This window comes from Abramis brama (genome assembly GCF_963993115.1).
Source record: "Abramis brama genome assembly, chromosome: 13".
NCBI classification, from domain to species: domain Eukaryota; kingdom Metazoa; phylum Chordata; class Actinopteri; order Cypriniformes; family Leuciscidae; genus Abramis; species Abramis brama.
Genome location: NC_139975.1, coordinates 36,708,556 through 36,830,805, shown reverse-complemented (window position 1 = coordinate 36,830,805; position 122,250 = coordinate 36,708,556). Strand labels below are relative to the sequence as shown.

General features: G+C 42.2%; 4 protein-coding genes across 4 annotated transcripts; 2 read left to right on the top strand and 2 right to left on the bottom strand.

Annotated features, from left to right (window-relative positions):
• The first annotated feature begins 695 nt into the window (after positions 1-695).
• pcdh12 (protocadherin 12) lies at positions 696-15,171 on the top strand. The gene is made up of 4 exons (XM_084133217.1): positions 696-4,136; positions 5,655-5,746; positions 6,683-6,828; positions 14,004-15,171. The coding sequence occupies exons 1-4, from the start codon at positions 1,239-1,241 to the stop codon at positions 14,357-14,359; spliced, it is 3,492 nt and encodes a 1,163-aa protein (XP_083989343.1). The 5' UTR covers positions 696-1,238; the 3' UTR covers positions 14,360-15,171.
• A 2,184-nt stretch (positions 15,172-17,355) lies between these two features.
• Positions 17,356-32,741, bottom strand: prpf19 (pre-mRNA processing factor 19). Its single transcript, XM_084132736.1, has 16 exons — positions 32,549-32,741; positions 31,766-31,915; positions 30,713-30,789; positions 27,371-27,512; positions 27,214-27,287; positions 26,165-26,230; positions 26,028-26,069; positions 25,868-25,942; positions 24,391-24,466; positions 24,197-24,306; positions 23,293-23,448; positions 22,733-22,802; positions 22,040-22,213; positions 21,504-21,586; positions 21,229-21,334; positions 17,356-17,713 (listed from the first exon to the last, which is right to left on the bottom strand). The coding sequence occupies exons 1-16, from the start codon at positions 32,565-32,567 to the stop codon at positions 17,616-17,618; spliced, it is 1,518 nt and encodes a 505-aa protein (XP_083988862.1). The 5' UTR covers positions 32,568-32,741; the 3' UTR covers positions 17,356-17,615.
• Positions 32,742-34,462: 1,721 nt separating this feature from the next.
• polr1a (RNA polymerase I subunit A) lies at positions 34,463-73,855 on the bottom strand. The gene is made up of 34 exons (XM_084132430.1): positions 73,715-73,855; positions 72,902-73,106; positions 70,408-70,557; positions 69,098-69,205; positions 68,939-69,024; positions 68,748-68,815; positions 66,620-66,700; positions 66,431-66,536; positions 66,170-66,314; positions 64,464-64,640; positions 64,240-64,362; positions 63,485-63,712; positions 62,184-62,438; positions 61,037-61,228; positions 60,098-60,247; positions 59,165-59,348; positions 57,246-57,328; positions 54,558-54,716; positions 54,369-54,467; positions 53,189-53,341; positions 51,062-51,144; positions 50,817-50,982; positions 49,998-50,219; positions 48,596-48,810; positions 46,086-46,253; positions 45,747-45,882; positions 42,611-42,771; positions 42,373-42,526; positions 41,046-41,153; positions 39,339-39,587; positions 37,322-37,522; positions 36,900-37,017; positions 35,766-35,930; positions 34,463-34,657 (listed from the first exon to the last, which is right to left on the bottom strand). Exons 1-34 carry the CDS (start codon positions 73,789-73,791, stop codon positions 34,551-34,553), a joined length of 5,082 nt encoding a protein of 1,693 aa, XP_083988556.1. The 5' UTR covers positions 73,792-73,855; the 3' UTR covers positions 34,463-34,550.
• Positions 73,856-73,866: 11 nt separating this feature from the next.
• LOC311094459 (small ribosomal subunit protein mS39-like) lies at positions 73,867-92,971 on the top strand. Its single transcript, XM_084132431.1, has 25 exons — positions 73,867-73,977; positions 74,279-74,474; positions 74,693-74,745; positions 74,846-74,876; positions 75,257-75,302; positions 75,423-75,491; positions 76,005-76,109; positions 76,198-76,321; positions 82,187-82,296; positions 83,822-83,904; positions 84,627-84,714; positions 85,239-85,299; positions 85,389-85,471; positions 86,553-86,697; positions 86,798-86,848; positions 86,959-87,048; positions 88,604-88,632; positions 88,718-88,824; positions 89,563-89,641; positions 89,719-89,809; positions 90,475-90,560; positions 91,019-91,167; positions 91,244-91,285; positions 92,575-92,733; positions 92,810-92,971. The coding sequence occupies exons 2-25, from the start codon at positions 74,356-74,358 to the stop codon at positions 92,853-92,855; spliced, it is 2,046 nt and encodes a 681-aa protein (XP_083988557.1). The 5' UTR covers positions 73,867-73,977; positions 74,279-74,355; the 3' UTR covers positions 92,856-92,971.
• Positions 92,972-122,250: the final 29,279 nt, after the last annotated feature.

The window sequence follows — 122,250 nt, the reverse complement described above, 5'->3', positions numbered from 1 at the left end:
TAGCTAATAAATAATTATTTACTTAAAAAATGGTACCACTAGCATTTTTTTTTTTTATCAAATCCTTTCTGTCCAGTACAAATTATATGCAACATACAAATGTATGGTAAGATTAAAGTAAAAAGAGGAACATGCATTTTAGTATTTGGTATGTCTGTCACTGTTTTGTAATAAAGACTTTGCAAAGGCATACCAAGACAAAAAATACATTCCCCAACTCCCAGACATTTCACAAAACCATCAAATTGAAGCACAAATCAGTTATTTTTAAAACATCTAGCACTAAAGGTTGTTGGAGTGTGTCATAGGATTGACTATCTGGGTTTGTGATAACAGCAACAGGTTCTGGACTTTCCATCAGCACTCTCAGAGTTCAGATCCAGGCCTTGTTTTTGTGTTCAGGGCCCCTGAGGGTCTCACCTTAGGTTTGCTTCAACACCGATGACAGATTCCAGACACTACGACTCTTATTGTGTTTATTTAGACCGTTTGGAAAAGGAGTAAAGTCAGATGTGTGAAGAGCTAGAGGCAGTGAATGAAAGAAGTGGGATCATGTTTCGCTAAAAGCCCACCGCTGATTCCAGACTCACTGCTACAGGCGGGTGGAGTTAAGCAGCACTGCACACTCCTCCCTCGACGTCTGTCATCGACTCGCAGGCCATTCCCCCTCCAACGAGCCATCCCAGCTCCACAGATCCTCACTTTAGTCCTAAGCCGGGAAGCAGCAGCTGTGTGTGAGTGAGTAGTGCTTTAGAATAACATTGAACTGTCTTAAGCTTTATTTAAAAATCAGAAGGGTCTGGAAATAATCTTTCATGAAAGTGGTTTTGTTGTGAGAATAGTGATCAAAATTTTACCATGATTGTTTATTGTTTAATATTTGTATTAAGTAACATGTCTGTTGATATCAGTAAAACTCAGTTTTACGGGTAACACTTCTATGAAGTGAAGTAACTATAAAATGATATCATTTTCTAATTTTTGTGACTTTTATATGTACTGTAAATGGTAATTTATAGAGTACCTGGTTGTGGTGGTACTGGTTTCATCATTAATTAGTTTTAAAGCATTTTTCTACTTTTTAGTATTGCTTTTTAACCATAGAGTAGGTAATGGTGTATAGTTTTTTTAATATCTTTTGTGAATTGTAGATGTCTTGTGATGCATTAGAATGCCTATCTAGGTGCTTAACACATCTGACTCCACGTAAAAGGAAATAGGAAACCTCACACACAGTCATGCTCCAGGTTTTGCTCCTTCTGGCAGCTCTTATTGAGTGTCCACCCTGTTACGCCCACAATATGGGCTCCGCTCCGCTCATTATCCAATATCGTGTCTGGGAAGAACAGCCCTCAGGGACTCGGGTGGGTTGCCTGCTGGATGACCTACGTGAGCGCGGGGTGACTGGGTCACTGGAAAACTTCCGGGTCGTGCAGCATGGACACGCCCCACCGGTCACAGTTGCTTTAAGGGATGGTACCGTGTCAACACTTGGCCAGCTGGACCGCGAGGAGCTATGCTCGGGTGAAGAACTTTGTGAACTGGCCTTCAGTGTGCTCTACAGAAAGGGTGGTGCTATGCATTTCCTCTCAGTTCACGTGGAGGTGATGGACCTTAATGACCACAGCCCAGTCTTTCCCAGTCTCGTGCAGGAGGTGGAGATCTCGGAGACGGCCTCACTAAAAATGCGCATCCCTCTGGACCGTGCGGTAGATCCAGATTCGGGACCGAACGGCCTGCAGACTTACTCCCTGTCCTCCAACCTGCACTTTTCTCTGGATGTCCGAACCTCTGGAGGGGCCAAGCAGGCCGAACTAGTGGTCATCAAAGAATTGGACAGGGAGTTGCAGCCATCTTTAGAACTGGTTCTGACAGCCTGGGACAATGGAAACCCACCAAAATCAGGCAGCACAAAAGTTAAAGTCACGATTCTCGACTCCAACGACAATAGCCCTGTATTTGAGGAGGCCCCAACAGTTATTGAGCTAGCGGAGGACACAGTCCGTGGGACGATAGTCATCAATCTCCGTGCTACAGACCCTGATCAAGGTGCTAATGGAGAGGTTGAGTACTCTCTTAGTAAACATGTCCCACAGGAAGTGCAAAGACTATTTAGCATCCATCCCAAAACAGGTGCTTTGACTTTACAAGGCCCTTTAGATTTTGAAGAAAAGAATGTGTATGAGGTAGACATTCAAGCTCGAGATCTGGGGCCCAATGCTAACCCATCCCACCACAAGTTGCAGGTCAAATTGCGAGATGTCAACGATAATGCTCCCCGGATACACATAACATGGAATCCACAAAATTCCCCTGTTGCAACAGTCTCAGAAGGAGCACCAAATGAAGCTTTCCTTGCACTCGTGATGGTATCTGATGCCGATTCTGGGGCGAACGGGCAGACACGAGTGCACATTCTGAGTGGATCTGGCCCCTTCAGACTCAAACAAATCCATGGAGACAATTACATGATTGTAACCAATGATACTCTGGATCGTGAGAGACAGATGGAATATAATCTTACTCTTCTAGCGCAAGACAGTGGTGATCCTTCTCTGTCCTGCATTAAGCACATGACTGTCCATGTTTTGGATGAAAACGATAACGCACCAATGTTTACTAAAAGTCACTACCGGAGTGTCCTCAAAGAGAACAACACACCTGGTTTCCATTTCTTGACAGTGGAGGCACATGATGATGACCTGGACCTCAGTGGAAGGGTATCATTCTCCATTAAAGAGTCAAATGAACTGGGGACACCAACAGCATTTTTCTCCGTCCACCCCAGCAGTGGGGCCGTAACTGTCCAGCAATCATTAGACTATGAGGAATCCCGTTCCTACTCATTTATTGTTGAGGCAGTAGATCAAGGATACCCACGAAAGACCAGTAGTGCAGAAGTGCTGGTAGAGGTACAGGACATTAATGACAATTACCCCATAATCCATGAGCCACCTCCCAAGAAGGGAGTTGCATTGCTAAATGTCCCAGTGAATGTGGACAAAGGGGAGATTGTGACTGAACTTGGAGGTAAAGCCCTGGAGGATAACTTCCACAAACCAAGAAATTACTCTTCCCTCAATAAACCCGAAGGTTTTCTGGCCACTACCATTCGGGCCAGTGATCCAGATTCTGGTCTCAATGGAAGACTCAGTTTTAGGATAACAGATGGCAACCCTTCTAACATATTTTTTCTTGACAAAGCTTCTGGGGAGCTCTATGTGAACACATCTAATGCCACAGAATTGATCGGCAGAACTTTTAAGCTGGGCATAGTGGTATCTGATATGGGAACGCCTATGCTTAGCACAAGAACCACTTTGGAAGTAACTTTCATCAACTTTCGTGACCACCTGAAGAACTTGTCTCATGATAACCAGGCCAAGTACAGTTCTACAATGCTTTTGGCCATTTGCCTTGGATCAACCTGCCTGGTTTTATTTCTAGCCATTGCTTTGGCCAAGACATTCTGTCATCCTCACAAACGGGATAACCGTGCTTACAACTGTAGGCAAGCTGAGTCAACCTACACACGTCACCCACGACGGCCTCAAAAGCACATTCACAAGACTGACATCCAGTTGGTACCGGCGCTTCGGGGTCGTAAAGAAACCCCACAAGAAGATGAAGCTGAGGCATTGTCATCTACATCACCCTTAGTGGAAAAACCAAATCCACAGGGCCAATTTACCCTTACACCAACCCTTGCTCGCATGACTCAAAATCAAGCTCATATGGAAATGGATGGGAACCCACCACTCACTCAAAGCAAGATACTCAGAAAGCCTGGGAGCATAGAGTGGAACGGGACACTTCCCTATAACCCAGGAACACCCTATCGAACCCTGCAAAAGACCAGAAATTCTTCGTCCTCTTCTTTCGCAAACTCACAGACCAGCACACTTAGACGAAACAAAAATGACGAAGTCAAGCCCATGAACATGGACCCCTCACAAACAATGGCTTCAGTTCCTAGTAATCAGGCCACATTACGGAGACCAAAGACCACAGAAAGAAGAGGACGGATGGAAGAGTCAGACCACAGGCAGATCCTGAGGAATCTCGTTCGGCTCTCTATGGCGGCCTTTGCAGAAAACGGTTCTATTGAACTGTCCTCTGCCTCACCGGAGGTGCAAGTAAGAGAATTTGTCTTTTTTTTTTATTTATTATTATTTTAACATTTCAGATATGAAAATACATTCTACTTTGAAGGCTATTTCAAGGCACTCCAGTTCATATAAGCTCAAGTAGATGATAGTTTTCCCACTCTGGAGTTGTACTGGCCCATATCTATAGCAGCCTTAGGGGACAGCTGACAGATGATGAAGGCATGATGAAGTGTATCCAGAAACAGTTCAGTGTCACACAGTAACTTAAACCTTTAATATGCCTCAGGAGAAAACACTGCCAATCCTCAATGTTATCACATTACAGAGTCCCACTGAATGTGAGAAGAAAATACAGATTCATTCCATGGTCTATGATACTTCTGCACAGTAACATTATACTCCTCTGGCATGTATGGGCTGGAGGGAGTCAGCAACAAATAGCTTGAACTGATCTGATTCTCATTATATTCAAAAAGAAAAGTGAGAATAACTACTTTTCACCAGCTAATATTTCAAAACACCCAAAAGTGCTGTGCTAGTCAAACGCTGTATCCTTTGGGTCTGGGTCCACCCAGATGCTTACCTCTACCAAAGTGTTTAGCAGAACAAAAGGTCCTGGCACGGGTTTGAGCCCTCACGTGAATACTGGGGCCAGTCAGGAAGAGCGTGGATCCTGACCTCCCTCCACCCCTTTCTCTTTTCCTCCTCTCTAATCCACCCTCCCTTACTCACTTGGCCCAGTTGGCAAATTAGACCTGTGGCGGCTGCAGAGGAAAGGGGTTGAAATGTCACCGGTGCCGGTCCTCGCAGCCAAGGCTGGGTTTCTTCTGTGCATCCTGGAAGGAAATAGCCTCTAGAAGAATAGACCCTGTGTAGAAACAGCTTCCTGTCCTTAACAACTTAACAATCTCTCTAACCCATTTTCCCATCCCAGAGTGCTTAATGGAGGCTGGCCGTCTACTATGTTGTAGCTTAATCTGCAACAAACAAAGGTAACACTTTATTTTGATGGTCCCTTTTGAACGTTATGTTGACTATAAGTAACGTTGCAACTACATGCCAACAAACTCTCATTAGAGTATTAGTAGACTGTCTGCTTAATATCTGCTAACTCTTTATCGTGCTGGTCCTCCAACAGACAATCTACTGACTGACTTTGTAACTACCTGTCTACTTATTCTAACCCTACCAGTCTACTAATACTCTACTAACACTTTAATGAGAGACATGTAGGTGCAACAATGTTACAGAATGTTCAAAAGGGACCATCAAAATTAGGTGAAACCTAAACAAAAATGATATTGTGAATTATGACATTCTACCAAAACCAAATGGCCTTCAAAGTTGTCATGCATTGGATATGTGGTAGTTCAGACATCTTGAACACACAAATTGTTTGGTTACATGATTAACTGTCTATTATGTTTGATTATTATATAATAGATTAAAGTGAGTTAAGTTCCCCCATATACTGTAATAATGATGTGATAAGTTCCCCCATATGCTGTAATAAATGATAAATGTTGTGTCTCTTTAATTCTACAGCAGGTGTCTCAGCTCCTGTCTCTTTTGCATCAGGGACAACTTCAGCCTCGACCAAATTTCCGTGGAAACAAGTATTCACACAGGACTGGCCGGTAAACCTTTTTTAACTTCCTTTTTACTTTATTTATACAACTCTTGACTAAATAACACAGAACACAAAGCAATACCACAATAACCAAACTATCACAATAGCCATCTTAGAAGTTGATCTGTTTATCAGGTAGATTTCTGGTATAAAGAAAAGGACGTAACCATCCCAGACAGCAACGTAGTGTAGGCCCAGATCCGGCCCACATCCGGGCCGTGTGGAATCACCACGTGTACCAGATGTGGGCCGGATCTGGGCCGACTCTACGTTGCTGTATGGGATCAGTCAGTGAGAATGACTGTTTGTCTTCTGATTGGTATCCAGCAGAATCCACTACTGTTTCTATGAATTTCACTCATGTTCATTTAGAATCCAGAAGAGAAAGGATAGACTGTGATTCACCTGGGCGAGACAGGGCTTGCTGAAAACAAAGACAGCACAGTCACTTCCTTTTGCTGTGTGCTGTATTGTTTGAGTTTCAATGTTAGCTCACAGAAAAATCCCAGCTTTGAGAAGACTAGTTAACTGATATTAGAGATAATCGTACCTGTTTCACTGATATTCCCTGTATTGTGCCGGCACCATGGTACAGTGATGGTACAGTGTACTTGGTACTTCAATATATAATGGTACTGAATGATCACCATATAAAAATATCATGGTATTTAAATAGTACTACATTGAATACCATAGTATTCCATCATGGATGTGTCTATAAATAGTATCCAGGTACCATGTTAAAAATACCATAATAATACACATCTATACTATACATAATACAGATTAGCCTTATATCCAATTAATTTGCCAGTCGTCCCACATTTCACATGCTTCATTTTTCTAAACATCCTACTATGTCTTTCTGAGCTCTTTCACTCACTGTGATGCTGAACATGTTTCTGAAACGCTCTGATGGCTGTGTTGTCGTTGTGTGCTGTAGGTCAGGGGCTCAGGATGCTGATTGGCTGAGCACTAAAGACAGCGGTCATGGCGAGAGTGAAATGGGTGATATGGACTGGGAAACCGGCAGAGACTCACCTGTCGACCCCTTATATGAAGAAGGCCTCAATAACCTGCTGGCATCTGGTAAATGTTCATACTTTTAAAACCAATTATTATTTTAATTTGAGTCCAATTAAAGGGATAGTTCACCCGAAACTGTCATCATTTACTCAACCTCATTTTGTTATTCAAAATGCAAATAAGGATATCAATGTCTATCAATTGAAAGTCCACACAACCAAAACTTTTTCATGCGTCAAAAAGTACAGTCTGAAGAGACAAAACCGCTTTAAATGATAATTTAATTTAGGCTTTGATCAATGCACATGCTTGCTTGATTAGCGAGAACAAACCTCATTGGTTGTCGTGGGTCAAGCATTTGAGCTTCTATTTAAAGTCCCCCTGTAGTCAATAATTTTATCCCCTAAAACTCATCTTTGATCACCAAAACATATTTTCATTTTTTTTACATATTTAAATGTTTTTTTTCCCCATGAAAAAAAAATTCAAGGAAAAAAAGGACGCTATTTTCTTCATGTCTTAAAATATCTTGAATGTAACTCGACACCCTTGCCTCATTTAGTATGCAGTTCTATGAATATGCAAATGAGCCCCGCCTCCACTCACTCACTCAGCTCAGAGATCCACTGGTTGACGATCACACGTTGATCTGATTGGTTACAAGGTAGTTTGTGACGTCAGAAACACCAGCGATTTCAAAGCGTGTTTTTGAGACTGTCTTTGGTTCACTGCAGTTTTAAGGAGAAAATACTCAGCAATGGAGTCGACTTATGAATTTACACATGGTTTGTCTTAAAGCACATTAAAAACACCACATAGACACATAAACAACATTAAAAGCTGGATTTTCACCACAGGGGGACTTTAACATATTTGATTTGCTGTGTCTATATGCATTGATCAATGTTTCTGCATGAATAAAAGCCTAAATTAAACAAACGAAATGAGGGTGAGTAAATGATGATAGTACTTTCATTTATGGGTGAATTATAAATTTAAGTCATACCACACAAGTAACAGTGATGTTGTACTGAATATGAAGTGTGCTACAAACACAGAGCTGAGAGATACAAACACTGAAATATTGGACTTAATATTATCCCTTTGTAACTCTGCAAAACTGTAACGAATGTGAGTAGAATTAGAGGAACAGAGCTAACTGTGTAAAGTCAGGTGACATGAAATGGTTTCCTGATTCTGAATACAACACAGGATTTACTACTTGTTATACGGGATTTCCAGATATCTCACATTTATCCTGTTTACCACATTCTTTTCCATATACAGTCCAGTAAGACAACAAATACGGCAGAAACATCCATGCGTAAAGTTTGTTGATCTGACATACGTAGATTTCTGCCGCTGTGTTTCCTTTGTCTATGTATAGAGTAAATGTTTGTGAGCAGTTCCTTCCATCTATTGTTCGGAGATTTAGCACGCTCTAAATTAACGGGGACCTTTTTTGTTCTCCTGAATCAAAGGTCTGGTTTGTTTTCTCTGTTTTCTCTCTCTGATGTCTGAGCAGTTTTACCTCAGTCAGAGATACACAGTGAATGAGTTTACATGCTGCTGTCCAAACACACGTCTTCACAGGTGTCTCCACTCTCCAGAGGTAGACAGCAGCATTAAGCTGCCTTTTAAGAGCCCCATTTAGCTTTTTTGACATTAATTTCATGTAGTGTGTAATGTAGCTGTTTGTGAATGTAAAAGGTCTGCAAAGTTTCAAAGATTAAAGTGCAGATAAATGGAGTTATTGTCTCCCAAAAGAAAGAATAATTTCTGAACTGCCTTAAACGAGTCGCCAGTAATTCCAGTTTCACTTCCAGCACGAACCAATTAGAGCAGAGTAGACCGATCACAACAGACCAATCAGAGCAGAGTAGACCGATCACAACAGACCAATCAGAGCAGAGTAGACCAATCACAACAGACCAATCAGAGCAGAGTAGACCGATCACAACAGACTGACCAATCAGAGCAGAGTAGACCGATCACAACAGACCAATCAGAGCAGAGTAGACCGATCACAACAGACTGACTAATCAAAGCAGAGTCGACCAATCACAACAGACTGACCAATCAGAGCAGAGCAGGCTCTCGGAAAGGCGGGGTTTAGAGAGACCGAATCCTTTATCAAACTGTTTCAGACTGTGAGAATAGAGCTGATGCTGCAGTGGATGTGATGAGAAGATGAAAGTGTTCATTTGATCTTGGATGTAATCCTTGTGTAGAAGACTCCAGGAACCTGTAGAAGAGCATGATAGGAGAACTTTAAGAACCATAGCTTTGGTCAATCTAAATTAATTTAACATGGTGGTTAGAGCTGAGAGAATTTTGTCTATTAATGCATTCATTCCAGTAGTGAATTATCAGTAAAAAATAATATTTGTGTGTGCTTTGAATATGCAAACATCAAACTCTTTTGGACTGAGCTGTGAGTTGAGTGTCCTTCATGTGATTATTCTCTGCAGTGTGTCGCTCTGCTGGACACATGTAGAGCGCTCCACTGTGATGTATTATAAGAGTCCACTTATAAGGTTTCTCAGCAGTCAACTCGTCAGTTCTCTGGGTTCAGGAGCAGAGTGTGTGGTTTAGTGTTCTGGCTGAGTCAGTGTTGCCTGAGAGCTTCATCTGGCAGTGGTGTTAGTCATGCTAGAGGAGACAGGCGTAGTGTGTGTTTACTGTAACCGGGCTTTTCTTTCTGAAGCATGCAGATACATATAAGAACAGAGGGAATATGGGAATGAGTCGTCTCAGTTTAACCCCTGACTCACAGCCTCTGAGTGATGACAACCCCTTCAGCAGAGTGACTTCAAGAGTCACACACACACACGCACACATACACACACACACACGCACACACGCACGCACACACACACACACACACCCACGCACGCACGCACACACACACACACACACACACACACACACACACACACACACACACACACACACACAAATATTCACATGTCCTTGGGCTCTTCACCTCATGCTTTAACCCTTATTGTTAAAGGCACACTGTGAAACTTTTCAACCTTCATAATATATTTCCAAGACCCTTGTGATGGTACATCGACTTACAATAGGTTGAATGACACGTCTGCCATAGCCTGACGGGGTCTGTATCGCTTTTACTGGCACTATGTAACTTCGGGGTTCGGGTAGTAACCCAAGCACAACAAGAACTACAAATTTCGACTGCTTTACGGCATACGTCACTTCCCCCACCACTTCCTCAAATTTGGACGTCAGAGGCCAACCAGCGTTTGTCTTCGGCTTTCGTGCGTATGTTTTTGTCATGGGGCTGTTTACACCTGGCCACTTCATGCGTTTTCTCAGATGGGATAGCTATCCGATCGTGAAAAGTCCAGGTGTAAATGCCCTCCGAAACGCATTCAAGATGGATTTGAATCCGATCCCTCAAACCACTTCAGGAGGAGGTCTGAGACGCATTCCAGACGAAACTGGACAAGTGTAAATGCATCTGGTTGTTGAAACCACATGTAAATTGTACTCCTCCCAAAAATGCTAAAAATAAAAACGTGTGAGAGCGTGTTATAGGCTATATGTTATTGCCAGATATGACGACGCTACTGGAACACACATCACCGCATATGAGCAACTGAGCATAGTCATCAAGACAACGTGCAAACTATCGCAAATCAAAGTGAAAGTAAGTCGCAGACGCTTAACACACAATCATCATCATTAAAAGTAAAGAAATTAAATGATCTTACCAGGGCTGTTGCCGCTCTCTCTTATTGCGGTCTTTGATTTTGAAATTTTAGCTGATGATCAATAATGCAGCTCATATCTGTTGCTTTCGGTGACGTGCACTCCATTAAATCTGCATATAGCGCGAGAATTGAAGATCGGATTTAAATCCGTTTCGCAAAAACACATTTATGTGACCAGGTGTAAATAGAATTGTTTTGATAAATTAGATAGCTATCTGATCTGAGAAAACGCACGAAGTGGCCAGTAAATAAATCTCTTATTTGTAAACTTGTTTGCATTCTATGTTGTATGTTGTTGCACTTGCTTGTATGTAATTTTTTTTATATGCTGTTCATTCATTTATTGCTGATAATTAGACCAGTCCAATAATTTCCACATATGTCTAGCTAGCTTTCGATTATCAGAGCTGTTTACAGACTTGCTAAAAAAACACTCGTTTCTCTTACGTGTTTTTTGCGTTATGTTTTATAGCTTGCCTCACGAACTAGTTTGCCAGCTGAACTCAGGTGTTGTGAGGTGTATTTATCACGTAGTCCTGAGGGATATCAGACGACGCTGTTGACGTTGATTCTTGCGATTATCATGAGAACAGTTTTTAATATCTCACATAATTATCAGGACATAAATAAGCCTAACGTAGAGGTTGTAAATAGTGTAAACGAGCACAACTTGCAAACTATTATGATAAATTGCAATAATCATGTCTTCGGAGTCTATCTGTGCCTATTCCATGCCTGACGCAGGTACCGGTGTACAGGGTGGGAGGTGGGGGGGTGGAGGGGTATTTACGACAGTGCAAGTATTCCATAGCGACTCTAGGGGTCGCTGTTTGACAAAAACACAATTCCTTCACAGTGTGCCTTTAACCCTTTAACACAATGCAGGCGATATGTGTGTGTGTGTGTGTGTGTGTGTGTGTTATGCATACCCCAAGGACAGAAATGTCAAATGTTACTAAAGTTACTAAAAAACACAGGTGATAAAATGCCAGATTTAAAACTCTTTCACAGCGAGGGTTAACTATAACGCTAACTTTAAAGATTTAATAATCGCTCTGATTCTGACTCTAACCAGCAAACACAGGCTGAGTGTCACACACATGTCACTGTTACGTGTGTAAGTCTGCCGGTGGTTGTTTGGATGTGGTTGGGCTCTCTGTGGTGGGACTTTAACCATGTCTGTGGGTTAACGGCTTTAAGAGTTTCAGATGAATTAACCATTCTACCATTTCCCTCCATCACTAATTATGAGGCACTGAAGGAGATTTGTGAAGTAAAAGCAAGAAATGTAGGATGGCCCATATAATTATTTGTGAATAATAAGTGAAGGGGTGTGTAGAGAGAGGAAGTGATGCGGTTCATCTCTGTGATGTGGCGTCGTTTGATCTATACTCAAACAAGCTGAGACCTTTTGTTTCTCCACATCTTTAATCAAGACCCAGAAATCAGGCAAGGACAAAAAAAAGCTCAAAAGGGCTGTAAAACTGCCAGGCCTCAGTGTGTGCGGCTGTGTCAAAGCTCCACGCAATACACTCTTTGCAATACACTCTTTGTAGAAATAACGGTTCTTTATTGGCATGAAGAACATCTATAGAACTTTTCCATTCTGCAAATGTTCTTTGTTGTGGACAAAGTTGTTAAAATGCTCTTCACACTAAGAAAAAGGGGTTCACTGCTCACTGAAAGATTCTCTGAGGAACCTAAAATGGTTCTTCTGTACGGCATCACTGTGAAAACACCATCTACGTTTGTGCCATAGAACAACCTTTCATTTAACAGTTCTTAAAGAACCATGTTTTAGTGTGAACAACATTTTAATAATGTGAAGAAACATTTTCTCACTATAAAGAAAGGTTTCATGGTTCTTCGTGTAAATATAGATGCCCTGGTGTTTAAGAGGCTGCTTCACTCACACACAAACAGAAAACCTGTGAATTAGATCTCAGTTATAACCAAATTTAACATTATCCACTTAACTGAGCATCTGTGGAATGTCTCTGGCTTGAGGACGGTAATGTCCTTGTTTACTGATGCACTGAATCACCTCCTTCTCCCTGTAAAACTGTGGCTAAGAGTGTCATTTTTAGACGCGCGGTGCTGTCGATACTCATATGTGTTACAGTAAACCCCGCAGTGCTGATGAAGACGAGGAAACGGCTGTTTACTGTACTCAAGATAAATGCCATCCTGTTTTTCTCCTACACAAACTCAAACCAGTAAACAAGTGAAGACTCAGCAGGTTTAGGCAGCCTTCACAAATGGTTTCTTTTGTCAAATGTTTTTATCAATATGTCTATTTGAAAACTGTACAATTATTTTTCAGTCATGGAAAAAATGGGTTGTTTTGTCCACTCTTTTCCATTCAAAAAGTGTTAAAGAACAAAAAAAGAATGGAAATGGAAGTCAGTGTTTGGGTCAATCACCTGTTTGTTTGCAAACATTCTTCAGCATATATTATTTTGTGTATAGCAGAAGAAAGAAACTCATACACGTTTTGAACAAATTCAGGGTGACTAAATTATGACATAAGTTTCATTTTTGGGTGAACTATCCCTTTAAACCAAACATACTTTATCACTAAAAACAACTAAAATAACCTGTTAAACATGAAAGTATTATGCATTTCTCCTAATATAGCATCTTTCTGGCATTTGGGTTCTTCAAAACTGTGTGAAGAACCCTAGAGTTCTATATAGAACCAGTATAGAACCCACAGAACTTTATTCCCAATAGTTTATCTCTTTATTAAACGGTTAGTTGCCGCCCTTGATTCTGATTGGTCAATATCTGTGTTATTCACGATAAAACACGGCTATGGCCGCTTCACCCGACGGTTCTGTGTATCACTACACAACACCCCTAGCAACCACTCTTAGCAACGCAAGAGTCTTACAGAGTATGGTGAGAGATCGAGTATACCTGCATTTACAGTAGATCAGTCCTATATTCATAATAAAAATCCGTTTGAATGTCCGCTGCAATATCTTGTTATTTTAACAGTTCAGGGGTTTTCCCGTGCCATAGTCCTCTGTCAGCTGCTTCACTTCTCCGTGTTCTCAAGTTTGAGTCCTTTCAGTGTAAAAGTCTTCTCTACTGACTGACTCACTCATAAAGACAGTGCTTGTCTCCATCTAATGGAGAAATAATGTGTGTAACTTCTGTTGCTGTTCATGATCAGGGACTATTTTTTCCAGCGGAAGGAATGCTTTTAGTGATTTTACTTCATGAAAGTTCCATTGATACATTGATACATATTATATGCCTTTAATATGTATTTAAAATTTTAATATGTAATATTTAATAAAAGGCTAGTGTTGTATCGTGAATAAGTATAAGTCTAACAATGGCCTTCAGCCGTGACCTATTCACCATAAAGCACCGGCTCTCGTACCTTATTGCTAACTTTGAATTATCCATGCTGTTGTAAATGTTAATGCACTCTGATCAACTATATCAGTGTATAAAATGTCTCTGCCATATTTCTTCTCTCTGTTTGTGTAGACGATGTGTTCTCAGACATCCCCGATCCAGCATGGATGGCCCGTCTCTCTCTCCCTCTGACAGCGGACTACCATGAGAACCTGTTTGTCCCTGACGGGCCCCCGTCCCCTGATGCCCGGGGTCCCGAGGCCCGTCCCGACGACCCCAGCTCGTTCTCCACCTTCGGGAAGAGCCCGGGCAAGAGCGTGCTGGAGGGCCGAGCGCTGATGTCCGAGGTGAGCTCTCTGTTCGAGATGCTCCTGACCCAGAAGGCCGAAGCCCAGTCGTGTCCTCGGGCCGATGTGCTCTACAGGCTCTCGGCCGCGTACAGGCGCTCGCTCGGCCTAGACACGCCACACACACACACTCACCCATAATGCAGTGCACCAACCCTTGCCACAACAACAGAAAAAAACATTTCTGATTTCTGGTGCCATGTCATTTTGGGGATCCGGCCCACATCTGGATCAACTACCATTAACTACCACTACCATTTCTACATTTACCATTAACCGGATGTGGGCCGGATCTGGGCCGACACAGTGTTGCTGTCTGGGACGCCTCAAGAACACGAGCCTGACCTCTAAAAATCCCTAATAATGTCTTCCTTCTTTCAACCGGGTCTGTCTGGAACAGGCCATGACAAGAACGTTTTTTATTTTTATAAGAATAAAAAAATAAGAACAACCCTTCATTGCATGAAATAAAACTGAAAATAATGTAGTTGTTTCATAAGTCCTTGAGCCGAACCGTTAACTGGTGAGCTCTGAAGTGTGTGTGTTGATGAACGAGTGTTATATGTCCTGAACACGTCAAACTCACTAAATCTGCAGGTCTGATCAACTCCCACTTGATTTTCCGTCACTTCTCTAATGTGGATATTAGTTTGTAACGGCATTCACTGGGTCTGTGACTTTACCCTGCAGGTTTTTCTTTAAGACTACTGTAAACGTAGAGATAAGCCGAACACTGTAAATACTGCGAAGCACTGACGACGAAACTCATAGGCTCTGAGTGTTACTGGTTTTTCTTTGAATGCCATAAGTTATTGATATTAAAGATGTATAATTTTTTTTTTTTCTGCAATATAATTTTGTATAGGCCTGTGTGTAGTGCTTTTTTATTCATAATTGTCAGCACTTTTTCTGCTTGTAAACCATGTAAGCGAAATAAACGATTTGACAAACTCGTGCTGTTTTTATTTTTTCAACATTTATGTCCCCACGAATAATAATAATAATAATACAAATATCAATTTGAACGTCTTGTTTATTTACTGGTTGTATAAAAGCAGTTGGATATATCATATTTCATCCACCAGGCGTTTATGGCTCGTATTGTCTGATATGGTAGTGAGAATATGGAGGAAAACAGCTGTTTTATTCAGAGGCTGAAAATGAGGAAAAATATGCTATTCGCTGCAGATGCTGATATGCATATTAACAAAAATATCATGATTGTAATGTAAATCAATGTGATCTTTATAACAGTATAGCAGATACTTAAAATGCATAAATATCAATATCTGCCAATAGTCTTAGTAAGATGATATTTAAATGTGTAGTTTTATGATCTATAGTTTTAAAACATATAATGCAATGCAATATAACGATAAATGAGAGATAAACAAATAAACCTTAATCAAAAGCCTGATGATCATATTTTACTTTTCTAAAAAAAAAAAAAAAAAAAAAATTATGATGTATAATCAAACCTCAGTCGCCTCAGTCCAGTAAGTGTTCATCTTGAACAATATCAAAGTTACTCTAAGATTCACTTAATAAAAAAGCAGATTTGACAGCAGAAAGACGAGAGAAGCACGAGCTGAAGGAGGACGGCTGCACACCTACAATATATAACTGTATCCTGTATTATGTATGAATTATGACAGGTGATGAGTGAGTTTGACAGGTGATGAGTGAGTTTGACAGATGATGAGTGAGTTTGACAGATGATGAGTGAGTTTGACAGGTGATGGGCGCCCCCTGCTGGCGCTCAGCTCCTCATGATCATGCCTCAGTGAAATACTCTACTGTCATTATAGTACAACAACCTTTAGAGTGGCAACTCTTAGAAGACACATTTAAAACTGTTTTATTACCCATTAAATATAAACATACACACTAACACATATTGCTGATCTCAGCTGCAGAACACACTCGCCGGGTTTAAACCCCAGTTGTGCAGGCGGGGCATGTTGTCACACTGTTAAGTTTATAAATTATATTGAAAAACCAGAAGAAAAAGGTGAATAAAGACAGAGACAAAGTTCAGAAATGATTATGATGTTTTGAACTATGCTGTGTTTTGTGGCGTGTTTGTTGTCAAACATCAACAAAAATAATTAAAATGCCTTTTATATGAAAAAGTTATTGTATTTTATTGACAAAATATTTTAGTTTCTTGTATATATATTTATTTAGATATATGGTCATGTTACGCCTCACCTATGGGGCATGTTGTCACACTCACTTCCATTCTTTCAGGGCAAATCAAGGAAAAAGTAAACACTGTATTAATGAAACATAACCACATAATTGTACTAGATATGTGTGAAATTAATGAGGGAAAAATAAATAAATTCACTGAACCCCAAGTGGATTTACACAAACGGAGAATTTCCCGATACGAGGCACACTGTGGTGGATCATCAACACATCACACTCTGGAGTTGGAGGATTAGAGGAGACACCAGGGGCCCGTAATGAAGCCGGTTCAGGAGGAGATCCAGGTGTGTTTCAGCTTAGTTTGCTCCAACCCTGAGTTTTAGGCACTATGAAAGTGGTTTGGCTTTTAGCGTGTTCATCACCATAGTAACTCACACTGCTCGATTAGATTCAGTTCCTGCAACGACCTAGCCCAGAGATCTAGACGCACCCTAGCGGCAGCACAATGTATTTTGCAGTCAGGCTAGTCTAGCAACTCTCCGTTGACTTTCTAGCTGCAAAAACCTAAACTGGGTCAGGCCAATCACGTCGTGTATAGAGTAGACAGGGCGGGCTTAACAATGACGACAGAGATGCGACGGTTCCTGCCACTTGAAAACAAAGAATGGCTGCTCGAATCGGCTTTGGCCGCGACTCTGGAGGACTTGGAGTTTAGCTTTTCTTTAAGAAAAGAGCAAAGAACGGCACTGAACTCATTCTTAAAAAAGGAAGATGTGTTCGTAGTTTTGCCAACCGGATACGGAAAAAGTTGAATCTATCAACTAACGTTAGCTCCGCTGTTGGGAAAACGCTCTGGCTGGTTGAAGCGCTCCTATTGCGTGCAGAGAAAGACAGCCGTTTATCCGCCCCTCGGACTGAGCCGTGTCTATGGAGAGTTGCCAGACCCAACATCTTGATGAACATGAAAATCACACTAGAACAATACATAAAAACCATTTAAACTTTATTGGAATCTATGTCACAGTTGTTGTTATTGTCCACAAAAGGGTTAAAAAAAAGAACAGTCATGGGACACTAACAGAGTTTACCAGCCTACAGTCAGAGCTTAGAGGAGGAGAAGAGCAGTGACAGAGAGGAGCGCCTGAAGAGTGTTCTGGACGCTCAGAGGACTCATCACGATGATGATGATGATGATGATGTATATCTACAACACACATGCACAGCTGAGCACTGACGACTCGCTTCATCACAGGCTGTAGAACTTCAGGCTTCGGTCCATGCCGGTGGAGGCCAGGAACTGAGCGTGCTCTCCGAACGCCACGCCGGTCACCAGGCCAGAGTGATCTACAACACACACACACATCAGCTCAGAGTGCACAACACACACACACACACCAGCTCACAGCTCAACACACACTCCTCACACACATCAGCTCAGAGCGCACAACACACACACACACATCAGCTCACAGCTCAACACACACTCCTCACACACATCAGCTCAGAGTGCACAACACACACACACACACACATCAGCTCAGCTCAACACACACTCCTCACACACCTCAGCTCAGAGCGCACAACACACACACATCAGCTCACAGCTCAACACACACTCCTCACACACCTCAACCCTCTGGTGCTGCTCGTGTGTGTCGGTCCAAGATGACCAACATTTATCATTTTATTTCAATCAAATTAATGTACTATATTTTAGCTCGATATTTTATTTAATATTTTGTATTTTTAGGGGATGTTATGGTCCCACATGATCAGGGTTTCTGCAGGAATCTTCAAGTTAAATGTAATGCCTTTTTTTACATTTTTAACACCATACATGACCCGACTAACCTCGGATATATTAGTGCTGTCAATCCATTAAACCAAAATAACTCGATTAATCACACATTTTTTCTGTGATTAATCACAACTAAAACCTGTTACATTTTTTATAGGCTAATATATTTTATAATGTAATAATTTCACAGTTAATCTACAAATGAATGTAGAGACAACATAAAGGCCAGTCTCACTGATACTAATACAGCTATTGATGTCTGGATAAAAATGATTTTCCCCCTCTAATTGTAAACATTAATTATAGCCATACAACATTACAGTGTAATTGAAAGCTAACAATTTTTTAACATTAGGCTTAAAAAAATAACTTTTAATTTAAGTGAACTTAAACAATCCTCACATAATCCTATAATAAATGTCTCCGGCCAGAAGCAATTACTAAACCGGTTCCGCGTGTTTATCACACTAATGTACATATTTTGCAACAGCAAATAAAAAGGATTAATTATGAAGGCTATATTCAAATAAATTGATAATATAACATTTTCTTCAAAACTGTAAATGTTTAATGCCTGTAGGACTAAAATGAAAAAAAAAATGGATTAAGGCCTTCATTTTCACAAAATTTAATGACTTTTAATGCTTTTTAACCCTCTGGGGACCACAGTGTTTTGGGGGCCCTTGAGATGTTCTGACATGCCTTGACATTTGTGCTTTTTTCAGTTAATTATAAACATGTTAATGGCAAAGGTGTAAATTCACTCTATATAGCACAAACAGGGCTACCATAATATGCGAGCAACGTGTATGTAGATGTTTGTATTTTTAAGAGAATAATGTTTATGCGTGGTTATTGGAAAAAATTTAAATGAAAGTTGCTGAATTAAGAACACAAAACACATATTAAATATGTGTCCACAAGACTTTTGACTAATGGATGTTGTCCCTTTTAGTTCTAGCTTTAAAATGATGTAAAAATAGTCTTGCTTTATCGTTCACAAAAAAAAATACATTGATTTAAATGGTGTAAAACAGGTTTTGCTTGGAAAGGCAATATGCGAGGGGGAGGAGTAGTTTACACCTTAGATTAAGGTGTCCCACCCACTCTGAATAATGACTCTGCATAATTAGCCATTCATTCAGGTGTGACACTGACTGAGCCACAATGGAAGGACAAAAGATGTATTTAGAAGACTTATATTGACCATTTAAGATTTCGCTTACATCTCTCTTGTAAATATGTTTTACTATTTTATTAAAAATGTTACAATTACAACAATAATTACAATTTCAACAATATTTCAACTGTACTCTTTCTTTATATATATATAGCCTATATATATAAAAAAAAGATTATAGGCCTACATTTTATCATATGTATTCATTAGTTTGAATATAGCCAACATTGGAACATCTAACATCTTAGTCTATGAATTTATTTTTGACAAAAATAGTATTTTTTTTTTGCAGTTTAATACGTTGATTATACAAATACATTTTATTTCAACATAACAATATTATTCCATTCGATTTTTACTCATCTCAGTAGGCTATAGCAAAGCAGTTTATTCTTTCACACACAGACGCGCGATTCATATTTAGGCTAAACAGTCTTTACAAATATGTGCCCTTCATTCATCTCACAGAAAGGCGAGTCATATTATAGAAATGCGATTCATCTTTTTGCGGTTTGCATAGGCCTACACTAACGTTATTCCATAACGTTATTCCACACGTGAGAAAAGAAAACAGCCTACCTCACTCCTCAGCGGGATCTGCTCCTCATATCAGGAGATATTGCTCCTCATATCAGCACTGTTCTGAGGAATCTTTTCTCCATAAGGTAGGCTATATTATGCCTCACTCGATCGCGACGCGCTTTGTTTACAGCTGATGTGGGCGTTTCACACCCCTCAGAATTTGCGTTTGAATAGCACGCGCTCTCCGGGGAGTGGTCACATTACTGTGAATGATCTCGTAATGAGCTCGACTGGAGTCGCTCTCTTTTTATACAGATTACAGAAGCTGAGAATATTTGTTTTTTATATAAATGACTTCATTTAACAGATGCGATCTCAAGCTTTATGCCCGTGGGTCTGTTTGCCTGTTTGACTGAATTTTCGCAGAGTTATAGATCATTTTCGAACGCGTTTCAACTGGGAGTTTACTGACAGAGAGAAGGGAGAAATCGCATCATGTTAATTTTTCTTTATTTGTCAAAAAGCAAAACACTTTATTTTTATTGTGAGTATACAGAAAAAAAATAGAAACTGAACAGGATCGATTGATGTATTACACGAAAATGAAAGATCAAAATTAACAGAGCATTTAGTGTTTATTTTCATTGCTAAAAAAAAAAAACGAGCAAAACGCGCCGGCGCGTTCTTGGTCCCCAGAGGGTTAATGCCCCGCAGAAACCCTGATTATATTTACTGTATTTATAATCACTTTATTCACTTTTTGAGCATTGACCTGAACTTAAACTGGTAAATCTTGAACGCTTCAGCGCTCACACTTCAGTTTGATCTCTTCTCAGAGACGACACTCGGCAGATTATTGATGAAGTGAAACAAGTTTTAAAAAGTGAACTTTACTCTAAATCTGCTAGAAAATGAAAGCCATGAATGTAATCCACCTCTGTCCAGATGTGCGTCTGATGTCTCAGTGAATGAGCGTTCAGTGAGAGTGTGTTCGGCTGCAGTACCAAACGCTTCCACTAGAGGAAACTCTCTCATTCATTTACAATGCGCTCGTTTCTGACCGCGAGGAGCTCAAGCGGGACTGTTTCTCTCAGGACCATTTAACCTGTTCCAGTCATGTGCGTGATTTCTGTGTTCACACAGCAAGTGCCAAAACCTTTAGCAAGTTTCGTACCATTCCGATGAAGACATTTTTACAATGAAATCGAATGTACAATTTTTCAGTCTAAAATGAGTGAAGAGCACCAGAGGAAGGCGTTTCTGAGTGACTCTTGGACACACACACACACACACACACACACACACAAACACACACACACACACACACACACACACAGAGAGTAGTTTGGCAGGACCTACCAGAGAAGTTGAGCACCTCAGACCACTGCTTGCAGATGTAAACTCTGATGTCGGATCCACCGACGGCCAGATATGTCCCGCTCTGGTCGAACACCAGAGACTTCACCTACAGGAGACACACGGGGACATCAGACACACGGGGACATCAGACACACGGGGACATCAGACACACGGGGACATCAGACACACGGGACATCAGACAGGCTCTCAGGGAGAACAGTGAGGAACTCGTGAAGAGCACATGCTCTCATACACATCTGGGGCTTATACAACACCTCATAATTGTTGTCCAAAGTGATTGTCTTGAAGTTCTTGAGTTTCCTCAGATCCCACAGCTTCAGTGAGCTGTCCTGAGCACCTGCGGGACACACAACATCCGGGACCATTACACACTCATCCAGAGATCCACACACAACATCCGGGACCATTACACACTCATCCAGAGACCCACAGCCGAGGCGGAGGTCTGCTCTGCTCATAGAGGGACTTATGTGGTGAATGCGTTTCTAACATATGAGTGTCTTATCAGATATTTTTTATATTTTTTAGAATATTCAGAATTTATGAATGTTGCCATCCTGCATTTTTTTTATGCGCTATCCTAAAACACACATAAAAGTAGGCTGATGGAAACATAACTATTGAGTTTTTAAACTGAACAGATTTTTTTTTAAACTGAGCTGAATAATGACACTAAGCTGAAATTAGTTTCATAATTAAGAGATAATACAACATTAACACTGTTCCAAAGCAGCTTGACTGTAGTAATGATCAGCATTGTACGAAGCGCAGTGCGGGTCATGTGACCTACCGGTGGCCAGATAGTAGCCGTTCTCAGAGAAGGCGATGGCCGTCACAGGGCCCGAGTGTCCGGGGAAGTTGGCCACATTGGTGCGCTCCTTCAGATCCCAGATCTTAATCTGAGAGTCGGCTGTGCCGGTGCCGAAGATCAGGCCGTCGGGATGAAACTGAGCACAGGTCAGAGCTGGAGGAGAAGAGCGGGAAACGCCTCAGTTTATTCACACGCAAGCATTCACACATGTGGGAAAAACACTGTTCAGCCTTTTGAAGATCCTACATTTACATTCACTCATTTTAACCAGAAGCCAATGTTGGCAAGAAGATTCAAATATCTAATGCAAGACACATGAAACAGTGAAAATCTAGTTTACACTGAGATTCGAGGAAAGGAAAGACTGACACAGGTCAGGTAGAGCTCATGGGGGAATATTCCCATTTCCAGACGATTCAGGCCCTGCTGTCAGTGACACTACACGTCACATTAAACTAGTTCTGAATAAGAGTTTTTAGTTCCAAAGCGTATAAATAATGTGGTTAATATTAGAGATGCATGATATATCAGCCACCATATATAATATAAATTCAAATATAAAGAATTATCGGTATCGGCCAGAATTTTCGTATCAGTGCATCCCTAATTAATATTTATATTAATATTTATATACAGGACACAGAATATACGGTTAATATCTGGAACACATACCACATCCAGCGGTCTCATCAGTGACTTTAGTCAGCACACGTCCAGTCTGCACATCAGAGAAGGCCCAATACTACAACACACACACACACACACACACACACACGAGATGCTTTACACTCAGACACACAGAAAACTGATACAAGCAAAGATTTTGTTCTTTCACAAGAGAAGAGAAACTGAACCGGCAAACAAGTTAAAGAGGCTCTCGATTCATACAGATCATACTGTGATATGTAACAATGTGTGTGTGAGTGAGAGAGAGAGACAGTGAGTTTGTAAGTGAGAGAGTGAGTGAGTGAGTGAGTGAGAGATTGTGTGTGTGAGTGAGTGAGTGAGTGAGTGAGAGATTGAGTGAGTGAGTGAGTGAGTGAGTGAGTGAGTGAGTGAGTGAGTGAGTGAGTGAGTGAGTGAGTGAGTGAGTGAGTGAGTGAGTGAGTGAGTGAGTGAGAGATTGTGTGTGTGAGTGAGTGAGTGAGTGAGTGTGAGTGAGTGAGTGAGTGTGAGTGTGTGTGTGTGTGTGTGTGTGTGTGTGTGTGTGTGTGTGTGTGAGTGAGTGTTACCTGGTCCTCAGAGGAGCTGAGCAGATAGTCTCCAGTGGCGTGCAGAGAGAGGCCGGTGACTCCCGCCTCGTGGGCCCTGATGACCTGCACACAGTTTCCCCCAGTGACCGACCACACACGGATCGTGCTGTCCGGAGACGCCGAGAACACCACCGACTGCGGAGAACAGGGGAAGAGCGGTGAGAGATCTGGAGATAACCCTCCTGATGGACGAGTGTGTGTGAGAGCACAGGAGAGATCTGACACACACCTCCTGATGGACGAGTGTGTGTGAGAGAGCACAGGAGAGATCTGACACACACCTCCTGATGGACGAGTGTGTGTGAGAGAGCACAGGAGAGATCTGACACACACCTCCTGATGGACGAGTGTGTGTGAGAGAGCGGGAGAGATCTGGAGATAACCCTCCTGATGGACGAGTGTGTGTGAGAGAGCACAGGAGAGATCTGACACACACCTCCTGATGGACGAGTGTGTGTGAGAGAGCACAGGAGAGATCTGACACACACCTCCTGATGGACGAGTGTGTGTGAGAGAGCGGGAGAGATCTGGAGATAACCCTCCTGATGGACGAGTGTGTGTGAGAGAGCGGGAGAGATCAGGAGATAACCCTCCTGATGGACGAGTGTGTGTGTGAGAGCACAGGAGAGATCTGACACACACCTCCTGATGGACGAGTGTGTGTGTGAGAGCACAGGAGAGATCTGACACACACCTCCTGATGGACGAGTGTGTGTGAGAGAGCAGGAGAGATCTGACACACACCTCCTGATGGACGAGTGTGTGTGAGAGAGCAGGAGAGATCTGACACACACCTCCTGATGGACGAGTGTGTGTGAGAGAGCAGGAGAGATCTGACACACACCTCCTGATGGACGAGTGTGTGTGAGGAGCGAGGGCATACCTGAGCAGGGTGGTAGATGACGGACGAGACCTTTTTAGTGTGTCCTTTGAGGGTGGCGACAATCTGCTCCTCCCGCCGGTCGAACACCACCACGTTCTTATCCGCACCGCCTGAAGAGAAACACACTGTGTGATTACATGTGCGAGCGCATATTCTGACTTTTAAGGCCTGGTGTGAATGTATTGTAACTGTACCGGTGAGGACTTTGTTGGTGTCTGTTGGGCAGAGATCCAGAGAGAGGATTCCTGGCACACTGGCACTGTGAAGACCCTGTGAAGCGCAACACAAAGCTTGATGTTCGCATGTTGCTGAGCGAACACAATACTGTAAAAAGCATACACACACATAGCCAGGGCTTCGGACTGAGAGCCTTTTCTTCTCAGAGCAACTGGGCAGGTCGTACTGGTACAGCGATCACACCAGTTTACCTGTGGACTAGGGGTGTGCGATATCGACAAAAGATGATTTTTTAGTGGATATTTTAATGAGTGTGTTTGTAGCTTGGCAGGTTCGTGGACACAGACTCATAAAGTTCCTGATATTCTTCATATGCTGTGGCCAGTTCACAGCAGTGACAGAATCAGCTTTTACAATCAGTGTACATTGATTTCCACCTTTATAAAGCCATTTTAACCTAATTAAATGTATGCATCATATTTTGTGTCAAATTCTCACATTTAATCAATAAATTCAATAACAATAAGACACAATAGGGCTGTTACCTATTAAATCAAATCAGTTTTAACAAAATGCATGTTTGCACTGCAGGGAAACACAGAAGCTGCATCTGAAGTGTAGATGCTTTAACACACACTGTTGAACGCAGATCAGAGGAACATCAATGTGTTTAACCCGCACTTACACATGCAGACATAATGTGCTGAGGTTTTAAACGTTGAATATTGATATTTTAAATGGATTTTAAAAAAGAAAAGATACTTTAAATGTGAAGTTAAGTCACTGTTAATGAGTTTCAACTGATTCATTCAAACGGCTGATTCATTCAGGAACGAAGCATTTGTCTTAACGAGCGAGTCACTGAATCATTCGTTGTCGAATCACTGCTGTGTGTTTGTCTGGAACAATTTTCATTGGTGAAATGGAGTAAAAGCAGGCAATGTGTCTAAAATGCAAGTCACTTAATATGAACTTACTTGTTTTTTTACAACAGTTCAATAAACAAGATCACATTTGTATTTATTATTCTGATATTTATGCTAAATAATGTGATATTGATTAACTATATTAAATTATATAAAGTATTTTTGCCCCTTATCTTGAATATTGAGGTCATTATAAAAGGATTTTACTAGAGTAAATCACGCAGTGAAAGTGCACTAAACACACAAGTGCACTAGTCTAAGCTACTAGACTACATGTAGTGAACGAGTGCAACTCTAGATGTGTTTTAGTGAAGTGAGGGACATACTGGATGATGTCAGTATTGTTGATGAAGATATCTATCACACACCCCTATCACGGACCCATCTGGATCGAGAGACACCGCTTCTACACAGGAGATCCGGTGAGAAGCGTTCAAACTCAGTGTCTAATTCTCAGTTATGAACCACAGATATGAGATGCACAGATTGTTTGGGGAACACAACTCGTGTGTTTGGGAGCAGAGCTATGGCGTGAACAACGGGAAACACTCGTGTCTTGGTGACTCACAGCATGGGACGCCACTTGACGATACTTGCTGAGATCCTCTGCTCTGACCAGCTCCTCCGGCACGGTCTTTCCTCTCTGAACACACACACACACACACACAGAAGGTTAAGCACACGTGTAAAAGCACATAAATTAAACGTAAAAGCGACTGAAAGCGCACCTTCTTTCTCTCGGTGGTCAGGACGGTGGCCTTGTCTTGGAGCTGCAAAGAGAGGAGATCAGCTTGATCGCTTCTGAACATGTGATCTCACACACACACACAATCATATCCCTGATGAACACTTGTGTGTCACGCACCTTCTGTATGATCTCCGGGGTCATTCCCACCTGTTCGCTGACCTCCATGGCCTCTCCGCCGGCTCCCTAACAGGGAACACACATTACAATCAAACACTACACTAGACTGTGCCATGAATGCTAGCTCCAGAATCTCATGATGCGATTACTGCGGTTCACAATCGATTATCAGTTCGATCTCTTGTACACTATAGCGCTGACAACGTGATTAACGTTCATGAACCCAGTAGCTCATGTGTTGTAGGCTATATTGTCATTATTAGTAGCAGAATCAGTAGTAGGATTATCATCTTTAAATAATAATAATTACTATTATCTATTTTTTTTACAGAAACACTGAATGATGAATAATATCTTAAGCACCACACCGAAGTAATGTTAAAACATCAAATACGCATTCATGCAGGATTATCAAGTTTTAGTTCTAATTACTAAAGTTCTATCATTAAATAATGCTTGATTATCATAATATGCTTGATTGACTGATTTTAAGGGTGTACATTTTGATATTTAAAAAGCTGTGCCATTTTACAAAGATAATCCGAGTAACCAAAAAACATGACTAGCCAATGGCGATTCTATTGCCAAGGTGTGCGTAGAGGGTTGAAGAGAGAATATTACTTTTGTAGCTTTAACAAAGATAAATAGTTATTAAGATAGTCTATTTAAGAACAATTCAAAAGTGAATGCACTTTAAGTGAATGTCATTTAATTTCAATAAAAGATGCGACGCTTGTGGTTTATATTTGCTTATTGCGCTCGCTTGTGGACATCGGAGACAAAACAGTAATTTTTCCCTCTAACATTAAGTATTGCTTTTAGAATTTTGTTAATATTTAAGACAGAAATTAAAATTGAGCTTTTCAGCCATTGTGAAGACTAGTGACATAAGGCGATGTGGACGGACTCTACGTCACACAGTGAAAGAGTGAGTGACTCCACAGCTGTGCTTTATCATCCCGACAGCACACTCATCAGATGGCCTCGATCGGCTAGCAGATGAAGCAGCAGTGGGGTGTGTGTGTGTGTGTGTGATGTGCAGTACTGACCGCGGCTGCGGGCTGGGAAGCAGGAGCCGCCTGAGGAGCCACCAGTCCAGCCTGAGGCTTCAGCGTGGCCAGAGCTGCAAACAGAAGATCAACAGGTGAGTGCTGTCCGTCACGACCCCAGAGAGGACCTCACACACACACACACACACACTCTTACCCTCTCGGGCAGCGGTGACCTCTTTGGTGAGGCGAGCGATGACCCTGCAGGCGGCGTCGTGCTGGTAGAGAGCGTGGGACAGCTCCTGTCGAGTCGTCTGAAGCTGCTGTCTCAGGGTGAAGCTGTGCAGCATCACTGCGTCCTGGAACACACACACACACACACACACAGATGAGATCGTGCGAGTGAAAAACACAGGTGAATATAAACCTATGGTGTCCCTAGAACGTGTCTGTGAAATTTCAGCTCATAATTCCCCCCAGATCATTTACTATAGCCGGTCAGAGTTGCCCCGTTTTGGGTGAGAGCACACACACGCATGGCAGAGATGTGACTGAGCACGTGAAAAACCCAGGACATTTAAGACCCAGCGGATGCAACCACTGTTTCAAAGTTCTGAGCAATCGTCCATGTAGATCAGAGGTCTTCAATCCTGCTCCTGGAGGGCCACTGTCCTGCAGAGTTTAGTTCCTGCTTCAGCACACCTGCCTTTCACATTTTAGGTTGATCTCTCAAAAAATGAGCTTTCAGTTCCCAAGAAATAGAATAAAAATAAAGGTATCCAGAGCAGCGTGAGCCAGCTACTGTCCACTGTCCCTCACACTGGATGCGTTTACATGCACAAATAATCCCGCAGGAATCGGATCGACAGCTCAATCGGACTGAATCTGATGCAGTGATGTAGAAACAGCGTAATGACGTGCAGGACGAGCTGTTCCCCTGATGAATAAAGTGTCGTATAAACGAGTGTCTCGTCCTCCTATAATCCTCCTTTCCCTGCGTGTGTGAAGAGGAGCAGGACAACGGCCCAGCAGTGCTGGCTTCAGACTCATACACACACAATGGTTATATACAATATAAGCAGCGGCACAATGGTTCATATGATCATAGTCTCCAAATTATGACCAGAAATGGCTAAATATTAAATCTGCTGTTTAAAAAAATAAAGAACCGATGGTTTTACACTACATTCAGATTCATATTTGGATTCATCATTCAGAATGAATTCAGTCCGATTGAAACAGAAGTTCACGTAAAGCTAGCCAGTGTCCAGCCGAAGCTCTCACACCGCTAGTAATGCACTGGGGTAACGTCAGCTTAGCCCTCACCCGTCTCTAACTGTACACCGCTAGCCCATTACTGCCACTGCTACGGCTAAACACACTAGGGCTGGGTATCGCTTGAACTTTAACGTTTCCGATTACGACTCTACTTATCAATTCCGATTCTTATCAATTTCTAATTTCGATTTCAATAAGGCAGAAAAAAACCTTAGATATCATTCATATTTTAAGTCTGATTGCAAAACATTTATAAACATTAAACATTGTATCTGAATATCATGAGCAAAACTCTACAGGCTGAAGAACACTTACACGAGGAGCGTTTGCCTGAGGTTTAAAACACCATAGAAGAACAACTAGACTGACTGATACACACTTCAAGCATTATTAAAGACAATAACACTAAGTAATTAAAAAAGAACAAATAATAAATTAGCAATCGCAACAAATAGACACAACTGAACAAAGATATGATTGAAATAAACAGTGTTTTAAGATTTTCAAGTGTTCAGGTTCAGAAACTGTAATCAAATGTAAAATAACAGGCCATAATCTTCTCTCTGTCTGTTGTCAGATCAGTGTTATTACAGAGACGCCGCAGGAGTATTAGTGCTGTCAGTAACAGCTGAGGAGTCTCGTGCTTAAACGGTTCAAAATCACATGAAAGTCTCTGAGAGTGCGCAGCAGAGCAAACACCAACGCTTTAAAGTCATATTAAAATGCACACAAAGGAATCCAAATTTACATTTTTATAACAAGCATCCAATTCCTGACCTCCTTTTTTTAACTGTATTACTGATCTGCATGATTCACGAGGGTCAGGACTCGGGTTGGGGATCGTTTGGGTTAGTGATGCACCGAAATGAAAATTCTGGGCCGAAACCGAAACTTTAGGATGCTCTGGGCCGAAACCCGAAACTGAAGCCGAAAATGGCTTCTTTTAAAAACTTATACTATTGCTTAAATTTAATGGATCTGAAATGAAAAATCACAATATAATAATCAAACTTTTATTAACAGTTACATAACAAAAAATATTTTTAACAATAAATATAAATAATAATACCAAATAATATTATTCTTCAAGTTTTATGTTCCATCAAATAAAATAGTTTTTTAAAATCCACAAATTTGGATATTTTTGCAGAACAAATGTTACATATGGCAACTTTGGTGTCCTCTCGTATAGGGCTGTCACTTTTGTGAAAAAAATCCTGTTCGATTTTTGAGATTTGTGTGTGTGTGTGTGTGTGTGTGTGTCAGAACCTGCAGTTGCTGTGTGACGCGCGTTCACTGCGGGCGTATCGTGACGAGCTGGACGCGCTCCGAGAGAAGGCCGTTAAAATCGATTCCCTATTTTCGTTTTCTAAACTTGTGTTGGTTGGTCCGATCGATTGTGCAGTAAGTGACAGCCCTCTGACATGCTTAATCTTTGATAGGCAGACGCGTGATAACAGCTCGACCGTGAGTGAACCCTAAGGCCACGGATGGGAGGGGCGCATGACATTCATTTTCGGTTTACGTTTTCGGCTGTTTTTTTTTATTTCGGCCCGAAACCGATAACGCCATTTTCGGCGGCCGAAATTTCGGTGCACCCCTAGTAGTTTGGGTTTCAATACCGGTGCCAAATCAAAACTTTTAAAGCGGTACCGGTGCCTAAACGGAGGCTGAACCCATACTTAAAAACGATGGTGAATGACATTAAAGAATGGTTTATTATTGAAAAAAATAAAATATATATTTTTTTTAACTTGAATATATAATTTTTTGAGTAAATATATAAATATAAGTAGGCTAAATACAAACAACAAATTTACATCATAACTTCTCAATAACACCTAACCCAGCTACAATAATCTAACAGTAAATAACACTACAGTGCTAATACCAGAGTGTGTGTTCTGGTGTTCCACTGACCAGCCTCACATTTTTATTTTAGATCATCGCCTTAATGCTGTGAAGCGAACGAAGCTGATGATCACGTGATCTGAACATTAATCACACCGGTGTGAACGATCGTACGCGCTGAGAGTTAACTAGCGTCCGTTTCGGAGAAGCAGAGGGCAGTGTTTACACCCGACGGCTGAGGCGTTTAAGAGGCACAGAAATCTGCGTTTGGGTTCGGTCCGGGTCCACACCGGTTACTCAGCGACCGGTTCCCTATCGGTGCCGGGTCTCGGTACCCAACCCTAGTCAGGACTGTAGGCTGAAATAACCAGAAGAAGCTCGTCCCGGGTCAAACTCAGCTGTGGAGAAGACCCTGTGCTCGGGAACTCACCCACTCGTCCTGCAGGGATTTGAGGATGGCAGGGATGCTGGTGGCAGAGGGAGCCTTCGGGCGGATGGGGTGAGACACTGAGAGAGGAGAACAGGTGTGAGGATCATTATACTGGACCTGTGCATTCATCTTAGCTTTCTTCAACTGCTCACACACATTTACAAACATTGCCTCTTTTTTTCCAAAACTTTACACTCAAATCCAAGAACTGTACACACACACACACACACACACACACACACACACACACACACACACACACACACACACAATGCCTCACATCTCTTGCTAAATGAAGCACTGCATTCAAAATATCACAAACACCTCAAAGGCAAACATCTGTCATAATCATATACACACGGTTATTAATATCCTAAAGCTCTTCTTTCATGAGCTCCGGTGTTCATCTCTGTACGAGAGTGACAGTAATTGGCAGAGAGATGTTGAAGTTCACGGTAAACACGAAAGCAAGATTGAAACCGAACTACAGTACTCAACATCTGAAGCTCAAAGTCCTAACACAAGAACGGGTAGTGTTCAAAACTCATGTATAACTCTGATGAAAGCTTTTGATACACTTCAGATGTTGATTACTGTATTTATTTTTACTGTAAGTGTTTGTGAATACAGTATTACACAGCCCGAAGAACCCATAACTTGACCTTTGACCTGTTTATAGGCCTATTCTAAAGCCCTGATTGACTGGTGTCCAGTAAAGCAATGAGTGTTTGCACATGTGAGGAGTGTGTGTGAGGAGTGTGTGTGTGAGGCTCTGATGAATTACTGTGGTGTTTTAATATTTGTGTTTGAAAAAGGAAATCAAGATACTTCCTGTTAGACTTGTGTGTGTTACATAGAGAAGTGTGTGTTGTGGTTTGCAAAAAATGTTTTATTAAGTCGAAGGCCAAGAATTAGTGTATGGTTTTGCAGATCTGGTGTGTGTTTCTGACGTTGAGTGTCAGGTTCCCGAGCGTGTGTGTGAGCACTGTGAGGTGGGCCGAGCGTGTGTGTGAGCACTGTGAGGTGGGCCGAGTGTGTGTGGAGCTCCTGTACCCTTGATGTCGATGAGCTGCTCCTCAGACAGAGGCTGGCCGTTGATGGGGTCGGCTCCATTCTCAGCGATGTACTTCTCGATCAGACGCCGCTCGAACACCTGGTTGGACACGGGAGAGACACACGGGTGCTCCGGAACCTCGTTGGAGACTGGAAGAGGACAAGATATGCATTTATAATCATGTAACATCATTTTACAGTGTCCTTGTTTAGATACTAGTACTTACTGTGGTAATGATAATAACAATACATTGTGCGTCATTACATGCAACTAACCCTGAACTAAACCCTACTCCTGAAAGTACATGATAATTAATAGTATTCAGCACTTACATGTATCAAAATACACCTTAAAATAAAGTTAGTGTCTCGTTAGGATCAATTGGTTTCATTCAAAGCAACAAACACACATGAAGTTTCCTTCCTCTGCAGAACTAGTTCCACCACTGTTCATCAAATGAATATCATACGCTATTGTCTGATGTTTAAACTCAACAATTAGGCTAGACTTCACAAACCTTCACGTTTATGTTTATTTTGCCTTTTTTATCGGTGTTTTGCTCGCCGACACAGAGTTAGCTCGGGCTTCAGACACACACGCAGAACTTCAGGCCTCAGATTTCACATTTATGCGCTTCTAGTTTAGTGAAATACAGCAGAGCCGCGGAAGAAAGCATCGTTATTAACGCGCAGTTTCTCAAACACAAAGTTTCTGCTATATGCGCACAATGGCTAACCCTGCTAATCACTCATGCTAACACTAACAGAAACAAACTCACTTACTCGCACAAACCAAAGACATCTCGCTCGAACAGACGCGATTCCGCTTCTCAGGTAAAGCTGGAGTGATATCAGTTCATCCACCGGGTTAATATCCACACAGAGATGATGATTTATCTCAGTCAAGGCGCTGCATGCCCTGAGTCGGAACGGTCGGAACACGTTGAGATGCCGTGCCGCTCAAACACCGGTGCATGACGGGATACTGGAGAGCGGAAGTTGAAACGGACGGGCTTCCGCCATAAGGCGCACCACATCCTCAGCCAGAACATGTGTGCGCAAAAGAATAATCTTTTAAATATATTAATCTGTACAGTTGGTAATGGGCGTGTAAATAGAAGTGTTCTCGATAATCACAAACGGCCTGATTGGCTTGTGTTGACAAAGCGCTGAGAAATGTCACAGGCACCACGTGACATAATGCCGTCTATGAGCTGGATATATTCTGTTGTAAAACAACAGGTGCGTCTCTATACTGGAGCATGAACTCACTTACAAGTATAAAGCTGTACCTGTATTTTTAGTGGCCTGTGTTTCAAAAGATTTGGAGTAAATAGTCTATTTCACCTCTCCATATGTGAGTGAACAGAACTGAACCGAGTGATTCAGTCCGAGTCGTGAACCGATTCAGATTCATTCATGAACGTGGGAACGGTATTTCTGTATTTCTAAGCAGTATTACAATCACCTCAGTATTTATGTCTTTTATTCTTTATTTTCGTATCTCATTTAGGTTTTAACAATGTCATAAAAGCTATGTACATGTTTAGGATTTCATTTTATTCAGTACAACCCAATTGTTAGCATTAATACAGAACAGAACAGAGGAATATATGTCGAAGAATAAAGCTGTGATTTATGAAATGTAAACGGGAAATATTTTCTAGTTCTATTACAATGTCATTGAAATCTTACTTGTTATTTTTGAATTAGGGATATTTTGAATTGGGGATATTTAATTTTATTCTATCAATCAATAAATTCCACTAGAAACAAACCTTGTATTATTTTATTTTAATTTAATACTGTGAAGCTGCTTTGATACAATCTGTATTGTGAAAAGCGCTATACAAATATACTTAAAAAAAATAATAAAAAAAAAATTAAAAACGGTTTACAGAAAGTTTTTGTTTTTTAATTGTTGTGGGTGGGTTCCATATACTTTTATTATAATTAATAAATCTTTAAACTGACTTTAAGTGGTTTTAATAAAAAAATATATTACACTGAAAAATAGTAAATAGTAACCATTGACGACAGATAAAAAACTATTATAACAAAAGTATAACTTTACAAAAATCAAACAAAATAAATATAACGAGACATTTTCTAGTTCTGTGGTCAAAATGTAATTGAAATCTCACTTGTTATTTATGAATTCAAAAACGTGGATATTTTTTTTGTTTTTTTTGTTGTGGGTTCCATATACTTTTATTATAATTAATAATCATGTTTAAACTGACCTTAACTGGTTTTAATAAAAAAATAAATAAAAAACAATCACACTAGGAAAAATAATAAATAGTAACCATCGCCAACAGATTAAACCTATTATAACAAAATTACTACTACAAAAATCAAACCTAATAAATATAACATGATAAATAAAAAAATGTAATTGCATTTCACATTTTCACAAACGAACACACTGTATACAGTAATCATAACATCAGCTTTGTGCTTCAGTAATGGACCTTTACTATCCAGTTAATTAAGCTTATAACGAGCTCCTTCTGAGCACAGAGTATGTGCGTTCTGCAAATGTAACTGGGGAAGTTGTAATTGTTTAGTTGATTTTTAAAAAAAATACATATCGGTGTGTCCTTTCACCCGTGTGGTATAGCTATGTGTTGACACAGCAAAATAAATGATGATGATAATAACAAAACAAAAAAATATGAATAAAATGGCAGGAAGTAAAAAGAAAAAGCATTTATTGATGATACAGAGAAAAGAGAGACACAGTTTGTCAGTCCATTTATTAACTCTAGAGCCGCTGAATCCTTCAGTCCCGGTTTAACGGCTGCTTCAGATCGAAGATGCCGGTTCCTCCTTTCACAACCTTTCCTGCGACCAGGCAAGCTGAGGGCGACCGCAGCTTATCAGAGGAGCCTGACAACACACAACACAATCACTACAGTGCTGAACAACAGGAGTATTACATCCAGAACCAGCACTGTGATGCATAACTCCTCCTCCTGGTCCTGATGATATATGGTCTACTGCAGGTTCTTGCACACAAACCTTTCATTTACAAAGAGCTTTTTGCACTTTAAAACACACTGCACATACTATACACTTTATTGTTTAATATACTAAGCAAACATACAAACATACTTTTTTTTCATCCTCTCTAAATTGTATTGAATTGTATATTTTTCACTACTGTTGAATGCCTGAGCCTCAACCAATGTATTTCAATGTACAAATTGTCTTTGACATTTGATTCAATTTCAACGTCAAATATAACGGGCCACAACTACGGCCTCATTACTGACCACAACACACACAGCCTTTGGCCTAAAGTGCTACCATTAAAGAGAAAGATGCCAGCATGGCTGAAGATCACTCTATAATAGGGGTGTAACAATATTCCATAGTATATTTCATAATTACTTAACCTAACCCAACCCATAAAAATACAAAATGGATAAAAATGTATTCATTATGTGAAACCCTAAAACTTAAAAGTCATCTAAACAGCAGCTGAAGCTTCACAGCTGAGAGAGAAGACTGTACCCAGAGTTCAAGCATTTATTTAAGACCTATTCAAACTCAAATTAAACATTTATTACACTATTTGAGAAATGAAAGTCTATTTACGGCCTTAAAATGATGAAAAGTGAATTTTTAGTCCCTGTATAAAAGTGACCCTGGATCACGTCACCAGTCTCGAGTCGCACGGGTATATTTGTGGCAATAGCCAACAATACATTGTATGGGTCAAAATAATACACTTTTCTTTTATGCCAAAAATCATTAGGATATTAAGTAAAGATCATGTTCCATGAAGATATTTTGTACATTTCCTACCGTAAATATATAAAACATTTATTGTTGTGAGTGAATGCAGCACTATCGCCAACATAAATGAACAACTTTAAAGGAGATTTTCTCAATGTTTAGATTTTTGCACCCTCAGATTCCAGATGTTCGAGGGTTCGACTGGGACACAGACAGACAGACAGACACACAGACAGACAGACACACACACACATACCCAGCATGGTGGCCTGCTTGAGGAACCTGTAGGAGGACTCGAAGGTCATCTGCTGTAGTGGAGAGCTGCTAGAGCGGATGGTGAAGCGGTTCAGTGGCTGGTACACTCCCTCGAAACACATGTACTCGGCCACCAAAGACAGGTGCCGCGGGTCCACCTCGATCCCTGAGGACAAACACACACACATTCAATATGTGCACAATATGGAGAGGATCACTCACTCACTCACTCACTGACTGACTCACTGACTGACTGACTCACTGACTGACTCACTCACTGACTCACTCACTCACTGACTCACTCACTGACTCACTCACTGACTGACTCACTGACTGACTCACTCACTGACTCACTCACTCACTGACTCACTCACTGACTCACTCACTGACTGACTCACTGACTGACTGACTGACTGACTCACTGACTGACTGACTCACTCACTCACTCACTGACTCACTGACTGACTGACTGACTGACTGACTGACTGACTGACTCACTCACTAACTCACTGACTGACTCACTCACTGACTGACTCACTCACTGACTCACTCACTGACTCACTCACTGACTCACTCACTCACTGACTCACTCACTCACTGACTCACTCACTAACTCACTGACTCACTCACTCACTCACTCACTCACTCACTCACTGACTCACTGACTCACTCACTCACTGACTCACTCACTCACTGACTCACTCACTCACTGACTCACTCACTCACTGACTCACTCACTGACTCACTCACTGACTCACTCACTCACTCACTGACTGACTCACTCACTCACTCACTCACTGACTGACTCACTCACTCACTCACTGACTCACTCACTGACTGACTGACTGACTCACTCACTCACTCACTGACTGACTCACTCACTCACTCACTGACTCACTCACTCACTGACTGACTGACTCACTCACTCACTGACTCACTCACTGACTCACTCACTCACTGACTCACTCACTGACTCACTCACTGACTCACTGACTGACTCACTCACTCACTGACTTGACTCACTCACTCACTCACTCACTCACTCACACACTCACTCACACACTCACTCACACACTCACTCACACACTCACTCACACACTCACACACTCACACACTCACACACAGGCTTTATTACCATAGACAGCGAACACATCTTTGATCTCCTTCTCGATGACTCGCAGGGCCACCTCGATGCCGTATGTGTTGGCTATAGCATGAACCTCGTTGGAGTATAACCGGTTCAAGTCCAGGATCTAGAACGACAGAACGGGTCGCATTACATGCCATTACGGCACTAGAACATACACACCGCAGTGCACTGCCACTCACAAGATTGGGGTCGGTGAGATTTCTAATGTTTTTAAAGGAAGTCTCTTCTGCTCACCAAGGCGCCATTTATTTGATTAAAAATACAGAAAAATAATAATACTAATATTGTGAAACATTATCTTGAAGGACTCTAAGGACTTCTGACCGGCAGTGTATACTGGAGTAGTGTGTGCAATAACAGTGAACAGACACAGAGAGTGTGAGATGTGCTGCTGGTGAGAGCCTCACGTCCGCATGATTGAACATCTCGTGTAAGTTGATGCCCTCAGTGTTCAGCACCAGCTCTTTGCTGCCCTCCTTCGTGGTGACCTCACTCAGCAAGCAGCGCGAGATGCCCTTGGTCTCCATGATGACGGCGCTGTGGGCCTGCTGGGACACCACTGACGTCAGGTCGAAGTGCACCTTACTGACCGGCAGCACCAGGGTCAGCTGAGACACACACACACACACACACACACACACACAAGACAATCTCAGCTCGATGCACACCGATATACACACACTGACAACTCTGCTCTGGTCCCATTCATGACCAACATGAGTCTGGCTGACACTAGATCATGTTTGTAGACAAACTTTAAGTTGACTTTAAAAAAAAAGCCTAGCCAGAAAGTTTTAAAAGCTTGAAGTTTGAAGGTTTTCAGTTTGTAATAGTTTTAAGTTTTAGTTTAGTAGTTTTGAAAGCCAGATAGATAGATGGATATAGAGAGATTAGAAATATTAGATAGGTAGATATCTGGATTAGTTTAGATAGATAGATAGATAGATAGATAGATAGATAGATAGATATTAGAAAGAATAAATATTAGATAGAAATAGTACACAGAAGCAGTGGTTAAAGTGGGATTTGGCAGGTATTGATTTGACATATTGAGTATTGTGGTATAGCAATACTTTTCGGGACAAGAGTGTCACTGTGGCACCAACTATCACAATATTTGTTTACTTGATATTTTAATGGTTTTATTTTGGTCCATCTACACTGATATGATGATGATGATACTAAGTTAATAATTGCTGAACACCACAATATGGAACACAAGCATGTTTTTCACAATGTAAATTCAGATGTAAATTTAGATTTCTCGGACCTGCATATGTGCAATTTAAGACTTTTGAAGGCCAAAAAATGGATAAGAAATAGCTTTAAAACCATGTCAGTGGGTATTAGATTATATGTCAATACCTGCATCTTTCTTTTTCTCTCAGTCTCCTTATCCTGCACTCCTTCTTCCCCTCCTAAAGCTGAACTTTGACTGATAGTATTTTCATTTTTGTCTGTGTCAGTGAAGAAAGTAAACATAGGCTCAACTGATATTTATATGTTTTTATGAATCATTTTCTGAGACAAGTTAATTTACTCAAGGCTACCAGGAAAGCTGTAGTCTGAGTTAGTGTTACCAATAGGAACTTTCTACAAGCTTTGGAATTTGAAGACGTCTGATTTTAAATATTAAAAGTAATTTTAAATAATACAGATTATAGGCTGTTTACTGCAGTTGGTGTAATTGGCAGATGTTTCATTAGGCATCGTGCGCTGTGGAAACGCGTCAAAGCATTCTCAGGTATATATATGCAGCATTAACACATGTAGGTGACTGAACGAATATTTCATGTCGATATACAATGGTCACATAATGTTAAAACTAATCCTGCTATTGATATCTTTGTAAGACTGCCGACCCTGTAGAACAGTGGCCAGGGAAAACAGATGTCCGGCGAATATCAAACCTAAAACTAACTTTACTGCGCTGAACCAGCGTGATCGCATTCACACATTAGTAATCGCTGACGTTCAGCGGGGAGGAAGGAAGGAATTTTTTCTGCATGCGTGAACTGGCGAAGATGCACTCAAGTCAGGAGAACCGTGACTGAGAACATAACGTCGGGAAGCGTATGTGTTTGTGATATTGCGTTTTGATTGGATGCAGAAGGACTCCTTCAGAAGGAGCAGTGGAGCTCCAGGCTGGCTGCAATTTGACGGTGCATGCGTAATTTTTTTTAACAATAGCCTACCATCACGCTATCATTGATATTAATGAATCTATTTATTTATTGATTTATCTGAGGTGCCGGACCGTCCCAGCCCACTTTAACCCCTGCGCAGAATGGCAGATTACTTCAGTCTAAAGGGCTTCTGAGTGTTCAATCTTGACCGTTACCATACCAAACAGAAAACTAGAGCACAATCCTACAGTGCCACCAGTGGCTTTTGTGCATCTCTGAAGAACACACACACACACACCTCACACCACAGCCCGTTCACGGTGTCGTATTTGTAGTCCTCCACAGCGGAGCTCAACTGAAGCACAGCGTTGATCCTCATGGTCTCCTCTGACTGTGGCTGTTCAGAGCTCTCAGCACCCGGGCCCTCGTCAGGAGATCCCGCCTCTTCCTGTGTGTGTGAGGTCACTTCCTGTTCGTCTTCGGCCACTTCCTGTTCCTGATCACTGCCCTGCTCGCCCTGCTCACCCTCCTCACTCTCATAGTCCACCTGAGGGTCACATCACACACAGCCAGTTATACACACTCTTGTGTCACACGTATACAGGGGCCTATGGCTTGTTTAAATATATATATTTAGCTAACTCTGATTTTGTATATGTACATTTCTGAAATGCATAACCTAGACAGTTTCCTCTGATAACGGATCACTCTAAATAGTAATGTGGACTCATGCACTTTCTGTAAAGCTGCTTTGACATGATGTGTGTTGTGAAAAGCACTATACAAATAAACGTGAATTGAAAATGGCTTGTTCAGTGTGGAAACTGCATAAAGATAGTCATAAAAATACGTTAGGTTCCACTGACTTGCATTCATACGCATGCGAATGCTGGAGACCGGAACACAAGCTCAAGCAAAAGAAGTTCAAAAGGTCAAGCTTGGTGAACTCTGACCTGTAAATTCACATCATCAAGTGGAGGGTAGACTGTATGCTTTTACTTTCTGGATTCATTATTATTTGTTATATGTTGAATTTATGTTTATAATAACGCAATATAACACATATCACAACCATTGTAGTGTCCGTAGAAATGTCACATGCTCAAAGTCATGTGACCGTAGCTTTATAGTATAACGTGTTACGTCACAGCATTTGGCCAGATTCACTCGGACATATGACACGATAAAGAACAGATGAACACAACTCCTGTTTCATGCCGACTCGCGTTATCATCATATCATATATCCACACACACACTCAGATAAGAGTGTTAGAGTGCCAAAATAAGAGTTCAAAGTCATTATAACAGAAATGTCTTACTATAGTGCTTCTCAAAGCAATAAGAATCTTACTTTTTCATCCCTTAGACATTGTTTTTGATTATTAAAATTTAATTAAAGCATTAAAACATAAATACAGAAAAAAATAACATGAAAAAACAACATTTACTGAAACAAAGCTGCAAAATTGTGCCATTTTACAGTCTTGATGTTGTGTTTGGGCTCTTTTTCAAAGTCTTGATGTTTCAGGCTCTACTAGAGCAGGTTTTCCTGCTTGAATGTTGATTATTTTCCTCATATTCTCCATTGTTGCGGCTCCTCTCTTCCCAGTCTGTCAGTAACGCTCTGTTTACTTCCTGTCTCTATGAAGCCCCTCCTTCTGAAAAGCACACTGCGCTCTGATTGGTTGGCTGGAGCAGTGTGTTGTGAATGGTCGAACGCTTCGAGTGTGTTTTGGAAATGTCCCGCCCCTTACCATAACCATCAGTTTAACACACTACTAACTAACTCAAGCAGGCCCCGCCCCTTTATTCTGCGCATTAATTATTATAATGAGTAATATTGTGGCGTGTTCGTTCCCGGAAGAAACTCAAGACTACAATGGAGGCGTTTCAGGAGTTCAGGAACACTGACACTGATATAGAGAAGAACTCAAACAGCAACATCACACACTAAACAGATGAACATGGACAAAAGCAGAGCAGAAATAAGGGAATTTTAATACCTCCTCTTCCTGCTTCTCTTTTCTCCTGGAATCCGTAGCATCAGCATCACCTTCATTCGCCACGTCATCCACAATCATGTTGTTTTCTGCATCCTCATTGCCTTCATCCTGTGGAGAAGTCAGGCATGAGACGGTCATTATCCCATTATTACACGGTGGAATACTTGATTCTGATTGGTCGATCGCTCCATCCAGCGATGTGATATTCCCAGATAACAACAGAAACACCGGCTCATCCGGGTCACTGGAGTCATCAGCTATACGCTCGCTAGGAACGGGTTTTGCTTGTGGAAGTTTTGCATTTGGTGAGCAAATAAAATATTAAAACTCAGTCGAATCAAATATTCTGTGTACAGTTATTTAATTATGCCATCCAGTATCGTGGACTCGCTCTTGTTTCACACAAACGCTGCCGCCATTTTGTGACTATTGCTTTGTACACTGTTGGATTATGAGATACAAACAGGTATGATTTTAAAACGGTTTAATCTGAAATCAATATCTCTTATCTCCATAATTATTAATGTGTTGAAATTAATAAGTGGTGTGACTGTATACCGTATCTCTTAAATGTCTAGTTTGATCTCGCCGCTGAAACTGCTCTCTCCGCGAGCTTGCGTTTAAACACCTGATAGAATATTTCAACTCAGATCAATATTTTGTGTTTAATGATTTACTTATGTGGCAAGTAGCCGTGTAATAAGCGGGATAATGAACATCCAGCCGTTGTTATCTCAGAATAAACCCCTTCAGGTGTGTGTGTGATCTCAGAATAAACCCCTTCAGGTGTGTGTGTGTGATCTCAGAATAAACCCCTTCAGGTGTGTGTGTGTGATCTCAGAATAAACCCCTTCAGGTGTGTGTGTGTGATCTCAGAATAAACCCCTTCAGGTGTGTGTGTGTGATCTCAGAATAAACCCCTTCAGGTGTGTGTGTGATCTCAGAATAAACCCCTTCAGGTGTGTGTGTGTGATCTCAGAATAAACCCCTTCAGGTGTGTGTGTGATCTCAGAATAAACCCCTTCAGGTGTGTGTGTGTGATCTCAGAATAAACCCCTTCAGGTGTGTGTGTGTGATCTCAGAATAAACCCCCTTCAGGTTGATGAAGACCTGATCCTGATCACCCTGTCGGGTTTATTGTGAGATCACTCACACACACACACACCCCTGAAGGTGTTTATTCTGAGATCACTCACACACACACACACACACCTGAAGGGAGTTTAATATGAGATAACAACCGTTTTTGTTAAAAAGTGATAAAATGGTATCGTGAATCGCATCGTTAGTCGAGTGAACATTTACATCTCTAATCGTGAGTGTGTACCTCTCGGGCCGCGACTCCACCGGCTCCTCCATCTCCTCCTCCTCCATCTCCTCCTTCTCCATCGCCCGCCGTGGCTCTGCGCGTGTCCACCATACTGATCGCCGCCAGTTTAACGCTCAGCTTCTTAATGGCCTCCAGAAACAGCCGGAAGAATCTGAAACACACACACACACACATGAGCCGGTGAGGCGCCTGGGAATCAGGTTAGCAGAAGCAGGACACTGGGCGTCAGGCACACCTGTGCTCCATGAAGCGGAGGATCTCGTCCGGGGTCAGCAGCTTGTCCTGCTGGTAGCGCTCCGGGGGCAGGAACTGGAACGTCAGCTTGAAGACTCGAAATTTGTCGCCTCGTTTCTTCAGCATGCGGAAGGTTTCCACCACGTCCACCTTGTGAAGCACCTGTGGAGATCGAGAGCACATCACGCCAGGTCACACGGTTTCAGCAACTCTCCCGACTTATCACATGACAGGGCTCGTCCAGATACTGTACAATAAAACTTTAAGCACTACTTTTTGGTAGGAATACAATCAGAGATCTCATTTATCAAAGGTCATCTTTCAAATTCTAGAAAAGTTAAATAGATTAATGAACTAATAAAAAAAAAAGGGTGCAAATAAAGTGCAGCACATGCAATGACTGAGGTAACTTTAACCACTGAAAGGATACTATGACAAAGATATGTCTTCATTCAAACTGATTATTTCTCCCCTGAATACATGATGAATATAAACTGTATCATATACGTGGACATTTATGAGCAATATCACACTCATAGCAATAATAATTTCACGTATATTGTCTTTTAATAATTCAAGCACTTTTCATAAATATGCCTGTTTTCAAGGGTTTTCCAGGACTAACATTTCAGAAAGCCAAATTCAAGCACTTTTATGTCGAACCGTAAGACTTCTGCTCATCTTTGAAACACAAATGAAGATATTTTAATGAACCCTGAGAGGTTTCTGTCCCTCCACTGAAAGTCCAAGAAAGGAAGGCATTCAAAGAGTTGAGCAGATTAATCAGTCTTCTGAAGAGAAGCGAGTGCTTTAAATGAAGAACAGACTTAATTGAGGCTTTTATTCACACACAAGTACGGCCAGTGGAAACTTGTGCTCGCTTACCGTGCGAGAATCAAAGAGCTTTTACTTCTCGACTCATATGGATTATTTTTACAATGACTTTATTAACTTTTTAAAGCTTGACAGTTGCATGACGTTTAATGAAGGGACAGAAAGCTCTGGGGTTTCATTAAAGACATCCTCATTTGTGCTTTGAAGATGACATGAGTGTGAGGGAACGATGACGATGACTCATTTAAGGTGCCATATTTGAACACACATGACCATTACACGGCACGTCAATTTTTCCATCATATTTTTTTTCCAGGCACATTTGATCAATTTAACCATCAAGAATCCATTTTTTAGTCTCTGAGGCCCTGACACCTTGCTCTTCTGGAGACTCCAGGTTGCAGTTCTGGAAAACGGTGGTGCTGGAGACTAAAGGGTTCCTGATGGTTTCACACTTAATTCTTCACCTTAATTCTTCATTCTTTAGCACTTAACATGTGTCTTTTCTTCTCCACCTGTTTTTGTCTGACCCTGATGACCCAGTGAGCATTTCACTGTCCAATGGTCATGCCTTAACTGCAATCTCTAGTATTGCATCCTTGTCTTGGGCATTTAATAATTTTGGACTTTTCAGTCTGAGTTAAAGGAACACTTCGACTTTTTGGGACTTTAGCTTATTTACAGTATCCCCCAGAGTTAGATAAGTCCATACATCCCTTTTTCATCTCTGTGCGTGCTATAAGTCTGTTTGACGCACCCACCACTAGCCTAGCTTAGCACAAAGACTGGATGTAAATGGCTACAGCTAGCATACTAATCCCAATAAGTGACAAAATAACGCCAACATTTTCCTATTTACATGTTGTGATTTGTATAGTCACAGTGTGTACAAATAACAAGGTCATATGAGACACAGCCATTTTTTAAACGTTTAAATACTGGGAACTATATTCTCAGAAGGCGAAGCACTGCTACTTGGGCGGAGTGATGAGCGCAGCACCCGAGAAGCGCCGTTCCGTCAACAAAACCAACGTGACTAACTAGCTAGTAGCGAACGTGATCCGTGATCATGGCTGACTTTGAGGAACTGTCAGAGGATTTTTATTTGGTATCAAACCAAGATCCAGAACCATATCGTTTTGAGGCAGAATACACAGACGAGGAGTTACAAACTTTGGAAGCTGATACACAAGATGCCGAACAGACTGAGGTCGAGGGGAGAATCAGAACGGGAGTAGTCTACTATTTCACAAACAAGGTCACTGTTTCTCAGAAAGGAAAAAAAAAAGGAAATGTTTCATGGTCCGTGTGGCAAATTCCATTTTTTCAAAATAGTCGTCCTCATTGAAATGTTCTGAGCAAACGCGATAGTCCTTGATGATGTTTACAGGTGTGTTTGGATCTACATCCAGAGCAAGTAGCCATTGATTCATCAGGTCAGCGTTTTTGGTTGGAATTCTATGAAACATCATGGCATTACCTGGTCTCCCCTGTTTATTGTCGCAGCTCTTCACAATACAGCGAACACCCATGATTGTAAACTTTGCATTTACTATCTAGTAATTGCTGACTCTATTACTCCAACTCTGAGCGAACTCTCTGCTCCTCACCACGGCGCTTCTCGGGTGCTGCGCTCATCACTCCGCCCAAGTAGCAGTGCTTCGCCTTCTGAGAAAATAGTTCCCAGTATTTAAACGTTTAAAAAATGGCTGTGTCTCATATGACCTTGTTATTTGTACACACTGTGACTATACAAATCACAACATGTAAATAGGAAAATGTTGGCATTATTTTGTCACTTATTGGGATTAGTATGCTAGCTGTAGCCATTTACATCCAGTCTTTGTGCTAAGCTAGGCTAGCGGTGGGTGCGTCAGACAGAGTTACGGCACGCACGGAGATGAAAAAGGGATGTATGGACTTATCTAACTCTGGGGGATACGGTGAATAAGCTAAAGTCCCAAAAAGTCGAACTGTTCCTTTAAATCTCTTTTTTGGCTTATTTTATCTGTAAAAGAAAACTTGCCTGATAATTCTGCACACCTGAATATAAGGTGTTTTTAATTTCAGCCTTCATGAACAACTATATCTCACTTATAAATGAATCAATACAAAATTAATAGCAGTTATTAAGATTAATGTGGTTTGGAATTGATAAAATATGCCTGGGAAAAAAACAAATCAGAAAATCAACGTGCCTAATAATTCTGCACGCAGTGTAGATTTGAGATCTACAGCGAAGGGGAAACCCTCCTCGAATAACACAGCATATAGAGGAGTGACGGTGAACAGGCCGTGCCCACCTCTGATAAACACACGCGTGTTAACTTCTTCCGCAGTGTCTTCACACGCTTCAGGGCTTTCTTGTTGGCCAGAACGGGGATGCTCATCATGGGGGTCTTGATGTTGGGGCTGGCAATCAAGAGTATTTCTCTTAATCTGTGGAAGATGATTTCACGTTAACACTTCGCTCTATAGCATACTGGCACTGAATCAAAATCAAGCAGTTCAAACACCAGTCTGGAATAAAAGAGAACTAAATGTATATGTTGAAAAAAACAAAACAAAACAAACATAAAAAAACATTGGTCCTGAATGTGTTCATGTAGAGTTGTGTGATTTCCCTGTCAGTGAGGTCTGACCTGGGAATGCCGAGCGTGACGTTCATCTCGCCCCTGCCGGCGAAGTGGAAGGTGTTGAGGGTCATCTGTGTGGAGGGCTCCCCGATGCTCTGAGCCGCCAGCAGACCCACCGCCTCCCCGGGGTCACAGAGCGCCCGCTGCCACTTCAGCTGCAGGAGGGGCCTGAGTCTGACACACACACACACACACACACCCGGACAGACACACACACGCACACACCCGGACAGACACACACACGCACACACGCACACACCCGGACAGACACACACATGCACAGACACACACACACACACACACGCACACACACAAACACACGCACACAAAAACAAAAAGGCGGGATTAGCTGAGGTGACATGACGCTAACAGACGGCAGACAAACGGCTAGTAGACGACATCAGAGCAATCCACCTGTCACTCAAGTGGCCACGCCCTTAATTATTCAGGCTTAATATAATTTAAACGGATGAGTTATAAATAATATTCACCCCCTAATAATAATAAAAGGCAAAATTAGCTTTATAGACCAAAACCACTTTTAGCTCCAGGCTGTAAACATGTTTGTTTCTGCTGTAAAGTTGTGCATTTTAACATGGGGGTTTATGGGATTGAGTCTCTTCTGCAGCCGGTCTCTAGTGGCCAGAGGATGAACTGCAGGTTAAAGGGATACTCCACCTCTGGAAAGATGAATGTGTATTTAAAATAGGTCATTTATGTAGAAGAAATGTGAAGAAATTTTTGAATTTGGAGCTTTCTAGACTGAGAAAAGCCAGAAAATGTTTTTTTGGCTCATGTGGATGAAAGACAACAACTCCCAGAATGCACTTGCTTCGCTGCCCTAGGAGGCCACTCCCAAGCCACGCCTACCGGTTAGAGAGCAGTTGTAAACAAATAAAGCTAAGCTAAGTTACTAGTAGTCTCCGTGAGTTTGCCCGGGTTTTTGAGATCGCATATCGCACAAAATGTCCGGGATTCGGCTTTTGCGTTCTACAGTCGCCATTCATCATGTTTACTGTGGCGAGCAGGACGAGGCTGACGGCCGCGGGAGAACGGCACGAGGGTGGTGGCGTCATTACTGAGACGCACCGGTCTCGCATCTCTCACGGAGGAGCGGGAATTTTCCTAGCAATGGTAAAACGCACATCAACCGATCACTTGTTTAGCGTTCATGTAAACACGACATTCAGATTCACCAATCGGAATGAATTCAGTTAGATTGAAACAAAAGGTGTGCATGTAAACAATGAATGGCGACCGCAGAAAGCAAAAGCCGAATCCCGGACATTTTGGACGATCTCGACGGCCGGACATGCAGGTTTCTGCCGGTGAAATCAAACGCACTGGCACTGATCTGTGATTGGTCTGTTAGCGCATTAGGTCCAACCCCCTATGGGCGGGTTTGAAAGGGTGGGAACTAGTGCTTGTAGTCTCAACAGAAATCCCCCCCTCTTACACTTCCTCCGACAATGACGCAAAATGACGATTTTTGCATCATTGTAGGAGGAAGTGTAAGAGGTAAATACGGATTTCTCCCGTCTCAGGGGAAAATTAGAAAATGTTGCACAACCATTCAATAGTATGACTGGGTTTCTAACATTGCAAAGCTTAATGCAAATGGGTGGAGTGTTCCTTTAAGTCTCTTCCGTGTTGGTTTAAAGAGAGAGACGGGAAGGTTGCCGCTTGATAAAAACAAATAATCAAATTACAAGCAATAACACAAATACAACAGAACAAACACTGTTTTCCTCTGTTTCAGGGGAGTCTAACAGTAATGAACACGAATAATCAAATGCAAAATAGCACTGCATAGTCTTCACTGTATAAATTAAATATGGATGAATCCTTATTAAAGTTACAGAAGTTATTCAGTCGAGAGCAGTGAGTAGTTTGTTGTTTGATTAACATTAAACAAAAGCAGCAGGTTTATTAGGCTGCTGTCACTTTAAGAGCTGCACGGATCCAATATACTCATACACATGCTTATTATTTCTCAACTGTTTATGTTCACTTAAGACAATGTTTACTAGGGTACTTATCGTGTCTGACTGTCTGTTCAAACGCAAGAAGACGTGAAAGAGAGCTCTATCGAGCATCAGCATTCGCACGCTGTCTGAAGTCTGTCAGAGAAGGCTCACATCCGAGGCTTTCTGCCTTATGCAGTAAATCACGAACACCTGGAATAGTTAGAGGTGCACTGTGCAGAAATGTTCAGTAACAAATTTATGTGAGTTTTTTGACATGGACATTTTTGTCCACTATGGACCTATGTGTAACTTTTTTTAATTGACGCACAAGGGCTAATTATTTTAGTAACTTATTTAAATATATGGAAACTCCTAGTTTCTGTAACCCTGTCAGACAGTAAACCATCACAACAGATGTACCCTGGGAAACCTATTCACCAGCATCAGATGTTGTTGTGGACGATGGACTGACTCCAGTAGCTGTTCATATTCTAGAGTGGCCCTTTAATCCAGATTGTTTAATGTTGAACAATGAACATGAATTCTTACCTATCGGCGTCCACGGTTTCAGAAGACACCTGAAACTCCTGCTTGACGTTGAACTGATCCAGGTAGGACTCGACGATGGCCTCGAAGGTCTCGGACACGGAGCCGAAGCAGATGTCGGGCCGGTGAACAGCCAGACACGGGTCAGGGCAATGAGACGTCTTCTTCAAGTACCTCCTCCGGCCCGACTCGCCCAGAGCTCTCCACCTCTCCGTGAGCTAACACAAGACACAGCACTGTCATGCGCTTCGAAGTCACAGTGAAATCAAAATGCACAATTCTAGTTTTTTCATGGAATATCGCAGTGTTTATTCTAAATGATTTATCGGTGCACATCATCATTAGTGTTAATAATCTTGACTCAGAATAAGTTCCTCTTGCAGCATCTCTTCTCTGATGACGAGGGCGGAGCTATGACCTGTCACTCACATGAGATCAGCCAATGGCAAACCACCACCATCCAATCAATTCCCCAAAGACACAATCAAGCCCCGCCCACATCTGTTCTTGTTCCAGAAGCGTTTCAAGCGCAACTTCCTTTTCATGCCGACTTTAAAACCCTCATCCTTCCCTTGGGTCATTTTAACCCCAAACTTGAAATTGAGTGCTCAATAGAGGGGTCCTGGGCTTTTGTCGTACTTGAATACACAAAAACATTTAATGGATTCAAGGTGTTTTGTGGTTGAAATTTTAAAAAGTAACAAATCCTTCCCTTGGAAATTTGACCCCCCAAGGAATGAATGGAATGCTTCAGTCAATTGAGAATTTTTAGGTTTTTCTATGTGTAAACTAAAAATGCTAAAACTTTACCAAAAACTGATTTAAAAATGTCTACAGGTGTATCTGAATGCACTCTGAAGAAACTGACTTTAGGACCCAGAGGAACAGCTCATTTGCTCCATATAGAGCTATAAGGCCATCTAGTGGATACAGTCATGAATATCATGTTATATTATTTATTTTCCACAAGAGGTCGGCAAAGACACCAAATGTAAGATATTTTGAGCTGAGTTTAAAGGGTTATGAATGAAATTAAATTATTTTGAATTTAAGTTGAAAGAATGTGAGGAATGTGCTTAAATCACTATTTATTTATTATTTGTTGATCAAATCTAGTAATTTAAAGGTAAATAAAATATATACAAAATAAATAAATAAAAATCTCCCAAAAAATGTAATTAAAAAATAGAAAATATATAAAATAAAATAAGCTTTCTAGACACATTTTTTTTTAATTAAGTTTAGGGCTTCGGGTCATTTTGACACATGAGAGAAAAATGCATTCATAGTGCGAGGGAAGGACGAGGGTTAAACAAAACTGTGTTATTCTGGAAAGGTTTGATGAACTGAATCATCTTTCTAACCAGCATCTGTAAGCTAAAACTCAGCACAAAAGCTCCAGTACCTGTAAAGTGGCCGCCTCTCTCCCGTTGGCCAGATCCTGGGCCTCCATGTGAGACTTCAGCTTGCTCATCTTCTTCTGCGAGAAGAGCAGAAAGCCTCCGTCTCTGGGAGAAACACGCTCATGTTTGGCTTTCCATCTCTTAATGGCTTTAAAGTGATTATACGCTTCCTGTGGGTCCATTTTATCCAGGACTTCATCCAAGCACTTAGACTTCCTGATAACCTGGAAAATAATGCACTGTTAAACAGTGTTGTGTGCAACTCATTACAAGTAACTTGAGTACTTTTTTTCTAAGTTTTTACTTTTGTTACTAAGTAACTAGTAAAGTAATGCATTACTTCGATTTACAACAAAATATCTAAGTTTTGTTGTAAATTTGAAAAACATCTTTTTCAAATAAATAACACTTACACTGAGGAGGTTTTGTTTGTGTGTGTGTGTGTGTGTGTGAGAACATGATGGTTATCTTTAGTTCTATATTTTAGTACCTCTACTGTACTCTACTGTACTCTACAAGAGTAAACATGCATTTCCTTCAGCCTGAGGCTTCATTTCACTTTTGGTGTGAAAGGGCCTTAACATTTGCCAAAAATATAACTTTTTTTGTTGTTATTAAAAAACAAACAAGCAAGCCCAGCCCAGGTGAGGAAAAGTAACGCAAAAGTAATGTAATGCATTACTTTTCATAAAAAGTAACTAAGTAACAAAATGAGTTACTTTTTGGGGAGTAACGCATTATTTTAATGTATTACTTTTAAAAGAAACTTTCCCCAACGCTGCTGTTAAATGTAGTGCAGAAACATGTCTGTGTACGGTCACCTCGTAGTTGTCTTTGATGAAAGGGAACTGGCGCGGCTGTAGGAACTGGATCTTGGGGACGTCGAGCCCGTCTTCTCCGTAAAGAAACTGGACCACACTTCCATCACTGTCCCGCACAGTCATATCATACTGGACCACCAGGCCTTCCAGATGCTTGATCACACACCTGAAACACAGCAGCACTTCAGATCTGCCGACACAAGAGAGTGATGAAGCAGAAGCGGCTCAGTTAGACCCAGATCTACCTCTGCAGATAACCAGACCGACTGGTTTTGACCGCAGTGTCCACAAGTCCTTCACGACCAGCCATGCAATGGAAAAAGAACTCCTGAAAATAGAAAGAGAGACACCACTTACATTTTCTACACACAGTGACATGCAGAGATTTTCAGACGAAGCACACCGGGTTTCATTTCAATTGATCAAAGTTCGGCTGAGAAACAGCATCTAATCTGATTTTGGGTCAACATCACAATAACTTTTGGACGAAAAGGAATAGCACAACTCTGTTCAGTCATTTCTGTGTGGCTCGGTCCAGTGATCGACTGAGCCAATTTTAGTAAGAATTGTGCAAAATTTGTAGCAAAAAAACAAACAGATTATAATATATTTCATTGCAAGACACTGGTTCAACTGGTTTGGCCATGGGACCCACATTTCCCTGTGGTCATTAAGCTGCTACACATTTTTTATTTGGGAATTTGACGTAAAAAATAAATAAATAAAGGGGACAACAGGGCTAGAGGCGCACCGGGGTAAAATAAATATATTAAGAATCAAAATAAAAGTCTTGCATCAGAAAAACAGAATTACATTTGTTGTCGTTTCTTTGCCTGCACATTCCACGACCCAATGAAAAACGGTCTTGCGAAGGGGTCGTGGTGCGACCCACCGGTTGAGAAACACTGATGTAGGATATGATCAGCATGAGAAGAGTATTCTGGTGAACTATATTTCACTTTTCTAGATTAAAGGTTTTAAAAGTTACAACCATTTTAATAGTGAATTTTTTAACTGGTGGTGGCGCTATAGAGTCAGTCCTAGACACCCAAAAGTTGGTCAGATTATAACTCAATCCAAGCACTACAAGTGTGCCAATGTTCATTATTTTCCTCTGTCCCGTTAATAGGGCTGCCACAGACGCCCATGGGGAGGAATGATACTCAAGTAAACTAACAATTCCCAGTGGCTTCGGTTCTTGACCCCTAACTAGGGATGAGGATGTTGAACAAACCCCTCTGAGCAACAGCGACTACTGACAAAACTGTGCATTCACAACTGTTATGTCCAGAGACGTAATATTATTATTGTCATGGTCCATCAGAAGAGATGTGTTCTTTAATGTGTTTTTCTGTGTTTCTTCCTCTGTTTCCCCTTTGGCTCCTCCAAACGATGTCATGAGCAGAGAAGAAACTCTCAGACTGGGAGAAACGTTCTTTTAATTTTTATTTTATTGTTGTGTCTCTTCAGTTTAACTGTGGAGGTTACTTTTATTCACCTTTATCAGGTCTTTTATTTGTTTTATTGTTGTTGCTGTTAAAGTCAGGTTTATCAGTTATCTTATTGGATGCTTGTTTTGTTAATGGCGCCTCTGTTTGCTCCTGTTCTGGGACCAGGAAGGAGATCGGGTACAATTCTGTCATTAATTCCCTTTTCTTTGGTAGTTTAGTCAGTTCCCCAGTTAGATTGCTTCTAGTTTGTTGTTTGGGCCTTGCCCTCTTCTGAAGCCATTGCTTCCCTTAAAGGAGAACTTGGTAACTTTTTTAACTTAATAAAACTGTCTAGAAATCATTTGGATGGTTACAACCTGTTCTGGTGATATTGGTGACTTTCCCCGCTTTCCCAGCGTTCCCAGGCAACTTTGGGACTACCGTCCCGGCAAGATAGAAATTGGAAGTCTCGTGAGAAGCGAGAACGAGCGCGAAACACAAATTGCTTTACGGCAATTCGACATAAACACACACGATCTATATCTATCTAATGATATCTATGAGATTACCCACCTCGGTAGACATAGCTCCACACGATACAGTTGGCTTGCTCCGATCAGAGGGAGGAGGCCGCCGCAAGTGAGTTTTTTACGACTGTGTTGTGAAATATACGCCCCCCCACAGCTGTAGGGGGAGCTCGTGGGGAAAACACGCGACAACAAAAGGGAAAATCAGCGAAGAAGTGAATAGAGTTCGCTAGAGTTGCCGAGTTCTGCTTTAAAGTTTATATTTCTATTATAGCTTGTCTTGTTCCATGAGCTCATAATAATAAAACACTTTACGATAATCAGTTTGCTTGTGGTGCTGTGGCAGGACTCGGATCAACGCTCTTAATTATCCGCCTTGACCCCTAGACTCATGCGGGACGCTGTCTGAACGCACCTGAGGTTTGATCCCTGTCAGGAATCTGCCGGTCACGAATCCTCCGGAGCGCGGCTGCGGTTCATAGGGCTGAAAGCAGGGCAGGGATTTCCCAGAAGGCATCAGTGGTGGCCGGCGGCCCTCCAGCTCAATCTGACCCAGTAAACAGGAGATCTGCACATACACAGGAACAAGGGTCAGGTGACGGTCACAACAACATCTGCTTTAACCAATCCCAGTCAGGGATCAAACAAGGCATCTGCAGAGTTCTCGCTGATCGCTGATTTGGCTGTTAAGTAATGTATCCACAATGACGTTGCAAATCGTCTTTTAGTGGTGAATGTATAGAAGCAATCTTGCGTTATCTGACCTGCTCCGATCAAAACATATAACACGATTATCAGCCGATCGATCAGAGCACCCGTGTGGTGTTCACTGACTGTGAACTGAGCCGAAGCACAACAATAATGATCTTAAAATATCTTCATCACATTATCAACAAGTTTGACAATCACATTATCACATCATGTTTTTCTGTCCCCAAATCTAAGGCCCCTTGAAATAATAAAGTCTTTTGTTATTCCACTTTTTATGATCTTTTTATGACTTTTTAAGGATGCGCAGGATGAACCGTGCAAAAGTGATAAAAAAGCTGCTGTGTTCAGAATATAGACTGTATAAACATAATGTTCGTAGTGTGTGTGACGTCACCCGTCGTGTTTCTGAAGAGTGTTTTTGAAGCCCACAGTGGGCGGAGCCGGCCGTCGCCATCTTGGATAACCGAAAATGTGCAGCGAGGCGGGATTAGCTGAGGTGACGCTAACAGGCAAACGGCTAGTAGTGACATCAGAGCAATCCACCTGTCACTCAAGTGGCCACGCCCTTAATTATGCAGAACTTTAAGGCTAAATATATATTAAATTGGATGAGTTATTAAAAATATTCACCCCCCTCACAGTTTTCATGAAGGGCAAAATTAGCTTTATAGACCAAAACCTCTTTTAGCTCCAGGCTGTAAACATGTTTTCTTCTGCTGTAAAGTTGGGCAGTTTAGCATGGGGGTTTATGGGATTGAGTCTCTTCTGCAGCCGGTCTCTAGTGGCCAGAGGAGGAACTGCAGGTTAAGTCACTTCCGTGTTGGACTGAAGAGAGAGACGGACGGCTGCCGCTTGGTTCAGGCCTGCGCTGTGGGAAACATCACCTGCATGGTGTTGACCGTCGAGCCCTTGGCCCCGGACTGCACCATCAGCTGGAGGTTGTTTTCTGGGAAGGAGCGATGGAGACCCAGTGGCATGCAAACCTGACGACCAGAGGAAACTCATTAAGACAGAGTGATCGAACTTCCACAGCGAGGAGGGTTTGAGACGAGCTCTGGATTATTCATGTGCACCTTGTTGATGTTGTTGTTCACTTGATTGACCTCCTCTTTGAACTTCAGGTCCACCATGTTGAAATCTCTCTGGTCTGTGTTGAGATGTGCGTCTTGCCAGCGCTCTCGGGCTTCAGCGTCTCCGGCGGACGCAGGCAGGTTAAACGCAGCCCGGAGAGCCTGAGTAAAACATGAGAGTCAACGAACATGAACTGACAATACTCCCTCATAATATACTGGATATCTTTAAACAGAGGATCATATTGGTTTAGTTAGAGGATCTTTGCCATGTTTGACACATCTGACACTTTATTCAGAAGTGTTTCATCATTTCTTCTTCAAACCAAAAATGTAAAAAGTATCTTTAAAGTCCCCCTGTGGTGAAAATCCAGCTTTTAATGTTGTTTATGTGTCTATGTGGTGTTTTTAATCTGCTTTAAGACAAACCATGTGTAAATTCATAAGTCGACAGCATTGCTGAGTATTTCCTCCTTAAAACTGCAGTGAACCAAAGACAGTCTCAAAAACACGCTTTGAAATCGCTGGTGTTTCTGACGTCACAAACTACCTTGTAACCAATCAGATCAACGTGTGATCGTCAACCAGTGGATCTCTGAGCTGAGTGAGTGAGTGGAGGCGGGGCTAATTTGCATATTCATAGAACCGCACATACTAAATGAGGCAAGAGTGTCGAGTTACATTCAAGATATTTTAAGGCATGAAATGTTTAAATATGTAATTTTGGTGATCAAAGATGAAGGGATAAAATGATTGATACATGGGGACTTTAAGAATACTGTTGGTATTGTCATCAGTGTAAGTGGTAAATGGTACAAAACTTGGTAAAGGTTTTGGCACTTGCTAAGTGAAAGTAAGACTGTCGGTCAGAAACGAGCGCACTGTAAATGAATGAGAGAGTTTCCTCTAGTGGAAGCGTTTGGTACTGCAGCCGAACACTCTCTCACTGAACGCTCATTCACTGAGACATCAGACGCACATCTGGAGCACCACTGGATTACATTCATGGCTTTCATTTTCAAGCAGATTTAGAGTAAAACATGATTTTGAAAATATATTTCATATAAAAATACCATTTTTCATAACAATAAATGTAAAATTCTGTAACTTTTAAGTTTAAGTTCACTTTTTTAACTTTTATTTTCACTTCAGCAATCATCTTCTAAGTGTTGTGTTTGAAAAGAGATCAAACTGAAGTTTGTGCTCTGAAGCATTCAAGATTTACAAGAGTTTAAGTTGGACATTTTATTTTCAGGTCTATGCTCATTTTGTATTTTATGTATTTTATAAATGTATAAATGTATTTTAAATACAGTGTAAATATAATTTAGCACCATAAAATCCCCTAAAAATACAAAATATGAAATAAAATGAAACATTATTGAACTTAAATATAGTACATACTAGGGGTGGAGCCGAACCCGAATACGGTATTCGGAAAGGCACAAATAATGTGTTTTTTACGAATACTTATTTCGAACAAATACTTTAAAAATATTTGTATTCGGGAACAAGAAAAACTTTATATCAAAAAGCTGCGTTTCCTCATGAGACATGGCGACCGGCGGTGCTGCTGAGGAGGAAAGAGCCACATATGGAAATATTTTGGATTAGGCTAATGTCACGTTGTCATAAGGGGTCGTTCACATAGCGCGTTTTTTGCATGTGCAGATTTCAAATGTAGGCGCGCGGCAAGCGCGCTTATAATAGAAGCGAGCGGCGCGTTCGTTTTTCCAGGTGCGCCTATGTCCATGTTTGCATAGCAACGACAGACGCCACGAGAGAGCAAGCGCTTGTGGAAAGGAGAAAGCGGTGCGAACTGCGCTCTCCATGATGACGAGGAAGTATCAGCAAAGAATTAATTAATTTCTATCCCTTGCATTAGCTTTAGATATATTTATGGAGATGAGAAATGAAATAAAAAGCCGTCATTAATATCAGTCCGTCAGAAAAGCAGTTCTAGGCTTATTCTTGGCTGGATAACTCTCGGTAATTTAGACAATAGGCTGTTGACAGAGTAACGTTAACATAGGTAATGGCTGTTATGTTATTTTCTTTTCAATGACGTTCCTTGTTACATGTTCATTGCTGGATTTATGGAAAAACATGAATCAATATTGCATATCCATAATTATTATAATGGATACAATTAAAGAGTACTTACACTATAACGTAAATTAGAAGTGTAACGCAAAAAAAATGGATTTTTACACCTATTTTGAATTTTACTCGAATACAAATACAAATACAAATACTTTTCCCCCCTCAACAAATACAAATACAGATACAAATACCGGCTGCTTTGCACACCCCTAGTACATACATCTCATTGAAAAATAAATAAAATAATCTGTAATTTTTCGAGCATCAGAGGGTTAACAGTCTCTTGTCTCCACCTACTGGTGTAACTGATACAATCTTCATTGTTACTTTCATAAGATGAAAAGACTGTTTATGAAGCGGTTTCATATCTATACATGACAATCTCTGGATCAGAACACAGATCTGAACGTCCCTGTGATCAAAGGCTTAATAGACATAAGAGCCGAATCGCTGTCATTTAAGAATAAGATTGTGTGGGTGTTTGAATCAAGATTGTGATCTTTTAACGATTAATAGTGCACCTCTAGCACAAGCGTAATGATTTTCAGACAGTCACACAGTTCTGACGGTAATGATAGAGCGATATACCTTGGAGCCGCATGAGACTGACTTCTGGATAATTTTCCTTCTTTGTTTGTTGGCTCCATCTTTGACAAGAATGTCCTCCACACCTGTCAGAAGCAAATGAGAGTTAAACACAGATCCTCATTCTGAGTGTTGAGCGAGTTGGCAGTGCCTTGTCAAAAGTACCGACTTCGGTACCAGGTCGACACTGAAATGTAAAAAATGAGCCGCTTTGAGCGCTGTTGAGCGGACTCGTAAACACCTCTGATTGGCCGTTGTTCACGAGCTCATCAGATATGTCTGTGATTGGCTACAATGATCAGCGCTTCAAAAACGTTGTAAATAGACATCCATGAGGCTCTTCAGCAAGCGCTTACACACACACACACACACACACGTGAGCGTTTGAAAGCAAGCGTCTATCAGCGGACCGGTCCTGCTAGTGCTCTCAAAACACTCTCAAACGCTCCCGTGCGCTGATCATTGTAGCCAATCACAGACATATCCGATGAGCTCGTGAACACAACGGCCAATCAGAGGTGTTTATGATTCTGCTCAGCGCTAGGGCTGGGCAAAAAAAAAAGATTTCCCGATTAATCGTTTTTTAAAATGTGGTCGATTCAAAATCGATTCTCAAAGGCCACGAATCGATTTTTTTCCATTTTTTTAATTTATCACCCAAAAGCCAGTATTAGTTTTCCTCCTCTGTTCACAGGCTTGTAGACTCCATGTTACACTAATGCTGGGAGATTATATGTGTGTTTAATCTTAAACATAAATTAACCTGATCGTGTTTGATCGAGGCGTGCGACTGTTCTCACTCGTCCAGTTTCCAGCATCAGTTTTTCCTCTAGCATTAAAATCCTGTCTAATCATCGCATGCTTCTGAAATATAGAGTTGTGTTCTGTGTTAATGTACCCAAGAGTACCTAAAATAAAAAGAGTTTAATATACAGGTTTGTGGCTCTTCATTTCTTTTGATTAATTAACCACTTGTAAACTCATGTTCACTGTTCTTATTTATAAATATAGGATTTGTATTAAATCTATATTCATGGAGTCGAATCGAGAATCGAAATCGAATCGAATTGGAAGATCTGAATCGATACCCAGCCCTAATCAACAGCGCTCAAAGCGTCACATTTTTACAATTTCAGTGCCAAGTCGGTACTTTTGACAACACCAGTGGTGTGTGGTTTTACAAATAAAGAACCAGTGTAGGAGAATGGTTATTATGCACAAACAGCGGGAAACTCTGTATATTCCTGCAGTGTGCACATGCCAAAAAATCTATCCCGATTTGAAGCTTGTGACACATAAACGCGCACCTCAACCCCATCACGTTTAGCGTTCACCCTGAACATTTACACACATTTACTCACCCTGAACTCATCCTAGGTGTATATGACATTCTCTCAGACGAACACAATCAGAGTTATATTAAAAAATGTTCTGGCTCTTCCAAGCTTTATAATGGGAGTCAATGGCTGTATGTCTTTTGAAGTCCATCAAAGTGCATCTATCCGTGATAAAAGTGCTCGATGCGGCCCTGAGGGGTTTATAAAGGCCTTCTGAAGTGAAGTGATGCGTTCATGGAAGAAAAATATCCATATTTAAAACTGTATCCACTAAAATAACGAGCTTCCGGCGGACGGCCTACGCAAGTCGACTTGTGCCACAAGAGTATGTGAGATAGATCTTATCACGGATAGATGCACTTTGACGGACTTCCAAAGACATACAGCTATTCACTCATTATAAAGCTTGGAAGAGCCAGGACATTTTTAATTTAACTCTGATTGTGTTCGTCTGAAAGAAGAATGTCATATACACCTAGGATGAGTTCAGGGTGAGTAAATCATGGGCTGATTCTCATTTTTGGTCGAACTATCCCTTTAACAGTCTCTGACTGCACACTGTTTGTGGATCACGGTGTGTGTTACCCAGGGTGAAGCCGCGGTAGAGCTGCAGGAAGGCGGTGAAGAGTCGGGCGAGGCAGCTGAGCAGTTTCCCGCTGGTCTGTCCGCCGTAGAGCTCGTAGCAGCAGTGGACCAGGCCGTACGCCGAGCTGCCGTACTGAGCCTTATCCAGAACCCCCAGCAGGAGCTCGCCCTGGCGGATCACCACCTGACACACACACACACACACCACATCAGCACACCGGGGAGAACACGGTCAAACACTTATGCACAGTGTCGGGGAAAGTTACTTTGAAATGTAATGCATTACAATATTGCGTTACTCCCTTAAAAAGTAACTAATTGCGTTACTTAGTTACTTTTTTAGAAAAGTAATGCGTTACGTTACATTTGCGTTACTTTTTTCCCCTCCTGGGCTGGGCTTGTTTTTTTATTTAAAAAAAGTACATTGGTCAATAAAGTGAGATTAAATGCATACAAAATTATGTTTTATTTAACATGTTTAGTTATTGAAGGTTTGAACAGTATTCTGATTTTATTCATTTTGAGGAATATTGAAATTTTTTTTGTGCAAGTGAGATGAGTAAATGCTCACATTTAGTCTAGAACTACAATAACCATCATGTTCACACACACACACACACACACAACGCCTCTGCACTTTGATTTCTCTCTACATCTGGACAGGAGAGCTGTCGGTCAATAAATGTGAAAAAGTAACTAGTGTTATTTATTTGAAAAAGTAACTTAGATATTTTGTTGTAAATCGGAAAAGTAATATGTTACTTACACTAGTTACTTGAAAAAGTAATCCGATTACGTTACTCAAGTTACTTGTAATGAGTTACCCCCAACAAACCCCCATCCATACAGAAGTTATGCATTAATGGAGTTATGTGAAACGGCTTTTGGAGCAACTGAACTGAAGCTCTGTCACAGAGTGTATTCCTCCATCACCTGGGATTCACACATGGACTCGGGATTGTATCCTGGAACAGATCTGGGAGGTTCCTTCACCCAGGCTTTACTGGGAATCTTCGCCTTTCCCGTCAAGTTTAAAGGGATGCAGTTTTCTGGGATGACGTTCAGCAGAAGGGTTGACACCACCTTGGAAAACAAGAACGAAATGTTGGTATTCATGCAAGTCCAAGTATCAGTTTTCCGGCTTCTGGAAGAATGCATTCAGGAGTCTCTGCATGAGCACAACAGCTCAACACACACACCGCCAGTCAAACGCCTGGGATCGCTAAGAGTTTCGGTAAGACGTCTCTTCTGCTCGCCAAGGCTGCATTTATTTGATTAAAAATATAAAACAAAAACTGTGATATTGTGAAATATTATTCTAATGTAAATCATCTGTTCTCTATGTGAATATCTAGTAAAGTGTAAATTATTCCTGTGATCAAAGCTGAATGTTCAGCATCATTACTCCAGTCTTCAGTGTCACATGATCCTTCAGAAATCACTCTAATATGATGATTTGATGATCAAGAAACATTTATGATTATTATCAGTGTTAAAAACAGTTGTGGACAATTTCTATTTCAGGATTCTTATAAAGTACAAAAGAACAGCGTCTATCTGAAATATAATCTTTTGTAACATTAAACACCATTCAAGAGTTTGGGGTCAATAAGATTTTTTTCATTTTATTTTTGGGGGGAAGAAATAAAAGAAATTGACATTTTTATTCATCAAAGATTAATTAAATTGATCAAAAGTGACAGTAAAGACATTTATAATGTTATTTATAATGGTGAGCAGAAGAGACTTCTTTAAAAAAACATTAAAACCTTAATGTTTGCCTGGTAGTGTAAGTGAACACCCCTGATGACGATGTGAGCGTTGTGCGTCTGATGATGTGTGTGATGATGTGTGTGATGATGTGAAGATCACCTGCTTCCCTGTCCAGAGCTGCACGGGCTTGACGAGCGCGGGCCGGAGGAGCTTCACCCGGCCGGTCTTGTCCGTCAGGCCTCGGTAGACGAGAGCCGTGTACTGATCCCGCGTGAAGAAGCACCCGCGGATGGTCATGCTGGAGCCGGACACCATGTGGTCCTGGATCAGGCCAGCCAGAGGCTTCCCGTCCTGCAGGAGGAGAGCAGCACCAGTGAAGCCGTCCCTAAACTACAATCACAGCCCTCGGTGCTCCTCACGTGTCGGGCAAACATCATTATATCAATGTGCTATTTATTTTAGTCCGATAATGTTTTTTATGTAATATTTTGCATTTTTAGGGGATTTTATGGTGCTACATTATATTTATACTGTATTTATAATCCATTTGTTCACTTTTTGAGCATAGACCTGAAAATTAAATGTCCAACTTAAACTGCTGTAAATCTTGAATGCTTCAGCGCTCAGACTTCAGTTTCACACTCGGAAGATTATTGATGAAGTGAAACAAGTTTTAAAAAGTGAACTTATATACGCATATTGTTATGAAAAACATGCAAAAATACTATTTTAATGAAATATATATTTTCAAAAACATGATTTACTCTAAAACTGCTAGAAAATGAAATGTAGTCCAGTGGTGCTCCATATGTGCGTCTGATGTCTCAGTGAATGAGCGTTCAGTGAGAGTGTGTTCGGCTGCAGTACCAAACGCTTCCACTAGAGGAAACTCTCATTCATTTACAGTGCGCTCGTTTCTGACCGCGAGGAGCTCAAGCGGGACTGTTTCTCTCAGGACCAGTTAACCTGTTCCAGTCATGTGTGTGATTTCTGTGTTCACACAGCAAGTGCCAAAACCTTTACCAAGCTTCATACCATTCCGATTAAGAAAATAAAAGTAACACTTTACAATAAGCTTCATTAGTTAAATGTATTACTAATGGTTAGTTCATGTTAGTTAATACATAGTTACATTATTTGTTAATCTTTGTTACTTTCACAGTGCATTAAATAATGTTAACAAGATTTTAATAAAGTATAAGTAAATGTTGAAAAATGAACAAAGATTAATAAATGCTGTATAATTGGTCAAAAATGTCAGAAGAGCACCAGATTGTCCAGTGGTTGGCCTGAGAAGCACGCTCACCTTGGGCACGAGGTACTGCTGGTCGGTGCTCACGAGGGTGTAGGCCTCGGCCCGGCCCAGCTCGCTCTGAGGGAAGTGAGCGTTCATCTCGTCCCCGTCGAAGTCAGCGTTGTAGGCCTTGCAGTTGGAGTAGTGCAGGCGGAGCACCTTCTCGCCGGGCAGGATCCGAGCGCAGTGGGCCTGGATGGACGGCCGGTGGAGCGTGGGCTGGCGGTTCAGCAGGAGCACATCCCCATTCCTGATGTGACGGTTCACCTGGCAGAGACATTCCTCATTACATCCTCAAATAACATGAAACGTGTCGACGGTAAGCCACATTCAAAGCTACTATATTAAAGCTGCACTGTGTCATTTATAGCGGCATCTAGTGGTGAGTAGGACTGGGCAGAAAATCTATTTTTCAATTAATCTTTTTTTTTTTTTTTTTTTTTTTTTTTTTTTTACGTGGTTGATTCAAAATCGATTCGAGAATAAAATTTCTTTCATATTTTTTTAATCTATCACCCAAAAGCCAGTGTTAGTTTTTTAGGTGTGCGACTGTTCTCACTCGTCCAGTTTCCAGCATCAATTTTTCTTGCATTAAAATCCTGTCTAATCATCGTATGCTTCTGAAATATAGAGTTGTGTTCTGTGTTAATGTACCCAAGAGTGCCTAAAATAAAAAGAGTTTAATATACAGGTTTGTGGCTCTTCATTTCTTTTGATTAATTAACCACTTGTAAACTCATGTTCACTGTTCTTATTTATAAATATAGGATTTGTATTAAATCTATATTCACTGAATCGAATCGGGAATCGAAAATCAAATTTACAATCGAAATTGAATCGAGAATCGAAATTGAATTGGAAGATCTGAATCGATACCCAGCCCTAGTGGTGAGGTTGTGAGCTGCACCCAACAGAAGTTACGGTGGCCGACAGGAAATGATGTCGCCGTCTGAGACAGCAGAGAGTAGCCAGTTCAGCAATGAGGTTTCTTTACAAAGATTAAGAAATTAGGTTTACTTAATTATTCAGTAAAACGATGTTATAGCGAATATTATCGTCACTTGTTCATCATTGTGTCAGTGTTTTATCCGCTGACTTTAGCTTTAGCTTCTTTACATGAAGATCAACATAGTGACGAAACGGCGTTTGTCCGTTCAGGGCCACTGTAGAAACATGGCGGCACATTTCAATGTAAGCGGACCCGGCTGATTTAATGTGCATGAATGAATATCATCAAATAAATATCAGTGATTTTGCTGCCATATAAAGCGTGTCCCGACAGCAGCGTGTGCTAGCCAGGCTAGCGGACTCACAATCTTCATGGGCATCTTGTGCTGGCCGGTGGAGGGGGTCATCAGCTGCTTGGCCACGGCCTCTCTCTGGGTCGCGCTGGAGCTGCTGAGGATGGTGCGCGACCCGTCTTCATTGATCACCATGGAGGCCCCGGGGTGCACATCGGGCCCGTTCAGCACCGCCTGGCGCAGATCCTTCACGTTCCAGGGCGTCACCGGCTGCGGGTACGTCAGCTTCGTAGCAAACACCTGGAGGAAGCGTATGGTAAACAGTTATGAAATTTGGCACACAGATAGAGGAATAGAGGAAAATAGCAATTTTCGAGTCTCTAACTCAATCCCTCTAGCGCCTCCAACTGGCCAAATTTGCACTCATGGCTCAAGACGATTTGATTGCTCACTATGATGTCATTCTACGCCACAATTTTACCACCCTACTTTTTCCAAACCTCTCCTAGAATATTTGTCTGGTTTTCATAAAAATCAAACCAGATCTTCTTCAGATCATGGCAACAAAAAAACCCCTCAAATAATGAATTGAAAATGAACAAAACGAAATCTCCAAAACGTTTAACAGTATTCAGACCAAACTTGGTGTGTGTTATGACAACCATGACCTGAGAATACCTGCACAGTTTTGGCACAGTGTCACCTAGTGGTCAGGAGATATGCAAAATTGACATTTTTGCTTAGTACTTTACAGTTTGGGCAAAAATGACATTATCCCTTACATATCATACAAAAACACTAGCAAAAGATAAAATCTGGAAACTCACCATTGGTATTCCAATCTCATTGGTTTCGATGTACATATCAGGACAAATGACAGAGCGTGCAGCGAAATCCACTCGCTTTCCCATCATGTGCTTCCGGAACAACCCCTCCTTCTTCTCCAAGAGCTGAGGGACACATCCAGAAGAAACACACATTATTGATGGATTCTGGGCTGTCCTTCACAGATAGCCTTGAGCGGGAACACTAGGAGCGGTCACACACTGACCTGGCGGACGCCTGGGAACTTCTCAGTCATGAGCTTGTCCATGTCGCTGTCGAACACGATGTTGACGTGACTCTGCAAGCGGATCCAGGAGCTGTAGAGCTTGTCTGTGAGAGTCACTCCGGGAATGCCCACTAAGAAGGACTGGTCGATCTCGCTGCTATCTATGGCTTCATCACCCTGAACAAAACACACATCCGTTGTCATTTGATTCAAATGATTCAAGTTCACATTGATACGCGGCAGCGGCAAAAAAAATCTGTATTATGAATTTTTGAAAGCCAGACAAGTCATTTGTTGAGGTCAATTTGTAAAGAAGGACCACACGCCTGCGCACACATATAGTCAAATCCTCACACCTATAGACTGAACACGTGATCCGCATGTGCACGCCGTCAGCGTTCTCACAGATTCATGTTTTTTAAGTTTACGCAGAGATGACAACATTTTTCACAATTTTTTTAACGCTTGCACATTGGAACCGGTTTCAAGGTTTGCGTTCTCGAGCACCGAACACTGTTGTTGTGTAAATGAACATCCTGAACACATTAAAAGTTTCGGTTTTCAGTGGAAACGGTGTCGTGTTATTGGACCCTAAGCTAATAACTAATGATCTTTACAACGGAAGATCAATCAAAAACTAACTTTAGCTGGACAATAACTTTATTCTAGAGCCGCTTTAAAGCCAAAACAATCTCTGTTACTGTAATTTCCTATAATCACTGTAAAGCTGCTTTGAAACAGTCCATATTGTTAAAGCGCTGTATAAATGAAGGTGACTTGACTGATAATACAAACACACATGGCAAACTGATGGTTGGTTGCCCATTTATAGGCTTTTCAATTGCCAAAACTGATTTACTGACATAAAAAAAATACACATACAAATACTGAAATGAAAACAAAATATTTCCTCAAATTCACTGAAAATTATTTAAAACAAATTTAAATGATTTATCAAGCATTTCTTCAAAATTCACATGATATTCAGAATTTTACCCTGTTGATCAAAGAACATCATTGATCATCACATGATGGGCATTTTGGCATAACTGAGTGTGTATCTGACCGTTCAAGCACAATACGTCGCTAAAGTGAGCTACATTCAGGATTGTAAGCTGTCTGAGAGAGGCGTCTTTCTGTGCGGCACTTCCGGTGTGTGTGTGTGTGTGTGTGTGTCAGTCAGCACGAGCAACACATTGAGAACTTATTGTGCTTGCTACTTAGAATGTAACTCGACACCCTTGCCTCATTTAGTATGCATGGTTCTATGAATATGTAAATGAGCCCCGCCTCCACTCACTCACAGCAGCTCAGCTGTAAGTCAACATGGTTTGTCTTAAAGCATATTAAAAACACCACATAGACAAATAAACAACATTAAACGCTGGATTTTCACCACAGGGGGACTTTAATAACTCTAACATCAAGCACATCCCACTTTATATTCTCATTCATGCATGTTTTTTTTTTGGTAAAAACAGAAATTTGCCCAAATATCTGCTTTTAAGAAGTTAGGTACGTTGTTTATGAACATCAAATGCAAGTGTGATGCATCACAAAAAAGACTATATTAAATTCCACAGCAGGAATGCTTGATGAAAATTACCACATACATAAAGATTCATGCAATACACTAAATTGCTCTGATTCACCGTGAAACCCATAAATTAAGTGCATTAATCACTTGTTAACACAAGTTCTCTCACCTCATTCATCTCTCCGTTGGTTTTCTCAGCTGCGATTAGTGCGAGCAGTTTCTGAATGGTGTAATTATCCTTGATCACGTACTGCAGGTTGACAGTCTGTCCGTTGGTGAACATCTGGTCTCCCAATCGATTAACAGGCCTGAACCTATAACACGCCACACACACACACACACACACACTCAGAATCAGAATCAGCCAGCTAAAGATCTCCCTGTAAGAAGAAGAAACTATAGGATCATCTTATACAGGACATAAACTGACTTGCATGGAGGAACCACCAGCACATCCAGGAAGAAGGCATCCGGATTGAAGTCCGTCCCCGAGTCGCTCATGCTAAACCCTGATAGCAGATGCTTCAGGAAGAAACCTGGAGAAGTCAGAATGACCCATCTCAGAAAACCGGCTTTATTTGCATTACGAATCCTAGGAAGAAAGCTCAGCCGGTCTTACCGTCGTTCTCCCAGAGTTTGAAGATATGCTCTCGCGCCACACTGGGAGTCAGGAACCCACGCTTGGTCAGCTGGTGATCCTCTGGAAGCGAACGCAAACACACACACACTCACACACACTGAATCACGTCTACACACAAGATCTCTGAGAGGATTACTGTAGTGTACTGGTCTGGGTCACATTTCCCATTCCGAAATACTTCCATACTTTCCCAGACTTCCCTATGGATATTTCAGATCCTATTTAACACAGGGCTCCCACACCTCGGTTAACTTCACATTCAAGGACCTTTCAAGGACTTTTTTCAGCTTCAATACACTCAAATTCAAGGACTTAAAGGGATGGTTCGGAGTAAAATCAGCCTAGGGTCCTTTGCACCAAGACCTCGAGCCAAACACCCCCCAGAAGCCTTTTCCCCTTGGCTGAACATTATTACAGTCAGAGCTTATTTAGAGATAACACATGCACCGCTGGAAAGCTCTCTCTCTCTCCTGTACAATGCTGTCGGATCCAAATATGGTCATTTCCTTTTTATCAGCAACCAATCGTGAAAGTAAAAGGCTGCATGCGCAATCTCATTGGCTGATGATAAATCTTTAAAGCCCGTTTTCTCAAAATGATCTTTCTCTCATTCTCCAAGTCCGAAATCTCCACTTCAGTAGCACCTCTATACACCAATCTTTCCAGTCTTGTACATAGTTATATTATGAAGACATTTACAGAGGGATTTGTAAATATATTATTCCTATCCTGATTTATATAACATTGTATTCCAAAAAACATGGCGAAAATAATTTTTTTTAAGGCTATTGACAGTATATTCTGATTTACAGGATTACAAAAGTAGATATCCATAAATCCCTCTGTAATTTTTTCCCCATCTAATATGTGAACACAATGAAAAAATATTTTTTAACCTGGCTTTATCCAATACTCAGATTTCGTTTTTTAAAGGAACACTCCACCGTTTTTTGAAATAGGGCTTATTCACCTTCTTTCCTACATTTAGATAGGTGGGCAAATGCATTTTTGTCTCAGTGCATGCATTGTTTTAGTTTGACAGGGTCGGCGCTAGCTTAGCTTAGCATAATGAATGGAATCCTTTGTTGCCAGCTAGCACGTCCTGAGTAAAAGTGATATATATATAAAAAAAAAACACTTAATTACTTCTTGTGGCCTGCATATTCACAACGAATACAAATAGTGATGCAGATTAACACTAGGCAATTTCCTAGGCAGATATTGACTATATTATATATTAAGGACTATATTAGGAGGAAGCACAGGCGAAGCACTGCTACTTGGGTGTGATATCTCTGCGCCCAAGTAGCAGTGCTTTGCCTGTGCTTCCCCCTAATATAGTCCAAAGTCAATATCTGCCTAGGAAATCGTCTAGTGTTAATCTGCATCACTATTTGTACTTGTTGTGAATACGCAGGCCACAAGAAGTAATTAGGTGGGGTTGTTTTGTTTTTTTATATCACTTTTACTATCACTTTTACTCAGGACATGCTAGCTGGCAACAAAGGATTCCATTCATTATGCTAAGCTAAGCTAGCGCCGACCCTGTCAAACTAAAACAATGCATGCACTGAGACAAAAATGCATTTGCCCACCTATCTAAATGTAGGAAAGAAGGTGAATAAGCCCTATTTCAAAAAACGGTGGAGTGTTCCTTTAAAAGATATGCAAATTAGTGCATATTTAATTAGATATACTTTTTATAGATAATAAAAAGGCCTACAGATTTTCTTTATCCAAATAGAAAAACGTAGAAAGTACAGAGATATATATCGCATATCGCCATTTAACCCAGAAATACAGAGATATGAGTTGTTGGCCAGCCCTACCTTACACCTGTGAGTTTAGCAAAGGGCTTTTACAGGCTTTTGTTTTATTATAGTCAGCTACTCCTGGCTAGCAAAAACTGGTCACTAAATGATCACAAACTTTCGACATGCCAGCTCAAAACGCCATGAAAAACATCATAAAAACAAATATATTCCTTTATATTCTTCTATACTTTCTTCAACACTAATCCAGACCTGGAAATGACTAGCATCTGATCCACACGGCATGATGTTCACTGACTTCAGAAAGAGAGCATGAGAATACGGTCTGAACTCACGGGCCTGTAGTGAGATGGAGGAGACGATGAGTTTGCTGTTGTGTTCTTGACGCACGGTCACTCTGATACTGAAAGACACACACACACACACACACACACACACACACTTTCTCACAGCGGCTCTCACACAAAACGTAGAGAGAATGCTCACTTAAAAATAAGAGAAAACAGGAAAAAGTTGAGCTCCTCACTTGCAAATCGGACATTTCTTTGCGATCATGTGTGTTCTCCAGAAACTGTGGATGAGGCTTATCTTCTTCTCACACACATGTCTGATCTGAGGAGGAACAGATGTATGAGATGCAGTTGCACAGACACAACACTAGAGATGAGGAGAGTGTGGGACTCACAGGAGCGGTGTGCTGCTTGTCCGGCCTGGCTTTGAGGATGGGGTTAATAAACGCATCCAGAGTTTCCCGGATTTCTCCTGGGGTCGGCTGAGCGTTGACCTCCAGCAACTGACAGAGGGAGACAAAAGCACAACATCTGAGCACTTAAACAGGGGTGGTTATCGTTTCAATTTTAATTTTATGCTTATTGATTCTTAATTTTCATTCCAATAAGGTAAAAAAACAACAACCTTAGATATCATTCACATTTAGTCTTATTGCAAAACATTTAATTGTATCTGAATATCATGAGCAAAACTCTACACTAAACACTTACACGAGGAGCGTTTGCCTGAGGTTTAAAAACACCATAGAAGAACAACTAGACTGACTGATACACACTTCAAGCATTATTAAAGACAAGCAAACACTCAGTGATTAAAAAATAACAAATTATAAATTAGCAATTGCAGCAAATAGACACAACTGAACACATATACGACTGAAATAAACATTAGTTTAATATTTTCAGGTGTTCAGGTTCAGAAACTAATCAAATGTAATATAACACTGCACTTTATTAATAAAATATATTCATTAGAAATATAGTTACAAAGGTTATTCAGTGAAGAACGAGTGAATCTTCTCTGTCTTTTGTCCGATCAGTGTTATTATAGAGACGCCGCAGGAATATTAGTGCTGTCACTTTAAGAGCTGCACTGACACACACACTGATCCAGTATACTGACACACACACACACACACACACACACACTGATCCAGTATACTGACACACACACACACACACTGATCCAGTATACTGACACACACACACACACACACACTGATCCAGTATACTGACACACACACACACACACACTGATCCAGTATACTGACACACACACACACACACACTGATCCAGTATACTGACACACACACACACACTGATCCAGTATACTGACACACACACACTGATCCAGTATACTGACACACACACACACACACACTGATCCAGTATACTGATACACACACACACACACACACACACTGATCCAGTATACTGACACACACACTGATCCAGTATACTGACACACACACACACACACTGATCCAGTATACTGATACACACACACCTGAAGCGCTGAAAACAGTGGAAGTCTCTCACGCTTGAATGGTTTAAAGTCATATTGAAACGCTCACAAAGGAATCGATAAGAGGAATCGAAATGTTTATTTTATAACAAGTATCTGATTCCAGAATTGGAATCAATGTTCGATCCCCAACCCTAGTCCTGAGTGAGCTGGCGAGGAGAGCTCTGAGCGTGTCTGACCTGATTGAGCACTTGCTCGAGCTCGTACGCCTCGTTCAGCGCGCCCACGTCCAGCAGCTTCAGCTGTCCCAGCAGCAGGTGCAGCGCCGAGCGCGGACACAGCATGAGGTGGCACTGCAGGCACGAGCCCCGGACCAGCATGAACAGATTCTGGGAAGAGACGGAGATTAGGGCTGGAGGAGGACACACTTCAGACATTCTGCTAACTACAGGTCAACTCACTCTCAGCAGAGTATCAGACGACGGTGAGGTTAGGGTTGGAGTAAGCTGACACACACACACACGATCAAACGTTTGGGATCGGTAAGATTTATAAAAGAAGTCTCTTCTGCTTAACAAGGATGCATTTAAAAACACATATATGTGAATATCTAGTAAAGTGTAATTTATTCCTGTGATCAAAGCTGAATGTTCAGCATCATTACTCCAGTCTTCAGTGTCACATGATCCTTCAGAAATCACTCTAATATGAGGATTTGATGATCAAGAAACATTTATGATTATTAACAGTGTTGAAAACAGTTGTGGAAAAAACATTTCAGGATTGTTTGATGAATAGAAAGTTTAAAAAAAACGCATTTATCTGAAATATAAGCTTTTGTAACATTATAAATGTCTTTCCTGATCAATTTAATGCGTCCTTGATGAATAAAAGTATTGATTGCTTTTATTTATTTCCCCCAAAATAATTCTTACTGACCCCAAACTCTTGAACGGTCGTGTTTAATGTTACAAAAGCTTTATATTTCAGATAAATGCTGTTCTTTTGAACTTTCTATTCATCAAACAATCCTGAAAAAAACCTGTCCAAAACTGTTTTCAACACTGATAATAATCATAAATGTTTCTTGATCATCAAATCATCATATTAGAGTGATTTCTGAAGGATCATGTGACACTGAAGACTGGAGTAATGATGCTGAACATTCAGCTTTGATCACAGGAATAAATTACACTTTACTAGATATTCACATTGAAAACAGCTGATTTACATTACAATAATAATTCACAATATTACTGTTATTTTTGTATTTTTAATCAAATAAATGCAGCCTTGGTGAGCAGAAGAGACTTCTTTTAAAACATTAAAAATCTCACTGACCCCAAACTTTATATGGCAGTGTAGGTGCAAGTTTACGTACAGTCAGTAGAATATGTCTAAAGTTAACCACTGAAATAAAGTGTTACCCAAAACTATTAAATCAGACAGGATCATGATCTCATCACAATTCAGCTGTTTTGTTTTTAAAGGGACAGTTCACCCAAAAATGTCAATTCTGTCATTATTTACTCTCCCTCGTGTCGTTCCTCATCAGACTTTGACTCGTCTTTGAAACACAAATGAAGATCTTTTAATCAGATCTCAGAGATTTCTGTCCTTCCACTGAGAGTCTGTTCTCCCAAAATGTTCATAAAACGATTGTAAAATAAATCCATATTATGAATCGAGCGGCTTACTCAGACTTCTGAAGAGACTCGATCACTTTATATGACTTTTATTCACATAGAAACATTATTAATTAAATCTGTTCATCATATAAAGTGATCGAGTTTCTATAAAAGTCTTATTTTCTAAATATTAAGTTTTCACACAACAACGCGTTCACACTTCACACAACAACCTCTGCTCTCATGAACATGCGTTGGAGATTAATATTTTGTAAATAAACTGGTAAATTGTTTTTGTGCAAACAGAGCACTTGCATCGCTTCATAAAATTGAGATTAAACCACTGGAGTTGCAAGGATTACTTTACTATAGGGGTGTAACAATCATGTCACATATAATACATCACAATACAAAAATACATCGATATATATCGTGTGTAGTTCACCCAAAATAAAAATTACTGTGTGAGAAAAAATTCAAGTTTTCTGAGTTTTAGTGTCAGTTCTACATCAAACTACTGTATATAATGTTGAATATAATGTATAATAATGCGCTGGGGGAATATGTGTGTGTCCTGATAATGCCAGATGTCAGATGTTACCAGTAAAAGTGGCCGACATTATTATAAATATATCTAGTCAGTGAAAGAGTTCAAGCATATTCATCTACAATAATCCTGTATTTTCATCTTCAGAATCATGAATATTGTTATTCTGGCGTCTCTATTGTCCTGTGCTTTGGGTTTGGGTAAGTCCAAGACTATTCATTTACACACACAATGTAACACCAAATCTAGCATTTTAATCAACAGTGCATTTTTTATAACCTTTTATCATATGTCTTGGAGTATCGCAATAATATCGTATTGTGAGTTCATATGTATCGAATCGTGACATGAGGGAATCGTTACACCCCTACTTTAATGACGTCTTTCCTACCTTTCTGAGCCTTGAAAGAGGTAGTTGCGTAGACTGTCAATGGAGGGATAGAAATATCTCAGATTTCATCAAAAAGATCTTCAGTCAAGGGTTTGGAACGACACAAGTGCGAGTAATAAATGGCAGAATCATCATATTAGTGTGAACTGCCTAAGAGCAGAGCTTACGGTGAAGAAGAGCGGGTTGTAGACGGGCAGCGGCAGCTCCACGAGGCCCAGGTGTCCCGGACAGCTGTCGTAGTCCTGCATGCAGGTGGAGCAGATCTCCTTGCTGTCAGGGGGGCCCAGGGCCAGATCGTACAGCCCGTTCGGGGCCGCGTTGCCCACGCCGTCCAGCAGCTCTGGGTTCGTGACCGTCTTCACACTCAGCCTCCTGAGACACACACACACACACACACACACACCAGAGGATGACAGAAGGTCAGCTCAAGCTCCCTTCATCTCTATACAGCGTTATACAACTCAGATCTGGTTTCAAAACAAGTACATGTACAAATTAACTAGATTAATACATGCTGTATAAGTATAGTATATTATATAAATACAGTAGTCAACATTTAAAGTGGATCAAAACCTTTCATCAAAGTTAAACATGAATTTTGGACAATACCCGTTCTTGTCTTAGGACAACTCTGATCCACTTCAAATGTTGACTACTGTAGTATAAGTATATTCTTAGTTCATGTTAAGTTCATGTCATGTAAAGTTATTGAGTTATGAAGTAGTGAACTACTTTCAGGAATTATTGAGCTTCTTGATTGTGTTACTGCTTATATTTGACCCAAACGTAACTTAATGTTTTAAAATAGCATTTAGCATGACAGCATATTGATCATGTTGTCACAAAGCTCCACATGTGTTGTCAAATGAACTGTGTGTTTTGGTAATAACGCTTGGAGTCTTTAGTTTACAGTAACATGCAACTAATCTCCGGCTAGCTGAGCAAGTTAGTTGTGCAAGTATTATTATCATTAACGTTACCTTAATTCCTTAGCGTCGTACAAGCCAAACGACATGCCCTCTAATCGCCTCCATGGTGTTTCTTTTGAAAACTGCATTTTCTTGATAAACTATGTACATTAGAATAGAAATCTCTCTGTATTCCCCATGTGCGTCAGGTAGAGCTGTAACATGTGGGAGCGCGTGCTGGACGCATGGACGAGACCAATTAACATGGAGGGGTAAATTAGATTGAAACGTGAACAAAAGCGACAGAAGCAGAGACGTTGACCTAAGGAACAGTGGTAAATATTAATTATTTGCTAGTAAAACATCTGCATGTTAATATTCTACGGGGATGTATGACGAATAGTTTTTATTATTATTATTGTTTGGTCAGATGGTATATCCCAGCCGTAGAAAACATATGATTGGTAGAATTGAAATTAGTTTGAAACTTTTAGAATATTTTGTTTAACTCTAAGCTGTTTATTTTAATTCAATGGTTATTAACATTATTACATTATTGACGTACATTATTTTCCACACCGCGATTTAAGTAGAATTTGAACGATCACGTCACATGATACCTGTTACTTTTCTCAGCGCTGATCAGGATGGACCAATGACAGCCTGAGATCTCTTCAGCGCTTCCTGGTGTTTTAAAGGAAGCGTTAAAGCGGATGGTTTTCGATCGCGCACTCGGTGTCATGGCGTCCTCCTGTTCGCGAGCTCTCAGGCATCATGCTTGTAAGAGTAGCAGAATATTGCGCATCCATCTGCAGAATTCATGGCCTAATAGGTAAGATGAATGTACAAGAACAGGCTTACTTGCGCCTTTTTATTAAATGACATTTGTCTCATTTCCATGCATTTAAAGAAATGACTGGTTGTCTCTAGGTCATTTCAAGGGGCTGTATATGTCAGCTCACGTCGGCATGATTAATAACTTTCCAAGTTTTACCAGAATATGAAATGTTTTTTAAGAATGAAATAGCTCATTATGGGGTTTGATTACAGGAGTTTTGCTCTGAATTCTGCTGCAGACCAACAACCTGCCGTTTCTTCACTAGGTTTGACAACTCATTTCTGTTCTTCAATAGGATAATTCATGTGCTTTGTTAAATTAAGCTGCATTATAATCAGAAATAAAAAATGTATTATATTTTTTAGAAGAAATAGTCATTCCAAAGAAGAAAACATGGTAAGTACTGTTCTGATCAACACATGAAAGATCACTAACTCATTAATTCACACAGTCAATTAATTTTATTAATTATTTAATTTACTTATTTTACCAGATGCACAATACAGTTTCTACTGGCATCCCTCAGGGCTCAATTTTAAGACCTTTACTTTTTACTCTTTAGTCTTTATTTATTCCTGCTTGCCTTGGCCAACTTTTATGAACTCTTGGTATTAAGTATCACTTTTATGCCGTTGACACACAGGTCTATATTCTTTTTTAATACACCAATTTAATATTGTTGAATTACTATTTTGTATTTTCTTGTATTTTTACCTTTGCGCTTTGAGAAGATCCTTTAAAGGTGTGATAGAAATAAAGTTTATTATTATTATCAGGAGTAAAGAGGCTGTCTTACAGGCACTGGCATCCACCGTGAACAGGGTATGTTAATCAGACAACTCCAACATCCATGTTATAAACCTATTTGTCATCTAATATCATGTAAACAAAGTTACTGTGTGTGTGTGTGTGTGTGTGTGTGTGTGTGTGTGTGTGGTCTAGGATCCTACAGCATCAGATTACAGATTCCAGGATGATCCATATCTCACTCCAAAAACATCATTAGACTTTGTGAGTAGCTCATAAATATTGAACTGGCTATCAAACCATTTGAGAAGTTCACAATCGGCATATAAATCAAAACTGGCTAACGTTACTGAATGAAATGTTGAACTTTGAGGTGTTGATGAACTCGATCTACTCCATCTGTGTTTTGATCCCATCTGGACGAAGATTTTGAGAAAAACACAATTTTCTCAGCTTTTTGCTCAAAATGTTGCTATTTATGAAACTTACCCACATTCAAGTGTTGATAAAAAAAAAATGCTTGAAGCTAGAATAAAATGTTTTAAAAAAAATTCTTTCTTTTCACACATTGCCTGTTCAGACATTAATACAACAAAATATTCTGTGGCCGATGAAATTTTTGTGAAAATGGTCAAAAACGCTGTTGGTGGCTGACAAATTTAGTTTTTTTTAACGCTGGCAGGGAAAGAGTTAATGTATATGCTGCATGTATAAGTTGTGAACATAGATGCACATTACATGAAAACCCACACTGACCTCTTTATTTCTCCCACACAGAAATTATTCTCCCTGTCCCAGGAGTCAGGCAGAAATGCTGCCAAATATTTCATCAACAAATACCCAAATTACTTCCAGAAAGACTACGCACACCCTCATATTCCTGTGAGTGTCCAGTGCTTGTGTCCAATGGTTTGCTTTGCTCATGCGTGTGTGTGAATGTTGTGAAGCATCTGCTGTGTTCTGTTGGAAGTGTCTGATGCCGGACACTCTGGAGGCTCAGATAGAGGAGGCGTCTGAAGCTGCGCTCGCAGAGAGAGTTCATCTGAGGAAGGTCAAAGCCGCTGTAGATCTGTATGACCAGCTGCTGCAGGCCGGTGAGTGTGTCTGAGTCTGTGTCGGTGTCTAAGTCTGTGTCTGTGACTGTCTCTGTGTCTGAGGCTGTGTCTGTGTCTGTGTCTGTGTCTGAGTCTGTGTCTGAGTCTGAGTCTGTGTCTGTGTCTGAGTCTGTGTCTGTGTCTGTGTCTGTGTCTGAGACTGTGTCTGAGACTGTGTCTGAGACTGTGTCTGAGACTGTGTCTGAGACTGTGTCTGAGACTGTGTCTGAGACTGTGTCTGAGACTGTGTCTGAGACTGTGTCTGAGACTGTGTCTGAGACTGAGACTGTGTGAGTCTGAGTCTGTGTCAGTCTGAGTCTGTGTCTGAGACTGTGTCTGAGACTGTGTCTGAGACTGTGTCTGAGACTGTGTCTGAGACTGTGTCTGAGACTGTGTCTGTGACTGTGTCTGTGTCTGTGTCTGTGTCTGTGTCTGAGACTGTGTCTGTGTCTGTGTCTGAGACTGTGTCTGAGACTGTGTCTGTGTCTGTGTCTGTGTCTGTGTCTGAGACTGTGTCTGTGTCTGTGTCTGAGTCTGTGTCTGAGACTGTGTCTGAGACTGAGACTGTGTCTGAGACTGAGACTGTGTGAGTCTGTGTCTGTGTCTGAGACTGTGTCTGAGACTGTGTCTGAGACTGTGTCTGAGACTGAGACTGTGTCTGAGACTGTGTCTGAGACTGTGTCTGAGACTGTGTCTGAGACTGAGACTGTGTCGACTGTGTCTGAGACTGTGAGTCTGTGTCTGAGACTGTGTCTGAGACTGAGACTGTGTGAGTCTGAGACTGTGTCTGAGACTGAGACTGTGTGAGTCTGAGACTGTGTCTGAGACTGTGTCTGAGACTGTGTCTGAGACTGTGTCTGAGACTGTGTCTGAGACTGTGTCTGAGACTGAGACTGTGAGTCTGAGACTGTGTGAGTCTGAGACTGTGTCTGAGACTGTGTCTGTGTCTGTGTCTGAGACTGTGTCTGAGACTGTGTCTGAGACTGTGTCTGAGAGTGAGTCTGAGTCTGTGCCTGAGTCTGTGCCTGAGTCTGTGTCTGTGTCTGTGTCTGTGTCTGTGTCTGTGTCTGTGTCTGAGACTGTGTCTGTGTCTGAGACTGTGTCTGAGACTGTGTCTGAGACTGTGTCTGAGACTGAGACTGTGTGAGACTGTGTCTGAGACTGTGTCTGAGACTGTGTCTGAGACTGTGTCTGAGACTGTGTCTGAGACTGTGTCTGAGACTGTGTCTGAGACTGTGTGAGTCTGAGACTGTGTCTGAGACTGTGTCTGAGACTGTGTCTGAGACTGTGTCTGAGACTGTGTCTGAGAGTGAGTCTGAGTCTGTGCCTGAGTCTGTGCCTGAGTCTGTGCCTGAGTCTGTGCCTGTGTCTGTGCCTGTGTCTGAGACTGTGTCTGAGTCTGAGACTGTGTCTGAGACTGTGTCTGAGACTGTGTCTGAGACTGTGTCTGAGACTGTGTCTGAGACTGTGTCTGAGACTGTGTCTGAGACTGTGTCTGAGACTGAGACTGTGTGAGTCTGTGTCTGTGTCTGAGACTGTGTCTGAGACTGTGTCTGAGACTGTGTCTGAGACTGTGTCTGAGACTGTGTCTGAGACTGTGTCTGAGTCTGTGTCTGAGACTGTGTCTGAGACTGTGTCTGAGACTGTGTCTGAGACTGAGACTGTGAGTCTGTGTCTGAGACTGTGTCTGAGACTGTGTCTGAGACTGTGTCTGAGACTGAGACTGTGTGAGTCTGAGACTGTGTCTGAGACTGTGTCTGAGACTGTGTCTGAGACTGTGTCTGAGACTGTGTCTGAGACTGAGACTGTGTGAGTCTGAGTCTGTGTCTGAGACTGTGTCTGAGACTGTGTCTGAGACTGTGTCTGAGACTGTGTCTGAGACTGTGTCTGAGACTGTGTCTGAGACTGTGTCTGAGACTGAGACTGTGTCTGAGACTGAGACTGTGTGAGTCTGAGACTGTGTCTGAGACTGTGTCTGAGACTGTGTCTGAGACTGTGTCTGAGACTGTGTCTGAGACTGTGTCTGAGACTGTGTCTGAGAGTGAGTCTGAGTCTGTGCCTGAGTCTGTGCCTGAGTCTGTGCCTGTGTCTGTGTCTGTGTCTGTGTCTGTGTCTGAGACTGTGTCTGAGACTGAGACTGTGTCTGAGACTGTGTCTGAGACTGTGTCTGAGACTGTGTCTGAGACTGTGTCTGAGACTGTGTCTGAGACTGTGTCTGAGACTGTGTCTGAGACTGTGTCTGAGACTGTGTCTGAGACTGAGACTGTGTGAGTCTGTGTCTGTGTCTGAGACTGTGTCTGAGACTGTGTCTGAGACTGTGTCTGAGACTGTGTCTGAGTCTGTGTCTGAGACTGTGTCTGAGACTGTGTCTGAGACTGTGTCTGAGACTGAGACTGTGAGTCTGTGTCTGAGACTGTGTCTGAGACTGTGTCTGAGACTGTGTCTGAGACTGTGTCTGAGACTGTGTCTGAGACTGTGTCTGAGACTGTGTCTGAGACTGAGACTGTGTGAGTCTGAGACTGTGTGAGTCTGAGACTGTGTCTGAGACTGTGTCTGAGACTGTGTCTGAGACTGTGTCTGAGACTGTGTCTGAGACTGTGTCTGAGACTGAGACTGTGTGAGTCTGAGTCTGTGTCTGAGACTGTGTCTGAGACTGTGTCTGAGACTGTGTCTGAGACTGTGTCTGAGACTGTGTCTGAGACTGTGTCTGAGACTGTGTCTGAGACTGTGTCTGAGACTGAGACTGTGTGAGTCTGAGACTGTGTCTGAGACTGTGTCTGAGACTGTGTCTGAGACTGTGTCTGAGACTGTGTCTGAGACTGTGTCTGAGACTGTGTCTGAGACTGAGACTGTGTGAGTCTGAGTCTGTGTCTGAGACTGTGTCTGAGACTGTGTCTGAGACTGTGTCTGAGACTGTGTCTGAGACTGTGTGAGTCTGAGTCTGAGTCTGAGTCTGTGTCTGAGTCTGTGTCTGAGACTGTGTCTGAGACTGTGTCTGAGACTGTGTCTGAGACTGTGTCTGAGACTGTGTCTGAGACTGTGCCTGAGTCTGTGTCTGTGTCTGTGTCTGTGTCTGTGTCTGAGACTGTGTCTGAGACTGAGACTGTGTCTGAGACTGTGTCTGAGACTGTGTCTGAGACTGTGTCTGAGACTGTGTCTGAGTCTGTGTCTGTGTCTGTGTCTGAGTCTGTGTCTGAGTCTGTGTCTGAGTCTGTGTCTGAGACTGTGTCTGAGACTGTGTCTGAGTGAGTCTGAGTCTGTGTCTGAGTCTGTGTCTGTGTCTGAGACTGTGTCTGAGACTGTGTCTGAGACTGTGTCTGAGACTGTGTCTGAGACTGTGTCTGAGACTGTGTCTGAGACTGTGTCTGAGACTGTGTCTGAGACTGTGTCTGAGACTGTGTCTGAGACTGTGTCTGAGACTGTGTCTGAGTCTGAGACTGTGTGAGTCTGAGTCTGTGTCTGTGTCTGTGTCTGTGTCTGTGTCTGTGTCTGAGACTGTGTCTGAGACTGTGTCTGAGACTGTGTCTGAGTCTGTGTCTGTGTCTGAGACTGTGTCTGAGACTGTGTCTGAGACTGTGTCTGAGACTGTCTGAGACTGAGACTGTGTGAGTCTGAGTCTGTGTCTGAGTCTGAGTCTGTGTCTGTGTCTGAGACTGTGTCTGAGACTGTGTCTGAGTCTGAGTCTGTGTCTGAGTCTGTGTCTGAGTCTGAGTCTGTGTCTGTGTCTGAGACTGTGTCTGAGACTGTGTCTGAGACTGTGTCTGAGACTGTGTCTGAGACTGTGACTGTGTGAGTCTGAGTCTGTGTCTGAGTCTGTGTCTGTGTCTGAGACTGTGTCTGAGACTGTGTCTGAGTCTGAGTCTGTGTCTGAGACTGTGTCTGAGACTGTGTCTGAGACTGTGTCTGAGACTGTGTCTGAGACTGTGTCTGAGACTGTGTCTGAGACTGTGTCTGAGACTGTGTCTGAGCCTGTGTGAGTCTGAGTCTGAGTCTGTGTCTGAGACTGTGTCTGAGACTGTGTCTGAGACTGTGTCTGAGACTGTGTCTGAGACTGTGTCTGAGACTGTGTCTGAGACTGTGTCTGAGACTGTGTCTGAGACTGTGTCTGAGACTGTGTGAGTCTGAGACTGTGTGAGTCTGAGTCTGTGTGAGTCTGAGTCTGTGTCTGAGTCTGTGTCTGAGACTGTGTCTGAGACTGTGTCTGAGACTGTGTCTGAGACTGTGTCTGAGACTGTGTCTGAGACTGTGTCTGAGACTGTGTCTGAGACTGTGTCTGAGTCTGTGTCTGAGTCTGTGTCTGAGTCTGAGACTGTGTGAGTCTGAGACTGTGTGAGTCTGAGTCTGTGTCTGTGTCTGAGACTGTGTCTGAGTCTGTGTCTGTGTCTGAGTCTGTGTCTGTGTCTGAGTCTGTGTCTGTGTCTGTGACTGTGTCTGAGACTGTGTCTGAGACTGTGTCTGAGACTGTGTCTGAGACTGTGTCTGAGACTGTGTCTGAGACTGTGTCTGAGACTGTGTCTGAGACTGTGTCTGAGACTGTGTCTGAGACTGTGTCTGAGACTGTGTGAGTCTGAGACTGTGTGAGTCTGTGTCTGTGTCTGTGTCTGAGACTGTGTCTGAGACTGTGTCTGAGACTGTGTCTGAGACTGTGTCTGAGACTGTGTGAGTCTGAGACTGTGTGAGTCTGTGTCTGTGTCTGTGTCTGAGTCTGTGTCTGAGTCTGTGTCTGTGTCTGAGACTGTGTCTGAGACTGTGTCTGAGACTGTGTCTGAGACTGTGTCTGAGTCTGAGTCTGTGTCTGTGTCTGAGACTGTGTCTGAGACTGTGTCTGAGACTGTGTCTGAGACTGTGTGTCTGAGACTGTGTCTGAGACTGTGTCTGAGACTGTGTCTGAGACTGTGTCTGAGACTGTGTCTGTGTCTGAGACTGTGTCTGAGTCTGAGTCTGAGTCTGAGACTGTGTCTGAGACTGTGTCTGAGACTGTGTCTGAGACTGTGTCTGAGTCTGTGTCTGAGTCTGAGTCTGAGTCTGAGTCTGTGTCTGTGTCTGAGACTGTGTCTGTGTCTGAGTCTGAGTCTGTGTCTGAGTCTGTGTCTGTGTCTGAGTCTGAGTCTGAGTCTGTGTCTGTGTCTGAGTCTGTGTCTGAGACTGTGTCTGAGACTGTGTCTGTGTCTGTGTCGGTGTCTGAGTCGGTGTCTGAGTCGGTGTCTGAGTCGGTGTCTGAGTCGGTGTCTGAGTCGGTGTCTGAGTCGGTGTCTGAGTCGGTGTCTGAGTCGGTGTCTGAGTCGGTGTCTGAGTCGGTGTCTGAGTCGGTGTCTGAGTCGGTGTCTGAGTCGGTGTCTGAGTCGGTGTCTGAGTCGGTGTCTGAGTCGGTGTCTGAGTCGGTGTCTGAGTCGGTGTCTGAGTCGGTGTCTGAGTCGGTGTCTGAGTCGGTGTCTGAGTCGGTGTCTGAGACTGTGTCGGTGTCTGAGACTGTGTCTGTGTCTGAGACTGTGTCTGTGTCTGAGACTGTGTCTGTGTCTGAGACTGTGTCTGTGTCTGAGACTGTGTCTGTGTCTGAGACTGTGTCTGTGTCTGTGTCTGAGACTGTGTCTGTGTCTGAGACTGTGTCTGTGTCTGAGACTGTGTCTGTGTCTGAGACTGTGTCTGAGACTGTGTCTGAGACTGTGTCTGAGACTGTGTCTGAGACTGTGTCTGAGACTGTGTCTGAGACTGTGTCTGAGACTGTGTCTGTGTCTGAGACTGCGTCTGAGACTGCGTCTGAGGCTGCGTCTGAGGCTGCGTCTGTCTGAGTGACTGTGTGTCTTGAGTCTGTGCGAGTGTGTGTGACTGACTGACTGACTGATGATGAGTGTGTGTTCTGTGCAGGTACATCTGTGTCTTTGGACGTGACGAATGAGCTGTTAGAGCTGATCTGCTTCTATGGAGACCGTGATCCCGCACAAGAGAACGTCCCCGAACAGAGGCCTGAAGAGACGGTAAGGCCTCTCACACCATAAAACACTGTTTAAGATGCTCTGTGTCTTTAGCAGCACTATTCCTGCACGCACGGTGTAGTGGAGGGGTCCTATTCTGCTGTTTTCACATCTTCATCTGTCTTTAGTGTAGGGCTGCACGATTATGACAAAAATCATAATTGTCGATTATTCCCTTGAAATTGTAATTGCGATTATAAATTACGATTAGCACAATTTACACTGAATGATGTTTTGAATAGCTTTATGCCATTGTTTGAAGCCACTGCATGCCATATTGTTATACCAAAATAAACCAGCTGAAAACACTCTTCCTGAAAAACCCTTCAGGTTTTTATATAGGAAATATATATATTTCAAGAAACCAAACCAAAGTAAATATATGCATGGTATTATAATGTTATATTAAAACAAAAAAATTCAAACAATGGGGGAAAAAACCCTTAAGATAAGCTGTAGAAAGAACAACAACAACACATCTTAAGCACACAGAATAATGTAAGTGAACATTTTTTTTGTAATTGCGCCTTTAAACGATTACATAATTGTGGCATCTGTAATTGTAATTGCGATTACAAATTGGATTAATTGTGCAGCCCTACTTTAGTGTGTAATGTTGCTGTTTGAGTTCTTCTCTATATCAGTGTCAGTGTTTCTGAACTCCTGAAACGCCTCCATTGTAGTTTTGAGTTTCTTCCGGGAACGAACACGTCAAAATATTCCTCATTTAACCCGAAGCCTAAAATTATACTTTTTTTCTCTTTCTTTTTGTCCAGAAAACTTTATTTTATTTCATTTCATTTTGATAATATTTTTTTTCAATTTTTTTAATTCAAATTTAAAAATAAATAAATAATAATTTAAGGCAAGCACATTCCTCACATTCTTTCAAATTCAAAATAACACAATTTCATGCATAAACCTTTTAACTCGGCTTAAAATATCTTACATTGGGAGTCTTTGTCGACCTCTTGTGGAAAATAAATAATATAACATGATATTTCATAACTGTATCCACTAGGTGGCCTTATAGCTCTATATGGAGCAAATGAGCTGTTCCTCTGGGTCCTTAAGTCAGTTTTCTTCAGTATGCATTCAGATACACATGTAGACATTATAAAATATTTTATTGGTTTAGCATTTTTAGTTTGAATTTTGAGCATTTTTAGGTTTTTCTATGTGTACTGAAGGATTCCTCGCATTCCATTCATTCCTCAGGGGCTCAAGTTAACCCGCGAGGGAAGGATTTGTTACTTTTTAATGTTTCAACCACAACTCTTCGAATCAATTAAACTTTTTTTGTGTGTATTAGTGGTTCAAGTGCGAAAAAAGTCTTAGGGTCTTGGACCCCTCTTTTACATAGTTTCAGCTCTAAAATCAGTTTGGACAAAATAAATAATAAAAAATAAATGTGACTATTGAACCGATGATAGTGCTGCTGAGTTTTATAAAACCAGTGAGACTTCTGAGACCTTGTGTAATGGTGATTATTCTCCACATGTCTATCAACTCCTCTTACCCATGGAAGCCCCAGGAGGACGTCCAGGATGAGCCGCAGACTAAAAAAGGAAGAGGACCCAGAGCCTCAGACTTACTGAAGGCCCCCTGGAAGTGAGTGATTACGTTTATCTGATAAAGCCTGGTGTATACACTACTGGTCTAAAGTGTGGAATTAAGATCTTTTTATATTTTTGAAGGAAGGCTCTTCTGCTCACCAAGGCTGCATTTATTTGATTGAAAATGCTGTTAAAACATTAATATTGTGAAATATTATTCCAATGTAAATCAGCTGTTTTCTATGTGAATATATAGTAAAGTGTAATTTATTCCTGTGATCAAAGCTGATGTTCAGCATCATTACTCCAGTCTTCAGTGTCACATGATCCTTCAGAAATCACTCTAATATGATGATTTGATGATCAAGAAACATTTATGATTATTATCAGTGTTGAAAACAGTTGAGCTGCTTCTTATTGTGGAAACCGTGATACACAACCATTAAAAAGATTGGGTAAATAATATTTTAATAAAAATTAAATTCATACTTTTATTCAGCAAGGATGCATCAAATTGATCAAAAGTGACAGTAAAGACATTTATAATATTACAAAAGATCATGTGACACTGAAGACTTGAGTAATAACGGTGAAATTAAAGTATAAAAATACTTCACAATATTAATTTTTGTACCTTTTTTTTCCCCACAAATTAATGCGATTCAATTTCAAACAAAGTAATCCATTTTGACCGGTAGTGTGTCTGCATAACAATACAAAGTCGAGATGATCCCCAGTCGTGTCATAAGAGGCCACTTTGTCTGTTTGTTCCCACAGAGAGAATAATAATGCTGAGCGAATCTTTGCGCATCTGTCAGAGCCGAACACGCGCTCATTCAGCGCTCTGATCCGAGGCATGGTGAAGGTAACGCGTGCGGGAACTTCTGCTCATGCATTTCTCTGAGGGATGCACCATATATCCGCCGCCATATCGCTATCGGCCCATATATGTTCATTTTCCATGTTATCGGCCCGATAAGAAAATTTGGCTGATATATTAAAGCCGATAAATAATGTATTACTCCCTTCAGCTGAGACACTTCAGATACACACTGTTCAACATGATGGGTTTGAATTGCTTGAAATATGATTTGGAATCACTTCAAAAAAGGAAAATACAGTTCATGTATAAGCTACATAAAATTATAATGAGATCATTATAATTGTGTGTTTGGGTCGTGGCTTTTAATGGTGGCTTTTGTTTTTGTAATCAGGCACTGAAAAATTATATAAAAATTTGGATTTAGATTCATCGGCCAATATATCGGTTATCGGCTTTCAAATATAAAGAATTATCGGTTATCGGCCCAAATTTTCATATCGGTGCCTCCCTAGTTTCTCCACTAGTTTGATGGCAGAAGATGACTGTATGTGTGCTTGATTTGACAGTACGGCGCATACTCGAAAGCGTTCAGCACCTACACGGACCTGCTGAACCACCGGCTCACGGGTGAGGGCCTGCTGTACGCTTCAGATGCTTGCTCAGTGACTAGGATTTAGTGTTTTAAAGAAGATTGCGTTTCTGTTCTGTTCCTGTAGCTGATGTGCACATCTTCAACGCCCTGATCGCAGCGGCCCCAGAAGTACAGGAGAAATACAATGAGAAATGGGAGCTGATAGTGGTACGTGACTTGAGATTTTGCTGCAAAGCCACTTTCTTTTTTTTTTTATTTTATGTTTATTTTGATCCTTCATATGAGTACACAAAGTGTCACAAAGTGTCTTTACAAATACAAATATGTACAATTACCTAATGTGTTTTAAATATAAGTTGAACTCCAGATTTGTTAAAATTTTTTCAAAGTATACATTTTACAAAAAAAAGAAAAAGTTAAATAAAACAAACAAAATTAATAAGGGGGAAAAAAAAGAATAAAATAAAAACGGTAACATCTAGGGAGAGAACATGTGTCTTAGTTAAATTCTATCCTTTACAACCTCAAATGACTGATTATTATAATCTCAAATGATTTATGAGAATTATTATTACACACACACATGCAACATACATTATTAACATATACATTATATATTAATCTTCATCTATTTATGTATAGCAGCAAAATCTGACCTTCCTTCTAAAACATATTCAACCCATTTCCTCAATTTTTCCAGAAAAACATTATCAATCTCTTTAAATTAACAAAAAAAGTGAACTTTTCCATCATATAACTCTCTATGGTCACATCTACCCAGTCATCTAATGTTGGTCTCTCTTGTTTTAACCATTTGTGTGTGTTTCATACTGAATACCGGTGTTTATTTTTGCTACAGAGTTTTTATATGAATGTATCTGAAGGGAACTGACGGTCTTTAGAAAAGTTTCGATGTTATTTTAATTTAATCTTTCCATATAAAGCCGCTCCTACAGCGCCTCCTGCTGGACCTCTTTTAAACAGCCTTGCAAACCTGTATTAATACCAGTGTGATTTCTTCTACAATATTCACTCATGGCAGTAAAATAGGGCATTCTAAGCCAATCTACTGCAGTACCTCCTCTCTCACTCAGTAGAAAATGTGTTTAACACCCAGTCATGTGTGAAAAATAATAAATACCGTCATATACCGTGAAGCCGATATAATTGTGAAAAATACTGTGATGTAAATTTTTGGTCACACCGCCCAGCACTAGCCCATCAGCAAAGCCAGCTTGTGCATCAGTGTGTGTGTGTGTGTGTGTGTGTGTGTGTGTGTGTTTTGCAGGATCTTCTGAAGCAGATGGCGGAGCAGAAGGTCAGGCCGAACCTCCTGACGTTCAACGCTGTCCTGAAGGCTTTGAGACGCTGTGGCGCTTTGGGGAAATCTCAGGCCTTTCCTGTGATCAGCGAGATGAAGGCTCTCAACATCGGTCCGATGAGTGATACTCGTTTATTCCTGCTTTACAGAAATGAAGTGGTGTATGCTTATTTATTTTGGTGTGTAATTGATTCTCTTTCTTCTGATTTCAGCCCCCAGTCTGGCCTCTTACGGTCACGTGCTCAGCATATTTTATAAAATAGGTCATTTGATGTCTTACAATAACAATTCTCTCAATTCTCTATATAAAAATATGCATACATGTACATAGGAACACATGATCATGCATTTCCCATCATGCTTTGCTCTGCAGGTGCCCCAGTTCATGGCCAAAAAGACATTCTACAGGAAGTGATGTATGAGGTGTCGGGGAAGAGCTTCAGCCCTCAGGACCCTGATGATGGTATCTGCTCATTATCACAGTGGGGTTTGCTGAGCAGGGCCTGTCCTAATACACACACTGGTGCTCTTTGCGCTTGAACACTTGTCTATTTACATAATGTATTTCCTGTATTTGGTCCCACATAAATGCAAGTAAAGGTTTTACAGAGCCTTATTTACACATTTTTATTTTCAATACGTCACACTTTAAAATAAACTTCTAAATGTCTGTTCAGGAACAGATGATAAAATGTAATTGTGGTGCTTCTCATTAAGTGATTAAGAAGAAGTTGCAAAAGTTTTACAAAATACAGTAGCAGAGCAGACCAATCACAACAGACTGGGCCATCTGACCAATCAGAGCAGAGTAGACCACTCACAACAGACTGGGCCATCTGACCAATCAGAGCAGAGTAGACCATTCACAACAGACTGGGCCATCTGACCAATCAGAGCAGAGCAGAGCAGACCAATCACAACAGACTGGACCATCTGACCAATCAGAGCAGAGTAGACCAATCACAACAGACTGGGTCATCTGACCAATCAGAGCAGAGCAGACCAATCACAACAGACTGGACCATCTGACCAATCAGAGCAGAGTAGACCAATCACAACAGACTGGGTCATCTGACCAATCAGAGCAGAGCAGACCAATCACAACAGACTGGGCCATCTGACCAATCAGAGCAGAGTAGACCAATCACAACAGACTGGACCATCTGACCGATCAGAGCAGAGCAGACCAATCACAACAGACTGGGTCATCTGACCAATCAGAGCAGAGTAGACCAATCACAACAGACTGGACCATCTGACCGATCAGAGCAGAGTAGACCACTCACAACAGACTGGGCCATCTGACCAATCAGAGCAGAGTAGACCATTCACAACAGACTGGGCCATCTGACCAATCAGAGCAGAGTAGACCAATCACAACAAACTGGGCCATCTGACCAATCAGAGCAGAGTAGACCAATCACAACACACTGGGCCATCTGACCAATCAGAGCAGAGTAGACCAATCACAACAGACTGGGCCATCTGACCAATCAGAGCAGAGTAGACCAATCACAACAGACTGACCAATCAGAGCAGAGTAGACCAATCACAACAGACTGGGCCATCTGACCAATCAGAGCAGAGTAGACCAATCACAACAGACTGACCAATCAGAGCAGAGTAGACCAATCACAACAGACTGGGCCATCTGACCAATCAGAGCAGAGTAGACCAATCACAACAGACTGGGCCATCTGACCAATCAGAGCAGAGTAGACTCTCAGAAAGGCGGGGTTTAGAGAGACCGAATCCTTTATCAAACTGTTTCAGACTGTGAGAATAGAGCTGATGCTGCAGTGGATGTGATGAGAAGATTGAAGTGTTCAGTGTACTGTGCTTTGGTTTATCAGACATGTGATTAGTCTTGCACACTTACTTCCTGTCACACGAATGCGCTTTCACTTGGCCAACACCGCAAGTGTGTGTGTGAGGACTGACCCTAAGCACTAACGTCTGCATGTACTGAAGCTCCTGCAGAACTCCTGAATCACAGCTGTAATGCTTCTGTTTTCCAGCACAGTTCTTCATCACTGCCATGAGAATCGTAAGTGCACTGAAACATGACGGGGCTTTATGGGAAACGCCACATGATTATGAAGCGTGACCCTGTGTGTCATCTCTGTCTACAGTGTCTGGACACCAAGGACATTGAGCAGGCGTACAGGGTCCACGAGCTGCTGGGAGTCGGAGAGAACTGGAGACTTATGGGAAATGATTCAAGGCAGAACATCTACTAGTGAGTATATTCCAGCAAACTCGTTCATTCAGAGCTTTCCCTGTCAGTTCCTCCATCAAAACCTCGTCTTCATCTGCGTTAAACTCAGTCCACCTTAATTCTGTGCGAGTTATGACTTCTGCTACGCTGTAAACAATCAGTGAGAGGCTCGCTCTGTGGACGCAATAAGAGAAAAAATTTTAAACTGGGTACAATGATGACATTATTCCACTCGCCCTTCAACCATTGAGCATTAAAAGCACATTTAAAAGTGTAAAGCATCAACAAGGGACTTCAGCAGATCATGAAGAACCCCAGAGCAATGTTCATTAATGTTCATTAACTTCAGCATTACGTGATAATATTTCAAAGTGTTTTGATAGATAGTAAATAGTGAAAACAATCCGGGAAAGAGACGTGAGAATTTGAGGAGAAAAAAACGAATTTTTTCTGTGTATTCCAGTGAATTATTGATGGGATATAGCGTACATTAAATCGGGAGAACAGACCACAGATGTGCAGGATATGTTGTCATTTTTTTGTATTTATTTTCTTGATGTCTGAAAATAAATCATGAAGGAAAACTGACTTTATTTGTAGGGCAACCTTATGATTTGAAATGATTTGTGTCAGTCTTTTTGAATGGAAGTTCCCCAAACCGGAAGTGCCGCCCATAATTCAAGCGCGGTCAGCTGGTCAGGAACAAGGTCTGACCTGCTGGTGTGTGTGTGTGTGTGTGTGTGTGTGTGTGTGTTCCAGCGCGCGCTTCTTCAGTCTGCTGTGTCTGATGGAGCAGGTGGACGTGGTGATGAAGTGGTACAGAGATCTGATTCCCTCAGTGAGTAACACACACTCATGCACTGCTTCATGTGAGCACACACAGGATGTGACATCATTGATGTGATCTGGTTGCAGGTGTACTACCCCAGCTCTAACGTCATGACGGATCTACTCCGAGCGCTGGACACCGAGAGCAGATTAGAGCTCATCCCGCAGATATGGAAAGGTGATTGATTGACAGATTTATGTATCATGGGCCGAGCACTGAAGTGATGTCTCCTGTAATGCTGCTGCTTCTCCTCTTGAGCCTATGGCATCCCATAGATCCGCTTGTGGGAAAGCTGTGAGATTTGGCACACAGATAGAGGACCGTCTGAACATTAGCCACAGCCAATTTGGAGTCTCTAGCTCAATCTCTCTAGCGCCACCACCTGTCCAAATGTGCACTCATTTATGCTAATAACCATCATTTCCCAAATTTTCCTGCCATTTGGGAATTTCTGAAAAACCTACTTTTCCACGTTTTCGATTTGTATGAAAATTGAACCAGATCATCTTCAGACCATTGTGACAAAAAGTTATGGAATTCAAGTTTATTCGTCAAACTGTTCTTGAATATCACATGAACGACTGTGATGAAGAGCACACCAAAGTGAACACGAGGCTTTATCTCCACAACGCTTTAGTGTGTTCTGACCAAACATGGTGTGTGTTATGACAACCATGACTTGAGAATACCTGCTAAATTTTGGCACAGTGCCACCTAGTGGTCAGGAGAAATGAAAAATTAACTTCTGAATAGTTTGGCCAAAAATCATCATAAATCAACAGTTGACAGACAGTGGTCGGAGGAGAACACCTGAAAAACGCTAATAATGTGTTGTTGCACAGATATCAAAACGTTGGGCCACGGGAACAGACAGAAGCTGGTGGAGGATCTGCTGGCACTGATGGCCAGAGAAACACACAGTCAGCAGGTACAACCGCATCACTAATTCAGTTCAATTCACATTTATTTCTATAGTGCTTTCCACAATATGCATCATTTCAAAGCAGCTTTACAGAAAATACACGAGTCCACATTACAAATTAGAGTGATCTGTTATCAGTCTTCGTTATGCATTTCAGAAACGTACATATACAAATCACAGTTAGTTAAAAATGTTTTAAAGAATTCAATAATGTATGCAAGAAAATGCATTTAAACGATGTAATAATTTAAGGCAATGTAATAATGAATACATGTTTGGTAACAAATGATTATGAGAGAAAATTGTAGCATTGGTGTCAGATGATCTGCATTGGTTGATATAAGTCTTACTTCTGCTTTTGTTGTTAAAATTCCATGCATTGTCATTGGAAGACAGTCAGTGTCATTCTGAAAGTGTGTGTGTGTGTGTGTGTGTGTGTGTCTGTGTGTATGTGTGTGTTTCAGGTGCAGGACTCATTGGCCGACTGTGCGCTGGACATTAAGAGCATGTACAGCACCGGTGACCGAGGGAAGGTCCTGATGAGCTGGACGGCCGGCTCTCTCAGTAACGTCATCTCTGTTCTGCTCGCGGCTCACAGGACATCGGCCGCCTGGTAACGTCTCCTATGGGATTCTGTGATGTGTTTTAAACGCCCCTCAGATCTGTTAATTTCACTTCTCTTCATGCAGGGAGACACTGAAACTTTTCAAAACCCACAATAGAGTTCCCAGGTAAGAGCCCGCTCATTTTTCCAGTCATTTCTGATTTTACTTCACAAGCATCAAGATTTTTCCATGTTTCCACTGTCGGGCAGCGAGTGTTTGAAATAACTTCTGATTGTGATCCGATGTGGATTCTGATCACTGTATAAAGCAGAAATATTTACATGTGATGCAAAAGACTATATGCATGCTAAATTACCATCGGAAACATAGTAAATACGACCGCTTGAAGAAATCAGACAAATCATAAAGGCTATCCAATCTTGTATTTATTTTATCTGTCAGTACGTCTCGTCTCTTTATACCAGACTGTCTGATAACAGGGTTCCCACAGGTCTTTGAAATCCTTGAAAGTTTGTGAATCTGAAAAAAAAAAAAAAAATTGCAAGGCCCTGGATAGTTTTTGAAAATAAACACACACAGATGCAGGTCCTTGAAAGTGCTTACATTTATTTTGTGCAAGAAGTTTTCTGGGAAAAATTCCATATTATTCCCGTGGCCTATGCGCACTAGCTTGCTTGATTTACATTAGTTACGCACATTTACACGTTAGCTTAAGTGTTTCCCGCGTGAAGTATTTTGTGCTGTACGTTGTCATGACGTTCCCGCGTGCACGAACTACTACGATGGAACCTCGGCGTTTGTTGCTGGACACAACAAATGTGTTTCTACATTAAGTCCTTGAATTTGAGGGTATGGGACCTGGATAGTCCTTGAATATGAAGCTAGCCGAGGTGTGGGAACCCTGTGATGTCCATATTTAGCTCTGCATGTGTCATAAAATAAAGCAACTCTGGTGTTTCAGGAGCTTCCTCTGTTTCTCTTATTGAAATATTGGGACTGGAGAGAGTGCTTAAGCTCCTCAGGTCATATTATTGGTGGAAAATTTGTAGAAATTATGTGCAATCTTGACACAAGTTAATTCATTATGATCAAAGTATCACTTATTTTAAATCTTTAAGTAAGCAACACAAATGCCAGCAAACGGTTGGTTTTATCATGTTTGTTTTGCGATCTCGCTGTTTCCAGTGAATTCTTTCTGATAGTTTTCTGATAAAACTTCCATTTGTTGGTGAATGATGGGTGTGTGTGACGTTGTTCCAGAGAGGCGTGTTACGGGTGTGTTTTAGTGAAGCCCTGCTTGCACTGGTCCAGGTCCGAGGCTCGCTCTGGACTAGAAAAATGTATATTGACTAGAAGTTAACGTTACAATGTTTGCCCCATGCACTCTTAATGAAATGTTTAATTTCTTGTCTTGATGTGTTCAGACTAACGTGTGTTGTGTGTGTGTGTGTCAGTGCGGATCTGCTGAACCGGTTCCTGACGTGTGTGAAGGAGAGCGGTGATGTGGATCAGGCCGTGGAGCTGGTGAAGATCTCCGCTGGCTTCTGTCTGCCCGACACACACACACTCATCCAGAGGATCCAGCAGGAGTTCGAGCTCTCAGAGCAGCACAAGTATGTCTCGCCTACATCGACGTTTTAGATGAATTAGAAGATTCAAGAATGTGATTGTAATCTGGTCCTCTTGCAGGAGCATCTTGTCTGATCTGGAGATTCAGACCTTTAACAGCGATTAAATCTCGGGGCGGTGTGGATGATCACAGCGGCTGAGTATCTGTTGAAATGTTTGGCACATGCAAAATTATAACTTGAGATAACACAATAAAAAAAAATCAATAGTTTAAAATCTTTAGCTCTTTTCCTCTCTGGGCTTTTGAGTCTGGATTCTGGCTCTGAATGTATGACCTTGTGTTTTTGTCCAAACTAATCTCCAATAGTACTGATCAAACACAGGATTGCAGTTCATTGGATTTATGAAATTTCATGTATAATCAACTTTATTGAAATGTTACGTTGTCCTGCTATTTTAATGTTGGTGCCAATGGGTGTGATGGAATAGGGGTAATAAGAGCATTACTCTAGTTGTGTAACTTTCATACGGTTTGCAGGTGAAACCTCACAGTTACAATAACTTAGGACATTAAAGAGACCTTTCTACTGACTCTGGAAAACACCTGGAAGAAGACGCCCAGGGTTCCTGATCTCCTGCTGAACATGCTGTAGTCCTGCATCAGAACTGCAGATGTGGACAGAGAAATAAACTGCAGCGTCCGTAACGTAAGACGCCCGAGAACGAAGGACAGCTGATTGTCCTCGCAGTGCCAAACCACATGTGACCATGTTTCACAAGTTCTTGTCACTATATCACTTCTGTCATATAACAGTCTTGAGTCTCAGACCTTCTCAATGATATGCGTTTTGTCAAGATTAGAAAAATATTTGATTATAAAATACTGCAGTAAATTGTGTAATGTGAAACATGACACCGCCCACTAGGGGGAGGAGTTTTTACTTTTTAAGGTTTACTTTTTACTAAGGTTTTACTTTTTAAACTTTTTTTATGCTAAAACACATTTCTTGAAACCATCACCCACTTTCTCAAAACCTTAAACACAAAACCAAATCTTCAAGCCACATTCAGAGAACCTCTGACTCTTCTGGCAAAATCAAACAATGCTTTCAGATCATACACACACGAGTCAATATTTAAAACACTACAGATCATTCATTAGACACTACATCAAAAAATGGAGAACACAGAATCTAAAGCATGCAGTTACAGAAAAAAAGTATATATTGTAAGAAAGTAAACTAAATTTGCTATTGCGTAAAAAAGTATAGTAATGACAACTTACAGTAGTAAGGTGAATAAATTGTATGAAAGTACTGCAAGTATTGTACTGAATATCACTGAATGTCTGTATATTCAGCCCTTGCATACAGTAATGCAAAAAGCCAAAGGCAAAAAGGTTTAAAAAAAAACCCCAACTCTAAATCAAAAGAGTTCAAAATCAATGTCAGTGAGATTAATTCTGCCTCAGCATCATCTCAAAATGTTTTAGTGAGTGAGAATGTGTTCAGAGTTTTGCAAAAAGAGTGCATGAGATTTGCAAACCTGAACTTGCTTACAGAAAGAGTGATTTACTCAACAAATTGGTTTAGGCTGTTGAGAATGGGGTTTAGTGTTTTAGCAACTCAGAAAAACTGTACAATACAATACAATACAAGTGAACATCCCTGCCCTACTCACTCCAAGGGGAGAACATGGCCATAAATGATTGATTTAGTTATTTAAAAGATTTCTTAAAGAGTCATCTAAATGTAAATGTAAGAAACTAACAGAATATTGTCCAGTGTGTCATTTTGTAATACTCTATCAGCACCAAACAGAATTCCTTAAATACTGATTGTTTTCAAAAGGTTTTCCTGAACACTCTCACTATCTTCAATTGTTCGGACAAACACCTGCTATACACACTTGCAGAAATATACATTTGACTATTGCATCATGAAGTCCCTGCATGACTAGAACTAATGGATGGCAATGAATATGTCCTTTAGCAAAACTCCTGATGAGCACTGACGCTTTTTTGATAAAGGCATTAGGCAGACATCAAGTACAGTTTATGAAGCTGAAAAGAGAAAACACAATGCTTTAACAATATGGAAAAAGATAAATAATTATTTTAATATTGGTTCTGCATATATCAAAGAGATCCTGAGGAGGAGTGGACTTCACATGAAGACTTTCAGAAACTGTGACAGAGCAAAGGGTGCACCTCGCTGGACGCATGCCCAAACAAATATTTAATATATTCATATGAATTAGCTTAAAAAAAATAACATGATTTACATCCAAACTAGACTGTTATCAGAAGTGTAACTGATCTGATTATGACAAAATAATCGAGTATCTGATGTCATGTGACAAGTCAGATTAGCTCTTCCACTCTTGCAAACAGAGGAAGGTTAATATGAGGTGTGGAGAGACATCATCACAGACAGGGTCAAATATCACAGTGTGTTCAATAAGAGATTTCTTCAGCGCGATTTCCTACTGATAAAATTCGCGTCTGTTGTTTACGCCACAGGTTTCCCATTGAAAGCAATGGAGTTCCCAATTCGCCCACAGAGAGACGCAGAGGGCGCTTGACCACTTCAGTTTTTGACGCCTCAGGAGTGAGAATGGGTTGGGAAAAGACAGCTGCAATTAAATCCAGCGCTGTTTTATTTCATCCTGCTGCAAGTGTGACAGACATATCAACTGTGACTTAAGCATCTGAAGTGTTATTGTTTATCATATCCAAGATGATCAAAATTACTCCACAAAAGAACAGAGATGAGACATATATGCTTTTGGCAGATGCTTTTATTCAAAGTGACTTGCGTTGCATTCAAGTTGTACATTTGATCAGTTTGTTTTATAATACCAAACTGCACTTTGCAAAGAAAGCTTTTATAGAGATGCTTATAAAGAACTGTTAGAAAGCAACATTTCAAGCACCAGTTCTTCAGTCTCACTGTGAAAAATAAAATCATGGTTTAAAAGCAACTATTTACATCTGTTCCATTGTCTTGGCCTTCATAGTGCACAGGTAGAATTTGTGTTTGAAAGAACTGACAGCCAACAGTTACATAATATAGGCCTGTAGTACATCCTTCAATGACACGCTGCCCTCCTGTCCTCACACAGTCAACCATGAACACCCGGAAGGGGCGTGTACTTCTGTAAAGGTTCCCTGAGGTGTTTTGGCCCAACTTATTGCAGATTTGTTTTATATTTTCTTCGCTGTCCTGGATGAAGGAATATCTAAGACTTCGGTCACAGAGTCTGTTGTACAACATGTAGCTCAACCAAGCACTTCTATCACTGGTGTTAAATTGAGTTAAGAGAGCGTGTTTTCGCATGAATTGATCAAACTTTGAACGGCCTCTGACAGTCAGTGCTCTATCGCTATCATTTCTTATCATGACATTTCTCTATCGAGCCAGAATGAACAGGAGCGAGAGAAGAGCCGCAGATCTCATCCTGAGAAAAATGGGTTGAGAAAGCAGGTTAACACTGTAAAAGCTAATAAGGTAGACTTAGAGAAAGCATGCACACCAATTGCCTTTTCTATGACAAGCAGAGGTTTATTTTTCATGTTATATCAAGTTTACAGTTGTACAGTTTCCTTTTTTGCATCTTGAAATAAATATTTCTATTCTCTGTATCACTCTGTGTTGTGTTTGTTTAGAAGATAACTGAGCCTTTAAATCTCTTTTGTAAAAGCTTTATAAGGCATAACTAGTCCTCACTTTAGATGAGCTCACAGGCATAGTGAACTGACCACTACTAGATGCTTTATAACTACCCGAATTAATCATGAATTACAGTAGGAATAGAATACGTTAATAAAGCATTAATTAACACACTGAGTAACTATTAATATATGTCTAAATAAGATGCATAAATGTACATTTAAATAGTTTATTAATAATTTACTTACACTTTCTAAATGATCTTATGAACCACTGACAACTCCTAAATAACTGCTTTGTAAATGATCCTATACTTTATTTAGAAATGATAAATTGATCATTAATAAAGTATGAAAATACAATTATTAAACACATTAGATATGCTTATGAATCAAGAACAAATCATTTATAGCTCTATTTTTCAAAATGCTTACTAATGTCTATTAAAGCTTTATAAATGAGGAATTGACTTTTTAGTAATGCTTAACTAATGATTCATAGCGTGCAGTTGTTATAAAGTGCTACCGAAAAGTCTATTTGCCCCGCCTCAGAAACTGCCTTAATTTTGTATTTTTGTATTTTGCTTGACAAAACAGCAGTCAAACCCATCAATTACTCTTAACTTGAGAGTTTTCTTAAGAGTTTTCTGAGTAAAATGGGCATTGTATGTGAATATTATAGATTACTAGATTTTTACAAGTAAGGCCAGATTTACTAAACAGGTCAAATTAGCATGAGAGCGCAATTCCAAAAAAGCGCAGATGGGAGTGGAAAGTTCTGCACATGATCTACTGAAGAAAATGAAAGAACACAGACGCAAACACACAAATGCATATGCAATAAGGTCAGCAGCAAAAAGAACTGCCCATGCCTTTTCAGCGCTATTTCTTCACTGTGTGTCTTTAGTAAATCCTGACAGTAGTTTTTAACGCCAAAATAGGGTTTGGGCTGGAGTAAGTGCTAGTTAGTAAATCTGGCCCTAAATAAAGTTAACTAAAAAGTGTTGGTTAGAAACAACTGTTGAATTTTACAGCGTAGTATGAGAGCCATGATACTATTGCACATGAAAAGTAAGTAATGTTATCAAATGATCATTTTCAGTATTGTAAGGTAGTTTTAACCAGATGACACACTTTCTTAACAGCAGGCAACCAGTGTAATGTTGTTGACAATACATGATTGATTAGCATGTCAAGCAAATAGTGCATTCATTTGAATATTGTACAATCAATATTTACTGTTGAATGTTAAATTTTAACTTTTAACTTTACTAGGGTTAATTAAACACACATGGTGGAAAATGAAAGTCACTATCTGAATGTGATTCATCAGATCAATGATGATCTGATCAATTGAATCAGCTGGTGTTTTGGTGGTTTTTAGTGAATGCATGAAGTCAGCACAGATGTAGAGACTCACATTAACCAACACCACTAATTAACCACAAACAAACAAAATACTGACTTTTCTTCTTCCACAAGGGAACATTATTACATAAATCAATTAAAAAGTAATCCACTTTACTCGTGTTTTAGAGATCAAGCCATAATTACAAAGAAACAAACTCAAATAATGAAAAACTGTGCATAAGCAAAATAACTAGATGCATATTAATAATAAATCCATATTTTAGACTTCAGTGTTTCAGTCATTTGAAGAGCATGCAGATTTACCTGTTCTGTTCTTGAGCTTATGTAAATAACAGAGAGTCTCAGTCTGAGTTTGAGTACAGAAAGCATCAGCTGTGTCTGAGAAGCTCACTGGACTGATGTTTATTAGGCTAAAAAGAGAGAGGTGTGAAAACGCATCTTATTTCTTGGAAATGCAGCGCCAACACATTTCTTAAAATATGAGGTTTAAAGGCATCTGTGCACATCACACTAAACAAGATTAGCTCTTCACACTTAAACCATGTGGTTAACACTTGATGAGTGTGTTTAAGTAGACAGAGTCAAAGTGCATGAGTACCAAAAAAAAGCACAACAAAAAAAAAGTAAAATAGTCTTACTTTTCTTAAACTTTTCTAGACATTTCTTTTGATGCATGTTTCAAGTGGTGTAGTAGTTAAAGCTCAGAGTTAGTAACTGGAAAGTTGCAGGCTTGATCTCCTGATCATCCTCAAGACAGCAGAGGGACAGCAGACTGTTTTTTGTTTTGTTTGTTTTTTAAGATCAATCACCTCAAATACATTTTTAACTTTTGATTAGTATTGTAAGGCCCGATATATTGGTCCAATGCCGGTTCGCCAATACACGGGGAAGGTTATCACGTGTTCTGTCCTCACTCATGCAAAGTATTGGTTGGTTAAATTTGCAATACATTAATCATGTATTCTCTCGTTATTTCATCTGACTCCATAAATGAAAGGTTTTAATAATATCTGTGCCTCACTAAAAGTGAGCGAATGTTTGACTATTCCTTTTAATCATTAAATGAACAATGTCAAAATCAGTTAGAATAATCACATGTAACAATTTAATATTTCAGATATCAGAGATCAATTCCACAATCAATTCAAATATCTAGAACATGGTTATACATTGGTTACACCAAATAAACTTACCCAGCTTGTACCTGAGAGAGAGAGAGAGAGAGAGAGAGAGAGAGAGAGAGAGAGAGAGAGAGAGAGAGAGAGAGAGAGAAGAAAGGGAGAGACCACCTATTTAATTCGTGTCCAGCAAAGAAGAGCCCCAGAGAGAGGGAGCACACCTTCCTTTATCCACTTTGACCAGGTGACATGGGGGATGGGGGAGACCACCCTCAAATGCCTTATCTCAGTGGATGAAGGGCTTCTCCTTTGATCCACACTGCTCTGTGTGAGACACATGTAAAGCATCTTAAATGTCCGCTTCACGATTGAGCACATATGAACTTACAGTCGTAAGGAAATGCATAGGAACGCATAATGAAATAAAGCAAAATCATGTCATGTTCAATGTAAAATACCATGTTCATGTCAGCAAATGTGAGTGGTACATTTGGTCTCATTAATTACCTGATTTTTAATTACCACGCCAATAGTACTCCTATAGAGGGTCAAGGAAGGACAAAGGAAGATCTTACAAGCTCTTACCCTGTTTCTAGAAACATTTACATAAATGGCATTCTAACAAAACAACCAGTACTAGGTTAAAACAACATTCAATATTCTAATTTTCTAGGATTTTGATTTCGCGGGTTTCATAAGCTGTAAGCCATAATCATCAAAATTATAACAAATAAAGGCTTGAAATATCTCACTTTGCATGTAATGAGTCTATATAATATATTTGTTTCACCTGTTAAGTTGAATTCCTGAAATAAATGAACTTTTCCACGACATTCTAATTTATTGAGAAGCACCTGTATATATATATATATATGAGCTACAATATATTGTTTCACAGCAGCTTCACAATAGTAACAAATTTTAAAAAATAAAAAAAATCGCATGAGAAGCAGCTTGGCCAACAAGCCAATAGCTTCAATATTCAGTTAACAGTCACTTCAATGTTGATTCAGTTCAGTTCAATAACTAACATTCATCAAACATTCTGTATATATAGTGTATTTGTACGTGTGACAAACTCCTATACACTCCACTGCACACTGAACAAACAAAAGACACAAGAGTGTTTTACATAATTCATATCTGTGTATAGTTTGGTGTGTATGTGGGCTAATCATTTTATTTTGTGTGTAGAGTTACTACGCAAAAACAAAATTTTTGGAAGAGTTAAAATAGTTTTGAATGTTGACAATCACATTTTGTAGTGTGGATCATTCATTGCTACATTTATCCTCATTCTCATGTTTAACAATCTGTTATCTGCTTGACAAATCATTTATGCTACTGCTGTCCACTAACATGCTTTTAATTGTTATCCAATTTTTTGGCCTTGAAACACCTTTAAATGCACATATGAAGGTCCGAGAAATCTACATTTTCTCGGGGGAGAATCCCCCCCAACCCCCCTAACTTTCAGAACTAACAGCCTGGTGTTTTTAAAACAATCGCCCCAGCCTTCAGCACTGTATAGCACATAAAATAAACATGTTGTGTTCTGTACTACGTTTCATTGTGTGTGATAACAATTAATCATTAATAACAATTGACCTATCGGTAAGCCCCGCCTTCCTTAGTTACTGTTGCTATCTCAGACAAACAATGGGGGACCTGTGCCCCAGTAGAGCTTTATGTCTAGCACCGCCCCTGGTATAGCGCATATCCTAGCGACAGCTACTCTACGGAGCCCACTCAGTTGTTTTAAGTCGTGCCTTGCCTGTTTTCTCGTGTTTTAATATCTGCCTGTGTTTCCTGGATTAGCCCTTTGCCTTGCCCTTCGAACTCTGTTTGCCCCTCGTTTGGATCATTGCTTGTGTACCTGGATTATCTCTCTGCCTTGCCCTGTTGGATATTGTTCACCGATCGTAGACCCACGCTTGCCCTAGGATCTCTTGTGTCTTGCCCGTACCATAACTGTTTACCGTTGTCTGACCCTTGCCTGTTTACCATGTTTATAAATAAAAGCTTGCACATGGATCCGCACGCCTCACGTCTTGTTCGCCCCGTTACATCTAGCCGTGTTTTCTAACGGTGAAAAATAAAGGCATACCCCTCCCCTTTTGGCACTGGGTAGCACACAAATGAAATTCTGTTTCAGAAATTCAATTTTAATGACAAAAGTCACACTTCTCCAATTATTGTCCTGCTCGGCGAGTGTAATATAATGTTTATTATAATTCAAGTTATAATATAATTATCTTTAACAATACAAGTCAAATTCTATTGGTTTCGGTCTCTGAAGAGTCTCTGGAACAACTTAACGCATGGTCAAATCTCTACTTGTTCTTATGTCAATACATTTGAGTATGAAAAGGCTTTTTGGCTCAGGGCTGATAAGATGTACATTCGCTGTTTCTCTTTTTTCTTTGCTAGGTTTCAAATACCTTTTCTTCTCATTTAGTCTTTTTAAATGGCCATTTTAACGTTTGATTATTCTATTTACTCTTACTTTATATTTTTCCGTTTATAGATCAGGAAACTATATCGCTTTGCAATCCTTCTCCTAAGGTTGCACGACACAATCTCACCAGTCTGATTTATCAAAACAGAGGTAATTGGCTAAATATCTGAGATTTCCAGTATTCACACGTACAAAATAAGACACTTACATAGCCCCCTTGAATGCCACCTCAGGAACTTAATTAAATCGTTTCACTTTAGTAGAGGTCATGACTAGTGATGTGACATTTGAAGCGAGGCGTCGGAGCTTGTGTCGAAAAAAAATGGGCGTGCCAGATGAAGCCGCGATTCGGGGTTTGTGTTGTTAACGTGAATATCACGTGACTAATGACAAACGAGGCCTGGGTTTGTGTGGATACGTCATCGGTTCGGTCTGAGGGTCGCTTTTGGAAAAAGGCGTTTCGAAACTAGCGCCACTTTGTGGGTGTTGTCAGGAGTAGTAGAAGCAGTTGTAGTAGTGTCAGAGAGTTAGATAACTATCATTGTCATTGTCGTTATTGTGTCATATATGTTTTAGGGCTGTATATTATTACATTATCAGGTTAGAATAGTTATAGTATATTGTTATCATTAATTATAGTAGCTATATTATAGTCTTGTTATATTAATTAGATAAGATTATTTGGATTGCTTTGGATTTTTGGATCTGGACTGGACTGCATTACCTTATTTCCAATGAAAAAGATAATTGAAAAATGAAATCTCCATCTCTCATCTCTAGCACACAGGCGTCACTCAAAGAAACTGGAACTGGACTGCGGATATACAACAAGAAAGCAGCTGATTCATTTTGATATCTCAATTTTCACTTCTTCATTTCAGGTGGTATGTCATTCATTGCCATATGCATGATTACTGCTAAACATTTCGGGTATTGACAACATGCTTGTTGCTATGGCTTATGTGGGTATTGGCAACATACTCGTTTAGGCCATCTAGGTAAGGGCAACACTTGTTGCTTAAGGCTTTCTGGTATTGTTGGTAGCATGATGTTGCTCAAGCTTTTCAGGTATTGGCAACATGCTTGTTGCCTTGGCTCACTCAGGTAACTGCAAAAGCATCCAGATTGCGCTGTCAGTTGGGTTGGGGGATATGGCATATGGTTTTGTTTTGGGGGGTTATTGCTGCTCTCCTGCTCTTATCCATGCTAGAGTTCTCGCCCAGAACGGAACCATACCGCCAATCCAAACTGTATGCTAATTGTCAATCTTATTTGACGGTAGTGGACCTGACAGAACTAAAATAATTGGTTCAGCAGATTTTTAGCAAAGATATTTGTTTTATATTATAATCATTTCATTTATAACCATTTCATTTATATTCTTTTAAAGAACTGAATGTCTTTCATCTTTAGTTAGTGTGGAATATATGCCATTATTAGAAAATCAAATATTATATAAGTTCAAATATTAATCAATGAAACCCCTTATACTCACAAGGTCATAAATAATCCCCATTTTCATCAATGGAAACCCTTATATTCTGCCTTTATAACCGGGCCAAAGTTCAAATATTAAACAATGGAAACCCTTATACACACAAGGTCATAAATATTCCCCATTAACCAATTAATCAACGGTCATAGGTCATTTCCAAACCCCGGAGGATACAAGGTCAAAGGTGACAATGTCAGTGAGAGGGTAAGGTCACCACTAGGGCAGGTCAACACTAGGGCAAGGTCAGGGCAAGGGCAAAGGTCAACCCATCAATCAATTAGAGAGGTCATCAATCATTTTGACATAAGGTGAATCTTAATTCTACTTTCGTTGAATTCAATAAATTATAAACATGAATTCATAAACATTATTGAACATTTATCGAACTCTTGATATTATTTTATTAGAAAAATTATAACGCGATAATTATCGTTATCGTTTTATCGCCAAGCCCTACCCATAATCATTTCTACAGTAGCGCCCCCAGGAATAAGGTGGATAAAGAAATCTGTCACAGGCCGGGGTGGCCTTCCCTCCCCTTCTGAGCGTACCACCTCGAGGAGTTACCCAGAGACACCAACAGACCAGACAAGATAATTAATATCAAAACTTGTATTTTATTTAGTTAAAATAAGTCCAATCTCAAACTAAAATCCACCGACTGATCCACCTCTCTCTTCCACCAGGTTGCGTGGGAAGTTCGCACGACGATCCCTCTTCGGACAGGCAGAGGCAAACAATGGAGCAGACACTAGCAAGGGTTCGCACAACAGTTCCTCTTCGGCCGGAAGTAAATAATGGAGCAGGCACTGGTAAGGATTCGCGCAGCGGTTCCTCTTCAGCCAGACATAAGTAATGGAGCAGGCACTGGTAAGGGTCCACACAGCAGCTCCTCTTCGGGTGGAAGTAAGTAATGGAGCAGGCACTGGTAAGGATTCGCGCAGCGGTTCCTCTTCAGCCAGACTTAAGTAATGGAGCAGGCACTGGCAAGGATTCACACAGCAGCTCCTCTTCGGCCGGAGGTAAGTAATGAAGCAGGCGCTGGTAAGGATTCGCGCAGCGGTTCCTCTTCGGAGTGGACACTAGTAAGGATTTGCACAGCGGTTCCTCTTCAGCCAAAGGTAAGTAATGGAGCAGGCACTGGTAGAAAATTGACAACAAGGGAAGGGGTTACTCTTCTCACAGGACAGCATCAATTATTTGAGTGTCACCTCTTTCTGGGACGGGGGAGGATAGGGCAGGGGATCATCCGACGCAATGCAATAGTCAGTCGTAGATGGCAAACGGGGAGCTCTCTCCACGGGACACACCCGCCAGCTGGGGGTCACCCCCCTTCCACAAGCCGGCGGCAGTTGAAATACAGCGACGGACCGTAACTTCCCCACAGAACAGTGATGGCCGCATTCAATGGCAGAGGGCAGTTTCTCTACGTTCACAGAACAATAGTGGTGAATACAGGATTCAACAGTCAGCAACTGGGTCTTCTTTCCACAAGACAGTGATGACAACATTCAATGGCAGAGGGCAGTTTCTCTATGTTCACAGAACAATACTGCCCTACAAAGGCAAAAGACCTTAAGTCGCTAGAGTGTGGAACTGAGAAAAATGACTTTAAAGATTTGTAGTTGTCCCGTCAAATTAATTATAGGTAGGACACTGGAAATCTGGCAAATAGTTGTTTTAGTAATGGAAATTATATACATAAAAAATTTTGAGCTCAAACTTGACTTTTGACCACTATTTTAAAGTTACTGTACTCTGCCTTTGTATTGTCAGCAAAAAGTGAGAAGTCATGCCAAGGCAAAAGGCAGTAACTTCCACATTATCAATATTTGGTTGCTGATCACCATTAACAAAATCATTATAGTAACACCTGTATAAAATCTAGTCACCATGGCATTTATTTTGTATGATTTACAATTATTTATAGCCATCTACTTATTGCTATCCTGGGCTTTGGTTGCATTCTGATGGCATTATTAATACATTTGACATGACAAAATACCTCCATAGATATATTAGTCCAGCATTGGCTCGACCGTGTTTAGGGCGGGGCTGAAGGTGCCGGCGAAGTTTTGGCACTCTGCCAGCTAGATGCATGAGTGTTTCAACCAGGTCCTGTACCCGAACTGAGTGAGGCGGGGCTTTAATTCTTGGTTGTATTCATCTGATACGGCAATGCGTAACGTTTTTCTGTCAACTCTGCATAATCCTTCGCGATCGTTATCGCACGTTTTTCAACGGCGGGTTCAGACCATACTAAATGTTCTGACCGCAGTTGTGCAGGACAAAGCTCTGAGGACATTAGAAGTTAGAGGGACTGATGGCAGCTGTACAAAGTACACAATTTTAACATTAAAACAAAGGCAGATAACTGTACAATCTGGTAGGTAGCATTATTTGATAGAACACCGGCACAGTAACTTCATATTGACGCGCGGCTAAACAAAGGCAGAGCACAGTAACTCCATTTCGAGCGTTCCAAAACAAAGCCAAAGAGCCGTAACTGATGTTACGGTGTTCTGCCTTTGTTTCTCATGGGCTTTTGGAAGTTACTGTTAAGACAATTCATTATTTTCTCGAAAAAACAACCGAATTGATTTAAGATACTTATCCACATGATAAAGGAGGTCTTGAATGTGCCAAAAATATAAATAACTCATTTTCGACCAAAAACGAAGTTACGGTCTTTTGCCTTTGCACGGCAGAATAGTGGTGAATACAGAATCCAACAATCAACAACTGGATCTTCTTACCACAGAACAGTGATGGCAGCATTCAATAGCGAAGGGCAGTTTCTCTATGTTCACAGAACAACAGTGGTGAGTACAGGATTCAACAGTCAACAACTGGGTCTTCTTACCACAGAACAGCGATCTCATAAATCCTCTTCAACTCAGACAGGATGGGGCTGCATTCCTGTACAGCATATGCTCAACACACAGCAGTTAGTTAATTTCAATTTGACATTCGAGACCCACGAGTATGCCAACTGGGGAACGGGCAGACACAAAATTACAGTTTCCACACCAGTGCACAATTCAGTCACCTCAAATGATCACACGTGTTCACGTCACATTGATCACTGCAACTCACATCAACTCACAGTGAATAAGGTCTCCTCTCGTGGTCCCAGCCGACTCTTTCTCCGCTCAACTTACAAAACTGTACATACTGGGCTGTGTAGGTAGTTGGCTATGGACACACAACTGACATTAAAAGGCTTCAAAACAGATCTCACTGGACGCCGGGGCGGCTTCACCGAATCCTGGCGGGTAGCGGGCACTACAGGCATTAACTTCCTAATAGGACTGGCAGATAACACTTATCTGTTCGATGAGATAACACAGTTCAACCAAACCGCTGATCTCCAGCTCTTCCTTCTTTACATGCAGTCTTTCCCGTCCTATACGATCTGCCCTCTCGTGTGCTGCTCGACGTGATCAGTCGGATCGACAACAAAGATTTTCTCCGGTCTGCTCCACAACAACAGTTTTCTCCCAGTCCGATCAACAACAAAGAATATTCCTCCTCTCCTGCACATCAACCGAATCCTTTTATAATCCCCCTCACAAATCCATATCCCTCGTGATTTAATCTCTGCTCATCACCCAGCTGCCACTCATTCCCGCATTAGCAAGCTCCGTCAGACTGTTTACACGGAAGGACCCGGAACCGTTCTGGTGTCACATTAAACTCGCTCCCACCGGGAAACAAGAATGGAGAGGAACAGTTCCGCTTAACGTCACCCTGTGACATCCTCCCCCACCAATCCATTCTAGTCCCTAGAACGTGGCCCAGAGACCCAGTCTCCATACCTCGCAGGGGGCTGCCCTCTGTTGTCCCGTTGGGAACGTCTTGGTGGCGAGGCGGGGTCTTCCCCTCTTGGTTCGACGTTCGGGCCCCTTGGAACCACTGCCCAACCTACTAAGGGTGGCCTAGGTGCCACCGGTACAGTCGGAGCTTCTACCGTAGGCTTTGGATAGTTCGGACAGGGGCGGATTAAATTTCGATGTATCACCCGCTCCGGGCCTGACTTTCCCTCGGGGCGGATGGTATAAACCGGCTGGTCGGGACGTTGTTGACTTTGTACCACATAAGGCAGAGCCTCCCACCGATCACTCAGTTTGCCCTTTCCTTGGTGTCGATTGTCCCGCACCAAAACTCTCTCCCCGGGCAATAACGGAGCCTCTCGGGCCGTCCGGTCATACAGCCGCTTATTCTTAGCAGAGGCTATATTGATTCGAACAGTGACCCGTTCGTACGCCGAGTGGAGTCGCTGATGATGTCTGCCTACCCAATCCGTCAGACTCAAATCCTCTCCAACCCCAGCCGTTCCAAGTAGTAGATCTGTGGGAAGACGCACGTGTCTCCCAAACATCAGGTACGTTGGAGCATACCCAGTGGTGCTGTGCACACTATTGTTGTAGGCCTGTACCAGCGCGGGAAGACTATCGACCCAATTACTCTGACGATCCGTGTCCAACGACCCCAATAGGCCCAGCAACGTCTGGTTGAACCGCTCACACCCTCCGTTTCCATGGGGGTGATATGGCGTGGTATGAGTCTTCTTACACCCATAGAGCTGACACAACTCCTGTACAACCTTGGATTCGAAGTTTGGCCCTTGATCTGAGTGAAGAGTCTCTGGACACCCAAACGGCTGGAATACAATCTTCTACAAGGCACTTGCAGTAGTGGTGGCAGTCTGGTCTAAGGTCGGAATGGCCCAAGCATATTTTGTGAACAGGTCAGTTACCACTAGAATGTTCTGTAAGCGATCCGTCGGTCGACCCAACGTCAAGTAATCCATGGCCACAATGTGCAAAGGGGCCCTGGCTCGTATGGGGACCAATGGGGCTCGCACCTCTTTCCTCGTCTTGAAGAGCGTGCAGCGTGGGCATTTCTGGATAAATGAGTTTACAGACGCCTCCATCCCTGGCCAATAGAAATTTCTCCGCAATAAAGACACCGTCCTCTCTTTCCCTTGATGTCCTAACTGGGTATGGTAAGCCCGTAAAAGGGCTTGAATCTGACCTTCAGGTACCACCACCTGGCATACAGTTTCACCCAGCACTGGGTCTCGGATGGATCGACAAACCATCCCCTCTCTCAGATAGAGCCTCTCCCACTGCCCAAGGAGTTTCCTCACTACCCATGTCTGGGCCCGACGCTCCGCCACCTCCGGCCATAACCCCTGCGTCAACCAGGACCGTATCTTCATCAACTCAGCATCTCCCTCCTGCCTTTCCTTCCATCGCTGCGGATCCCAGCCCCAACTAACGGGGACTGTCTCTTGCTGGAGCCCAGGTGCTTCCACACGTCCCACCATAAGCCCCTCTTCACACTCTTCCATAGGCCCCAACGGACAACTTTCGGCCTCAGGGAGTCTAGACAACACATCAGCATTAATGTGCTCCCGGCCCGGTCGATACTGGAGTTGGTAATCATAATTAGCCAGTTGCGCTACCCACCGTTGTTCAACTGCCCCTAACTTAGCTGTTCGTAAGTGGACCAAAGGATTGTTATCAGTTATTACGAGTACCTTGGCTCCCCACAGGTAGTCCTTAAATTTCTCGCTCATGGCCCACTTCATAGCCAACAACTCAAGTTTAAATGAACTGTAATTGGAATCATTTCGTTCGGCGGGGTGAAGACTTCGGCTTGCGTAGGCGATGACCCGCTCCACTCCCTGCTGCCGCTGGGCCAATACTGCTCCCAGGCCAAGGTTACTAGCATCGGTGTACAGAACAAAGGGCTGAGTAAAGTCTGCATATGCCAAGATCGGAGCCTGTAATAGCTCTTGCTTGAGCCTCTGAAAGGCCACGTCACATGTGGAATCCCAAGCAACAGGAGGGGACCCACGACCGCGGGGACGGCCTGAACCCGCAAGAAGCTGATTTAATGGTTTGGCGATCTTCGAAAAGTCTTTAATAAACCGCTGATAATACCCTACGAAGCCCAGGAAGGATCTCATTTGCCGCAGTTAGTTAATTTCAATTTGTCTTAGGCGCACTCCATCCTTGGACAGCTGATACTTTTTCGGGGTCCACAGAGACTCCAGAGGCACTCACGCAGTGGCCCAGAAATTTCACTTCCTTGCGAAACAGTTGGCATTTGTCCGGCTGCAACTTCAGTCCGTACTTCTCCATCGCCTGGAACACCTGTTCCAAATGTTGGAGATGGGATTCAAAGTCCGGGGAGTAAACAATGACATCGTCTAGGTATACTAACGTGGTGTCCACCAACTGGCCGTCCAGACACTGCTGCATCAGTCGTTGGAAAGTGGCTGGGGCGTTGCAAAGGCCAAAGGGCATCCGATCCCACTCAAAGAGCCCAAAGGGAGTTGTAAACGCGGTCTTTTCTCTATCTCCCTCCTCCACCTGCACCTGCCAATACCCGCTGGCCAGATCTAAGGTGGAATACCAAGTGGCTTGCGTCAGGCTGGTGAGAGAATCCTCGATCCGCAGCAGCGGGAAGGCATCCTTCTTGGTCAATTGGTTCAGTCTACGGTAATCTACACAGAACCTCCAAGCTCCGGTCTTCTTTCGTACCAAGACGATAGGAGCCGCCCAAGGGCTGCTACTCTCACGAATGATCCCCTTCTCCAGCATCCCCCGCAACAGGGTACGAACCTCGGAGTAAAGAGTTGGTGGCACCGGACGATATCTTTCTCTGCTTGGTGTAGCATCACCGGTAGGAATCTGATGTTTCACAGCGTCAGTACGGCCATAGTCTTCATCGTGTATGGAGAATAGGTGCTGCCACTTCACCAAAAATGCCTGAAGCTGTTGCGTCTGACTCTCTTCCAGCCCCTCTCCCCGCAGGGATTCCCCTAAAAGATGGGACGGCATACCCTCCCTCAAGGAGTCCATAGGCTGATCCACTCGCGTCAGGGCCACCTCGACCACTGTAGAGCTCACTTGACAGAAGTTGACTCCTCCACCATCCCTCACTTGTTGGAGGCCCACCGAGGTAACTCTGGCCAATCGTTGATGACGGTACAAGTTGACCGGATAAGGATGTACATTCCGTATTCTCACAACGACTCGGCCCCGCCGAACAGCGGCTAAACCTCGAGCCACCTCCACCACTTGACAATCCAAATGGGGCTCAACGAGCACCCAATCTTCTGGTCCAAACGTCCGAGCGGGCAACCGAGCCCAAATAACAGCCTCGCTCCGGGCCGGAATAGAAAGAGCATATCGACAAGTGACCCGGCCTGTGCCTTCACGGTCTCCTTGGGAACTGGCCGTATGAACCCGGCGACAATCCGCAACAATGCGTTCCCATTCACGTTTCTCAGCTGGCGGGGCAGTTCGAATAGGCCTGGTTTGGAACAGTTCCTCCCAACACTCTGCAATAACATTCATGCCCAAAAGGGCTCGATGCGTCCCCAAACAAGGGTCCCGGACGACCACAACTCCTTTCTGAGGTACCATAATCCCATGAATCTCCAAGTCCGTGACCAAGTATCCAATATAAGGAATGTCTAGACCGTTTGCCCCTCGCAAGGTAAGCCAGGGGGCCTCCGCCTCCTGTAAACATTGAGCATTGAACAGTTCTTTAGACAAACTCTCGGAGAATAGAGTAACTTGGGACCCGGTATCCACTAGACATCGGACCTTGACACCGTTCACCTGAATTTCCACAATGGGGCAGCGTCCAACTAAGCGGTCTCTAGGGACAGTGGACAAAGAAGGGTCAATCAAGGGGGTCCCGACCACTTGACCCACAGTGGCCGGTAACTCTAAAAACCCCCCTGTGAACCCCGGCGAGAGCCGCACTGGCGACTATAGTGTCCCAGCTCTCCACAGCCATTACAAATCGGGCGACCCTGCTCGTCCCATTGGAATCTAGGGCCAGCAGACCGAATTGGACGCCTTCCTGGGTCTCGACTCCCGTCCGAGTAAGAACGCTCTCGAAGCAAGGGCAGCGGATTTGGCCGCTCCCGGCGAAACTCCTCCAGAAAGGTCTTGGACAACTCGGTCATTTGTTCCCGCACCTCCTTCATGAGTTCTGCACGTAGGGCCTGTTTCCAATCGGACAGCCCAGGAAGAGTGGAATCAATCATTCTACTGGCGGCCATACAAACGGAGGGGTCCGCCGTCTCCGCATGATCCATCTCCAGAGCCAAGGCCTCCCTTCGCAAATCCTCGAACGTCAGCTCAGGATCTCGGCGGAGTTGTACACGCAAGCTCTGACGAACAGGGCCCTCCCGGAGACCCAGGAGAAATTGATCTCATAACAAAGTCTCTTCACCACCCAGGCCATGGTCACGCCTCTCCTTCAGCCTAGTAAACTGCTCCCGCAATCGTAATGCAAAGGCCCGTAAGGTTTGCTTGGGTCCTTGTTTACAGTTGAAAAACTGAGTGCGGAGGACCGCCACTGGAGTGGCATCACCATACTGCCCGGTCAAGAAGTTAAACACAGCTTGTGCCGTAGCTCGAGTCGCTTCTGGTGCGGCCTGTACTTCTCTCCTGGCTTCTCCTTCAAGTGAATTCAGAACAAACTGTAACCTCTGTGGTGCACTCAATCCCTGAAGTCCCGCCAGATACTCAACCTGAGCCTTCCACTCCGATAAGCTCAATTCCGACCCGGGTCCTCCATATCGTTGGGCCCAAGGGGCTCCCATAAAGATGGGCATAACTTGGGGCCGGGCCGCAGGCAATTCTTCGTCTGCCATAAGGGATCTCTGGTCGCTCAACTCGAGGTGGAAATCCTGCCGACTACGCCAAATCTGTCACAGGCCGGGGTGGCCTTCCCTCCCCTTCTGAGCGTACCACCTCGAGGAGTTACCCAGAGACACCAACAGACCAGACAAGATAATTAATATCAAAACTTGTATTTTATTTAGTTAAAATATGTCCAATCTCAAACTAAAATCCACCGACTGATCCACCTCTCTCTTCCACCAGGTTGCGTGGGAAGTTCGCACGACGATCCCTCTTCGGACAGGCAGAGGCAAACAATGGAGCAGACACTAGCAAGGGTTCGCACAACAGTTCCTCTTCGGCCGGAAGTAAATAATGGAGCAGGCACTGGTAAGGATTCGCGCAGCGGTTCCTCTTCAGCCAGACATAAGTAATGGAGCAGGCACTGGTAAGGGTCCACACAGCAGCTCCTCTTCGGGCGGAAGTAAGTAATGGAGCAGGCACTGGTAAGGATTCATACAACAGTTCCTCTTCGGCCGGAGGTAAGTAATGGAGCAGACACTGGTAAGGATTCGCGCAGCGGTTCCTCTTCAGCCAGACATAAGTAATGGAGCAGGCACTGGCAAGGATTCACACAGCAGCTCCTCTTCGGCCGGAGGTAAGTAATGAAGAAGGCGCTGGTAAGGATTTGCGCAGCGGTTCCTCTTCGGCCGGGGAATAAGTAGTGGAGCGGACACTAGTAAGGATTCGCACAGCGGTTCCTCTTCAGCCAAAGGTAAGTAATGGAGCAGGCACTGGTAGAAAATTGACAACAAGGGAAGGGGTTACTCTTCTCACAGGACAGCATCAATTATTTGAGTGTCACCTCTTTCTGGGACGGGGGAGGATAGGGCAGGGGATCATCCGACGCAATGCAATAGTCAGTCGTAGATGGCAAACGGGGAGCTCTCTCGCTCTCTCCACGGGACACACCCGCTAGCTGGGGCTCACCCCCCTTCCACAAGCCAGCGGCAGTTGAAATACAGCGACGGACCGTAACTTCCCCACAGAACAGTGATGGCCGCATTCAATGGCAGAGGGCAGTTTCTCTACATTCACAGAACAATAGTGGTGAATACAGGATTCAACAGTCAACAACTGGATCTTCTTACCACAGAACAGTGATGGCAGCATTCAATAGCGAAGGGCAGTTTCTCGATGTTCACAGAACAACAGTGGTGAGTACAGGATTCAACAGTCAACAACTGGGTCTTCTTTCCACAGGACAGTGATGGCAGCATTCAATGGCAGAGGGCAGTTTCTCTATGTTCACAGAACAATAGTGGTGAATACAGAATCCAACAATCAACAACTGGATCTTCTTACCACAGAACAGTGATGGCAGCATTCAATAGCGAAGGGCAGTTTCTCGATGTTCACAGAACAACAGTGGTGAGTACAGGATTCAACAGTCAACAACTGGGTCTTCTTTCCACAGGACAGTGATGACAACATTCAATGACAGAGGGCAGTTTCTCTATGTTCACAGAACAATAGTGGTGAATACAGAATCCAACAATCAACAACTGGATCTTCTTACTACAGAACAGTGATGGCAGCATTCAATAACGAAGGGCAGTTTCTCTATGTTCACAGAACAGCAGTGGTGAGTACAGGATTCAACAGTCAACAACTGGGTCTTCTTACCACAGAACAGCGATCTCATAAATCCTCTTCAACTCAGACAGGATGGGGCTGCATTCCTGTACAGCATATGCTCAACACACAGCAGTTAGTTAATTTCAATTTGACATTCGAGACCCACGAGTATGCCAACTGGGGAACGGGCAGACACAAAATGACAGTTTCCACACCAGTGCACAATTCAGTCACTTCAAATGATTACACGTTTTCACTTCACATTAAGCACTGCAACTCACATCAACTCACAGTGAATAAGGTCTCCTCTCGTGGTCCCAGCCGACTCTCTCCGCTCAACTGACAAAACTGTACATCCAGGGCTGTGTAGGTAGTTGGCTATGGACACACAACTGACATTAAAAGGCTTCAAAACAGATCTCACTGGACGCCGTGGCGGCTTCACCGAATCCTGGCGGGTAGCGGGCACTACAGGCATTAACTTCCTAATAGGACTGGCAGATAACACTTATCTGTTCGATGAGATAACACAGTTCAACCAAACCGCTGATCTCCAGCTCTTCCTTCTTTACATGCAGTCTTTCCCGTCCTATACGATCTGCCCTCTCGTGTGCTGCTCGACGTGATCAGTCGGATCGACAACAAAGATTTCCTCCGGTCTGCTCCACAACAACAGTTTTCTCCCAGTCCGATCAACAACAAAGATTTTTTCCTCCTCTCCTGCACATCAACCGAATCCTTTTATAATCTCCCTCACAAATCCATATCCCTCGTGACTCAATCTCTGCTCATCACCCAGCTGCCACTCATTCCCTCATTAGCAAGCTCCGTCAGACTGTTTACACGGAAGGACCCGGAACCGTTCTGGTGTCACATTAAACTCGCTCCCACCGGGAAACAAGAATAGGGAGGAACAGTTCCGCTTAACGTCATCCTGTGACATATTGCAAAAACCTCCATGTATTAAATCTGAAATGTTTAATAATGTTACTTATCTAGATGGACAAGATGTCCAATCTACTGTAGAAACAATAAAAAAAGACAAAAAAGTTTTGTTCACAGCTCAAAGTCTGCAAAATCAAACATGGCCTAAATGTCTTGATGCTGCGGAAGATAAAATTCACTCTTCAGACCTTTTACAACAAGTGAACATCAGGAAAAAACATGAAGAGATATTAGAAAAGAGAATGACTGTCTCGCATCGCTCTCAAAGCACAGAGCGGTAGGATGAACCACGCCAGCACTGAACTGCAAGAAGGTGAAGAGGATCTTCAGCGCTTGAATAGAGTCTGAGATCTCTGAAGACAAGCAGGAAGCTCGGCTCCGAAGTGAAAGACAAAGGTGCGTGCGTCCGCTTCCGTGTTTATACCCGCGCGGCGGGGCGCGTGATGCGTTTCACGCACGCTAATGTTCATTGGCTCGTTCTGTAGATACTCAAAGATGATAGGGCTGCCTGAAGTGATCCCAACTATGTCGACGTAACGTCGAACGTGAGCGACTGAAAGGCAGGGGTGGAAGTGACGAATTACAACTACTCACATTACTGTAATTGAGTAGTATTTTCAGGTACTTGTACTTTGAGTATATTTTTAAATCTGTAATTTTAATTGTACTCAAGTACATATTAAGATAAGTAATCTACTTCGCTACTTGTAAAATCACATTTCGTTACTGAGTACAATTTAAATTGATATTCAAATCTTTGACTGGCACTTCAGTAGCCAATAAAAATATCCAATAGTAAACGGACCAATGAAAACCCTGATATTTGGACTGAAAAAAGTCACCGCAGCCGCAGGAAGAGCTGATCATAAGTGAAGGAGGCAAGGAGCTCAGAGTGATTAATGGACTTAAAGTTTGGAGAAACAACAAATTACATAGTAGTGTTATCTATATTTTGATACATATCGATACTGAAATATCTGACAATACTCAATATCTGTTCCAACACTCATTTTCTGCAGTACACTACGGCATTTATATAGCGCTAGCTTAACTAGTGTTGACCTGATTGCCACTCGTGCGGATTGATATTAAGGTCTGTTTACTCTTTCTTATGGTAGAAAAGAAGTTCCTGAACTGAATGATATAAGAATTAGCAGGTGTTGTTGCGCCGAAATGAACCCAAATACGATTGAAATCAATGTTTAGGAAGAACTTTGACGCTCTAAAACTCATAATTAGATTCTGCGACTTTCAATAAAAGTCTCAATAACTTTTGCGGGGTCTCAATAACTCTCCCTCATGCCGTTCCAAACCAGTAAAACCCGTTCATCTTTAGAACACAAATAAAGATATTTTTGATGAAATCTGAGAGCATTCTGACCCCACATAGTCTTCAATGTCATAACCACTTTCAGGGCCCAGAAAGATAGTACAGACATCATGTGAGCACACCAACGCATGAGTTCTGAACCGGCGTTCTGACGGAGAACCCGCAAGCGCTGCACTGTGTTTACTGCGTGAACAGCATCGAAGAAGTGAAGGGAAGAGAAGAAATTGTTGAAAAAAGTTATTTTTGTTTTTTGCGTACTAAAATTTTAAGGTTGAACCACTGTAGTAACATGGACTAATTTAACGATGTCTTTACTACCTTTCTGGGCCTTGAAACTGCTAATTACACTGCAGACTATGTGGGGTTAGAAAGCTCTCGGATTTCATCAAAAATATCTTCGTTTGTGTTCTAAAGATGAACGGGTTTTACGGGTTTGGAACGACATGAGGGTGAGTAATTAATTGAGTGAACTAACCCTTTAACACACACTGCTTATAAAAATTCAGTGTTGTCATATTTCGAATACCTCAACTGTATTGAGGTCATTTATTTTATTTGTTCTTATTTTATTCCTGACTGTTTACTTGTCTTTGTTGCAAATTCAATTCAGTCTGAAGTCAAGCTTCCTTATGCTGTGTGTGAGCTATTGCAACAGAGTTACCCAAACTCTGTAAACGTTGATGGAATTACAGATAAAAAGGGTCTTTATTTTTTCTGCTGTACGGAGTGATTTAATGCCAAGCTATTTTGCAATGTCCCGTAAAGACAACCAATCGCTCTTACTCCAAAGATGAGAGACTTTTATAAACTGGGCTTTCACCACAGCAGCCTGCATCGAATGAGAGTTCAAGATTTTCACAGGTATTGCAGGATTGTAAAGAAGAGGTTCCTCTTTAATCCATGATCCACTTACAATTCCCTGTTCTCGAACAATTCTTAAGACATTCCATGATTTTAGAACCTTCAGTGTCACACAGATTTGTGTGCGCCAGGAAGGTCAGAGACATGAGTGCAAGCAATTAATACAAAGAGTCTTTATTGACATACAAAAATAGTTAAAACAGTATATTCTTTAAACGGGCGCTTAGTGCATGTCCAATTGATGGCAATTTACCAGAAAGGTGATCACATAGGGCAGTATGACATGGCGAACACCAACACTCTACACTCAAGGATAGGAGGAACCTCGAGAAAATCTGTAAACCTAACTCTCACCAAAATTAGACAAAAACAATTAAACCAAACAACAACCAGACTGAGTCTACCGGCGGAAGGACCACTTAATGGCTTTTCCACACACACACACACACACACACACACACACACACACACACACACACACACACACATACAACTGGTTCTCGTATAACTAGCAGTCAGCCCCAGTTTACAGCACTGTCTATCACCTTAAAAGGAACCAGACGATCCGTATCCTGTTTCTTTGTTGATGGCCCGCCACAGCACTGTCGCAGCGATGCGAAGGATGGCACAAACACCGTGGTTATCAATGTTAACTCAGGGTCATACGAAGACCAACAACTGAAGAAATGAGAGGGAGAACGTGCCGAGGACGAGAGAGAGGATCCATGCCTCACGAACGCCTTAAATGAAGCGAGATGTTACTAATGCTTCTATCTTACAACTATCTTGCATAACACTTACCGAGAGAGGATATCACCCCACATATCATTTTCACAGGCTACCGTTTACAGACGATCTTCAGAACCGCTGATTAACTGGGGTACAGGAAGCAACACATTAACAGTGACATAGCGACCCACTACACCGCACCCTATAACCCACCACTCGATTACAGATTACACACCTGAAGGGTGAGCAGTCGCCTACTCTGCGCTTGTGAAATGCACCAAGGGAAAGTACGAGGTAAACGCTATAATTCAAGGAAATGACAACACATCAGAGGTGTTCTAAATACACGATTTAAACAAGCCGCTACTAGCACAAACCTGAGGCGCTAGTCAGTGACGCAAGAGGGGAGGAAAAGACGTGACGTATCTCAGGGTACAGCCAGAGCCCGTCTACAGAGAGCCTGCCTATTAAGTTATTACTCCCTATTAAGTCTTATTGTACCGAATTTTGGTTGTAGTTCCACCAGAGTTCCACTGGGGGCGATCGCCCATGAGTGCAGACTGAATGGGAGTCTATGGGGCTAGACGGCTAAATTTGTCTCTTTCACCCGATTGCCGTTGAGAAATATCAGATTTGATTGTAGATTTTACAAGTTCAACATGGGTTATAGGTCGAAAGTTGAATGAACGAGTATTTATGTCCTTTTGATTTCTTACAGGCTGAGTTGTTGTTGCCCATAACACGCTAGCATTCTGCTAATGAACGCTGACTGGTCAGTGAAGGACTGATTACGACCAGAGATACCGCTTGATGGCATCATGGCATCCGAAGCGGGACCAGAAACAAACAAAACATAAACTCGTCTAGCACGTGTGTTTACCTGTGCCAGCTGTGTTGTGTGTTTGCCTGTGTCAGCTGTGTTGTGTGTTTACCTGTGTCAGCTGTGGTGTGTGTTTACCTGTGTCAGCTGTGTTGTCGATGCCTCGAGAGAAAAGAAAGTGCAGAGCGTGAAAGCACCAAAGTGACTGGAGGATTGCCGTAAAGCAGTATCTCTGGTCGTATGGTGTGTATGTCATTGACATATTAAAAGATTTTTTAAAGCAAATAAGTGACTCTAAAAAATCTAACACCCAGCAATGTGTAATTTCTTTGCATTTCCTTTAGAATACAACATTCAAATTACTAGACAAAAAAATATATCCTGAGAAAAGTGGATTTTGAGGGGTATAGCACCATAGACCTCCATTCATTCTGCACTCGTCCTGTGAGCGCCCTCATGTGGAGCCAGAGTGGAACTGCAGCCAGTTCAGAAGCCGGAAGTTTACTGAGAGTGAAACTTCTCGCCTTATTAGACATTCTCTGGTACAGCCAACCAGCATTAAATAGCCCATCCTCCACCCTGATAGGTCACCGCAACTGTCACTCACTTAACTAGTTCTGTCACACTCGTACTGTCCTGACTCGTCTCATCCACTGGAGCTCCGTCCAAGCCTTTTCCTCTGCTGGTTTCTGCTTCAACTCCACATCTTTGTGCACGAATGATTCCTCCGTCTCACCACTAATCTTCCCTTCTGCCGAAGTTTCCTTTTGAGGGCACGAGAGTCTTTTATGTCCGAACTCCCCACATTCAAAACATCGCAAACTCTCCGTACTTGCAAATATCAGATACGAACTATCGCCATCTTTCACTCTAAACGAAACATCCAGTAATTTATCTGGAGAACTCAAAAACATGAACACTTGTCTCCTAAAAAACAGCACATGTTTAAGCACAGGATTTTTACATCCTAAGGAAACCGGTTTAACCTCGCTTACAACTTTTCTGAATCTTGCAAGTTCTGTCACAATGACCACATTTTCAATGAACGGAGGGACGTTTGAAATGATCACTTTCGTAGCCGGAGCAAACAGCGGAGGGGTATTAACGAAACGTACTCGGTTACTAACGTAACCTCGGTTCTCTCTAGAAGAGGGAACGAGTACTGCGTTGAAAACGCTACGGGAAAGTCTCTTTTCACGAAACACTGAAGCAAAAATTATCCTTTAATTTTTCATATATGTAAAACGCGTTGCGGCAGCAGCAGACAGCTGAAGCAAGACGGCTTGTCTGCTCATTGGCTGCTCTGCGGCAACTGCATAAGCCTATCGAGCGCAGGCTGATGCAACATCAGACCAATGAGGGTGCTTCGCGCCCTCCTCGCCACTTCCCGCCGAGACGGGCGTGGCTTACCTCTATAAAAGGAGCTCGAGAAGGCTGATTCACTTGATTTTGATCGCCGAAGCGAACCAGAGTGAACCAAACGCACGGCAAGGGAACGCAGTACTCGTTCCCTCTTCTAGAGAGAACCGAGGTTACGTTAGTAACCGAGTACGTTCTCTTACGAGAGTTCTCTCGTACTGCGTTGAAAACGCTACGGGAACCCCTTGCAAAACGCCGTGCGTGCTGGGATAAGAACACTGATCACCGGAAGCTATTTCAGGCATACAGTGCATAATCACCAGATAGACTCACACAGAGTCAGGGAATAAGGGGGGGGAGCCTTAATTCCCTATATTGTAGCGTCCGCAGGCTTAACATGACCTCACAGGGAGAGTCTAAAGACAGGAGGGGTTTCCTCCGTCCTTATATAGACATGTCCACAGACGCGAATATGACATCACATAGCCAGGGTAGGGAGCCTGCACTAATGTGGGAAAACGTGGGTCTTACACAGTTCTGCCCAGTATAGTCGGTAGCGCATTGCGCCTGTAATTAGTTTACACCGACAAAAGCTTAGCCTGTAAGGCGGGAACCTCTAGGTTATAAAACCTGATAAATGTAGACGGAGAGGCCCAGCCTGCCGCCGTACATATATCCTGTAAGGAAATCCCGCTGGACCAAGCCCACGAGGAGGCAACGCCTCTCGTAGAGTGCGCTCTGACTCCCAACGGGCATTGAATGCCCTTGGCAGTATAAGCCAGCGCTATGGCGTCAACTATCCATCTGGATAGACTTTGTTTCGAAACAGCCGTTCCTTTGGAACGTCCACTGAACGAGACAAAGAGCTGCTCTGTCTGTCTAAAGGCAGCAGAGCGGGACATATAAGTTCTTAAAGCCCTAACAGGGCAAAGAAAACTCGAGTCCCCTTCCTCATTCGACGCCGGCAGGGCAGCCAGGGAAATGACCTGAGCCCGAAAAGGCGTGTTGAGGGATTTCGGCACATAGCCGTGCTTAGGTTTGAGTATGACTTTAGAGTCATTAGGACCAAACTCCAAGCACGTCGGGCTCACGGAGAGCGCGTGCAGATCGCCTATGCGCTTCACTGAAGCGAGAGCCATCAAAAACACTGTTTTGAAAGACAAATGTTTGAGGCTGATTGACTGGATAGGCTCGAAAGGGGCACCTTTCATGGCCGCCAGGACCGTAGAAAGGTCCCACATAGGGACTGACGGAGGTCTGGGTGGATTCAGTCTCCTAGCTCCCCTGAGGAAGCGGATGACTAAATCATTCCTTCCTAGTGACTGACCCAGCGTTGAACCGGAGAACGCTGAAATAGCCGCCACATACACTTTGAGCGTGGAAGGGGATCTGCCCTTATCCAGCAGCTCTTGTAGGAAGGAGAGAACCTCCGTTACCTCACATTCGAGGGGTGAGAGGCTCCGAGCTGTACACCAGCCGGAGAAAACCGACCACTTTGAAGCATAGAGTCGCCTGGTTGACGGCGCTCTAGCCTCCGTGATGGTATTCATGACTCCCTCTGCGAGACCAACGGGTATCCGTTGAGTGCCCACACATGAAGGGACCATAGTTCCGGGTGCGGGTGCCAGATCGAGCCCCTGGCCTGCGAGAGGAGATCTCTCCTCAACGGCACTGGCCATGGAGCGATGTCTGCTAACTGCATCAGAACTGGGAACCATGCCTGGTTCTTCCAGAACGGTGCTACAAGCAGCACTGGGCATTTCGTTTTCCTGACCCGTTCCAACACCTGAGGCAGGAGGGAGACGGGGGGAAAAGCGTATAGCGGGCAGCGCGGCCACTTTTGGGACAGCGCGCTGTTGGTCTTTGAAAAGAATGCGGGGCAGTGAGCATTTTCGCGGGACGCGAATAGGTCCACCTCCGCTTTGCCGAATCTCTCCCACAACAGCCGGACTGTTTGTGGGTGTAGAGACCATTCGCCCGTAGGAACGTTGTTCCTGGACAGTCTGTCCGGGCCCACATTCAGCAGCCCGGGCACATGTACTGCTCTCAGCGAGCGCAGGTTGTGCTGAGCCCATAGCAGGAGGCGTTTCGCCAGCCTGTACAGGGGTATGGAATTCAGACCGCCCTGGCGATTTATGTAGGACACCACTGCCATGTTGTCCGAACGGACTATGACGTGTTGGTCCTTGATGTGGGGACAAAAACGCGTCAGCGCGTTGTGCACTGCCAGCATTTCTAGGCAGTTTATGTGTTGGAGCTTTTCCCGTTCCGACCATAGGCCGAAGGACGGTCTGCCCTCGAGCAGCGCTCCCCATCCCGAGGTGGATGCGTCCGTAGACACCATCCTCACCCTCGAGGAAGTCCCCAGGCTTACACCTGATTGGTACCAGTCGTTCGCCATCCAAGGCACCAGGGCTGTGACACAGTCCTGATCGACCTTGAGGCGTAAACGACCGGACACCCACGCTCTGCGCGGAACCCGCGCTTTCAACCAGAACTGCAGCGGGCGCATGCGGAGCAAGCCCAGCCGGAGAACTGACGATGCTGAGGCCATGAGACCCAGCATCCTTTGAAATTTTCTGAGCGGGGTGAAAGCGCCGCGGCGGAAAGACATCGCCGCGCGCTGAATGTTCAGCACGCGCTGTGGCGACAGCCGCGCTGTCATAGACTGTGAGTCCAGAACTATACCCAGAAACGGAATCGTTTGGCTGGGGTTCAGTGAACTCTTCACTCAATTGACCGTGATACCAAGATTCTCGAGGTGATCGAGTAAAATGGCTCTGTGCTCTATGAGCTGAGATCGTGATTGGGCTAGGATCAACCAGTCGTCCAAATAGTTCAGCACTCGCATGCCTCTGAGTCTGAGAGGAGCGAGTGCTGCGTCCATGCATTTCGTAAATGTACGAGGTGCCAGGGACAAGCCGAAAGGCAGGACTGTATACTGGTATGTCTGACCCTCGAAGGCGAATCTCAAGAATCGCCTGTGATGTGACGCTATCTGTATTTGAAAATACGCGTCCTTCAGATCTATCGACATGAACCAGTCTTCTCGGCGAACATGCGCGAGAATTTTGCTGGTTGTGAGCATTTTGAAACGGCGTTTCACTAATACT

Excerpts from the sequence above, each read along its gene's own strand:
- prpf19 (XM_084132736.1), bottom strand. Across the intron at positions 30,790-31,765 it reads GCAGCTCATCGACATCAAGG|TGTCTCACCCCATCCGCCCG; the intron begins GTACAGGAGCTC and ends CTCCTCTCTCAG. Across the intron at positions 21,587-22,039 it reads CGGCTACTATCTGGCCACCG|GTGCTCAGGACAGCTCACTG; the intron begins GTAGGTCACATG and ends TGTGTCCCGCAG.
- pcdh12 (XM_084133217.1), top strand. The coding sequence starts at position 1,239 with ATGCTCCAGGTTTTGCTCCTTCTGGCAGCTCTTATTGAGTGTCCACCC. Across the intron at positions 5,747-6,682 it reads TATTCACACAGGACTGGCCG|GTCAGGGGCTCAGGATGCTG; the intron begins GTAAACCTTTTT and ends TGTGTGCTGTAG. Across the intron at positions 6,829-14,003 it reads CAATAACCTGCTGGCATCTG|ACGATGTGTTCTCAGACATC; the intron begins GTAAATGTTCAT and ends CTGTTTGTGTAG.
- polr1a (XM_084132430.1), bottom strand. The coding sequence starts at position 73,791 with ATGCAGTTTTCAAAAGAAACACCATGGAGGCGATTAGAGGGCATGTCG. Across the intron at positions 63,713-64,239 it reads ATGAGATTGGAATACCAATG|GTGTTTGCTACGAAGCTGAC; the intron begins GTGAGTTTCCAG and ends CGCTTCCTCCAG. Across the intron at positions 35,931-36,899 it reads AGATGTGTTCGCTGTCTATG|GGATCGAGGTGGACCCGCGG; the intron begins GTAATAAAGCCT and ends GTTTGTCCTCAG.
- LOC311094459 (XM_084132431.1), top strand. The coding sequence starts at position 74,356 with ATGGTTTTCGATCGCGCACTCGGTGTCATGGCGTCCTCCTGTTCGCGA. Across the intron at positions 86,698-86,797 it reads GATGAAGGCTCTCAACATCG|CCCCCAGTCTGGCCTCTTAC; the intron begins GTCCGATGAGTG and ends TTCTGATTTCAG. Across the intron at positions 88,825-89,562 it reads TCAAGGCAGAACATCTACTA|CGCGCGCTTCTTCAGTCTGC; the intron begins GTGAGTATATTC and ends TGTGTGTTCCAG.